Here is a 144,179-nt window from a genome sequence, read left to right on the forward strand (position 1 = left end):
GAGCATGCACAATGTCGGCACTAGTATAGTGTATATCCACCTTTCGCAGCAATGCAGGCTGCTATTCTCCCATGGAGACGATCGTAGAGATGCTGGATGTAGTCCTGTGGAACGGCTTGCCATGCCATTTCCACCTGGCGCCTCAGTTGGACCAGCGTTCGTGCTGGACGTGCAGACCGCGTGAGACGACGCTTCATCCAGTCCCAAACATGCTCAATGGGGGACAGATCCGGAACGCTTGCTGGCCAGGGTAGTTGACTTACACCTTCTAGAGCACGTTGGGTGGCACGGGATACATGCGGACGTGCATTGGCCTGTTGGAACAGCAAGTTCCCTTGCCGGTCTAGGAATGGTAGAACGATGGGTTCGATGACGGTTTGGATGTACCGTGCACTATTCAGTGTCCCCTCGACGATCACCAGTGGTGTACGGCCAGTGTAGGAGATCGCTCCCCACACCATGATGCCGGGTGTTGGCCCTGTGTGCCTCGGTCGTATGCAGTCCTGATTGTGGCGCTCACCTGCACGGCGCCAAACACGCATACGACCATCATTGGCACCAAGGCAGAAGCGACTCTCATCGCTGAAGACGACACGTCTCCATTCGTCCCTCCATTCACGCCTGTCGCGACACCACTGGAGGCGGGCTGCACGATGTTGGGGCGTGAGCGGAAGACGGCCTAACGGTGTGCGGGACCGTAGCCCAGCTTCATGGAGACGGTTGCGAATGGTCCTCGCCGATACCCCAGGAGCAACAGTGTCCCTAATTTGCTGGGAAATGGCGGTGCGGTCCCCTACGGCACTGCGTAGGATCCTACGGTCTTGGCGTGCATCCGTGCGTCGCTGCGGTCCGGTCCTAGGTCGACGGGCACGTGCACCTTCCGCCGACCACTGGCGACAACATCGATGTACTGTGGAGACCTCACGCCCCACGTGTTGAGCAATTCGGCGGCACGTCCACCCGGCCTCCCGCATGCCCACTATACGCCCTCGCTCAAAGTCCGTCAACTGCACATACGGTTCACGTCCACGCTGTCGCGGCATGCTACCAGTGTTAAAGACTGCGATGGAGCTCCGTATGCCACGGCAAACTGGCTGACACTGACGGCGGCGGTGCACAAATGCTGCGCAGCTAGCGCCATTCGACGGCCAACACCGCGGTTCCTGGTGTGTCCGCTGTGCCGTGCGTGTGATCATTGCTTGTACAGCCCTCTCGCAGTGTCCGGAGCAAGTATGGTGGGTCTGACACACCGGTGTCAATGTGTTCTTTTTTCCATTTCCAGGAGTGTATTTTATTTAATTGCTGGACCATCGACACCGGTATGTGTTTGGCAGAAATATACCGCATTCTCAAAAGTACTTGTACTATTGTACTCATCATTTAAAGTCGTTAAGATAGAACCTACAGATTTTGTTTAATTCCAAACTTTCATTTATAAATCTCTACGTTACATTCAAAATTCGCTATTGCTGAGTGATAGGAACCTTCGATCAATCGATTCATGTGTTTATTCATATTGTTTTTGGCTTGTAATGCGGCAACTACGCATCCCAGCCCCTAGACAACGAAACCAGGCAAAACTTTTAATATTTCAGCACTGAGTCGGAGGGCACGTAGTTGAGGGCCACACCACATCACCAACATTTCATTTATTATTTGATAGCTCACAAGCACAGCAAATGAAATTCAGAAGCTCATTAAAATGATTGACAGATTGTTCGGGTAAGATGACGAGTTCGCCATTTGATCACCCTAACAAATTCGTTAACTTACCAAAAGGAGCCATTTATAACCTAAACATACGAACAACACTTCATTAAATTCTCTATGGACATTACAACATTAGTTATAGTAACAGTTCATATTTCACGGGAAAATGGAAACTGTGTTGAACAAACATGCCACACGTGGTCCAGACATTATTTAGATGCACTGAAGTATTACGACAAACACGTGTGTAATCACAAATTATATTGTGTCAGGGCTAAATGATGATAGTTAACTTTAGTTCATATTGTAGCACAGGTAGAGTGCAAGTCTTTCAAGTGATGCTCTCTCTAGGCATTCTCATTAAATCAACGATTGGTCATCTTAGACTCCTCGTCATTTAGGCTCCCTTTCCCACTCAGATAAAAATTATATTATGTTTTCAGAGCGCCGAAAATAATTAAATAATAGTGAAAATTTGTTTTGTTTATGATTTGTGTTGTTGGGAAATGTCGAATATAAAACCAAGTCGTATGCAACGCGACTGCACTGCTGTTTAAATGCGGCGTGTTCGTAGTTTCCTCACCCTGTCCCCCTTCCCTCTCCTCTTGATTACAAATGCCTCAGCCAGTATTTCATTAATGAATTCGTTACCGAACGGATTAAAGTGATAGAAAAACATTTCCTTACCGCTCTGGATTCTTCCAGGCTTGTCCGTTTTGTTTGAGTGCGTTAATTGATTCCAGAGGGCTGGCGCCCGCCACTGCTCCAGCCGGCTGGCTGGCTGGAACGTGCTGGACGGGCCCCAGGCGACAGCGGAAGTGGCGTGTCGGCCGGATATTGGCACTTGGCGCGCCGCCGCCGCCGCCGGGCCCTCTAATTGCCGCTTGCGGGCCGCTCCCAATTACTGCGAGACCAGCCAATCCCGCAGCCGCCTGCACCTTGCAGTAAACCGCGAGTAAGCGGCGCCGTAGTGGCCTCATTTGGGAGTGGGAGCAGGCTGCGCCTCTCCAGTGTTACATTCGTACTACAGAGACTTTCGGAGGGCATATAATGCCCAGGGAGCGCCCACGACGGCTGTACTAACCACACCCATCACAAAGAAAGAGAGCCAAATAAAATTAATATGATAATTCTAAACACAGATTCGTGTTGCTTACAGAATTGCGAAATCATTGATAATAATCTGAGACCAGACGGATCTTAAATTAACAAGAAATATCGCCAACGGCCTTGCCGCAGTGGTAACACAGGTTCTCCCATCAGATCACCGAAGTTAAGCATTGTCGGGCTGAGCTAGTATTTGGATGGGTGACCATCCGGTCTGCCGAGCGCTGTTGCCAAGCGGGGTGCACTCAGCCCTTTTAAGGCAAACTGAGGAACTTCCTGATTGAGAAGTAGCGGTTCCGGTCTCGTAAACTCATATACGACAGTGTGCTGTCCATGTGCCCCTCCACATCCGCATCCAGTGATGTCGGTGGGTTGAGGACGACACTGTGGCCGTTCGGTACCGTTGGGCTTTCATGGTCTTTTCGGGCGGAATTTAGTTTTTTCTCGATTTTTTTAGAATAATGTATCACCGAAGGACTTGTTAATGGAGGACGCTTCAGTCCGGAACCGCGCGACTGCTACGGTCGCAGGTTCGAATTCTGCCTCGGGCATGGATGTGTGTCATGTCCTTAGGTTAGTTAGGTTTAAGTAGTTCTAGGGGACTGATGACCTCAGAAGTTGAGTCCCATAGTGCTCAGAGCCACTTGAACCATTTGAATGGAGGGCCATCATCAGGAGGACGCAGTGCAGTTGTGACATTCCCCATTTGAATCACGCAGAAAATGCTCAAAATGACGAATTTTGTTAATATTTCCTGGGCGTTATGTAGGAATTTAAGGTCAAGCCATGCGGTGGCCTAGGCATACCAGCTTTCCCTCATTCGGAGAATTCACCCACAAACAGGTGTCCAAATCTGACAAGGAACCCCTTGAGTGCTAGGTCGCAAAAGGACAATGATGGCCGGCCGGTGTGGCTGAGCGGTTCTAGGCGCTTCAGTCTGGAACCGGGCGACCGCTACGGTCGCAGGTTCGAATCCTGCCTCGGGCATGGATGTGTGTGATGTCCTTAGGTTAGTTAGGTAAGTAGTTCTAAGCAAAAGTTCTAATGGTCGGCCGGTGTGGCTGAGCGGTTCTAGGCGCTTCAGTCTGGAACCGGGCGACCGCTACGGTCGCAGGTTCGAATCCTGCCTCGGGCATGGATGTGTGTGATGTCCTTAGGTTAGTTAGGTTTAAGTAGTTCTAAGCAAAAGTTCTAATGGTCGGCCGGTGTGGCTGAGCGGTTCTAGGCGCTTCAGTCTGGAACCGGGCGACCGCTACGGTCGCAGGTTCGAATCCTGCCTCGGGCATGGATGTGTGTGATGTCCTTAGGTTAGTTAGGTTTAAGTAGTTCTAAGTTCTAGGGGACTGATGACCTCAGATGTTAAGTCCCATAGAGATCAGAGCCATTTGGAAAATTTTTTGGACAATGATGTTTGTTCTGACCGTTGAATAATTATAACCAATAAACGTTAAAATGTTTTTGTAACTACATTTTACAGGTATTAATGGCACTTTGGATAAGTGCACATGAATGTAATTTGGGGGGGAGGTGTTGTGACCGTAGAAAATAAGCAAACAGCCAGCCGACATTAAGAAATGGTCCATCAGGATAAGATAAGCGGTGGAAGCTGCAAAGTATGGGTTGTTGATCAAATAACTTAGTGTTTGACTTCCTGCCAGAGGAAGCATCATGAATCAAACTTGCGCAATGGAAGACGCAAACACCAGGGCAATAATACAGCAAGAGAGAGTGTCAGTCACGTGCGGAAAAGATTCGTGTGGAACCAAATTAAATTGTGTGCAGCTAGAAACGAAAGTGTCGTGTGGAACCGAAGGCATTCTTGCGCAAGCCGACCAATTAGGAACGAGAGTGTCGCGTGGAACCATAGGCATTCTTGTGAAATCCGATCACTTAGAAATGAAACGGCCGTGTGAAACAAATTAACCCGTGTGCACCCAAGTACATGAGAAACGGAATAAAAGGCCGGGCAGCGGAATAGCTAGAAGCAGAGATTCAGATGCAGATTCAGAGCCAGTGCCGGCAGCTTGGAGATTCCGCAGCGAGACGCCAGCTGGGCCGAGTAGGCCCATAGCAGCCGATACAGCTGATAAGGACTTCAACTCTGAGAAGACGGTGATAGACTCTGGTGGACACTTAGGAACTGCAGGTCAAGTAGGATTTTTAGAGTTTCATTGGAATAGTGTTGAACAGAGGCTGTCAGTCTTTGCCTCAATTACTTAGATTTCAGTGCTAACCAACAACAAGTAATTGCTTTGTACTTGTTTCTTATATGTACCGGCAATTAGCTATGAAGTAGCAAGTCCGAATAAATAGACTGAATCTTACAAAGGGGTTTATGGTCCAACACCTCACATAAGTATATGTGAGAATAAACTTGATAGAAACTAACCAATCTTTTCTGCCTATTGCAATTCTGTGACCTATTTTCAGGAAACTTACTTGCTTCAAAGCAAGGAGATTCTCGCCCTCTCATCTCCGATATAAAGGTTGACAGCAATTTATAGCTAACCCATTGTCGTTAACGTCCCGATTGCGCTACGCAGTTCGCAATTACTTCATTCTGGTATAGTGAGTCGATCCTCCTCCATTGTCGACCTCAGCCATGTCTTTAGGTCTTTGTACGTCGCAATGTTGAGAAACTTCTTCCTACTGTAGCAGAAGATGCAAGTAGACAAGCAAGTATTTTCTCTTCGTACATCCATATTTAAATTGGATGATGGTGGGACATAAACTTGTATAATTTTTTTATTGAAAATTATACTCCTCCAGCTGTATTTAAGATTTCATACTTATTTGGCTACTAGTTTCGACGTTGCGTCAGCGTCGTCATCAGGCCCGTACACTTTGATGATATCAATTGTGAGGGATTGAGTACTAGAAGTCCGCGGTAAGACCAATACGTGCTCCACATGGATGGCGGGTAGTAACATACACCTGGAGGAGTTTCGTTTTCAATTAAAAAAAAAAGCAAATATTTTGTACAGCGTGTAAAAAGTAGGATAGTCAGATATAGGACAAACAGACAACGCTTGCATTACAGAACCACGATCATTAAGGACGTTTATGCTCGTTTGCTTGTATTGAAAAATCTCTCACATTAGTCTCTTTTTAATCACAAAGAGCGATTCTTCTTCAAAGAACGGCAGCTCAGTTAAACACTGATTCAATTTATGTGCCAGATCATTACCGTCATGTTTCACTAGTTCTGAGGGCAAAAGTATGTTGAATTTTAAATGATAAATATTTTCTTCAGCAAAGCGTTCGCTCATGACAATCGGAACATGGTTAATTCTCGGAATAACAACAGTTCTTTTCCAATATGTCACAGCATCATCAATAAGGTCGTAGTTTTCCCTGTGTCGTTATCTGCCTGTAAGACGAACACTCATCGCCACGTCTAACTCTCCCATAACTGCCTTCGCCTCTTCAGCAATATGAACAAAGTGGCTCTCATGCCGTCGTACACCTTGAGCGTCGATCTAATTTTGCTTTAGCCGTCGCATCGTCGAAGCTAAGGTCCTGTAAGATTTTGCTGACTGGATATGTTATGCTCTTAATGTCACTAACAAGGGAACCTCCCCATCGCACCCCCCCAGATTTAGTTATAAGTTCGCACAGTGGATAGGCCTTGAAAAACTGCGCATGAACTACTCAGTTTGTATATTTTGCTTATTTTTTTTCATAGTTCCACACAAATTCTTTCTGTATTCTCGAGTGATCTGTGTTAAGTTTTTCAAGGTCTATCCACTGTGCAAACTTATAACTAAATCTGAGGGGGGTGCGATGGGGAGGTTTCCTTGTAAATGTAAACAGAGTGATAAAAACTCGCAATTAGAGAGAGCTCGAAGGAGAATATTGATTTTGGCAGCCGTTGTTGTATCCCCCCAATACTGTATATCTTTAAGAACTTTGCAAACTTTTCCGAGATCAGCTGCGAATTGAATAACTGCATTCTGTCGCTCTACCCATGTCGTTTGACAATGTGACTGCAGCGAGTGTTTTAGGTGACTTCACTGTGGCAGGCTGCTTGCTAGACGCTGTAAAGAACGATACTACTTCTTCAATAGTACCAAGTGAGTTTCTCACTCTTGTAACTTAGCAACTGCGAGAGACAGCGATGTTGAGCTGATGACTTCGACACGGTGCTCGTTGCGCGTTGATAGCTTTCATTTTTATTGTAGCCACAGCTCTTTTCAGTTCTAACACATTAACTGAGCCACCATCACAGCCTACACCCGCACAGTTCTCCAGTGACAGAGAAAGGCTTTCCGTTCTCCTCTGTATCGTAGTAACTCTTCGCTCTTCATCTTGACTCTCTTCAGGTTCATCGTCGCTGTTTCCACTACAATCATTGTCTTTATGGATGTCAAATCTTCTGTGTAATTTGCCGTCACCATCAACATATCGTGCAACTAAAATCAGTTGAGCGATGTGCGCTCTATCCGTAGTTTCATCGAAGATTATGCTGTATTTCCTCCAGTATTTTCGACACATCACTGTTTCACAGCATGAAATAGGTTCATTCCACATTGTATTGTAAGTGACGTTCGCTTTAGTGGTCTCAAGATGTTGTTATGCTGGAAGTCTCCAGCGCCAATTCTAAATCTTAGAAGAGCTCTAAGGTTTCCCTCGTTACTCACTACAGTGTCACAGACATTTTCGTTTTCTAATAGACTCCCATCATCTCTATGCCCCCGCGGAGGAATATTTTGCTTTCCATGAAATATGATTGTTTTTATTACTGGTACAAGACGGTCTCTGTTTTCCCTAATGCTTTCCATTCTCTGTCTTAACAGAGTATTTATGACATCAAGTTCGCGGTTGTCTCGTGTCGATAAAAACAATTTTGCATCTGTTGACGCTTCAACGTGGTACTTGAGCTAAGAGTGGGTCTTTACCAGTAAATTTGGCAAATTTTGTTAGTGGTCCAGTCACAAGTTTCTTGGCGATAATGGATTTCTTTTCTCAAACATTTTATTATTCATAAAAATTAAACAGTTACTGCAAAGAAGTCCCTTTTAAACTTGTGACAAAACCAGCCATGGATACTGTTCAGATTATCCTGCACTTGCATGCGTTCAACCCGTCCCCTCTTGTGCTCGCAAGCAGGAAAGATATAACCTTTTTCAGGTTTTCTTGGAGCTGTGAGAAGCTTGTGTTTTATATCATGACTAATAATTCCTGGCGCTAATATATCCAAATAACTGCCAATATCCGGATCAGTCGAACCTTGTTGTGGTAGTTTCGACGAAGTGCTGGGTTCTGCCTGTGCATCTGGTGGTATTTTTGCGGCTGCATGGTGACTGGAATCCTCAGATGTTTCTACTTTTCTTTTTCTTATTACATAACGATCCATTTCGTTATATTGTTACGACGTGGGTAAATTAGATGCCAATGATTCTCGAATAAACACGTTATTCCCACTGAAAATTCTACAGTAATACACTTTTTACTATAAGACACACGGTCACATTCCGCTTATTTCTAATATCAAAAGCACAACACTGACTGAAGTCCGTGGCAACAGTCAATAATCGCAGTTGTTCACTTTTTACCACTTCCAAGTTATAACGACGATTGTAGCTTTCATACTGACTTCCAGGCAGCGTCTCTGCTTCGCTTATATATGTGTGGCTCAGTTGTTTCGAGAACATTCGCTGCCAGAATGCTCGCTTCCAGACTTTTATGGAGTGTGAACAAACACCTACTGTGAAAGCAACAAGCCAATATGTACAGTCGTGGACAAAACGAGCGAGACCCCTCGCCTTTTCGTTATGCTGATCCGCACAGCTTTAAAGTCGGTTACACAGCATAATAGGCAAGGCGACCAATTGCTACCAACATACAATGCACAGGCGTGAAATTGAAAAACTATCCGAAATTTGTCAGACTGTTTTCAATCATCTGTAAGACTATATTAATGCTGATAGTGTGTTAACCACAACACCTAAATATAAGATATAAAGGAAAGAAGAAGCGCTAATTAGTATGAACTGTACTAATAAAAGTGAATTTCAGCTTATCGTGATAACATAACTGTTTTAGTAAGACAAAGTACCCCAGATCGTTACGAATTAGCATAATATTATGCGCATTTGACCGCGAAGTGGTCTGTGTCAACGTCCAGACCAGTCATACTGGATTACCGTTGCTAACATACCACGAAAGCGTGCAAATTTAGCAGTGCGTGAAGATTCATTACGAAATTCAGTTAAAAATCATTCAGTGTCACACTTAAGTCAATTCAATTATTGACAGAAGCGGAAAAAGTAGGCAGTAACAAGTAAGAAATTCTACAACGGTTTCATATCGACATCCACAGAGCGCCAGTACAGAATAAAGGTAGCAATAAAACGTATTGGGGGCGCGAGAATTTCTTAATATTCCTTTACTGATAGTCTACCTGCCTCCATGGAGATTAGAACCGAAAACAAGCCAGACCTCCCTTGCAGTAGCAAACACCTTTCACTACGCTAGCAGACAACCCAGGCAAACAGCCCTCTATTATTACTCCAGACATGAATATGCCGGCAATTTCGCAATGAAAATAGTAAAATGATCTGCAGTTTCCGTTGCACAGAGCTTTCTGGACGCAAAAACATGAATTGTCTACCTATATGCCACCGCTTATATGACAATCATTCGGAATGGATATCGAAATAACAAAAAACTGTTATTAGCGAGTAAATTTAGTAGGATAATTATGCACCATCCTAGGAAATAAACGGCGACGTAGCTGCCAAACGTATTCTACAATGTTTCGATTCTCCATTAGACGTGCCCCAGCGAGAAAACGTTCATTAGCCGAAGTGTTCCTTAAGATAGCTAGCAATGGGAATGCTCGCACATCTAAAACATGGTGGCTTTAATAGTGGGATCTGAATTACCACGTGTATAGGCCAATGGATTTTATTTACATTCCTGTAAACGTAATTTGGATGGACAGCGTAGTTACGATTAATATGCTGACGTATCGACTGCAACTGGAATATTTCGAATAAAGAGTAGGGGAAATTATGCGGCCCTCATCTTCAGTAACTGTGGTAGCTATTTTCGTTGTTAGGATTTCGTCACGTAAATCGGTAAAAATGGAACCCTACTAGTCTCACTTTCTTGATCGTCTATCTGTCTACCCAACCCTTAAAACCCATTTAGTTCGAGTGCGGGTATACGGTCCCTTGGTGGTGTAAAAAAGTGAGCTATGTCAACGAAATCTAAAGATACGGCCGTTTATGTAAAGAAAATTTGTGCGAAAGGTCAAAAAATGGCTCTAAGAACTAAGCCAGCAAACTGCTTAGGTCATCTGTCCCTTAGATCTAGAACTACTTCAACCTACCTAACCTAACACACATCCATGCCCGGGGAAGCATTCAAACTACGGCGAAAGGAGCCGCGCAGTCCGCTATATGACGCCGTTGAACGCGCGGCTAACCCGCGCCGGAAAGCTGTTAATATCATCTGCTGTTACTAAAACGTTATTCACTTCTGGTGAATGATTTTCTGCGCAGTTCATTTAAGTAAGAACAACTAAAATATATTTGATGTTACGGAAGAGGAAGAACGCCTAATTCATTTCCCCTTGTCTTTATTCATGATGTTAGATTCGCAATCTGAGCATATGTGCTATCCATTACCACACTTGAGCACACTTGAGATCCAAGTCATAGTCACAGATATGTGAATACAACACATTGGCTTATACTTGAGGTATTTCGTTTCCGACGAGGTGGTGGCAGACGATGATGTGGCGTCTTCGAAGCGCGAGTTTCTCCAGTGCTAGCTGAGCGAACTTGCGTACTATGTTGGTAGCACTTCGTCACCTTTCCTGTTATGCTGTGTAGGCGACTTAGAAGCTGTGCGGATCAGCATAACGAAAAGGCGAGGGGTCTCGCTCGTGTTGTCCACGACTGTACCTTACGACGTATAAAAGGCGAGTTTCCAATGATGACGTCGTCCGGCAATTTAATGGGTGTGAAACTTTTACTGTCGGTTCCGTTCCTTTCTAGTGCATTCGATAGAGGGCCTATGCAGTAATAATGCGTTTTTAGGAATCTACTCGAAAGTCACTATTAGTGGAGATACATGCATCAATAGTTTCCCATACCTAAGTCGTAAAAGGCATGGGAAACTATTGTTACGTTATTACTAAAAATTTTGTTACGAGTCTCGTAACAATATTTGTACTATTAATTACTGTTATTAATAACTCAAATGGTTCAAATGGCTCTGAGCACTATGGGACTTAGCTGCTGAGGTCATCAGTCCCCTAGAACTTACAACTACTTAAACCTAACTAACCTAAGGACATCATACACCCGTGCCCGAGGCAGGATTCGAACTTGCGACCGTAGCGGTCACGCGGTTCCAGACTGAAGCGCCTAGAACCGCTCGGCCACACCGGCCGGCTATTAGTAATTCACAATCAACTGATAACTCTCACTCTTGACTAATCTTCATGCTTACATTTGCTACAACTAGGCCTTTTTACTTATTCATTCTTCAGTCTTAATGTTTCTGCTTTTTAAATGTAAACTAACGTCCTATTCGGCCAATAGACCGTATTTATAACGCTACCTATCGAAGGTTCTCTGTACAAGAAAACCGTAGAATATTCGCTACTTTTCTCGAACAAATGCCAGGCAGAATATCGTATCGAGATCACTAGAAAGGCCGTGACTTTTCTCGTAGGTATGTGTTAGCTATCTATGCGCCAGACAGAAGCGTATAAAATACGACGACGCGGACGCGCGTGCTACATAGGAAAGTACAACCACTCGATAACTCGATTCAGTCGAGTCGACTGGCGAAAGAAACGAACGAATAGCGTGCGGACTGACTGGCAGGGGCGGCGTGGGTGGTAATGCGGATGGCCCCGGGGGGGGGGGGGGGGCTCGGGGGGCGCCCCGCGAGCTCCCCATATTATCCACCACTGGTCAGAAAGGGTTGGGGGTTGGGATATTCCAAGACTCACCAGTGAGGCCATAAGTGACCTACATATTCACAGAACGTCCCTTTTATAGTTACTAAAGTGATTCCAAAAGGCAAATTTCTAGAAGCCATGTACAGGACCGTATTCAGACTCAGGGATGAAAGCAAAATGATACTGATGTTATCTTTCCACAACGATACATTATTTTGCTTGCTAAATCAGCTATGTAAGATGCATCCCCCTTGTGTTTTCCGACGAAATTTCACGTTCAGCAGTGTGTAATATACGAAGAGTTAATTTAGGATTTCAAATGTACTGTAATCATTGTAGCAACCCCACAACAGAAGTTCTACTCTCAAAAAATCTTGAAGTGCTGAATGAGTGTGGGCCACAATACATGAGCATCCAGCGTTAAAGAAGAAAATGGGTGTATGGCAGAAGTGGATGACAGTGGCAATCATTTCATGTTATTGTCAAATGTAATAATAAATAACCATGAAAATTTGTTTCACTAAAATGTATTGAATTTATATAAATAAATATGCTAAACTTTTAGTAAACCTTTTATTTTGTAACTAGATTAAAGGAAAACGTTTCTACATTCAAAATAGGTTTTCGCCTTCCCGTGTAAAGTTATAAAGATGAAACGGTAAATATGAAAAGAGCAACCAGAAATACCTAGATTCTGTGGCAAGCCAGCTGTGAAAGGCAAGGGATTCACATGTTAAGGAGAATGCTGGGATTATTACACTGAAAGAGCATGGGTGGTTTTCTTCACCATCGATCTCCACTCTTGGCGACACACCACCTCTGATGATCTCGTCGGGACGTTCAGCACTGATATTCTTTCCTTCCAAATGACTCGGACTGAGGATACTCAAACGCTGACTGGCAGATCTCTACGAAGTATAGAACTGAAATTTTTCTTAATTGTGTGAAGTGTTGTTTCAGGTGAAGTCCAGACAGATGACTGGGATGACAACAAAGTGCTTTGTGTCCAGTAAGATGTATTAATGAGCAGAATTGGATAGAGCACCCTTTCAGCGGACATAAATAGCGTTTATTAGGCAGGCAGCATTTACATTAAGCACTCACCTGTCCCAGTGACGTAATGTAATATCGTATTTATCCGCCGATATCAGACAGCAGATCTCAATTAAAATATCCTGCCCTGTACGGGAAATACATAATGTGTGTACTAGAATAGGCTATGACGCAGGAACGACGACATATGCAAGTCTGAATCTGGTCATGAGGTGCGCACGGATAGCATAAGCAGTTAATGCGACCGGCCGGCTAGAGTGGCGGAGCGGCTCTAGGCGCTACAGTCTGGAACCGCGCGACCGCTAAGGTCGCAGGTTCGAATCGTGCCTCGGGCATGGATGTGTTTGACGTCCTTAGGTTGGTTAGGTTTAAGTAGTTCTAAGTTCTAGGGGACTGATGACCTCTGATGTTAGGTCCCATAGTGCTCAGAGCCATTTGAACCAAGTTAATGCGACCGCTCGTGTAAAGCGGGAAATGCTGTTTCGAGTCCTGGTCCGGTACAAATTTTCGTTGTCGTCATTCCTTTGTGCAGCTGATGTATGTTTGTACTAGCGAGTATAAATACATTTCATATACTTTATATTAGTTAGTAGGTGTCCTGGAGGGAAATTTAAAAGTAATGGTGCGAGAATTTGTATCTCTTTAATTCTGACCAATTTTGCATGAGAGTGAGACATGCACTCGACCCCCTCCTTACCTACCACCTAATTAATTATGCGCACAACGGTAACGAAGGGAAATGATGGTGTACCCTGCAAGTTGGTAAAATAAGGAGTCCACACTCACAATAATTTAATAAAAATCGTAAACTACTCAGAGAAAAAAAGGGAACTTTATTATAATAAACAACAGGAAATTAGATTCTGCATATATCTACGAAATGATATGCGACTTAAATATTACAATGAGATTTATTATACATCAGAACATAAAGGCACATGATTATCGACACAAACAGTAGGTTAAAGGATAAGGTATTCTGAACTATTATGCGAATAAGAGTTGGCTCGAGAACAAGGGCTCCCACTCTCGGTGATGCAATAGCTTGATGATAATGACTGGAGGTATTAATCAATCAAATATTACTCTCTCGACTCTATTGCAGTATCGCGATTAGTAGTGACAGCTCACTTGGGACCACATGGAGAAACAAGCAAGGTGGACTTGTGGCAAAGCGAGCGTGCGTGCTGCTGAGGACTTCAGTATAAAATTGATAGGTCCTACAATGCCGCAGCCGCAAAATACTTTGCCAGTCCTGAAATTTGTAGCAGGTCGTCGCTAGGCAGCTTTCTGATGATGTAGGTGCCGATTTTTGGTGTGAAGCAACTCTGTTTCAACCCCTGGCCTCGAAGGTTGTCCGAGAATTCTAATTTCTGCTCAAAATGTGCGACTAAGTCGCAAGACCATCCGTCTCCGATTGAGATCAGATCCCGAATCCCTTGCGCCGGCGCAATACAAGAGTGAAGCCAACATTGCTCAACTCGCTACTCTCTTAGAAAACCGCGAATTAGCATTCAGTGCTGATTCCAAAATTCCCCCACATTGTCTCAGAACATCATTAGCGCCAATAGCGAACATTCCCTCCAATTTCGAGCAGGGCATTGTGACGTCAACTAGCCTCAGTTTAATTTAACAATCATGCCTCTGCTATTCAGCTGATGGCACTGACTGGCTACGAAAACAACCTGCCTAGACCACCGGCCATCCGGCACCAGACAGTAGCTCCCAGCAGGGCACGTCCAGAGTATTCTCAGAATCAATAGCACAATGCAGTCAGTCGGTGCCAGGAATCTTCGTTCCGGACGCGCCGGAACAGTAAACACATAAACTGCAGCGACAGTCGGACGTCTCGCAGGTCGCTTTGCCCTGCATACAATAGGCGAAACTCGACCAACGTCAGTCGTTCCGCCAGGCGCTTAAGCCCATTGTACGAACCCCTCAGAATTCGGGGAAGTGCAGCCCCCAACCGGAAATGCAGTGTGCCGTGTCCTCCGATGCTCGCCTCGCAGAGGCCACACAGGGAAGTAACCGAACTGCATAGGAACCAAGTGAAAAATATTTTTGAGCTCTCAGTACAAATACTCTCATTACAATAACCTTATTCGGTCTGTTACCACCGAGAAATGACATAGAACATTAATAAAATTGATGAAAATGAGAGGTGACATACAAAAGAGGGCATGGAACCTCTCAATGTCTCTCACTTAAGTGCGAGCGGTGCGCAAGGTGCTGTCGACAAAGATGCCACCGATACCACACTTTCTTCCTGATCGACCTGACCACTGTCAACTTCCTAATTGAAGAGCCACATTTTCTGCCTCTACTCAGCATCGTCGTTAACATAGTACTTTGACGATAGTGTTGAGTAGAGGCTAAACCTCTACTGTGTTCCCACCAGGGCAACGAATATCCAAAAATACTCTCGCCAGCAGAGTGAAACTAATAACGACGCAGGGTCCACACAGGATACGGTGGCAAATGCACAGTGGTTGGTTTTCGTCCAAAGCGCTGGGGGAGTTCATTCTTTTGCTCAGAAGGAGAGGCCAGCAGTGTTCATCCCCTTGCGGACAGTCGACAATGACAGAATCGAGGCGCACGCCCTGCCGTCTTTTTCAGACGATTTTACAGAAACTCTTTGATAAAAAAATATCATTTTTTGAGTTACTTTTAGCTCTATATGTGAGATTAATGATGATGTGCTAGTCATATAGTAAATGTTTTTAGTTACTGTGATGTTTTTGTGTAAGTAATATTGCGTAATATGTTGTTGCATATGAAATTTTTCTAACTTACTATATTTTTCTTTCGACGTCAGTGGAGGTCTGTCTCTGTCACCAATAACAAGAAAATTGAACTAATGTAGCACACTCATTTGCGATCGCTCGTGCAAGCTATAAAGCCAGAGTGAAATATATACAATATTCCTCGTACTTCATAAACGGTTTGAGGTAACGAAACGCGATTTGGCAAATGATAGCACACAAAGAAGAGAATATTTTCCATCTGATTATAATGCAAAATATCATTGTGTACCCGATTATTCCACTAATGTAATGTCTCTCGCTTAACTGCGAGCGGTTCGCGGGGTGCAGTCGACTTTTTCGATGAAATGTTACAATTATTAAATGCCATTGATAGCTGGTGAAACGAGAAAGGCTAAGGGTTTTGGAACAACGTAAGTGAAGACATTACGCGTTTATTTTTGTAGCGAGGATGTGTTTTTTGTACGCTCTTGACTTCACTTCCGTCAGTTCCTCATTTAATGAACTTAATAAACCACTGTTTCAGAATTCTCCTGCCATTGCATCTGCACAACATATCAATGAGGTGACGCTGTGTGCAAAAAGAGCGATGTGTAGGTGTTACTCAACATTCGCCACTCATGTCGTTTCTCTGGAATGTACAAATCGTCAACAAGCCAGGAGAAAATAAATCGCTGCTTTTATTACATTTTCAGAGGAATTCATTTTAGATACTAACTAAAGCAGAAGCCACAGATCTTTTTAAATGGCCACCATGCCACGGTATATAATTCGCGACCTCCTGAGATTTATCTATACATTAAACCTGATTTTGGGTCGTTCACCATATGTTAATCTGAGAAGTGTCGTTGAAATACAATTTCTTTTAAGGCTTTTATGATCACTGTACATTTTATGACGTTTTTGAGTCCTTTCGTTACACTGTACTCCACCGAGATACTTTTTCGTATCCAATATAGCACTTTCTTTTTGCTTAAACCAGAATGAGAAATCGCATGGGTAAATACATTAATAATGTAAGTCAACATTTGTTGGTACTATTGTTGCAAAACAATTCACAATTCTGCTGAATACGGTTGCCTACAACTTACATTTGTGCCGTGACGGTTGATGGTTGACGGTTGACGGTTGACAATTGCCTAACGCTTGAAGCACAACAGAAAAAACTTCATACTATATGCGGAAAATTACGTACTTTCAACATCCATACAAGCTACGACCTGTGTTACAAGGCATCAATAAAACACATTCAGTTACACACTTTTTTGAGTTTTCAGTCTTCTGACTGGTTTGATGTGGCCCACCACGACTTCCTCTCCTGTGCTAACCTTCTCGTCTCAGAGTAGCACTTCGAAACTATGTCCTCAGCTATTTGCTCGATGGATTCAAATCTCTGTCTTCCTCTACAGTTTTAACCTCTTCTGCTCCCTCTAGCACCATGGGAATTTTTCCGTGACATTTTAATCGATATTCTATCATCCTGTCGCTTCTTCTTGTCAGTGTTTTCCATATACTCCTTTCGACACCAATTCCTCGAAGAACCTCCTCATTCCTTACTTCATCAGTCCACCTAATTTTCAGCGTTCTTCTCCAACATCTCAACCACCTCAAATGATTAGATTCTCCTTTGTTCCAATTTCTCCACAGTCCATATCTCTCTACCATGCAAGGCTGTGCTCCAAATGTATATTTTCAGAAATTCTTTCCTATGCTTGATGCTAGTCTACTCCTCTTGGCCAGAAATGCCACTTATTATAGCAGTTTTGTACCACAGTTTGTGTTGCAGCTATGATACCTCTTATGGCTAGTCTATGTCTGCAGTTGAACTGTGAGCCGTGGACAACCTTTAGTGAATGGTTTTGAGAAATATTTGCCTCCGGTCGTCGTCCTCGATTTTGCCGCGTCTTGCTGCCTCTTCGGTTTAATCGGTTGTGGTCTTGAGTTTTCCCTCCACGGGTAGTGACGGCAGAGAGGTGGGATATTCAGGCGCGTGCACGGTGACGCCGGATATCAGTCGGGTTGTAAAGAGTCAGATGACCAGTGGCTAGACGCCGTGTTTTCGGCTTTAAGGCCTCAGGTTTGCTACATCTACCGAGACAGTCAGCCCGCTGTCTTTACCTCAAGTAAAGGGTGTAACCTGCGGATATCAGCTGAAGTAGCGATGCGATCTTCACACACGCGAGTGGCGGGTGTATCCTAGTGCCCTGTCAATGCAGGGAGGCACATTTGTGCGGATCAGCCATAGTTCTGGAATATACATCAGAGCTGATGCCTGGCCATGGCATGCCCTCAGCATTGTGACAATCTAGTCACGGGAGTCGTGATCGTACGTCCTGGTTAATATAGTCTGTCAGCACGGTGTTACAGTCACAGTCAGAGGAACCTGTAATATTCAGTACGTGTTCAGCAACAATCGGATCCACCAAAAAGAGCTCAGAAATTGTCCTATGTACATAGACTAGGTCTTGGCGTCCTGGTCGAAGAGTGTTTATTTATGTGAAACCTTACTGATGTGTCCGCACAGCACGGAATCCAAACTTTTACACAACGACACAAGCTCAGCGCAATAGGCTGTGGGGTCATAGGACTGAACCAAGTGACACATTAGGCAATCACCATCGACAGTTGCACAGAACATTTATTTGGCACATTTAATCAAGCCAAATAACAAATAGAACCATCAACACATTTTTAAAATTACCATACATCTATAAATTTACCATTTAGATGAGAGCGAGTTATTTCAAAACTTCAACATTCATAAACCACGGCACTTATGGACTGTTACACATTTAGTGAAATGATTTAAAAATTATTTACTCAAAAAATGTGATCTACCTGAAGAACAATTTACTAAAATTTAACGAGAAAATATAGTCTTTCGTTACTGTAGTGATTGGTATTACCAAAGTAATTCAGAGTAGCAGCCTACAAACAGAATGTACCAGCACTCCAGGACCTAGTAAATGTAAATCATCACGTCACATACAACTCTCATGAGAACATTGCGTACTAAGAAAGTTGAAACTAAACACATTCAAGGACAGACTCAGTAGGAGTAGCAACGGCCGGTCTACATCTACATCTACATTTATACTCCGCAAGCCATCCAACGGTCTGTGGCGGAGGGCACTTGACGTGCCACTGTCATTACCTCCCTTTCCTGTTCCAGTCGCGTATGGTTCGCGGGAAGAACGACTGTCTGAAAGCCTCTGTGCGCGCTCTAATCTCTCTAATTTTACATTCGTGATCTCCTCGGGAGGTATACGTAGGGGGAAGCAATATATTCGATACCTCATCCAGAAACGCACCCTCTCGAAACCTGGACAGCAAGCTACACCGCGATGCAGAGCGCCTCTCTTGCAGAGTCTGCCACTTGAGTTTGTTAAACATCTCCGTAACGCTATCACGGTTACCAAATAACCCTGTGACGAAACGCGCCGCTCTTCTTTGAATCTTCTCTATCTCCTCCGTCAACCCGATCTGGTACGGATCCCACACTGATGAGCAATACTCAAGGATAGGTCGAACGAGTGTTTTGTAAGCGACCTCCTTTGTTGATGGACTACATTTTCTAAGGACTCTCCCAATGAATCTCAACCTGGTACCCGCCTTACCAACAATTAATTTTATATGATCATTCCACTTCAAATCGTTCCGCACGCATACTCCCAGATATTTTACAGAAGTAACTGCTACCAGTGTTTGTTCCGCTATCATATAATCATACAATAAAGGATCCTTCTTTCTATGTATTCGCAATACATTACATTTGTCTATGTTAAGGGTCAGTTGCCACTCCCTGCACCAAGTGCCTATCCGCTGCAGATCTTCCTGCATTTCGCTACAATTTTCTAATGCTGCAACTTCTCTGTATACTACAGCATCATCCGCGAAAAGCCGCATGGAACTTCCGACACTATCTACTAGGTCATTTATATATATTGTGAAAAGCAATGGTCCCATAACACTCCCCTGTGGCACGCCAGAGGTTACTTTAACGTCTGTAGACGTCTCTCCGTTGATAACAACATGCTGTGTTCTGTTTGCTAAAAACTCTTCAATCCAGCCACACAGCTGGTCTGATATTCCATAGGCTCTTACTTTGTTTATCAGGCGACAGTGCGGAACTGCATCGAACGCCTTCCGGTAGTCAAGGAAAATAGCATCTACCTGGGAGCCTCTATCTAATATTTTCTGGGTCTCATGAACAAATAAAGCGAGTTGGCTCTCACACGATCGCTGTTTCCGGAATCCATGTTGATTCCTACATAATAGATTCTGAGTTTCCAAAAACGACATGATATTCGAGCAAAAAACATGTTCTAAAATTCTACAACAGATCGACGTCAGAGATATAGGTCTATAGTTTTGCGCATCTGCTCGACGACCCTTCTTGAAGACTGGGACTACCTGTGCTCTTTTCCAATCATTTGGAACCTTCCGTTCCTCTAGAGACTTCCGGTACACGGCTGTTAGAAGGGGGGTAAGTTCTTTCGCGTACTCTGTGTAGAATCGAATTGGTATCCCGTCAGGTCCAGTGGACTTTCCTCTGTTGAGTGATTCCAGTTGCTTTTCTATTCCTTGGACACTTATTTCGATGTCAGCCATTTTTTCGTTTGTGCGAGGATTTAGAGAAGGAACTGCAGTGCGGTCTTCCTCTGCGAAACAGCTTTGGAAAAAGGTGTTTAGTATTTCAGTTTTACGCTTGTCATCCTCTGTTTCAATGCCATCATCATCCCGGAGTGTCTGGACATGCTGTTTCGAGCCACTTACACATTTAACGTAAGACCAGAACTTCCTAGGATTTTCTGTCAAGTCGGTACCTAGTATTTTACTTTCGAATTCACTGAACGCTTCACGCATAGCCCTCCTTACGCTAACTTTGACATCGTTTAGCTTCTGTTTGTCTGAGATGTTTTGGCTGCGTTTAAACTTGGAGTGAAGCTCTCTTTGCTTTCGCAGTAGTTTCCTAACTTTGTTGTTGTACCACGGTGGGTTTTTCCCGTCCCTCACAGTTTTACTCGGCACGTACCTGTCTAAAACGCATTTTACGATTGCCTTGAACTTTTTCCATAAACACTCAACATTGTCAGTGTCGGAACAGAAATTTTCGTTTTGATCTGTTAGGTAGTCTGAAATCTGCCTTCTAATACTCTTGCTAAACAGATAAACCTTCCTCCCTTTTTTTATATTCCTATTAACTTCCATATTCAGGGATGCTGCAACGGCCTTATGATCACTGATTCCCTGTTCTGCACTTACAGAGTCGAAAAGTTCAGGTCTGTTTGCTATCAGTAGGTGCAAGATGTTATCTCCACGAGTCGGTTCTCTGTTTAATTGCTCGAGGTAATTTTCGGATACTGCACTCAGTATAATGTCACTCGATGCTCTGTCCCTACCACCCGTCCTAAACATCTGAGTGTCCTAGTCTATATCTGGTAAATTGAAATCTCCACCTAAGACTATAACATGCTGAGAAAATTTATGTGAAATGTATTCCAAATTTTCTCTCAGTTGTTCTGCCACTAATGCTGCTGAGTCGGGGGGTCGGTAAAAGGAGCCAATTATTAACCTAGCTCGGTTGTTGAGTGTAACCTCCACCCATAATAATTCACATGAACTATCCACTTCTACTTCACTACAGGATAAACTACTACTAACAGCGACGAACACTCCACCACCGGTTGCATGCAATCTATCCTTTCTAAACACCGTCTGTATCTTTGTAAAAATTTCGGCAGAATTTATCTCTGGCTTCAGCCAGCTTTCTGTACCTATAACGATTTCAGCTTCGGTGCTTTCTATCAGCGCTTGAAGTTCCGGTACTTTACCAACGCAGCTTCGACAGTTTACAATTACAATACCGATTGCTGCTTGGTCCCCGCATGTCCTGACTTTGCCCCGCACGCGTTGAGGCTGTTGCCCTTTCTGTACTTGCCCGAGGCCATCTAACCTAAAAAACCGCCCAGCCCACGCCACACAACCTCTGCTACCCGTGTAGCCGCTTGTTGCGTGTAGTGGACTCCTGACCTATCCAGCGGAACCCGAAACCCCACCACCCTATGGCGCAAGTCGAGGACTCTGCAGCCCACACGGTCGCAGAACCGTCTCAGCCTCTGATTCAGACCCTCCACTCCAGCGGAACCCGAAACCCCACCACCCTATGGCGCAAGTCGAGGACTCTGCAGCCCACACGGTCGCAGAACCGTCTCAGCCTCTGATTCAGACCCTCCACTCGGCTCTGTACCAAAGGTCCACAGTCAGTCCTGTCGACGAGGCTGCAGATGGTGAGCTCTGCTTTCATCTCGCTAGCGAGACTGGCAGTCTTCACCAAATCAGATAGCCGCCGGAAGCCAGAGAGGATTTCCTCCGATCCATAGCGACACACATCATTGGTGCCGACATGAGCGACCACCTGCAGATGGGTGCACCCTGTACCCTTCATGGCATCCGGAAGGACCCTTTCCACATCTGGAATGACGACCCCCGGTATGCACACTGACTGCACTTTGGTTTTCTTCCCCTCTCTTGCTGCCATATCCCTAAGGGATATGGAAATGAGCTCAGCAGCACAGAACCCGGTAGTCGAATCTGGCCACAATTTACAGCACAAGCAAGGCCCTTACCGTCTTGCTTGTTCAAAGAAGCCAGCCGCCGCAGATCCCGGTACCAGGAGACATATAGCAAGCGAAATACACCAACGGCTTTCCAGTAACGTGACTGCTTCCATGCTGGCGCCGCCACCTGGGTAAACAGCCCCTTGTAGATGTGCTCTTCCCGCTGCCTCGCACGGCACCTGTACTGTCCACCAGACTCGGCAAACGACGTTATGCTAGGCTTCCCAAAGCAAACTCCCACGCTACTTGCTACAGCTTACCGCTCGCTCCCCGGTAGTTGGCGCCACTGCACGCTCTGCACACACCACCGGAAAGATGACCCACACCGGCGTCGGGAATATCGCTGATTGAACCACACGTCTCACTTACAAAGTTTCATTAAGTAACTTGCAGTGTTGTAAGAGGTGCTTAACCTTACATCGTTCTGGCTACCAGTCACGTTATTTTCTTGTTCTAGTATCAAGTGAACTAAACATTCCATATTAAACATGTTTTGTGTACAGTTAGCTGCTTATGGTAATCACTTTATGCCACAGGAACTTGTAAACTTGTTCCGCTTTGACCAAAATTTTGCAAATTCAGCTAGAGCTACAGGAAGTGGCAGACTCCCATGATGATGGTCACTTTCAGAGACGCAGCTGAATACGTTACCGTCTGCACAGGTTAACTAATTTGTTCGTAATTTCATTTACTCTGTTGAGAGTTGCATTACTTGTAATTACCTAATTTCTAATCATTGACTGTTTTCTGTAAGCTTGAGCTTTGATATTATCTACAATCATCTTAGGCGTTGAGAAGCAGATACTTGTTACAGGCTGCATAAGTTATTGCGAGCTACTCTCAGATTACTTAAACCAAGGGTAGAAACTGAAATTTAATGCCGCTGAACGCACGTTCTTGTATTATCATTAGTTCAACCTTTTATCAAAAACTGTAAAATTCAGAATTTTTACGTATCTGCAGTTATGGTTAACTAATATAGGCTTTATAGAAACGTATTTAAGTTTTGAATGAATTTCAGGTTGTATTGATGATCCATCAGTCTTCTATACTGTGGTCTAAAGTTCCACTCTGTGGTTGGCTTAATTTTTTTTATTTACTTTCTTAATACTTAACTTACTTCAGAATATGGTGTCAAAAATTTGCTTTGTAAAGGAAACAGCCTGAATGTTCAGGTCAATGGTTTCAAACAGAGTCTTTGGTCATTTTACGCAAATATTTAAAGCTAACATCTTAGTTTTCGTAATTTTTTATTGTGTTTTGAAACTGAATTAATAAAATCTTTGTCAAAATAAATAATTTAATGTCGGCCGATCAGCTTACCATTCCCTGCCTGCTTCATACCACTACAGAGAAGCTTTAGTGTATTCTTCATTATACATCTGTGATCTTGACCTTTCTTGGATTTTGTTCTCTGCAGACAGGACTGTGTACTAAAAATTTCATACTTATCCTCGAAATATGAAGCAGATGATTATGACTTACAGGGCAACTTCCATACCGTCCTATATACGTGCTTCATTGTATCAGTTCTTTTATATAATTTCAATATAATTTGTATGGCTTGTTGTCAAGCGCCAATAAGAGTAGTAATAAATTATCAATTTTTCGTCTCAAGTGTTGTGACTGATTTAACGGAAACCGACACTATTTCTTCTGTGATAAGTTGTCCATATCAGATCAGCACTCACACGCCAATGTTGCATTTATTTAAGTCTCGATCATCATCATCATCATCATCATCATTTAAGACTGATTATGCCTTTCAGCGTTCAGTCTGGAGCATAGCCCCCCTTATACAGTTCCTCCATGATCCCCTATTCAGTGCTAACATTGGTGCCTCTTCTGATGTTAAACCTATTACTTCAAAATCATTCTTAACCGAATCCAGGTACCTTCTCCTCGGTCTGCCCAGACTCCTCCTACCCTCTACTGCTGAACCCATGAGTCTCTTGGGTAACTTTGCTTCTCCCATGCGTGTAACATGACCCCACCATCTAAGCCTGTTCGCCCTGACTGCTACATCTATAGAGTTCATTCCCAGTTTTTCTTTGATTTCCTCATTGTGGACACCCTCCTGCCATTGTTCCCATCTACTAGTACCTGCAATCATCCTAGCTACTTTAATATCCGTAACCTCAACCTTGTTGATAAGGTAACCTGAATCCACCCAGCTTTCGCTTCCATACAACAAAGTTGGTCGAAAGATTGAACGGTGCACAGATAACTTAGTCTTGGTACTGACTTCCTTCTTGCAGAAGAGAGTAGATCGTAGCTGAGCGCTCACTGCATTAGCTTTGCTACACCTCGCTTCCAGTTCTTTCACTATGTTGCCATCCTGTGAGAATATGCATCCTAAGTACTTGAAACCGTCCACCTGTTCTAACTTTGTTCCTCCTATTTGGCACTCAATCCGTTTATATTTCTTTCCCACTGACATTACTTTCGTTTTGGAGATGCTAATCTTCATACCATAGTCCTTACATTTCTGATCTAGCTCTGAAATATTACTTTGCAAACTTTCAATCGAATCTGCCATCACAACTAAGTCATCCGCATATGCAAGACTGCTTATTTTGTGTTCACATATCTTAATCTCACCCAGCCAGTCTATTGTTTTCAACATATGATCCATAAATAATATGAACAACAATGGAGACAGGTTGCAGCCTTGTCTTACCCCTGAAACTACTCTGAACCATGAGCTCAATTTACCGTCAACTCTAACTGCTGCCTGACTATCCATGTAAAGACCTTTAATTGCTTGCAAAAGTTTGACTCCTATTCCATAATCTTGTAGAACAGACAATAACTCCTAGGAACCCGGTCATATGCCTTTTCTAGATCTATAAAGCATAGATACAATTCCCTGTTCCACTCATAACACTTCAGTCTCGATCCTCCCCTAAAATTTTTATACTCTACAATTCCTTCTGCTTCCATAAAAATTATTCTCTGATCCCTTTACACATGTCCTACCATCCTATAACACTCCTAACATGCCTCGGAAGGCCCAGCGCTACCGGCCGACCGCCGTGTCATCTTAAGGCAATACGCATCACTGGGTGCGCATATGGAGGGGCATGTGATCAGCACACCGCTGTCCCGGCCGTTGTTAGATTTCGTGACCAGAGCATTACTTCTCAATCAAGTAGCTCCTCAGCTGGCCCCACAGTGGCTCCTCACGTGCCAACAGTGCTCGGCAGACAAAACCGGTCGCCCATCGAAGTGTTAGCCAAACCCAGTAGTGCTTTACTTCGGTGATCTGACGGGAATTGGTGTTTCCACTGTGGCAAGGCCACTGGCACCATCATCCTGTATCTTCTAATTATTAGTATTTTGCTCACATCCATTTCCTCATATACTCTCTGACAACCTCGTAATTTATTACATTATGAACCTATCAGTTAATTCTCAGCATCGTTCTGTGACACCAAACATCGTGAGTTTAGTTTCTTTTCTTTTCCAATTTTCTAACATTCTGCGTGGTGTCTGTTTGTTCTAAGTCGTGTCTCCCTACCACTTTCGCGCAACGACGCTCTGAGTGTGTTTTTTAGGGAATTGACTAGTTTGAACGTGGGACCTGTTGCTGGTAAGGAGACGCCAGGCCACACGTGACATGTAGAGTTCAGAAGAATTCAGTGAGACTAGCGATGATATAGTCAAATACTTAATGATTTCAGCGTCAGCTCCGCTGCACTCCCTGTAAAAGAATCTTAATACTAACTAAATTTAGTGGAAGGGGTTCAAGGCTTTCCTGTTTTTAGTTAACTGGTAAAATAACGTCGAAAAAGCACTTAAGTTTACCATTGCAAATTTTATTCTACTCAAAAAACATTATTTATAAATTTCAGTACTGATAAAAGGAAATATTTTAATACAGGATGATAAAAACCAACTGCATTCAACAAAACTGTGAACGAATATTCCCTGAATGGGTTTCCAAGTTCTACAATGGATCGAAGGATGACCTATGCCATATCACATCTATAATCTAGGTTTAAATTAAGTTTCACAAAAGAGAAAACTATCAAAAATGGTCTACAGTGACCCTCAATTATCTTTAATTACTCATCTAACTTGTCGTAAATTACAGTGGCTGATGCGGCTTCTCAATTAATTATATAACAGAAAAATCATCGTGTTTCAGATTTTTACTTCAAGTAGCAAATGTGAACACCATGAGAATTAATTGACGATCGACAATAGTATTACGTAAAAAGTGGATGTAACAGATGAGACTTCTGCAGTTCTGAGTGAAGCCTTATGCCCTCAAAAATGCGGCATCGCATGCGTTCATTACCTTGTCGTTGGTTAGGTACTGTCAGGGGGCGGCGGGTGGCGCAGCTCTACACCTCGCCTACTCGGAAGCAACGCTTTCCTAACTTCTCCTTACTACAATTTACCGAAGTTGGTTAAAAAAAAACTATTTGGCTGTGTTTTCATCTGACCAATCAGGGTCTCAATGTTAACCTTAAGCTCCGCCTACAAAATCCTGTCTATCCAATGAGAAACGTTATACTTTTCGTGGTGGGGCAGTTTTTTTTTAACGTTTGCAACATAATAGAGACGCGAAAAAGTCTCACGCTAAAACTTGCAGCTGGTGTGGCCCTTTTAGTGTTATCGTCAGATCTATACTGTTCTTCTGGAGGGCTCTATCTTTTGTAAGTAGGCTGTTTAGATTTTTATATGGGTAATGCGACGTAGCGCTCTATATGAAAATCACTGGCTGTGCTGTGTGCAGTCTGTGGCTAGTTTGCATTGTTGTCTGCCATTATTGTCATGAACTGCTATAGCTGGATGCGAACAGCGCGTAGCGCTGGGCAGTTGGAGGTGAGCCGCCAGCAGTGGTGGATGTGGGGAGAGAGATGGCGGAGTTTTGAAAAATGTCATGAACTGCTGTATATATTATGAATCTTGAGGTAAATACATTGTTTGTTCTCTATTAGAATCTTTCATTTGCTAAGACTATCAGTAGTTAGTGCCTTCCGTAGTTTGTATCTTTTATTTAGCTGGCAGTAGTGGCTCTCGCTGTATTGCAGTAGTTCGAGCAGCGAAGATTTTTGTGAGGTAAGTGATTTGTGAAAGGTATAGTTTAATGTTTGTCAGGGCCATTCTTTTGCAGGGATTTTTGATAGTCAGATTGCGTTGCGCTAAAATTATTGTGTGCCAGGTTAAGCACAGTCTTGTACAATTGTTCTAAGTGGACGTTTCATATGTAAAATTATTCAAAGGGGACGTTTCACTTTTAACATGGGCTGGAGGGTGGTTTTGGCGGTCAGCTGGCGACGTGTGTGTCCGTCCCTTATCGTAGGGCCTCCTAGCCTACACGATTCTGCTCTCGGCTTCTCGTTTCTCCCCTCGAAACTGCGTATGTTTCACGGTGGGAAGGTATGACATGCATTTAGGTGTTCTTGTGTTAGTCTGTGGTATTCCATTTGCTCACTCGTTGATCGTATTACTTTGGTTAATTTAATGTCAGGATTTATTCGGAACTATGTGACATACTGTCGGATTTGCTATCATGTCAGGGTTTTCATGGAAGGTGTTGGATTTGCCTGACACCTTACAATTTTATCGTATACTGTCACTCACTTTCATATAACCGTGCGCTACAATTTACATCCTCAGAAATTTCTTCGTCAAATGAAGTTCTGTATTAGATATTAACAAGTTTCTCCTAGCAGAAAAAGCCGTATTTGACTGTGCTGCTCTGCTTCCTATATCCACCAGGCGTGATGGACCCTCCGTTATTTTTCTTGTAAGGCAATCGATTTCCTTTACTTCATCTAGTTTGCGTTCACCAATTATAGTCTCATTTGCCGCGCGGGATTAGCCGAGCGGTTGAAGGCGCTGCAGTCATGGACTGTGCGGCTGGTCCCGGCGGAGGTTCGAGTCCTCCCTCGGGCATGGGTGCATGTGTTTGTCCTTAGGATAATTTAGGTTAATCAGTGTGTAAGCTTAGGGACTGATGACCTTAGCAGTTAAGTCCCACAAGATTTCACACACATTTGAACATATAGTCTCATTTATGCTATTCCAAAGTGCGTTCGTCTTTCTGTGGTGTACGGTAATAACAATGAAATATATGGAGGATAAACTAAAAGGGGAAATATGAATTACTGGACGATTTTATGATAAAAAATATTCAACTATGTAGTCGCGTCACATTTACAGTCCTTTCTTTCCTACCACAGTGTTTGTAATTTTTCCCCCCTGTTTTAATTCAAGTCACCAGTTTCAAATAAAACCGGAGAGAAGGTTGGGCAGCAGTTTCACCCAGAGAGTCTGTTCACCTTGCACTTACGTAGTAGCATGCGGTGCACGTCGCGTGGCTCTCAGGCAGAATGTGTGGCTGCAGCAGTGGGAATAGTGCTATCTAGGCGGGCCAGGTCGGTGTGTGTACAGGGCGCGACGCAGCCGGGGGCGATGTGGTTGCTAACCACACTGGCATGGTGGCCACCTGGTAGCGACATGTCGCAGCAGCGCCTGCAGGCCGTGTCCGGCGTATCCCGCACGCTCACTGGCTTCTCTACTGCAAAATAGGCCGCAGCAGCTGCTGCTAGTGCAACTGGAACCCTGCCACTGGTACGGCGGCCGCCATTTACAATGTGACAAGATGAGTATGTTGTTTTAAAAACTAACCGAACAGTAAGCGTGCAAAGAAGCTTGAAAAAAAAATTGAAGGGAAAGAACTTACGAAAACATTCAAATTTCACTTAAAGCCTTCCGTTAGATGACGTTTTACTATTTCTGTACGAACGTAACTCAGCAAAACCACCACGAATGCTTTGGTTAAAGTTCTGGTAATCAATTGCGTTAACGAAAGACCTTAAAAATGTGTTACAGAACTTCTTGTTGGCCTTCCTTCCGTGAAAGATAAACTTCGGTATTGTTAACAAAACTCGATTCTTGTTCCAAAAAAATATCGGTACACAACATGATGAAAGATGACCTGATCGAAATTCACCGGTCACATATTACTACGCATTAATACGCACCTTGTCCACCCTTCGCCTTTATGCCGGCTTGAACTCTGCAGGGACACCTTCATTTAGGTGTCTGAATCTCTGTGGAGGAATGGCAGCCCATTCTTCCTCAAGAGCGGAAACTAGAGCGGAGAGTGATGTTGGACTCTGCAGTCTGAAGAGAAGTCGACCTTCTCATTCCATAGGTTTTCCGCTTAGCTCAAATAAGGACTCCGGGCAGGCCAGTGCTTTTCAGAAATGTTATTGTACGGAAAACATTGCCTCGCAGATATTTCTTCATGGCAGAGTGTATTGTCATGCTGATACGAGCACCATCTCCGAACTATTTCTCCACTGTACGCAGAAAACAATGCTGTAAAATGTGTTGATATTCTCCCGCATATAGCGTTTTCTAAAAACACATCACATCTACATCTACGTGAGTACTTTGCTATTCACAATAAAGTACCTTCAAGCTGTCTCTCTACCGTTCCACTCTCGAACGGCACGCGGTAAAAACGAGACTTAAATTTTTCTGTGCGAACCCGGGGTTTCTCTTATTTTATCGTGATGATCATTTCTCCCTATGTATGTGGGTGCCAACAGAATGTTTTCGCAATCGGAGAAGAAAACTGGTGATTGAAACGCCTTTGTTTTAATGATTGCCACTCCAATTCAATTATCATGTCAGTGACACTATCTCCCCTATTTCGCAATAATACAAAACGAGCTGCCCTTCTTTGCACTTTTTCGATGTCGTCCGTCAGCTCCACCTGATGCGGATCCCACATCGCACAGCAATATTCCAGAATAGGGTGGACAAGCGGAGTGTATGCAGTCTCTTTAGTAGACCTGTTGCACCTTCCAAGTGTTCTGCCAATGAATCGCAGTCTTTGGTTTGCTCTGCACACAATATTATCTATGTGATCGTTCCAATTTAGGTTATTTATAATTGTAATCCCTAAGTATTTGGTTGAATTTACAGCCTTCAGATTTGTGTGACTTACCGCGTAATCGAAATTTAGTTGATTTCTTTTAGTACTCACGTGAATAACTTCACACTTTTCCTTATTCAGGGTCAATTGCTTTTTTTCGCACCATACAGATATCTTATCTAAATTACTCTTCAAGTCGTTTTGATCAGCTTACGTCAACCAGTAACCAAGAATGACAAACCAAAATCAGCGGACATATTACCCGCAGTATCTAAGACCTTGGACTACACGGTTATACTTAAACTTTCGCTACTTGAGCCAATGTAGATGGAAAACTATTTAGCATATGGGTACCCAACTCTCTAGGAATGATGTTCAGACTGTGCGCTGCTGGATTTGAATTAGTAGTAGTGTTAGTGTCATGACTTGCCGCTAGGCCCCGGTAATGGTACGGCGAAGTAGTGCTGAAACACAAGCTTCAGTGTGCATTGCATTACAGTTTGCAGTCAATCAACATAGTCCTGGACAAGGTGAGTCGGGCTTTAGTCGTAGAGTTGTTTTCTCAAAACAACAGCAGTAGTTTGACTGCTCTTCGCAGGTATCGACGCATAAGAAGAATACGAAGAGTTCCTCTTTCCACACAAGGTCATTCTGAACAGCGTGCCCGCCAATATCACCAGATTTGAACCTGCGTGATTTCTGGCTGTGAGGTTACCTGAAGGACAGGGTTTATCGATGGAACACTACAACAGGTTGGAGGTTGAAGAAGAGCATAGCGAGGGAGATAGCCATCATTCTACCTGAGATGTTTCGGGTAGCAGTAGAGTAGTGCGGCTCAAGCTGTCGTGGATGCAGATGGTCGTCACATACTGTAGCAACACCTCCACCGTGCTTCATTGTTGGCACCACAAATGGGTAACGCGCACCAAGCATTCGCCAAAACCCAAACGCTTCTATCGGATTGGCGCAGGGCACACAGTGATTCATCACCACTGTCCAGTGAAGTCGCTCTTTACACCAACTCAAGCGTCGCGTAGCGCTGACCGCACAAGCGTACAGCTTATGAGGAGCTACTCGACCATTGCACTCTATTCTTTTCAACTATCTATGCACAGACAATGTGCAAGCTGAATTGCTCGTAGCACTTTGGAACTCGCTAGTTATACCTTACGTCGACTACCTACAGTTTCTTAAAGGACCCTTCCGCAATGCACGACTATCCCCAGGCGTCAGTGCATGAGGTCTTACTGGGCTTGGTTAAGCTGTGGCTGTTCCTTCGGGTTTCCAGTACACAATCAGAACAACAATATTTGGAAGGGATGAAGGGATCCCATTCGGCAGTTACTGCTTCTCTGCTGACATAGTAATACTCCCGGCCAACATTTACATTGTCGGGTCCGCCTCTCGTGATACCTAGCGGTCAGTCCCGTTTTAACCAGGAGTGTTAGGGCTGTCTGGATACTTTTGATCAAACAGTGTACGAAGTCTGTTCAAAAAGTTCCGGAACATTTGTAATCTCGCGCCAATGGTCTGTTGGAGCGAAATGCGGTTGGCGTCCCTGCACACGCCTGTGTTTAATGTGTAACCGCCGAAAGTTTCATTGTTGTATGTCTTTGTTATTGTTCAGTGATGTTTCGAGTAGAATGTTGTGTTGCACAGTTAGCGAATTGCGAGATGGCAGAGTTGGAGAAGGAAAGCGTGTGGATTAAATTGCGCGTGAAACTCCAGAAAACTTTACAGAGACGCACCAAACTATGCAGGAAGCCTACGGTGATGAATGCTTAAGCCGTACTGTGTGTCACGAATGGTTCACAGGGTTTAATAATGGCCGGACGGAAGTTGAAGATGACCCTCATTGAGGACGCTCTTGACGTCTACCGATGACGCTCATGTCGGGTCCGTCAATGGAATTGTGCATGCCAATCTAAGACTGACTCTCGGAACGATTTCAAAAGAATGTAACATTTCAGTTGCATCACGTCATGAAATCCTGACAAAGCATCTTGGAATGCATCGTGTAGCCGCCAATTTCGTCCCACGGCTCATGAGTCAAGATCAGAAAGGCATTCACCTCGCCATCTGTGAACAGGATTTGGATTACGTAAATGAAAACGATATGCTCCTTAAGAGAATCATAACTGGTGATTGGTGATGAGATATGAATTTACGATTATGATGTTGAGACCAAGGTTCAGTGTTCACAATGGGTCGGGAAAGGTCCTCCAAGACTATAAAAAGGTCGTCAGGTCAGGTCAAATGTCAAAGCCATGCTGATGGTTTTCTTTCACTTTGAATGATTAGTTCATCATGAACCCTTGCCACAGGGACAAACAGTTAATCGATGGTACGATCGGGATGTGTTGCGACGCCTGCGAGAAAATGTAAGAAAGGAATGGCCTGTATGTGGCGAGACAACATGGCTTCTGCATCACGATAACTCATCCCTGTTGGTGGGAGATTATCGCCTTTTTTTTTTTTTTTTTTTTTTTTTTTTTTTTTTTTTTTTTACTGTGTTGAAAACCCCGTTGAGAGGACGAAGATTTGCAACGAAAGACCAGATAAAAGAAAATTCACAGACGACGCGTCGCGAGATTCGGCAAGAAGTGTACCAAGACTCTTCGGGAGTGGAAACGGCATTGGGAGCGGTGTATCAACTGTGGAGGAGAGCATTTCAAAGGAGACCATGCACAACAGATGCACAATAAGTAAAAGGTAAGCGCAGAAAAATTGTGGATAAAGTTCCGGAATTTTTTGAACAGACCTCGTTTATCGAAGACTGCAATACGGATTGCACATTTAGGTGTGAAAAAGATGTGTTCCAGTCCGGGATTCAAATCCCGGAACATTCGTTTTGGCGGGAAAGAGTTGTTTACCCACTGTGTTCGAGTCCGGGTCTAACACACAGTATTAATCTGCAAAGAAGTACTGAATCAGCGCATGTTCCACTGCAGAGTGAAAATACATTTTGAAAACAATTAGCTAGGCTGTGACTAACAAGTAAACCTACTCAAGGCATACATTTTAATTTTGATCGGCCTTAAATATGTTGTAGTGTAGAGACACAAATGTTTTATAGGTGCTGAATTGCCCCCTCAGTTTATTGATTGGATAGCCACTGAATTGCTATTTATTTATTTAATGGGATAATAATAATTATTAAAAGGTGGCAATTTTATTTAAGCATTGATTTTACTCTTTCGATTGTTGCGAGTCAGCGATAGTGCAATGCTGATCGCTTTGGAAAATACACATTTTATAGGAATTATTTGGTCCAGGAAACCCTTTTGCGATCACGGTTGCGATTTAGACGGTATTCGCGTAATTGTACTGATTAAAAGTTATCGTTTACGAAAGACGCAGGTTCGATTAAAGCTGTGTGCACTTTTGCGCGTATAATGAAAATATTCATATCACGTCGCGTAACAAAAAGAAACATGCGAATCACAACCGTGATCAAACGAAGAAGATATATGATAACATAAACGTTCTTCGCTGTTATTCAGGACAGGCGAATATTAGACCTTGCAATTTTTGTTATAGGAAATCACTTTAGAGATATTTGTTTGGAATAACTTGTATTTACCTTTTCTCTCTCTCCTTTTTACAGCCTTTATACCTTCACATCGATTAAGGAACTTTTCCTTCTCTACCGACCAGTACGAGAACAAAAAATTCAGACTCAACAAAATGTCTTCCATCGAATTATTACATGCTTAACCCTTAACAATCATATATAGTTTCGTAGTACAAACAATGCTAAACTATTCCGTGCACTAGAAAGTCTTTGATACACTGAGCACAAAAATGAAAATAATAAAATTATAATTACATTTTTAATATCATGAATACTTCTTTAAATCATGAAAATAAGGTTTGACACCGTCGTAATATTAATTTTCATCGTTGTAGCACTACACTGCCCCCTTTGGATGTATAGTCACACTTGTTTGACTGGACATCGAAGCAGGCTTATTTTCCTTGTCTGTTCTGTTTAAAGTTCACTGTGTTCTTTCACTTGGAAGCATGTGCTTTGTTTACTTTTAAGTCTCAGGGACTTTGAGTTACGCTCCCCTTTCGGGCAAAGGCCAATGGTAAAAAACCCGGAAAAAAACGACGGCGGAGCGGGCACATCTTCCATACCCTCTTTTTTAATTTTCCACATTTGAATATTCACTTCGTATGATATTTAATAATGGTACAATTTCGTGATAGTGCTGCTGGTGACGACGGCTGGCGACTTGGTGTACTGCAACACCGATGTCTCGCCCCATCAGGTAAGTCTGCGATGGACTGCGATGATGTGGCGTGGTGCGGCAAGGGATGACGGTTGATGTCGCTGCAGTATGCTGCCGTCACCGACACGTGTGCTCAGCATCCCAGCATACAGTCACATGAAGTTCAAACAGCAGTATCAGTCCCTTAAATTAACATCTAAATTACATCATATTTCACGCACTCTTTCACTCAACAAGAAGAATGTTTTTTTTTTTTTTTTTTTTTTTTGTGGTATGTTCGACTGCTTGTGAGTTTCTTTATCATAATGCAAGTCCATTCGTCCCTCCGACGTAACTGACTATCTGCAATGAAAGGTTCATGTAATTACGTTCCAACATTTATACAGTTCTGCAACGGGTTTAATGATATAGTCAGTAGCAGTTCCCAACACTGTTACGACTCACCACTGTTGCTGTCTGATCGATAAAAACACTTGTCCTTGAGTTTTAGTTTGCCTCGAATGTTACGTCCACGCATGTGGTCCCAATAACACTCTGAATATTTGGCATTACTAAACACTCGTAGCACAAAATTTGGAAACGAAATCATGGTAACACAACGCACTCATTGAGTGTCCACTTTTGTGTTAAATTCCACTCTTTCGCCCGTGAAATAAAGTTCGTACGCATAGTGGATAATATGTAGTGCTACGACGATGAAAATTAATATTACGACGATGTCAAACCTTATTTTCATGATTTAAAGAAGTATTCATGATATTAAAAATGTAATTATAATTTTATTATTTTCATTTTTGTGCTCAGTGTATCAAAGACTTTCTAGTGCACGGAATAGTTTAGCATTGTTTGTACTACGAAACTATATATGATTGTTAAGGGTTAAGCATGTAATAATTCGATGGAAGACATTTTGTTGAGTCTGAATTTTTTGTTCTCGTACTGGTCGGTAGAGAAGGAAAAGTTCCTTAATCGATGTGAAGGTATAAAGGCTGTAAAAAGGAGAGAGAGAAAAAGTAAATACAAGTTATTCCAAACAAATATCTCTAAAGTGATTTCCTATAACTAAAAATTGCAAGGTCTAATATGAGCCTGTCCTGAATAACAGCGAAGAACATTTATGTTTTCATAGTTTCTTCGTTTGATCACGGTTGTGATTCGCATGTTTCTTTTTGTTACGCGACGTGTTATGAATATTTTCATTATACGCGCAAAAGTGCACACAGCATTAATCGAACCTGCGTCTTTCGGAAACGATAACTTTTAATCAGTACAATTACGCGAATACCATCTAAATCGAAACCATGTTCGCAAAAGTGTTTCCTGGACCACATAATTCTTATAAAATGTGTATTTTCCAAAGCGAGCAGCATTGCACTATCGTTGACTCGCAACAATCGAAAGAGTAAAATCAATGCTTAAATAAAATAGCCACCTTTTAATAATTATTATTATCCCATTAAATAAATAAATAGCAATTCAGTGGCTATCCAATCAATAAACAGAGGGGGCAATTCAGTGGCTACCTATTGACAGGACTAGCTTATATGTGTGTGCTAATTTGTGGTTTTTCAATTTGTTTCATGCTGTAATGAGCGGAAATCTACGACGACCCTAAACACGATAATTTTGCTGTACCATTCCATCCCAGCGGCTGCAGAAAGAAGCACTGCGTAAGGTAGGAACAACATCTTGTTCAGCCTGCTACTGTACCATATTAAACAAACCAAAAAAAATTTAAAATTTTGTGTTTTTTTTTTTTTTTTTAAATGGACTTGTAGTCCGGGGTGTTCTCTTAGGAAGCTATAAGAGTCAACTATATTTAAATAACTGCGAGAAGGATCAGTAAAATATAGCATCAAGTGTTTTCAGTAGCCGGACGCGGTGGTCTAGCGGTTCTGGCTCTGCAGTCCGGAACCGCGGGACTGCTACGGTCGCAGGTTCGAATCCTGCCTCGGGCATGGGTGTGTGAGATGTCCTTAGGTTCGTTAGGTTTAAGTAGTTCTAAGTTCTAGGGGACTTATGACCTAAGATGTTGAGTCCCATAGTGCTCAGAGCCATTTGAACCATTTTGTTTTCAGTAGAGGTTAACTGAACGAGATTGGAACTGAATTTTAGTCAAACGAAAGTGAACATTTGTAGTACTGATTCCAATCTGGTGCAGTGTAGTAAATATTTTATGTTTTGTGTGACGGAATAATTGATGTGTTGCGTGTGACGTTTGCCCGATTAGACTTTCGCCCAAACATTTGCAAACATGGTGAAAAAAATGCGACGTGTAAGAAAACCTACACAGCAGGAAGTAACTGTAGAACATTCAGAGGAGGAAGGAATAACTAGTGATGTAGAAATTGATAATAATCTTTCATATCAGACAGAGGATATACACTCCTGGAAATGGAAAAAAGAACACATTGACACCGGTGTGTCAGACCCACCATACTTGCTCCGGACACTGCGAGAGGGCTGTACAAGCAATGATCACACGCACGGCACAGCGGACACACCAGGAACCGCGGTGTTGGCCGTCGAATGGCGCTAGCTGCGCAGCATTTGTGCACGGCCGCCGTCAGTGTCAGCCAGTTTGCCGTGGCATACGGAGCTCCATCGCAGTCTTTAACACTGGTAGCATGCCGCGACAGCGTGGACGTGAACCTTATGTGCAGTTGACGGACTTTGAGCGAGGGCGTATAGTGGGCATGCGAGAGGCCGGGTGGACGTACCGCCGAATTGCTCAACACGTGGGGCGTGAGGTCTCCACAGTACATCGATGTTGTCGCCAGTGGTCGGCGGAAGGTGCACGTGCCCGTCGACCTGGGACCGGACCGCAGCGACGCACGGATGCACGCCAAGACCGTAGGATGCTACGCAGTGCCGTAGGGGACCGCACCGCCACTTCCCAGCAAATAAGGGACACTGTTGCTCCTGGGGTATCGGCGAGGACCATTCGCAACCGTCTCCATGAAGCTGGGCTACGGTCCCGCACACCGTTAGGCCGTCTTCCGCTCACGCCCCAACATCGTGCAGCCCGCCTCCAGTGGTGTCGCGACAGGCGTGAATGGAGCGTCGAATGGAGACGTGTCGTCTTCAGCGATGAGAGTCGCTTCTGCCTTGGTGCCAATGATGGTCGTATGCGTGTTTGGCGCCGTGCAGGTGAGCGCCACAATCAGGACTGCATACGACCGAGGCACACAGGGCCAACACCCGGCATCATGGTGTGGGGAGCGATCTCCTACACTGGCCGTACACCACTGGTGATCGTCGAGGGGACACTGAATAGTGCACGGTACATCCAAACCGTCATCGAACCCATCGTTCTACCATTCCTAGACCGGCAAGGGAACTTGCTGTTCCAACAGGACAATGCACGTCCGCATGTATCCCGTGCCACCCAACGTGCTCTAGAAGGTGTAAGTCAACTACCCTGGCCAGCAAGATCTCCGGATCTGTCCCCCATTGAGCATGTTTGGACTGGATGAAGCGTCGTCTCACGCGGTCTGCACGTCCAGCACAAACGCTGGTCCAACTGAGGCGCCAGGTGGAAATGGCATGGCAAGCCGTTCCACAGGACTACATCCAGCATCTCTACGATCGTCTCCATGGGAGAATAGCAGCCTGCATTGCTGCGAAAGGTGGATATACACTGTACTAGTGCCGACATTGTGCATGCTCTGTTGCCTGTGTCTATGTGCCTGTGGTTCTGTCAGTGTGATCATGTGATGTATCTGACCCCAGGAATAGGTCAATAAAGTTTCCCCTTCCTGGGACAATGAATTCACGGTGTTCTTATTTCAATTTCCAGGAGTGTAGAACAGGACACTAATATTAAAGTCAGTGATCCATCTGCTGTAGAACACCCAGGCAGAATACAGACGGTAGTTCAAGTGCATACTGAAGCAGAACCACACGAAACACCAGTTACAGTCGATTTACCACCGGTAGAGCCAACACAAACAGTAATGGATCCATTTTCTCTCTTAATGATGAAAATGGAACAAATGTTTAAAATACAGGAACAATCACAGGAACAAATGTTTAAAATACAGGAACAATCACAGATACAGCGAGAACAAGAAACTGCTAAACAGCTTGCAACTGAGATTAATAACAATTTAGATAAACGTATTAGCAAAGTAGATTAACGTATTAGGACCTTGGATGAACGCATCAGTCAATTAGACGAGCGTAGGCAGTTAAACTTTTCACAGGTCTCAAAAGAGATAGATCAAAAGCTTGAAAACCGGTTCAAAGAACACGATCGCCAGCTGCGACAGCAAATAGATGCCCAGTTGTCTGCTATTCAGAACAACATTTCAAGTATGAAACAAACATACCATGACTTACCACAGAATGTAAAGCAAGTAACCCAGGATGTGGGCAAATTACAACAAACACACACTTCTTTGGTAGCAGAAATACGCAACATAAGTACACGTATAGAAAACCTTACGGTTGATAATCAAAACGTAATAGAACAAAAATGCAAAGAACAAGAAGAACGCGTTGTGACCACATTCAACACATGGCTAAATGACAAAGACAAACAAATTAGTACTCTTATACAGAAGGAACTACCTGTGATGTTACAACGAGTAGGAATACGACTGATACATGAAAACAACACAAAGATTCATGAACTCCAGACTGAATTACAAAACGTGCAGAAAGTGCTTCATGAAACACGTATGCAAACATTTCATAACAGTTCACCGGAGTGTGTTAGTATCACATTAACACACCCTGATCATTATGAAACGCCTTTAACTGAAAGTAGGGGGCAGACGGGCAATAATTTCAAGCCAACACGTGGAGTAACATCCGTTTATCAGGACCATAGACAATCATTGGTGACTCAGGATGCTTTAGTGAAGATTTCCCAGTTTCAGAAGTTTACCAATGATAAGAACGGACCCCATCCAATTGTGTTTATCAAAGGGATCCGCAGAATAATGCCAAACAGTTGGAACGAAAGGGAGAAAATTGTCTTTACCATTACCCATATTCAAGGTGAGCCAGCGTTGTTCGCGACACAGAAAGCTGAACAATGCAGCTCTTTCGATGAATTTGAACGAGCTTTTCTAAACAAGTATTGGTCACGTGGGGTACAAGAACGATTAAGAAAAGAAGTTTATAGCCTTGAGCCATTTAATAGAAAAGGAGGTACTTTGCGGAAATATTTCGGAAAGTATCTGGACAAAGCGAAATATTGATCCACACCAATCCCTGAGTGTGATGTTTTAAAGGTATTAAAGGAGAAGTTACCGCGTGATCTAAAGGAGAAATTGTTTCACATTCCTGAAGACAACGTGGAACATTTTCTATCTGTACTGGGCTCTTTAGATTTGGTTATCGAAGAGGACAGACACCATTTTGGGAATAATTCGTCGAATAATGGGAATGGTAATGGCAACGGGCGAAACCACAAAAACAATAGTAATAGAAACACCTACTATGGGAATCAAAATCATTGGAATAGTCCGAATTATTCAGGATGGCAGAACCACAATATGAACACAAATGGACAGTACGGTAATGCACCGAATCACAATTATCATCCACAGAACAATAGTGGACAAAACAACAACGGAAACTTTTCAAGGAAACGGAAACGTGATTTTAGAGCTAACGCCAATTACAATAACGGTAATTTTTCAAATAATCAGCAAAACATGCAACCACCACATAACTGGTCAACACAGAATTATGCACAACAGCAATGGCAGCAGCTTAGGCCACCGCAATATCACAATAACAATCATGTACAACCCCCGTACAATACAAATATGTCAAATAACATGCAGCAGCATGTGAATGCGCAGCCATGGCAACCACAGAATCAAAATATCAATATCATTGAGGTAAGTGAACCGCAACCATCAACCAGTACCAGTCAGCCGGCCGGAGTGGCCGTGCGGCTCTTGGCGCTACAGTCTGGAACCGAGCGACCGCTACGGTCGCAGGTTCGATTCCTGCCTCGGGCATTGATGTGTGTGATGTCCTTAGGTTAGTTAGGTTTAATTAGTTCTGAGTTCTAGGCGACTGATGACCTCAGAAGTTAAGTCGCATGGTGCTCGGAGCCATTTGAACCATTTTTGAAGTACCAGTCAGTCAAACTAAATGCGACGACATTCTGCTCCCGTGTGTCAGTCGCAGGGTGTCTAGGGGGCACTTGCATGAATGATGTTAGTAATAACGATCAACCAAACGTGCAGACAACCAGCTGTAGTAACAATGAGAATGTGTGTCGCATAGAATCAGCAGCGATCGAGTCGAACGACGCGAAAAATGCAGTGTGTAGGAATAATTCTGTTGATGTTGCTCAGCAACGTGGTTCAACTATGCAGATGTTAAGATATAATGACGGAGTCGATATACGAAAGGAATTATGTCAAGATTTTCGGAAGAAGTGTAATTTGTTTGAACGGGAAGTTGTACAAGCAGCTATAGTTTGTGATATTTGTGGTATTCAAACTACGGTGATTTTAGATAATGGAGCATTTGTTTTTGTGCTGAATGAATCGTTCTTTCTTCACTTAAAGAAGATTAGAAAGATTCCGGTTTTTCCAGTCACTAATTGTCGAGTTACAGGAGCCATTAGTCAGAAAGCCCAACTAGTTCGGGAACAGACACGGATTTGTATCAGTTTTGGAATGGGAGCCAAAGAGTGCACCTTCCTTATTGTAAAGAATTTAGCCGTGAACTGTCTCCTCGGATTAGATATTTTGCGAGAGACGGAAACTACAGGGTGGTCCCGAATTCATGGTACAAACTTTAATGGTAGGTACAGGACATTGTAACAAGGATTTATTGTATAGGAATGTATAGTCGCAGGTGACGCGGTGAGGCGTAAACAGGGGAAAGAGAAATGGAGTGATCGGTTGGTGTCACTGCCGGTAGAGGGCAGTAGATGAACATGATGTATCGCAGTAGGGACAAGCGCCATTCACAATTGTGCTGCCGTAGACGATGGGTGACTTTACGTATGCAGAAAAAGCAGACATGCATTACATGTACGGCCGTGCAAATGGTAACGCCAGAGCTGCGTTACGAATGTATCGCGCGGAGTATCCTAATCGACGAATGCCGGATCATAGAATTTTTCAACGGTTACATCGTCAACTTTGTGAAACAGGTACGTTCGACGTCAACAGACATGACGCTGGTCGATTAAGAGCTGTACGCACTCCAAGACTGGAAGAACGCATCTTGAACATAGTGGCTGATAGACCCGAGTCAAGCACAAGAACTGTTGCGCGTGACGTACATGTGAGTCATCAGACTGTATGCAGAGTGTTAAATGAAAATCGCTTACACCCCTTCCATTTTCAAAAAGTACAAGCATTGAATCCGGCAGATTATCCTCTTCGCGTGAACTTCTGCCAGTGGTTGTTGCAGCAATGTGCGTTGCAGCCGGATTTCGTAGGTCATGTGCTATTTACAGATGAAACGACATTTTCACGCGAGGGTGTCTTTAATGCGCACAATTCCCATGTGTGGGCAACAGATAATCCACATGCAACGCGTCCACATGCGTATCAACAACGTTTCGGTATTAATGTGTGGGCTGGTATTGTGAACGACTTTTTGATTGGGCCATACTTACTACCCACGCGACTCTGTGGCGAAAGCTATCTTATTTTTCTGCAAGAAGTGTTACCAGAACTGCTGCAAGATGTTCCGCTCGCCATTCGTAACCGCATGTGGTTTCAGCACGATGGAGCGCCAGCACACTTCAGCACTGCTGTACGGAATTACCTGAATGCCACGTTTGGTGCTAGATGGATTGGGCGTGGTGGACCAGTCCCTTGGCCACCCCGATCTCCTGATTTCTCTTGCCTCGATTACTTTTTATGGGGACATCTTAAGAGTCTTGTTTATGAGACTCCAGTTGACTCAGATGAGGATCTCGTTGCTCGCATATCTGTAGCTGCTGCAGGTGTGCGTGAAATACCAGGCATCTTTGAACGTGTACGCCAATCGCTGCACCGACGCTGTCAAGCATGTATCGCTCATGGTGGACGCAATTTTGAACACTTACTGTAAACATGACACTTGTCAACAACGATTTCAATAAAATCCTTCGTTTTCCTTTCGGCCGTTATTTCCCCTGTTTACGCCTCACCGCGTCACCTGGGACTATACATTCCTATACAATATATCCTTGTTACAATGTCCTGCACCTACCATTAAAGTTTGTACCATGAATTCGGGACCACCCTGTATAATCGATCTCGCAAAGGGTGAATGCAGCATGTGTTTCGGTGACACGACAGTCAGGTTAGACTTGATAAGGACCAAAGAATGGCATGGCAAATATTGTCAAATTTTAAAGATAGAACCGATTCGCGAACATTTATGGCAGCTTCAAGATAGTTTCAATTACAGTACATTCCCGGTAATGGAAAATATGAAGGACGAGGAGAATATCCACCTCTCTGAAATAGTAGAAAAAGTGCAACAGTCCTCTGGTCTTGACAGTCTGCAACAAAAGCAATTATTAGACACACTTACTAATTATCGTAAAGTATTTTTGAAAAAACCTGGACTAATTAAAGGTTATGTGTACGACATGCAAGTGTTTCCCCATGAAACTTACTGTCATCAAACGTACTGTAAGGGGTCTGTAGGCCCTTACTACAAGTTTGCACTCGGCACAGGTCGATAGGGCGAACAATCGATTGTGTCGTGTTGCGAGAGCGAGTGTGGAGTTGTCAGTTGCCATGTTGCAGGTAGAGGTGTGTGGAGGCCAGTTGTTGTAATGCAAGGCTTTAACGACAAAGGGAGTTGCCATCGCCGTGGTTTAACCCCTTTGTACTTGAATAATTTCGGGAAAGTGCAGAAGTATTATTACGTAAGTGATTAGTGACATTCTAGTGCCGATATTTTGGTTTCGCGTCTACCGCGCCGGCACCACTTTGGATTGCAGTGTTGGATTGCAGTGAAGGATTAGCGTGTGACGATAATGGAAAATGAAGAAGCCTGTGCTGAGATTATCCGTAATTAGATATGTATGACGAAGGCAGTGGCTGTCTCCTCCTTTTTGTGTTTTTGAGACGAATATAGGTTCGTAATTAGTGAAACTGTGTTGGTGTTTATCTTGTTACCAGACATTTCATTATTACTGTATTGAGAAGGACGAACTTGAAAGTAACAACTTCCGTAGCAGTCAATTCCGATTGCCAGCCCCATTAGGTACACGGTCACATTAATAATAATTATTGGGCTGCTATTCGATCAGATCAGGTCGGCTAAAATAAACGGAGGTGTTACACCTTGGCTTACCGTGAAAGGACGAGTGCATTTTTCGGACGAATAGTAAGAACAATAGGTAATTTTTACTTGCTTAACGCGCGAAAATATTTTTCCAATTTCGGATGAAGACAGAGTATAAACTTTCAAATCGCGACAAGAAACAGTGCATTTTGAACAATACGATGTAATAGCATCTTACGATTGTGAATAAACTGTTTTTTCGCCATATTAGATGAGAGTAGTAGTGTCGATAAACTGTGTTATAATGTGCAAACGCGTAGATCCACACGAAAAACTGTGAAAAGTGAACACTAAAGAAAGACACGTGTGAACATTACCACAACAAAACGAGCCAAGAATTCGTCACGAAAGCTTTTACAGAAGTGTTTAATAGTAATGTTATGACCGAAATTGCTCCTTGAATGACGAAAATCGAGCAAACTCAGGTGGACCCATGAACTGTTATGCAGGCGACAATTTATGTGGCGACGCAATTGTTGAGTGACGTCACACAGACCCGTGTAGCAGCTGCGCCAAAGAGCTTCGATCTGCGAGGTGATTTCACACGTCATCCCAACTACCTGTGCAAGGAGTAGGTCAGGCACAGACACACTACACTGACAGACTTCGAGACACCGAGCGCCAACCCGGCATCTAGCGGCGGAACTACAAACTACGTCCACCTGCAGCGCCATGGAGCGGCCGACTGAGAACTACGACGACTCGCCACAGATCTTCAGCATAACTTCACGCGGCTCCGGCGGCAGTACAGCGCCACGCCCACTTCAAACGTCAAAACATCACGACTCGTGGTAACGTCAATTGGTGAGTGAAGACAACTGGTAGCATAACATTAAATTGCAGTGTACAGTCTTCACGATAAATAAACAGTTTTAAACTGTGTTTCACCTTAGGAGAAGTGCCCAATTACTGTAATTTCCGAAAAGTTTGTGAAACATACTCTGAAATATAGCATACTTATTTATGCATACTGCGCTGTCTAAATGGTGATTATACCGATATGCTCATTGTTTTTGGGGATTTTACATTTATAGATTTAATGAATGGTGTGAATTGTCTTATTTAAAACATCTTACATAAACTGTGTATGTGAAAATCGATATCTGAATTTATTAGGTTTTGAGAGTTGTTATGTTCAGTATTCATACGTATTGTGTCAATTTCGGGATTAACTGAAAATACTGCAGGTACTGTTTGATAAGTTTAGCAGTAATTAGGAGTGTTTTGGGTTGCTAGAGGATATTTTATATTACTTGCCTGTGGGTTAAAAATAAACCAAACATGTCTATTGAAGATAAGCAGGTTTGTGAGGCAGTAGTTGAAAGGAAAGGGATAGGACAAGAAGACAGAGATGATTCAGGAATCAGTGATTATGGATTGTCATTAGAAAGCCCATTAGCACATTCAACTAGTTACCCTGAGACACCGGGACAAACGACGAGAAATAAGTCAGTTTCAGAGGGTGCAGATATGCAGTCGATGTTGGCAGACCTGATAAAGGAAATCAAGGCAACAATAAAGGAAGATTTACAAGAAGCTAGAGAAAGGGCAGAAATATTCCGCAAATCATTAGAGAAAGATTTACAAGAAACTAGAGAATCATTAAAGGAAGATTTACGAGAAGCTAGAGAAAGGGGAGAAATATTCCGCAAATCATTAGAGAAGGGTTTACAAGAAACTAGAAAAAGGTTTGAAATATTCTGAAAATCATTTAAGGAAGATTTACAAGAAACCAAAGAAAGCTTAGAAAAGTCAATTAAGGAAACTCTAATGCAAGAGCTCAAAACATTGGAAAGGAAGATAGAATATAATCTGAAGAAGGAAATGCAGAAGTTACAAGAATAATTGAAGATGGACATCAACGAGAGAGAGAGTAAGCCACAGAAGAGTATAGACCAAGTCCAGGGATATGTGGAGAAGATGGAAGGAAAGTTAACAAAACAGATAGAAGACAATATTGAAGAAACTAAAGCCGAATTGGGAGAAAGGATCACCGAAGTGGAAACAAATTGCAATCATCGAATTGCCGAGGTGATGCAGATGCAGAAACAATGTAATGATGCAATTAAGGGGATAGGAGATAGGCAAAACCAACTGGCTGTCAATCTGAGAAATGATATAGCTGTGCAACGAGAAGAGGATAACAAGAGAGTTGCAATGGAGGTTAGGCAATTACAACAGGGAGTGCAACAATTGGAGAGCAAGACAGAAGAAATTAATAAACGAATTAGCAATCCCACTTGAACAGTTGGGGAAGGTAGAGTCGTTACCTTGATGAACAGTGATAATCGGTACGTCCAAAATAATACAGGGCAGAAATTAAAACCGAAAGGAGGGTTGCACCCAATGATATTTATGAAATGGTTAAAAGGAGTTTTCCCAGCGCATTTTAAAGATTCAGACAAGATTCAATTTGCAATAGATAGGATGGAAGGTGAGGCCTTCACTTGGGGAGTCAGGAAGCAGAAAGGGACTACTAGTTTTGACCAGTTTGAAGGGGAATTCTTGAAGAAATACTGGTCCAAAAGTCATCAGTGTGCAGTAATTGAGGACCGACTACACCACAAGTCACTTAATACATGGAGAGGAACGTTGAGAGAGCTTGCCGAACATTTGTGGGAATTGAACGAGAACTTGGAACAACCCCTGAGTGATGACATAATGATATCTGCAATAAAAAGAAGATAGAGACGGAGAATGCAAGAAACTTTATCCGGGAGCCTAATTAAAAATAGGGAGGCCTTGATGGAGATACTGGAACAGTTGGAATCTGTTCGATCACAGGAACACAATCAAGCTAATGATCAAAACCGAGAGGGAAGTAGTGACCAAAGGAATCATTTTAATAATTCATCTGATTATAGAGGAAGAGGTGGAGGCCATAGGTATAGGAACCATGGTGGTGAACGGCAATGGAGAAATGATTGGAGAAGGAGTGAAGAACCAAGAGATCATGAAAGAGGAAGGGATAGGCGAATAAATGAGACAGTGCATATAGAAGAGGCGGAGAGACCGGAAAACTGAATGACACTCCAGATGAGGTCGGGTCAGGAGTGAGAGCTACAAGGACCAGAATAGACCTACTAAGACATGTTTAGAACATTTAGTTGTTAAACGGACATTTGAAAAAGGGGAATGTTTATTTGCATTGTATTTTCTGATGTATTATAACTAGAACTTCATATTTCATTTCGACGATTACCTGAGAATGGGTGTAAAACCTGTAACAACTAATTTGTAATATAATAGTTCATATGTCATGTGTTCACGTAATAATTTTTGATTGTATGTTGTGTGTTACATTCAATATTGGCTATAGAGGATTATTGCTGCTTGATAAAAAAATTGTTATTTGGACAATGCCATGTTTGTGAGATGTAATAACCTTTTGTAGAATATTATTGTGGAGGCAGCCCACTACCGGAGTCGAGGGATTATTTGGTGAATTGTAATTTCATTAATTATTTACACTATGTGTTTTGTTCAGATGTAATGATATCTAATTTCCTTGTCGATTTTTTTACGCCAGCGGCTTCAAAGAAGTTTTCGAGAGCAGGGATGTAAGGGGTCCGTAGGCCCTTACTATAAGTTTGCACTCGGCACAGGTCGATAGGACGAACAATCGATTGTGTCGTGTTGCGAGAGCGAGTGTGGAGTTGTCAGTTGCCATGTTGCGGGTAGAGGTGTGTGGAGGCCAGTTGTTGTAATGCAAGGCTTTAACGACAAAGGGAGTTGCCATCGCCGTGGTTTAACCCCTTTGTACTAGAATAATTTTGGGAAGGTGAAGAAGTAGTATTACGTAAGTGATTAGTGACATTCTAGTGCCGATATTTTGGTTTCGCGTCTACCGCGCCAGCATCACTTTGGATTGCAGTGTTGGATTGCAGTGTTGGATTGCAGTGAAGGATTAGCGTGTTATAAAGGCACATTTGCATGCCGAGCGTGAGTTTCCCTGGAAACGCGAAATATTAATTAAATAAACAATCAGTGACAAATAAATAAAGCCTATGGCACACAACTGCAGCGCTGTGTCGCTGATAAAACAAAAGCACAATTACGTTACTCTTATGTTTAATTAAGAAAGGAGGAGAGCTCTGGTTGAAGTGGTGCGAGAAGCACGTATTTTATTTTATTGTCTGGCACACCGCCATATTTCATGTTAGAGAAGAATACTGCGAGTTGCAACCAGACTAGGCACTCGATTCTGTAAAGAATTTATATTTATAAAAGTAGTAGGATTATGAACTGTAGGCTTATTCATTGAATATATCTGATTTAACTAACTGTGTAACTTTTTTATGTTTAGTAGACAGACACCTCTGTACGACGTATTGACATGGCTGGCAAATTATTCTAATATTGAGATTTAGATTTGAGTCCGCACCTACCGCAGCAGTCTTTGGAAACGATTTATTTACGAAGTCCGATTATTTCAGTTTTATTTCACGGTCAACTACGAGTAACATTGCCTTTACGAGAAAGCCATTGTCAAGCGTCTGATACCGAATAATTAAACGTCCACGTTCCAGATAAGCAAATATCAATTATAATTACAAACACCATCATACAGATAGAATAATTAATATATTATTATTTTTAATTTATTTTATATTGGCGACTGCGTGTCGGACTTGTTATTTTGTCATTTGTTACATTGTTCTCTTTGTTTCATGTAAAAAAAAATCAACTTTCTGGACCTGGACGTCAATGTATGAGAGATAACAAAATTGGAAGATATTTTCAAATTCTGAAATTTTGCCGGAAGACGCAAAGAAGCTTCCAGCAAAATAAGGTAAGACGCAGCATCTTTGCATTAGCAGGCTTGACCAGACGTATAATTCAGTGTATTAGCTTTTCAGTAAATTCTGTAGTGTTTCTTTTCCGCATAACAGTTTCAGTGATAAATTTCGTTCTCAGTACTTTTCCCTAAACAATAACGTATGCAACAATACCAATACACGAGTATACAATATGGCCGACTTCTGTACGATATCATGTAACATGGCCAGCAGCCATTACCAATAATCTCAAATTCAGTTTATATTTTTAAATTAACAGACAACCATTGTTGCTACGAGCGATTCATGCTCAACTACATTTTATTTTAAAATCAGTGTCAAAAATTTTCTTGAAACATATATCACGTGTGGCATGGTAATAACTAGAAAACAATACGCAAAAATGGAACAGCAAGGACGTACTATTCAGACGCAATCCGACTCGGACGTGAGACAAGTGTTAGAAAATGACTTTACGACAGCAACCGGTAGTGACGATTCATCAAACATTGACGCAAGTGTTGACGAAAATTTTGACAATAGGCCGTCCACCACAAAAATTTCAAAGTCTCAATCAGAGCCCATGTTAATGCATGACGTCACGTCTAATGACACGGCGGGGGCAGAGACCTTGCAAACGGTAAACATTGCCGACATGTTACAAATGCTAATGAAACAAAACGCAGAAAATATGGCAACCATAAGGAAACAGAACGCGGAAAACATGGCAACCTTAAAGACACTAAATGAACAGTTAAAGACACAAAATGACGCAATTAAATCTGACCTCATAGCACTCAAGACAGGTAATGACACTTTATGTAAACGTGTGGAACTTATAGACGCCACACTGACCAAACAGATGACTGAACTCAGTACTAAATTTTCCCAGCTTAATACGAGACAAGAAAAGACTACAACTGACGTAGCACTTTTACAGACACAAGTAAAAAACCTTAATGTCACGTGTGAAGTTCTTACTGAACAAATTCAAACATATCCTTCAGTACATGACAACCTTGAAAAACGAATTACTGACGTACAGAATAAATTTGACAATGTTGAACAACACCTGACTGACATCTTACAATCTGATGCCACAGCTCATTTTCAAAATATTAATAAGGAATTTAATGATTGGGTAGTGAACAAAGACAAACATTTTGATACATGCTTACGTGAAAATTTACCAACAATTGTGCACGACTCCGTAGCGTAATACATTACTAATAACAAACAGCTGATCAGTGACGCTGTACAATCCGTCACTGCACCCATGAGACAATTCACCGATCGACCACAGTCTGAATGTAACGAAAATATCAGTCAAAATGCACAGTTCAGGAACCAATATACATTCGAGTATGACACACACATACCGCACACGACAAATACACAAGAACAAAACACACCACGACTACAACACATACCACGATGTGCAAACACAAACACAAGCTATTATCATGGCAAACCACAGCAACATTATCGTAATTACTCGCCAGCTGAACATACCAGTAATTACAGTGGAATAAATCCATATCACAATACGAAGGAAGAAGAAAGCTTAATGAAACACAGGCAATTTCAGATTTTTATCCCAGAAAAACGAACCATTCATCCGGTGATTTTTCTTAAATCCTTTAGTAACGCATTTCCACGCACTTGGAGTGACCGGAAAAAGATTTCATATATTGTCGGTTACATCCAAAGCGATGCAGCTGTCTGGGCATACAGTCAAGCTGACGTATGTACCACGTACAGTGAGTTTCAGCGTGCTTTTCTGAACAAATTCTGATCGCTATCCGTCCAGGAGCGACTCAGAAGACAAATTTTAGAACCTGAAACTTTTAACAGTAAAAATGGTAACTTACGCAGATATTTTGAAAAATACTTGAACATGGGACACTTTTTAGACGAACCAGTCGCAACGCGTGATATACTCGGTGCGTTGAAGGCCAAATTGCCTTTCAACATTAAAGAAAAACTCCTACATATCCCGGATGACGATTCAGATTATTTTTTAACAGCTTTAGATTCGGTTGACATGTTACTTGAAGACCAGTGCTTCGCGCGGCAAAACAGCAGCCACAATGTTTACACTAGTGGTATGCAAAACATGCAGGCTTGCCAACACAATTCTGGCGCGTCCACAGTTGGATACGCGGTACAACAAAAACAGCAAACTCACATGCCGTCTCAGTACGGAAATCAAAATCAACACGCGTATTCCAATACAAACAATAGTTACAACAGTAATAACACTTCATGCGGCAATCCATACAAAAGGCACCGCGGTAATAACTACAACGGTAACAACGGATACAAAGGCAACAACAAAAACACAAACAGAAATAGAAATAATAACAACTACGAGCCAAGACAGCATCAAGGTTGGACTCGTAACGATCAGTACTTTCATTCAAACTCTGCTTTACCACAGCAGACACCAGGACAAAATTGGAGCATACCTTACGACCGACAGGTAAGTTATAATGCGCAACAGCAACAACAACCGCAAAAGTTTGGAGATCATAATAGGCAATATCCGAATGTGAATATAATAGAAATGACACCTGATGCACAACCTCAATCTGTGTCAGTACCTAGTACAAATGCTAATCCAACAAACTAGAAACAGTCACTACTATGCCCCAGGTCGTGGCTGAAGAATTCTTGGGGGGCGACTTCAATGTTAATCAGTTATTTGACACCACACTTGAACAACAGAATAATGATATGCTGAATAATTCTAAACAAAAATTACCTGTTTTATTTATAAGATACAACCACAATGAGAATATATCAGATGAACTTTTGCAAGACAGTACACAATGTCGTTCAAACACAAATGAAATTGTTTTAGCATCTACTACTGGTGTAGTAGGTGGGATTCCAACTACTATTATCCTAGATACAGGTGCAGCTGTGAGCGTTTTGTCTTTTAATTTCTATAAAAAGATGTGTGAATTGGAACCTGTGCCTGAGTTTCCTGCCCAAAACTGTAAAATAACTACTGCACTAGGTAATAAGTCATGTAGGGTTACGAAGCAAGTTTTTGTAAACGTTAAAATAGGTAATGGAACCGTACAATGGCCATTCCTGGTTGTACAAAACCTTGTGACAAATTGCATATTAGGAATAGATATTATGAGCGAGAAGGACTGCATTATAGGCTTCTCCAAAGGTAAATATATTTTAAATGATAAAAGCAGGGTAATTATTATTGATTTGGACAGGAGAACTCTAAAGCATGACAAACACTGTACAGGGTACAAGGTTCAGTTAGTACTTGACAAAGACATTCAAGACATGCAAACACACTCATCTGACACAGAGCTAATGGACTTGAAAACATTGCTTGATCATAAGATAAGTGAAGCTACAGCTCTCAGTGTACATGAACGTATAAAACTACAGGAAGTGTTATCCAAATATTTACAAGTTTTTACCAAACGATTGGGTGTTATCAACACGTATGTGTACAAGATTGAAGTTAAGCCTCACAAGATCTTCTACCATAAGACATATAACGTACCGTTATCTCAACGACCTGCTGTGTGGCAAGAATTAAAACAAATGTTAGACTGGAAGGTCATTGAACCATCCACCTCACCTTATTGTAGTCCTCTACTTGTTGTCAAAAAATCGAATGGAAGCATTAGGTTAGTGTTAGACGCACGAGCGATTAATGAAATAATTTTACCGGTTCACACAAAACCCGAAAATTTAGAAGAGCAATTACAGAAATTTCTAGATGCAAAATATTTTTCCACAATAGATCTCGCTAATTCGTTTTGGCAGGTGGGTATCACTCCTGATTCACGGAAATATACTGCATTTATGTTCGGGGGGCGAACCTATCAGTTTTGTGTTCTACCCTTCTGACTGAATGTCAGCTCTGGGGTATTCATTACAGCCCTGGATACCGTGCTTGGCGACGATTTAGTTGAGACAGTCACACACTATGTAGATGATATACTGATAGCTACACAGTCTTGGAATGAACAAGTTGACACACTTCAAAGAATTTTAGAAAAATTTGCACAAGCTCGAGTCACAGCCAACCTAAGAAAATCAAAATTTGGTTGCAGTGAGATAAAATATTTAGGACATATCATTAATTCACAGGGCATACGTCCTGATCCCAGTAAATTAGATGCTATCAGAAACTTTCCTAGCCCTTGAACTAAAAAGCAGTTAAAATCATTCCTTGGGCTATGTTCATTTTTTAGACTTTTTTGCCACAACCACTTTTGAACAGTAAACATCTGCTAAATCTACTCAGAAAGAATCAAGTTTGGATCTGGTCGGAACAGTGCCAGAATGACTTTAATACAATTAAACATGCTTTAGTGGGTGCAAACTTATTGAGCCATCCAGATTTCAATTTAGATTTTTGAATGACTTGTGACGCTTCACGAACTGGCTTGGGATGTTGCTTATTTCAAGTTGTAAAGAATAAAGAAAAGGAACAGATAAGAATTATTGGGTTTGCAAGTCGTACTTTAACTGAATGTGAGCGTACATACTCCACTACTGAGTTAGAAACACTTTCCATAGTATGGGCATTCAAGAAATTCAATTATTATTTATTTGGAAAACATACAGTAATTTACACCGATCACCAGCAATATGAGAAGAGAAATTTACAGGGAACTGAAAACATGTGTCATATGTCAAAAATCAAAACCTCAGAATTTATCTACAAAAACAGATTTACATTCTATTTTACCCAGTAAACCCCTGGAAATTCTGTGTACTGACATCAGTGGACCGCATCCAGCAAGCTCTGGAGGCGTCAAATATATCTTAGCTTTTTACGATATATTTTCTAAACATGTAAAACTTTATGCTTTAAAATCCGCCACTGCAAGTGCTATAATACGAAGATTCTCAAGTGATTACCTGACGCACGTGGGAAAACCTAAAGCAATTCTGTCAGATAATGCAGCATACTACTCTGGGTACAAATGGAGAAATTTCTTGAAGGACAATAACATCAAAAGTATATTTATTTCGAGGTTTAGCCCACAATGTAACGCGACTGAGAGACTTTTCCGAGAATTAAATCGATTCATGAGGACCTATATTTCATCAAAACATACTAATTGGGTGTCCTACCTAAGTCTTTTCGAAGACGTACACAATAACTTAAATATTTACGATACAAATTACACACCTAATGAGATCATGTTCAATTGCAAACAGAACGATCAGTGGATAGAACCATTACCTAAGTTGTCAGACAAGGAAATCACACCTGAACAGAAAATAAAAGAAGTATTGACTACATTGACACATCACGCACAAATACGAAACAAACATCACAGAAACATAATAAAAAGAAAACAAAAATTCGAGGTAGGAATGCTTGTACTACTTCGTACTCATCATAAATCTGTAGCACTCAAACGACGCAACGCTAAGTGGCGCCTGTTATATGAAGGACCTTATATAATTGTTAACATACCGCATCCTGGTGCGTATCTGTTACAACATCCTAGAACTAACAAAATTATTGGGCTATACGCACACCGAGATCTTAGAGCATTTCATGCTGAATAATGTCAAGGTCATACCCATCAAAATATTGCTAAGCAACTCGAAAAACTCTGTTGTTACAGCACAGATAATAAGTAGTATAGAAATTTTCATTTCAGCGGTTCCAGTGACGCAGTTGAAGACAGAAGAACTCTTCTTTCAACGCACGGCACCACCTGAAGGACGGAATATTAAAAATAAAATTTATGACTACGTAGCAGTGGATGACATATTAATTTTTCACGGAACATTTGTTACTGAAGGTACCACTGACTTGGTGTGACACCTGACGAACTGACAGACGTCACCTGTGAAGCGATCTTTTACTTTGAGAAATAGATTAGACGCACATCTCTCAACACGAAAAGCATCTATCAGTAGTCAAGGCCACACAGACACTCTACACACACGCACAAAACGCGAGGAATCGAACATTTTCTCTCTCTTACTATTTTGAATATTATTGAGTAGTGAAACGCCTGGTCTTGTCTACTGATGTAATGAATGTTGTGTCTAACCAATCTTAATTTCAGATGACATCACAAAAAACATCGATAATATCCCAGCAAAACCGCTAAAGAGGATGTAAATATCGACAATTCATGTAATCAAACGTGACACAATGTAATAACCTATAGCTATGTAATGATGATGCAAACATGTGTATGTGCAACTGTATTATGTTTATGCTAAGAAAATATGTGACGTGTGTATGTATAATTACTTATTTTTTTAACTGATGTATCATGTAACTGTACTATGTAAAAAATTTGAACAAAACGAGTGCCAAAAAGACATTGCATAGTGAACCTCTGTTCACGGACATTAACGAACATTACTAACTCTGCAACTACGCAGAAACCTATGTGAAAGAAACGGTTAATGCCATTCATTATGCAGCGTATCTATGTAAACGCGATGAATGATTTCTTTGATTAATAACTACGAACATTTAGGTGAACTATATTCAGCAAAAAACTGAAAATGTGAAGTGCATAATTCGTGCATCGTCTAGTGACATTACCACAGTACCTAACTTCAAGATGTTAACTGGATTAAATGGACACATAGTGCCTGTCCAGAAAACAACACGACGGGTGGAAGAATTTTGGTTGGAACTTCAGGGAATGAAATGTTCTCGAAATGTGACGGACACTCTTACCTGGACTGTCCAAGGATCGACGCCAGCTATGTGCCGTCCGAGGTTCTGCAACCAAGCTTCCACGGAATGTAAAAAACGAACTGCACGTGGACCAATTACTCGACGGGTCATGTCTGATCTGTAATAAGCAATGCTTTTAGTCACAACGAACTGCATCACAACGACTATAATGGAGATGAGAAATGGACACGCTTATGTATTAATCACGTTGTTATACAACGATGTTACTGTGAACAAAAAACTTTACCACGACGATACTAACCTGTAAAAAATTATTGTGCAGCGGATGAATATGAACTGTAATAACGACACGATGTGTATAGGTCAACGCACCTGAAACATACGGACATTTTTCTTTGAAGTATTTCAAAACAATACTATGTAACTAAGAACATTCAACAATCTAAGTTGTATTGTGTTATAACAAATATTGGAAATTTAAAACTAAGTTACCTGTCATTGAATGTAGTCTTCATATGTAATCTTGGTTGAATATTTTCTTTGTGCAACGACTGAGAAACGCACGCACACGAACAATATGAACTGCAATACTGTGCCGCGTGATCTAACTGTACGACATAACGGCAGTCACACAGACGCTAATGCGCATGCGCGCACTCTATCTGCCAACATAAGAACTTTTACGGCGCACCCGCGTCATTCAAATTTTGTATATAATGTAGGTCATGTAAATAGTTGTAGATAACTTAGATTTTCTTGTGCCTTTAGGTGAATTGCTCGCCTGCAGGTGTGTCCTTTCGCCTCGCAATTCAGGGGGCAATATAAAGGCACATTTGCATGCCGAGCGTGAGTTTCCGCGGAAACGCGAAATATTAATTAAATAAATAATCAGTGACAAATAAATAAAGCCTATGGCACACAACTGCAGCGCTGTGTCGCTGATAAAACAAAAGCACAATTACGTTACTCTTATGTTTAATTAAGAAAGGAGGAGAGCTCTGGTTGAAGTGGTGCGAGAAGCACGTATTTTATTTTATTGTCTGGCACACCGCCATATTTCATGTTAGAGAAGAATACTGCGAGTTGCAACCAGACTAGGCACTCGATTCTGTAAAGAATTTATATTTATAAAAGTAGTAGGATTATGAACTGTAGGCTTATTCATTGAATATATCTGATTTAACTAACTGTGTAACTTTTTTATGTTTAGTAGACAGACACCTCTGTACGACGTATTGACATGGCTGGCAAATTATTCTAATATTGAGATTTAGATTTGAGTCCGCACCTACCGCAGCAGTCTTTGGAAACGATTTATTTACGAAGTCCGATTATTTCAGTTTTATTTCACGGTCAACTACGAGTAACATTGCCTTTACGAGAAAGCCATTGTCAAGCGTCTGATACCGAATAATTAAACGTCCACGTTCCAGATAAGCAAATATCAATTACAATTACAAACACCATCATACAGATAGAATAATTAATACATTATTATTTTTAATTTATTTTATAGTGTGATGATAATGGAAAATGAAGGAGCCTGTGCTGAGATTATCCGTAATTAGATATGTATGATGAAGGCAGTGGCTGTCTCCTCCTTTTTGTGTTTTTGAGACGAATATAGGTTCGTAATTAGTGAAACTGTATTGGTGTTTTTCTTGTTACCAGACATTTCATTATTACTGTATTGAGAAGGACGAACTGGAAAGTAACAACTTCCGTAGCAGTCAATTCCGATTGCCAGCCCCATTAGGTACACGGTCACATTAATAGTAATTATTGGGCTGCTATTCGATCAGATCAGGTCGGGTCGAACTAAACGGAGGTGTTACAGTACTCAATACCAAGCGAGAAAAGGGAAGCAGTAAAAAAAGAAATTAGACGTATGCTGGAATGGGGAATTATTGAGACCTCGTTATCGCCATATAGTAACCCGTGGGTGTGGACTGACCAGTGTGCACATGATTTCGACACGATCAAGCATTGCTTGTTAAATGCTGAAATCTTGCACCATCCAGATCTCAGTAAAGATTTTTTGCATAAATTTACAATAACGTTACAACAACAATGTACAAACAACTTTCAAGATAATTAAATCTGAAAATGTTACAACTTGAAAACAAAGTAACAAAAATATGGCATATATATATATATATACATGGCCGGAACCGGCATTAGCGGTACAAATAACGCCAATCAGAGCTACGTACGCTCTGTCAGAATGTCAACACATTTGGCTGTTTACTTGTCTGCACTGCAGGCCACTCATTTCTGCTTCAACATTCGTTTCGTGCATACATGTGCACCAATGAGGAGAAGTGGGATATACTACTTTTTATGGGACAGTACAGCGGTATAGGGCAATCTATCCAGATCGCCAATGTCCGACGCGCCAGGCAGCTGCATGAAAAGACGCTAGTGCGAACAGGCTGACTGAACGTCAAAAAGAGGACAAGAAAGAAGACTGCAGCTGACAGAGAACGCGAAAAAGCTATTCTGGCTAGGGTGTTAATGGACCCGCACAGTGGTACGAGACACATTGCCGAGGAATGTGGAATCAGCCAGACGAGTGTCGTTCGCTTCCTGCATCGGCAGAACTTCCATCCGTATCATCTGGCACTACATCAGGCACTTTACGACTCAAACGTCGTAAGGATTTTGTCGCTTTGCCCTTCAGCGAGAAACAACCCTACGTTTTTCCAACGTATGCCTTTCACCCATAATGTAACGTTTATTAACTACCCTAATGTAAACTGTACAGTCGAAAGTCCACAGTGACTTCGTCACATGCAACATGAACGGCGTTAAACGTATGGTGCGGCATCATAGGAAATGACATTTCGGGACACTACTTCATCTGAGGCATTGTGAAAGGAGATTCGTAAGCACACTTTCTGACGAATGTTCTGTCCATTCTTCTAGAAGAGGTACCACTGGACATTCGGAAGTGTATGTGGCTGGAAGACGGTGGTTATCTAACTCACTCGTCCCGTGTTGCAACGCAAATACTGAATTAGAGCTTTCCTGGGCATTGGATAGGATGGGATTCTGTTGTCAAATGACCTGCGAGGTCCTCGATTTGACTCCTCTTGTTTTCTTTCTTTGGGGAGCACCCAAAGATGCATTGTATGATCAATCCTCAACTACTCGTGCTTCAGACGATATGTGTTGAGTCGCTAGTGCATGCCATACCATGTCATCCACTGTACTTACATCTCTCATCGTTCTTTCGGGCGGCGACTACAAATGTGCCTTTCAGTCCACGGTGAACAGTTTGAACACATACTTCAATAAAAATAAAGTTACTTTTTTGGAAGCCAAAATTTATCTGTTGTGATTTGTGTGGATACAAAATCATTGTCAGTAAATTGTTTATTTCATATACGTGTGTACGAAATTGCATTGCAATGTCAAATAAGATGACAACGTGTCTTGCACATAGCAAGTAATCGTGTCATTACGTGGTTACGTTCAGCATGAAACGACGTTTCATTAAGAAGAATATTTATTTTCCGTTGTGCAGATGGTCACCAACGTGTTTTTAATAAAATGTTTAGTTCAACGAAAGTATTCCATGTGATATAGTTTAGAGCAGTGTAGGTATAGACAGTTGTCCAATAGCATGGATTTTACCTCTAAGAAGGACGCAGCCACGTACAGCAGAAATAGGTCAAATCTTCCTTCTAGCATTGACATATTTAATACAGTAATTGCTTTTTGCAGCGTATAAGATCTCTTTATTTTTGAAGAATTAACAGTTGAAAGTTCCTGGCAGATTAAAACTGTGTGCCGGACCGAGACTCGAACTCGGGACCTTTGCCATTCGCGGGCAAGTGCCCTACCAACTGAACTACCCAAGCACGACTAACACTCCGCCCTCACAGCTTTACCTCTGCCAGTACCTCGTCTCCTACCTTCCAACCTTTACAGAAGCTCTCCTGCGAACCTTGCAGAACTTGCACTCCTGAAAGAAAGGTAGAAGTAAAGGCAGAAGTAAAGTTGTGAGGACAGGGCCTGAGTCGTGCTTGGGTAGCTCAGTTGGTAGGGCACTTGCCTGCGAAAGGCAAAGGTCCCGAGTTCGAGTCTCGGTCCGGCACACAGTTTTAATCTGCCAGGAAGTTTCTTATCAGTGCACACTCCGCTGCAGAGTGAAAATCTCATTCTGAATTAACAGCTGATTCATCTGTTTCAGCTCATGTAAAACAGGAAGGATACACAAATGTGAAATAGTTTTCCTAAGCTCTTTGTGGTACGCTAGATCCTAGCCTATGCATATTTCCATATACAATATTCGTAGGTGAATTTGCATCTAGGTCATAAGCTAGTTCAAGGGGAAATAAAGCTTTATTCTCTTAGCATAGGCCTATCTTACGGTATACTATTACGCGACCTTGTCCGAGACGCCTGCATGGCAGTGTTCGCATCGCAAGCAAATACCGTTCGCGGCCACTGTGCTCTGACATTCTACAACACTTCTCGAATTCATTTAATATAGGTTTAACAAACGCAATATCACTGTAATTATCTTCTCAAGACCTATCGAACGCTGTTGTAGAAAGCATACGGTAGCATTTTTTAAAAAAAACGTACTTACTTCAACACCTCCGTTGATACCAGCGTCAGAAACATTAACGAGAAAAAAACATATGTGCCCCTCGAAGCTCTAACATTTGCCGAAAACCGCGGTTCGTTATGTGTGACCGTTCACAAAATAAAAGAGGTGTTATATATTACGTGACTTACTAGAGAGAAGGAAAGATATATATATATATATATATATATATATATATATATATATATATATATATAAAGATACGTGGAATATAAATTTTGAACACATTTATCTGGGAAATATTTGTTAAACAATGCAACGTGACAGTTAGCACTGAAGCGGACATACATCGGGCGTACGTATATGGTGTTTTTTCTAACTTGGTTCTGGCAATTGCGTCTTTGGAAGACCAGTTCATCACATATGATTGAATTTGTTGTTAAGAATGCTACACGTTTTGCTATTTGTCAGATGTCGAAATGAAAAACAAAATAGAGGGGAGAGGGGGAGAGTATTTAGAAAGGAAACTGCGTTTTTAAGAAATTTGGGTGCACCAGTATAAAGTAAATTAAAAACGATAGAACTTTCATTTGAAATTACACTCCTGGAAATGGAAAAAAGAACACATTGACACCGGTGTGTCAGACCCACCATACTTGCTCCGGACAATGTGAGAGGGCTGTACAAGCAATGATCACACGCACGGCACAGCGGACACACCAGGAACCGCGGTGTTGGCCGTCGAATGGCGCTAGCTGCGCAGCATTTGTGCACCGCCGCCGTCAGTGTCAGCCAGTTTGCCGTGGCATACGGAGCTCCATCGCAGTCTCTAACACTGGTAGCATGCCGCGACAGCGTGGACGTGAACCGTATGTGCAGTTGACGGACTTTGAGCGAGGGCGTATAGTGGGCATGCGGGAGGCCGGGTGGACGTACCGCCGAATTGCTCAACACGTGGGGCGTGAGGTCTCCACAGTACATCGATGTTGTCGCCAGTGGTCGGCGGAAGGTGCACGTGCCCGTCGACCTGGGACCGGATCGCAGCAACGCACGGATACACGCCAAGACCGTAGGATCCTACGCAGTGCCGTAGGGGACCGCACCGCCACTTCCCAGCAAATTAGGGACACTGTTGCTCCTGGGGTATCGGCGAGGACAATTCGCAACCGTCTCCATGAAGCTGGGCTACGGTCCCGCACACCGTTAGGCCGTCTTCTGCTCACGCCCCAACATCGTGCACCCCGCCTCCAGTGGTGTCGCGACAGACGTGAATGGAGGGACGAATGGAGACGTGTCGTCTTCAGCGATGAGAGTCGCTTCTGCCTTCGTGCCAATGATGGTCGTATGCGTGTTTGGCGCCATGCAGGTGAGCGCCACAATCAGGACTGCATACGACCGAGGCACACAGGGCCAACACCCGGTATCATGGTGTGGGGAACGATCTCCTACACTGGCCGTACACCACTGGTGATCGTCGAGGGGACACTGAATAGTGCACGGTACATCCAAACCGTCATCGAACCCATCGTTCTACCATTCCTAGACCGGCAAGGGAACTTGCTGTTCCAACAGGACAATACACGTCCGCATGTATCCCGTGCCATCCAACGTGCTCTAGAAGGTGTAAGTCAACTACCCTGGCCAGCAAGATCTCCGGATCTGTCCCCCATTGAGCATGTTTGGGACTGGATGAAGCGTCGTCTCACGCGGTCTGCACGTCCAGCACGAACGCTGGTCCAACTGAGGCGCCAGGTGGAAATGGCATGGCAAGCCGTTCCACAGGACTACATCCAGCATCTCTACGATCGTCTCCATGGGAGAATAGCAGCCTGCATTGCTGTGAAAGGTGGATATACACTGTACTAGTGCCGACATTGTGCATGCTCTGTTGCCTGTGTCTATGTGCCTGTGGTTCTGTCAGTGTGATCATGTGATGTATCTGACTCCAGGAATGTGTCAATAAAGTTTCCCCTTCCTGGGACAATGAATTCACGGTGATCTTATTTTAATTTCCAGGAGTGTATTTTTTAAGTATCTGTTACTGTTTCAACGGTACTCCTTCAGTAATATTAAACTCGATATTTTTCGTTGGGGTGTTTCACCCCCTCAACGCCCGAATGGGCGCAGATGTTCATCTCCTATTTTCCTCTACACTGCAACACATTCAAAGGCGATCAAAATTGAAGTGTAGGTTTAATTGGGGTGGGGGGGGGGGGTAGGTTTAATTGGAAGTAATTTCTCTTGGACGTCCTTTCTTCCATGAGTGCTGGTCCCGCAAGATATGCAGGAGAGCTTCTGTCACGGTTGGAAGGTAGAAAAGTAGTGAGAGCGTTTCGTGAGTCGTGCCTCGGTTGCTCAGTGGGCTATCAGTGACGGCCGAGTGTTCAGCCTGTGAGAAGCTGGTGTGCGGCTGTCCGTGCTGTAGCTGCCTTGTTATTGCAACAAATATTATTTTACGTGTATATTGCATTTCTTGTCAAGCCAACGGACTTGTAACTAGTTAATATTTATTGTTCATTCCGTTTTGTGTATATTTTGTGAAGCGGAGGTTCTGCTTCATACTCGTAAATCATGTCCATGGAATTTATCAGGAAAAGTACTTTGAGGTGCGCCTTCGACAAGAATAGAAGGCGTGTGCAATCCACAGCGTTGGAAATTCATGACTTACTGCGTAATAGTTTCGGTATTTCTGGTGATTTATTCAAATACATAAAGAGAAATTTTGCGTTTCGCTAATTCGTTTAGTTCGGTTATGTTAGAATACTGCTGACAATCCACCACAAATTTGAATTCCATCATGGTGATGGCTCTCTCACTACCGTTGACGTAACTGACTCTAATAGACTACAATGACTTCATACAGATACTTCCAAGATATCGACATGTAAAAAGTATCGAATCCGAAAAGTTGTCCAATAGATACAAGATTCATTGAAACTTATTGGCAGATTAAAACTGTGTAGCAGACCGAGATTCGAACTCGGGACCTTTACCGATCGCGGGCAAGTGCTCTACCAACTGAGCTACCCATGCACGAATTATGACCCGTCCTCACAATTTTACTTCCGGCAGTACCTCTTCTCCTACCTTCCAAACTTCACAGAAGTTCTCCTGCGAAACTTGCAGGACTAGCACTAGTGGAAGAAAGAATATTGCGGAGACATGGCTTAAGCACAGCCTGGGGGATGTTTCCAGAGTGAAATTTTCACTCCGCAGTGGTATGTGCGCTGGTTTTAAAACTTCCTGGCAGATTAAAACCAGTAAGTTTTGAAACTTCCTGGCAGATTAAAACATGGAAGTTTTAATCTGCCAGGAAGTTTCAAAACCAGCTCACACTCCGCTGTAGAGCGAAAATTTCATTCTGGTGACAAGATTCATTGTTACAACGGGATTAGATCTGTACGAATGTTTGTTACGTCTAATATCCCGTCTCATATTCTCGTAGGTGATTGCAAGGCACACGTAATGTCTGTAAGGCAAATTCTAACGTGCCACCCGTGCAGTGAATTCCAGCCAGGAGTAGCGTTCTGTCAGTGCATGTTAAGTTTCCGCAGTTCCTCCATGTATCTTATGCACTGATCACGCTGACTTTTCATGTGACTGGGTCTTTAACTGTTTTAACATTCACGCCTAGGCTTAGGAAATGATGCGGTGATACTAGAGGTGCTAATAAACACAGACATCTAGAAGAATATAGGACGTTAACAACATTACACTGAGGTGACGAAAGTCGTGCGATACCTCCTAATATCGTGTTGGACCTTCTTTGCCCCTGCTTAGTCCAATAACTCGACGTGGCGCAGACTCTAATAGGAGTTGGAAGTCCTCTGCAAAAATACTGAACAGTGCTGCCTCTATAGCCGGCCATAAATGCTGAAGTGTTATCGGTGCAGAATTCTACGTCCCGTAAATGTTCTATCGGATTCATGTTGGGCGATCTGGATGATCAAATCATTCGCTCGAACTGTGCAGAATACTCTTCGAATCAGTCATGAACAATTGGGACACGGTGACATAGAGCATTATCATCCATAACAACTCCGTCATTCCTTGGCATCATGAAGTCCATGACTGGCTGCAAATGGTCTCCAAGTAGGCGAGCAAATTCACAGGACACAGTCCATTCCACGTAAACACAGCCCGCTCCATCAATGGTGCCACCAATAGCTTGCACAGTACCGTGTTAATAACTTGAATCCACAACTTCGTATGGTTTGCGCCACACTCGAACCTAATCATCGGATTTTACGAACTGAGATCGGGACTCATCTGACCTGGGCATGGTTCTCCAGTCGTCTAGGATCTGAGCGATATGGTCACGAGACCAGGAGAGGCGCTGCAGGCGATTTCGAGCTATTAGCAAAGGCACTCGCATCGGTCGTCTGATGCCACAGCCCTTTAACGCCAAATTTCGCCGCTCTGTCCTAAAGAATATGAGCGTCCTACGTCCCACACTGACATCTGCGTGTATTTCACACAGAGTTCCTTGTCTGTTAGCACTGACAACTCTGCTCAAACTCCGCTCTGCTCAGCGTTCAAGTGAAGGCCGTGGCCACTGCGTTGTCTGTGATGAGAAGTAATGCCTGAAATTTGGTTTTCACGCCACATTCTTGACGCTGTGGATCTCGGAATACTGAATTCCCTAACGGTTTTCTAAGTGCAATGTTCCATGGGTCTAGCTCCAACTACCATTCCGCCTTCAAAGTCTGTTAATGCTCGTCGTGCGACCATAATTAAATTGCTCTAAGCACTATGGGACTTAACATCTGATTTCATCAGTCCCCTAGACTTAGAACTACCTAAACCCAACTAACCTAAGGACTTCACACACATCCATGCCCTAGGCAGGATGCGAACCTGTGACCATAGCTGCAGCGCGGTTCCTGACTGAAGCGCCTAGAACCACTCGGCCACAGCGGCCGGCGCGACCATAGTCGCGTCGGGAACTTTTTCACGTGATTCACCTGAGTACAAATGACTGCTCCACCAATGCACTGCCCTTTTATACCTTATGTACGCGATACTACCCCCATCTGTATATGCGTGTATATCTGTCGCAAGAATTTTGTCACTTCAGTATATTTACACTGCGTATAGTTAAGAACGGAGATGTATATAATTTTGTGTAGCTGTAACTTCTGTGGTGCAGAGTTATGTGGAATAAGAGTAGCGTTTTTGATAACAACAAACAGTCTCACATGCGGATACACTTAGATAAGTCTCTGAATATTAGTAATGTTTTACTTTCACTGTGTAACTTAGAAAAGTGCCTTTTGTGTGAGGTTCGTGCCTCGCTGTATTCTATGGTGTCTTCTTTTTTTAAAAAAAATTAGGAAAAGAATAAAATATTTCAGCTTATTTCCTTGTGAGTGTTATTTAAGTTGCCTGTTGAGATGGCGTAAACTTGATCGTGGTAAGAAAGAAGCTCGTGCTATGATTTTGAGACTAAACTGGGTTCTACCATTTTCCTTTTTTCTAATTTTTTTAAGACTTTCGTGTGTTTTAGTTGTTTCCTTCGAGCGCCACTAAGAGCTGTTGTGTGCTGGAGCACGGTTATATTGCGGATTCTGACGCTTTTGGCGTTAGTTTGTACCCGACCATGTAGTGGGTGAAGGTAAGCAGGCTGAAAACTGTATGCAATCTTGGTATTAAAGATTAGCACGTCTCTATGTGGCTTTGGCTGATTAAATGCCGCTTATTTCAATGTACCCTCAGAAGGCTCATGCTAGTTCGTAGCAATATTATTACAGGTGTTTGTTCTGAGTACCTACGTTTTGATTAGCAAGTCCTCATACGATGAATAATTATCTATTACATGAAATCGCTCTCATTAGTTTATTGTGTTGTTAAGACAATACATTTTTAGAGTGCGTTACTGTTGTGTATATTATCTGCTGATAAGCGTCATTAATAGCTGATTCAAGGTGTAGCTGGTACTTGAGCCAACCCTCATTGATATATTTTCTCTTAATTCGGCAATAAGACTGTTAATGAACTATTTTCACAGTAATCATTTAAGTTATTCATTACCATTATTTGTAGCTTGCTTAAATTGACTTCCTTTAAACTTCCCCTTTCTACTCCCTACTTCGTATTGAGGCTGGTACTGAATAATTATTATATTTTAACTAATAATCTTTTGAAACCCTTAGCTGCCGAGAGGTGTTGTTGAAATACATCAATGGGGACAGCTGAAAATGTGGGCTGCGACCAGGACTCTAACCCGGGATCTCCTGCTTCCATCGCAGACGCTCTATCCAGCTGAGCCACCGAGGGCATATCCCATAGTGCGACTGCAGTCGGACTATGCTGTGTGCACTCAGTGGCTCAGATAGATAGAGCGTCTGCCATGTAATCAGGAGATCCCGGGTTCGAGTCTTGGTCGGAGCACACATTTTCAGCTGTCCCCATTGATGTATTTCAACAACACCTTCGGCAGCTAAGGGTTTCGATTTAATTATCATTTCTGGAACAGATACCATCTTCATATACACTCCTGGAAAGGGAAAAAAGAACACATTGACACCGGTGTGTCAGACCCACCATACTTGCTCCGGACATTGCGAGAGGGCTGTACAAGCAATGATCACACGCACGGCACAGCGGACACACCAGGAACCGCGGTGTTGGCCGTCGAATGGCGCTAGCTGCGCAGCATTTGTGCACCGCCGCCGTCAGTGTCAGCCAGTTTGCCGTGGCATACGGAGCTCCATCGCAGTCTTTAACACTGGTAGCATGCCACGACAGCGTGGACGTGAACCGTATGTGCAGTTGACGGACTTCGAGCGAGGGCGTATAGTGGGCATGCGGGAGGCCGGGTGGACGTACCGCCGAATTGCTCAACACGTGGGGCGTGAGGTCTCCACAGTACATCGATGTTGTCGCCAGTGGTCGGCGGACGGTGCACGTGCCCGTCGACCTGGGACCGGACCGCAGCGACGCACGGATGCACGCCAAGACCGTAGGATCCTACGCAGTGCCGTAGGGGACCGCACCGCCACTTCCCAGCAAATTAGGGACACTGTTGCTCCTGGGGTATCGGCGAGGACCATTCGCAACCGTCTCCATGAAGCTGGGCTACGGTCCCGCACACTGTTAGGCCGTCTTCCGCTCACGCCCCAACATCGTGCAGCCCGCCTCGAGTGGTGTCGCGACAGGCGTGAATGGAGGGACGAATGGAGACGTGTCGTCTTCAGCGATGAGAGTCGCTTCTGCCTTGGTGCCAATGATAGTCATATGCGTGTTTGGCGCCGTGCAGGTGAGCGCCACAATCAGGACTGCATACGACCGAGGCACACAGGGCCAACACCCGGCATCATAGTGTGGGGAGCGATCTCCTACACTGGCCGTACACCACTGGTGATCGTCGAGGGGACACTGAATAGTGCACGGTACATCCAAACCGTCATCGAACCCATCATTCTACCATTCCTAGACCGGCAAAGGAACTTGCTGTTCCAACAGGACAATGCACGTCCGCATGTATCCCGTGCCACCCAACGTGCTCTAGAAGGTGTAAGTCAACTACCCTGGCCAGCAAGATCTCCGGATCTGTCCCCCATTGAGCATGTTTGGGACTGGATGAAGCGTCGTCTCACGCGGTCTGCACGTCCAGCACGAACGCTGGTCCAACTGAGGCGCCAGGTGGAAATGGCATGGCAAGCCGTTCCACAGGACTACATCCAGCATCTCTACGATCGTCTCCTTGGGAGAATAGCAGCCTGCAATGCTGCGAAAGGTGGATATACACTGTACTAGTGCCGACATTGTGCATGCTCTGTTGCCTGTGTCTATGTGCCTGTGGTTCTGTCAGTGTGATCATGTGATGTATCTGACCCCAGGAATGTGTCAATAAAGTTTCCCCTTCCTGGGACAATGAATTCACGGTCTTCTTATTTCAATTTCCAGGAGTGTAATAATCTTTTGTCTGTACTACAGGTGCGCTTCGGCATACATTTGTTATTTGAAGGGTTGATGAACTTTATATTGTTGCTGTATTTCGAGCGATCTCAGCACTGAATTTTGTTTTTGCAATCACGGATGGCGTTCATTGCTACCGTCTAGTTCGGACCGGGGTCTTGTTAGGGTACAGACAGCAATTGTATTAGAATGGTCAGCCATAATTCCAGACAGTTTCGGCTGCACGTATTCCGAAAATTATTATTTTTTGATTCGCTGTTGTCAAGACCAAAGAAAGAGTTAGGTGTTATCCTAATTTTGAAACTCTTGTAATTTTATTGTTGTTTCTGTAGGACTTTCACTTGTTTGAATCTTAAAGACTGGTTTTCTCCATAAATTAGTATTTTGGTTGTTGTTAATTTATTTTACTGCGGTTTTACCTTGGGCATGGTTATTTTTTATGTAGTTTTGAGTTAAGGATCTGAGGCTATCTGTTGTTCACTTGGACAATTAAATGGTTGTTCATGTAATTTTAGACTGCTAAAATTCCAGTCCACTCACTGTTTTTTTGAACAGCAAAGTAAAAAGAAAATGTTTAACTCTTTTGAAGCCCGAAACGATAATTGTCAATCCTTTTACATTCTGAGTGTGAAATAAAGGTGTCGTTCATTTTAATGGTGAATGAAGTCTTAAATTAATGGAAGTCTAGTCCTTTCACTCTATGACGCCTCCTATTGGCGCCTAATGGCACTTCCGCGATCGGCGAAGGTGTAATGTCCTTTTTGTTAGGACAGAATCTCGGCATAATGTACTGGAAGTGAAGTAACAGAGTAAATAATTCAATAGGATCGTGCCCGAAAGTGAATAGGACAGAATCTTGGCATAACCTACGGAAACGGAAGTGATTTGAGCATTAAGAATAACTGTGAAACAATGAAAGATCGCATGTGTAAATAGTTAGTGTCTGACACTAGCGAGAAAATAAATGCTGTGAACATTTAGAAAGGGCAAAACACTGTATACATCAGTGAACAAGAATACTGATTGCTGGGGATAAAATTTAATGAGTGACATTAATGGACTTTATGTTTGTATTTCACATCTATATGTGTTCTTTATGTTTTATATTCGTCTTCCTGGAGCCTGTGTGGAGAGGACTCGTCAGCACCCGGACCCGGCAGTAGCTGGAGCGGGATTCGGATATAGACAGATAGATAGATAGAAGAAATTTACTGCTATCACACAGAAGTATTAACCTGGGGAAGAAATTTCTGAGAATATAAGTTTCCAACACAACATAGCATGGTAGTGAGTCATGAACAGGAGAGAATCGAAGCATTTCAGATGTGGTGCTACAGAAGAATATTGAAAGTTAGGTGGATGAACAAGGTATGGAATGAGAAGATTCTCCGCAGAATCGGAAAAGAAAGGAACTTACGGAAAAAGTGAAAAGAAGAAGGAAGGACATGATGACAGGACATGCGTTAGGACGTCATGGAAAAGCCAAGTTGGTGCTGGAGGACGCTGCAGAAGTAAAACCTGTAGCAGAAGACCGCCATTATAATAGATCCAACTAATAACTGAGGACATAGGATGCAAGTCCTACTCTAAGATGAAGTGGTTAGCACAGGAGAGGAATTCGTGAGTGGCCGCATCAAATCGGGATTCTTCCAGTGCATCTCAGTGCGGGCTCTGCCTATCCCGAGATTAGGCTTTAAAGCAACTGAACTTGTTGGGTAGTTACAAGTAAGCAGCTAATCTCAAAATCTTTACTTGTTGCTTTAAGTTAACCTGTTCCTGTTAATATGTTTCTGTATTTACTTTACACGACATTTGAACACTTTTGACAAGTTGTATAGATGGTAAGCAGCCAATGTTATTTGTTAATTTGAGTGGAAAGTTTCATTCAGATGCTGTGTTTACCGCGAAAGTGATGCTCATCTGCAGACACCTGCACGGTTTAAGGAAACAGCGGTCAAGCGAGACACAGCTGGCCCTCTTTGTGCATGATATACAACAGGCTCTAGATACCGGCCTCCAGGTTGATGCCATATTTCTCGACTTTCGAAAGGCGTTCGACTCAGTTCGGCACTGTTGCTTGCTCCAAAAAGTGCGCACTTCCGGCGTATCCGATGACATGTGCTGTTGGATAGATAGTTTTCTAACAGACAGGGAGCAGTATGTCGTCCTGAACTGGGTGACTTCAACAGAAGCAAGCGTAACTTCAGGTGTGCCCCAGGGCAGCGTAATAGGTCCGCTGCTTTTTACGATTTACATAAACGATCTGGTTGATGTAATTGACAGCGGTAGTAGACTGTTTGCCGATGATGCTGTAGTCTACAGGAAAGTAGTATCACACGAGAGTTGTGAACAAATCATTGACGATTTGCAGAAAATAAATGCGTGGTGTAATGATTGGCAGTTATATCCCAATATTAGTAAGTGTAACCTACTGCATATAACAAGGTGAAAATCTCCATTAATGTACGAGTACGCCGGCCGGAGTGGCCGAGCGGTTCTAGGCGCTAAAGTCTGGAACCGCACGACCGCTACGGTCGCAGGTTCGAATCCTGCCTCGGGCATGGATGTATGTGATGGCCTTAGGTTAGTATGGTTTAAGTAGTTGTAAGTTCGAGGGGACTGATGATCTCAGAAGTTAAGTCCCATAGTGCTCAGAGCCATTTGAACCATTTGTACGAGTACAAAATAAATGCCCAGTCTTTGGAAGCAGTAAAATCCGTCAAGTATCTGGGTGTGACTATTCGAAGTGATCTGAAATGGAATGATCAGATTACACAAGTAAAGGGCAAGGCGAACTCTAGATTGCGGTTTATCGATAGAATCCTGAAGCGATGCACTACTTCGGCAAAGGAAATAGCTTACAATATGTTAGTTCGTCCAGTCTTAGTGTGTATGGGACCTTACCAGTTGGGTCTGATTCAAGAGATTGAGAAGGTCCAAAGAGGAGCGGCAACATCCGTGACCGGTACATTTAGCAAACGTGAGAGCGTTACAAATCTCGTAAAATGTTTGAAGTGGGACAAAGTTGCAGATAGACGGCGCACTAAATTCCGCAATCCGATCTTCGCCGACGATGTAGAGTATATATTGTTACTAGCATCCTTCAAATCACGCAATGATCACTATTGAAAAATAAGGGAAATTAGAGCTCGCACTGGGGCGTTCAGACAGTAGTTTTTCCCTCGCGCGATCCGCGAATGGAACAGGGTGGGGGGGGGGGGGTGATATGACTTTGGAGTGAACTGTGCCCTTCGCCACACACCGTTTCGTGCCTAGCGCAGTATATATGTAGATGTAGATTCTTACATGTTGCAACTATATTCAAAACGATCCTTTCTGTTTTACGTTATTTATAAAATTCAGCTGTTTACGACTTTATGTACACTGCAATTATCTATCTCGAATAATTTCTTCCTGTTGTTATTTGTGAAAAACGCTTGTTATAAAAATCGTGCTGATATTTCTCAGTGTTGCATCTGAGTAGGAACTCAGTGTGACACACATAGTGCTAGAAACGTCTGTGTTCTGAACAGGAGATGTGACCTGACTTGAAAGCGTTTATAATAAAACGTAAGAGAAAGGCGTCCCGTCAACTGGAACGACTGGTCTGCCTGTTAAAAATAAATGGAAACACAAATATTGAATTGCTTGTCCTTTGAGTGCAAAGACAGGAGAATAACGCTTGTGTACGCCCGACCGGAGCGCACATGGCGTAGGAAGAAAGCGAGCATTCCAGGAACTCGTATATTTGACCGTGCAACAGTGTGCGTGGGCGGCGCCGGCCATTGGCTACTGCGCTGCGCGGCCGCCGATTAAAAATTCCATTCATGCCGCGTCCAGCGACGGCCAGGTCCGGTCGGCGGGTGTCTGGCGCCGCTGTTTCCAGCGTTAAGGTGTGGCTGCGTGGGCAGCATCCGTGCTCCTACACAGACACAGGGGGCGCTATCAGTAGAGAGAGCGACACGTGGCTACCGGTGCCAGAGAGGGAGGGACGGGGAAAGGGAGGGAGGGGAGGCGTAGTAGCACTCGTTTCTGCAACGCAAATGTACTTTTATTTGTTTCAGAAGCACCGTTGAAACGTCCCCTTAGAAAAATTGTACATGCCTGTGTTTAAACTTACACACAATATTTTTAGCACAACGCAATCTGACTTTCAAAAATCCCTACAAAAGAATGGCCCTGACTAACATTAACCTATACCTTTCACAAATCACTTACCTCACAAAAATCTTCGTTACTCGAACTACTGCAATACAGCGAGCGCCACTACTGCCAGCTAAATAAAAGATTCAAACTACTGAAGGCACTAACTACAGATAGGCATAGTTAGCAAATGAAAGATTTTGATAGAGAACAAACAATGTATTTACCTTACTTGTGTTCAAAAGTCATAATATATATAGCAGTTTATGACATCCAGTTGTAATGTCTCTTGCAGCGGTCTCTCCGCGATATTTTCAGAAGTTTTATAAATTATATAATTCAGTACATATCTCGAAATATCTCTTCTTATCTTACCGATTATCAATGCAAAGTAGTTTCAAGCCCAATTATTCCTTGGAGCGTGCATTTACTCCATGGAATAGCTTCTCTGCTATCTATGTTTTCTCTTATGAAAGGAATAGGGGACTTCTTGCCGATTGGTTGTGAAAGAAGGATGTATATGTATGTATTGTTGAGCTAGTCGCCATCTTGATGAGATTCTGTATGAGAAGGAATTTAATACATGAATTAAACTAAAGTAAGTGTGTTCACGTGTTATTTAACTGATTATTATTGACAGTGTCTGCTTACTACGCTGTGTTGCACGGGATCAGTGGGGAACGTCTGATTTACACTGGACGAACCTGCCGTTTTGTATGCTCAAGATATCCAGTTACTTCAAATAAATAGGCTAACACGGTCTTACCAGCAGATCTCCGGTCTTCCCCATGTGATCACCGAAAGTTAATAATTATTACAAATGTTTCCAGGAGATCGACTGACAATTTTCGTCGCACCGAGACTTCGAAATTGCTTCACTGCCTTATGGAATTTAAGTTAAGCTCAATTTAATCAGGATAGAACAGTATTGAACTGTGTGAATGTGATAAGCCTGCTTTGTCAATGAAAATTCCCTTAATATACGCATGTTTTTACTATCCTGATCAGTGAAGCTAAATCAAGCCGGTGTGAGAGAGGTTTTTAAATTCTAGACCACACACAAAATATATTAAATTTGGCTTCACTGTGACAGGACTCATTTTTGAGCATTACTTAAACATTGTGTGAATTTTATGTTGCATGTGCACGAGAGAAAAGAAGACGAGGCCTGTTCCAGAAGTCACAATTTCGCCACAACCTACGAGAACGTCGTTCAGGCCAGACAATATACTATTAAATTTTTGTAGATAGAAATTTATAATAACTATTTAAATGTCTATCAGATTTATTGAGTTGAACTTTAGATAGGAAGTGTTTATTATAAGTGAGTATTATGCAATGTTTAGGTCAGTGACATTATTAACTCAGATGCGAGTGACTTTATATATTTGTTGTTCTGTGTATTAATGGTTCTTACTAGGGCGGCTTATAAAATGGCAATGCAACAGCAGAGCGAATCACAACAGCCCTCAGCTGTTTCTGAGGTTAGTGAAACATTAGACGCTAGCGTAACTGAAGTAGTGCCTAGCGGCAGCATTAGTCAGGCCCCACAACAAAGCTTAAGTGTTTCGATGTCATCTGAGCAGGACGAAATAAACCCAGCAGTAGTTAACACTGTTAGCCAAAAATGTAACAGACTTAACTAAAGCGCAAAAAGAGACTAAAAGGGAATTAACTAAAGCGCAAATAGAGACTAAAAGGGAATTAACTAAAGCGCAAAGAGAGAGTAAAAGGGAAATAACTAAAGCGCAAATAGAGATTAAAAGGGAAATGAATGAACAATTAGCAGCCAATCAAGTGGAAGTCCAGGAACAATTAGAAGCTAATCAAGCGGAATTAAATAATAAATTAGTAGAGAGTTTTCAGAAACTTGATGATAAATAAAACTGCGGAACAATTCAAAATTCAGAATGAAAAGACAGAATTAAAGTTAGCTGCTCAAATTGAGAAAGTCACTCAGCAGTGTAATGAAAATGCGAAGAAGTTACGCTTAGATCTAACTGAGTATGTTGCTACTAAGCTTGATACTATTAAAGAGCAGGTCGAGTCAATCCCACAGATAGTTCATGCACAAGAACAGATGCAATGTTCTATCGCGGTAATTCCGGTATTAGTTGAAGTTCAATATGAATTAAAGCAACAAATAAATGAGATGTCAGCAGATATGCAGGATTTGAGACAATCACAAGACAAGATCCCGAAGGACATCCAAAATTTGGATAAATCCATAAATAACATAAAGGAGAGACAAGACGAGGTTGATCATAAGGTAAACATTCTCGCGGGAAAATTCTCGCTGTTAAGTTTAGAAAGGCAAAGCATTTCTTCAGACAATATTGAACATACTTTCAGAGGAGCTATACAATCTATGACCGAGAGTTGTGGAGAAAATTTATTTAATAAAGGTTTTCGAGAAGCCAAAGAACAACTAGGCGAAGAACTTAAACAATGGAAAGAAAACATTGAGAGATCTTTAAATCTATCTCGAGAAAATTTGTGTTCCACGCAAGGAAATGAACCCATAACAAGATCTATCAATGAAGCTACATTATTTACGCGACCAAGTACAGACAGGGACATTGATGCACACGTTCGTTTCTCCAATCAACATCAATCACAATACTATGAGGGTAGTCATAATGACTGTAATTGTAAAAGCAATACTGAGGAGAAAATGTAGAAACAACGTCAATTCCAGATTATAAAATAAATAAAATAAAAAAATATTATTTAAATATTAATTATTCTATCTGTATGATGGTGATTGTGATTGTAATAAAAATTTGCTTATCTGGAACGTGGACGTTTAATTATTCGGTATCAGACGCTTGACAATGGCTTTCTCATAAAGGCAATGTTACTCGTAGTTGACCGTGAAATAAAACTGAAATAATCGGACTTCGTAAATAAATCGTTTCCAAAGACTGCTGCGGTAGGTGCGGACTCATAATCTAAATCTCAATATTTCAATAATTTGCCAGCCATGCCAATACGTCGTACAGAGGTGATTGTCTACTAAACATAAAAAAATTACACAGTTAGTTAAATCAGATATATTCAATGAATAAGCCTACAGTTCATAATCCTACTTACTTTTATAAATATAAATTCTTTACAGAATCGAGTGCCTAGTCTGGTTGCAACTCGCAGTATTCTTCTATAACATGAAATATGGCGGTGTGCCAGACAATAGAATAAATTACGTGCTTCTCGCACCACTTGTACCAGAGCTCTCTCATTTCTTAATCAAACATAAGAGTAACGTAATTGTGCTTTTGTTTTATCAGCGACACAGCGCTGCAGTTGTGTGCCATAGGCTTTATTTATTTGTCACTGATTATTTATTTAATTAATATTTCGCGTTTCTGAGGAAACTCACGCTCGGCATGCAAATGTGCCTTTATATTGCCCCCTGAATTGCGAGGCGAAAGGACACACCTGCAGGCGAGCAATTCACCTAAAGGCACAAGAAAATCTAAGTTATCTACAACTATTTATATGACTTACATTATACACATTATATACAAAATTTGAATGACGCGGGTGCGCCGTAAAAGTTCTTATGTTGGCAGATAGAGTGCGCGCATGCGCAGAAGCGTCTGTGTGACTCCGGCACTGCCGTTATATCGTACAGTTAGATCACGCGGCACAGTATTGCAGTTCATATTGTTCGTGTGCGCGCGTTTCTCAGTCGTTGCACAAAGAAAATATTCAACCAAGATTACATATGAAGACTACATTCTATGACAGGTAACTTAGTTTTAAATTTACAATATTTGTTATAACACAATACAACTTAGAGTGTTGAATGTTCTTAGTTACATAGTATTGTTTTGAAATACTTCAAAGAAAAATGTCCGTATGTTTCAGGTGCGTTGACCTATACACATCGTGTCGTTATTACAGTTCATATTCATCTGCTGCACAATAATTTCTTTTATAGGTTAGTATCGTCGTGGTAAAGTTTTTTTTTTGATCACAGTAACATCGTTGTATAACAACGTGATTAATACATAAGCGTGTCCATTTCCCATTTCCATTATAGTCGTTGTGATGCAGTTCGTTGTGACTAAAGGCATTGCTCATTACAGATCAGACGTGACCCGTCGAGTAATTGGTCCACGTGCAGTTCGTTTTTTTTTTTACATTCCGTGGAAGCTTGGTTGCAGAACCTCGGACGGCACATAGTGGGCGTCGATCCTTGGACAGTCCAGGTAAGAGTGTCTGTCACATTTCGAGAACATTTCATTCCCTGAAGTTCCAACCAAAATTCTTCCACCCGTCGTGTTGTTTTCTGGACAGGCACTTTGTGTCCATTTAATCCAGGGCACTGTAGTAATGTCACTAGACGATGCACGAATTATGCACTTCACAATTTCAGTTTTTTTGCTGAATATAGCTCACCTAAATGTTCGTAGTTATTAATCAAAGAAATCATTCATCGCGTTTACATAGATACGCTGCATAATGAATGGCATTAACCGTTTTTTTTTTACATAGGTTTCTGCGTAGTTGCAGAGTTAGTAATGTTCGTTAATGTCCGTGAACAGAGGTTCACTATGCAATGTCTTTTTGGCACTCGTTTTGTTCAAATTTTTTTACATTGTAACAGTTGCATGATACATCAGTTAAAAAAATAAGTAATTATACATACACACGTCACATATTTTCTTAGCATAAACATAATACAGTTGCACATAAACATGTTTGCATCATCATTACATAGCTATAGGTTATTACATTGTGTCACGTGATGTCATCTGAAATTAAGATAGGTTAGACACAACATTCATTACATCAGTAGGCAAGACCAGGCGTTTTCACTACTCAATAAATATTCAAAATAGTAAGAGAGGGAAAATGTTCGATTCCTCGCTTTTTGTGCGTGTGTGTAGAGTGTCTGTGTGGCCTTGACTACTGATAGATGCTTTTCGTGTTGAGAGATGTGCGTCTAATCTATTTCTCAAAGTAAAAGATCGCTTCACAGATGACGTCTGTCGGTTCGTCAGGTGTCATACCAAGTCAGTGGTACCTACAATAACAAATGTTCCGTGAAAAATTAATATATCATTCACTGCTACGTAATCATAAATTTTATTTTGATATTCCGTCTTCCAGGTGGTGGCGCGCGCTGAAAGAAGAGTTCTTCTGCCTTCAACTGCGACTCTGGAACCGCTGAAATGAAAATTTCTACACTACTTATTATCTGTGTTGTAACAACAGAGTTTTTCGAGTTGCTTAGCAATATTTTGATGGGTATGACTTTGACATTATTCAGCATGAAATGCTCTAAGATCTCGGTGTGCGTATTTTTCTAAAATTCTTTGAAGTGTGTCAACGTGTTCCTTCCAAGACTGTGTAGCTATCAGTATATCATCTACATAGTGTGTGACTGTCTCAACTAAATCGTCGCCAAGCACGGTATCCAGGGCTGTAATGAATACCCCAGAGCTGACATTCAGTCCGAAAGGTAGAACACAAAACTGATAGGTTCGCCCCCCGAACATAAATGCAGTATATTTCCGTGAATCAGGAGTGATACCCACCTGCCAAAACGAATTAGCGAGATCTATTGTGGAAAAATATTTTGCATCTAGAAATTTCTGTAATTGCTCTTCTAAATTTTCGGGTTTTGTGTGAACCGTTAAAATTATTTCATTAATTGCTCGTGCGTCTAACACTAACCTAATGCTTCCATTTGATTTTTTGACAACAAGTAGAGGACTACAATAAGGTGAGGTGGATGGTTCAATGACCTTCCAGTCTAACATTTGTTTTAATTCTTGCCACACAGCAGGTCGTTGAGATAACGGTACGTTATATGTCTTGTGGTAGAAGATCTTGTGAGGCTTAACTTCAATCTTGTATACATACGTGTTGATAACACCTAATCGTTTGGTAAAAACTTGTAAATATTTGGATAACACTTCCTGTAGTTTTATACGTTCATGTACACTGAGAGCTGTAGCTTCACTTATCTTATGATCAAGCAATGTTTTCAAGTCCATTAGCTCTGTGTCAGATGAGTGCGTTTGCATATCTTGAATGTCATTGTCAAGTACTAACTGAACCTTGTACCCTGTACAGTGTTTGTCATGCTTTAGAGTTCTCCTGTCCAAATCAATAATAATTACACTGCCTTTATCATTTAAAATACATTTACCTTTGGAGAAGTCTATAATAGAGTCCTTCTCGCTCATAATATCTATTCCTAATATGCAATTTGTCACAAGGTTTTGTACAACCAGGAATGGCCATTGTACGGTTCCATTACCTATTTTAACGTTTACAAAAACTTGCTTCGTAACCCTACATGACTTATTACCTAGTGCAGTAGTTATTTTACAGTTTTGGGCAGGAAACTCAGGCACAGGTTCCAATTCACACATCTTTTTATAGAAATTAAAAGACAAAACGCTCACAGCTGCACCTGTATCTAGGATAATAGTAGTTGGAATCCCACCTACTACACCAGTAGTAGATGCTAAAACAATTTCATTTGTGTTTGAACGACATTGTGTACTGTCTTGTAAAAGTTCATCTGATATATTCTCATTGTGGTTGTATCTTATAAATAAAACAGGTAATTTTTGTTTAGAATTATTCGGCATATCATTATTCTGTTGTTCAAGTGTGGTGTCAAATAACTGATTAACATTGCAGTCACCCCGCAAGAATTCTTCAGCCACGACCTGGGGCATAGAAGTGACTGTTTCTAGTTTGTCGGATTAGCATTTGTACTAGGTACTGACACAGATTGAGGTTGTGCATCAGGTGTCATTTCTATTATATTCACATTCGGATATTGCCTATTATGATCTCCAAACTTTTGCGGTTGTTGTTGCTGTTGCGCATTATAACTTACCTGTCAGTCGTAAGGTATGCTCCAATTTTGTCCTGGTGGCTGCTGTGGTAAAGCAGAGTTTGAATGGAAGTACTGATCGTTACGAATCCAACCTTGATGCTGTCTTGGCTCGTAGTTATTATTATTTCTATTTCTGTTTGTGTTTTTGTTGTTGCCTTTGTATCCGTTGTTACCGTTGTAGTTATTACCGCGGTGCCTTTTGTATGGATTGCCGCATGAAGTGTTATTACTGTTGTAACTATTGTTTGTATTGGAATACGCGTGTTGATTTTGATTTTCGTATTGAAACGGCATGTGAGTTTGCTGTTTTTGCTGTACCGCGTATCCAACTGTGGGCGCGCCAGAATTGAGTTGGCAAGCCTGCATGTTTTGCATACCACTAGTGTAAACATTGTGGCTGCTGTTTTGCCACGCGAAGCGCTGATCTTCAAGTAACATGTCAACCGAATCTAAGGCTGTTAAAAAATAATCTGAATCGTCATCCGGGATATGTAGGAGTTTTTCTTTAATGTTGAAAGGCAATTTGGCCTTCAACGCACGGAGTATATCACGCGTTGCGACTGGTTCGTCTAAAAAGTGTCCCATGTTCAAGTATTTTTCAAAATATCTGCGTAAGTTGCCATTTTTACTGTTAAAAGTTTCAGGTTCTAAAATTTGTCTTCTGAGTCGCTCCTGGACGGATTGCGACCAGAATTTGTTCAGAAAAGCACGCTCAAACTCACTGTACGTGGTACATACGTCAGCTTGACTGTATGCCCAGACAGCTGCATCGCCTTGGATGTAACCGACAATATATGAAATCTTTTTCCGGTCACTCCAAGTGCGTGGAAATGCGTTACTAAAAGATTTAAGAAAAATCACCGGATGAATGGTTCGTTTTTCTGGGATAAAAATCTGAAATTGCCTGTGTTTCATTAAGCTTTCTTCTTCCTTCGTATTGTGATATGGATTTATTCCACTGTAATTACTGGTATGTTCAGCTGGCGAGTAATTACGATAATGTTGCTGTGGTTTACCATGATAATAGCTTGTGTTTGTGTTTGCACATCGTGGTATGTGTTGTAGTCGTGGTGTGTTTTGTTCTTGTGTGTTTGTCGTGTGCGGTATGTGTGTGTCATACTCGAATGTATATTGGTTCCTGAACTGTGCATTTTGACTCATATTTTCGTTACATTCAGACTGTGGTCGATCGGTGAATTGTCTCATGGGTGCAGTGACGGATTGTACTGCGTCACTGATCAGCTGTTTGTTATTAGTAATGTATTGCGCTACGGAGTCGTGCACAATTGTTGGTAAATTTTCACGTAAGCATCTATCAAAATGTTTGTCTTTGTTCACTACCCAATCATGAAATTCTTTATTAATATTTTGAAAATGAGCTGTGGCATCAGATTGTAAGATGTCAGTCAGGTGTTGTTCAACATTGTCAAATTTATTCTGTACGTCAGTAATTCGTTTTTCAAGGTTGTCATGTACTGAAGGATATGTTTGAATTTGTTCAGTAAGAACTTCACACGTGACATTAAGGTTTTTTACTTGTGTCTGTAAAAGTGCTACGTCAGTTGTAGTCTTTTCTTGTCTCGTATTAAGCTGGGAAAATTTAGTACTGAGTTCAGTCATCTGTTCGGTCAGTGTGGCCTCTATAAGTTCCACACGTTTACATAAAGTGTCATTACCTGTCTTGAGTGCTATGAGGTCAGATTTAATTGCGTCATTTTGTGTCTGTAAGGTTGCCATGTTTTCGGCGTTTTGTTTCATTAGCATTTGTAACATGTCGGCAATGTTGACTGTTTGCAAGGGGTGTGCCCCCGTCGCGTCATTAGACGTGACGTCATGCATCAACATGGGCTCTGACTGAGACTTTGAAATTTTTGTAGTGGACGGCCTATTGCCAAAATTTCCGTCAACACTTGCGTCAATGTTTGATAAATCGTCACTACCGGTTGCTGTCGTAAAGTCATTTTCTAACATTTGTCTCTCGTCCGAGTCGGATTGCGTCTGAATAGTACGTCTTTGCTGTTCCATTTTTGCGTATTGATTTCTAGTTATTACCATGCCACACGTGATATATGTTTCAAGAAAATATTTGACACTGATTTTAAAATAAAATGCAGTTGAGCATGAATCGCTCGTAGCAACAATGGCTGTCTGTTAATTTAAAAATATAAACTGAATTTGAGATTATTGGTAATGGCTGCTGTCCATGTTACTACGTATCGTACAGAAGTCGGCCATACTGTACACTCGTGTACTGGTATTGTTGCATACGTTATTGTTTAAGGAAAAGTACTGAGAATGAAATTTATCACTGAAAACTGTTATGCACGAAAGAAACACTACAGAATCTACTGAAAAGCTAATACACTGAATTATACGTCTGGTCAAGCCTGCTAATGCAAAGTTGCTGCGTCTTACCTTATTTTGCTGGAAGTTTCATTGCGTCTTCCCGCAAAATTTTAGAATTGGAAAATATCTTCAGATTTTTTTGTTATCTCTCATACATTCACGTCCAGGTCCAGAAAGTTGATTTTTCACATGAAACAAAGAGAATAATGTAACAAATGACAAAATAACAAGTCCGACACGCAGTCGCCAATATAAAATAAATAAAATAAAAAAAAATATTATTTAAATATTAATTATTCTATCTGTATGATGGTGATTGTGATTGTAATAAATATTTGCTTATCTGGAACGTGGACGTTTAATTATTCGGTATCAGACGCTTGACAATGGCTTTCTCATAAAGGCAATGTTACTCGTAGTTGACCGTGAAATAAAACTGAAATAATCGGACTTCGTAAATAAATCGTTTCCAAAGACTGCTGCGGTAGGTGCGGACTCATAATCTAAATCTCAATATTTCAATAATTTGCCAGCCATGCCAATATGTCGTACAGAGGTGATTGTCTACTAAACATAAAAAAATTACACAGTTAGTTAAATCAGATATATTCAATGAATAAGCCTACAGTTCATAATCCTACTTACTTTTATAAATATAAATTCTTTACAGAATCGAGTGCCTAGTCTGGTTGCAACTCGCAGTATTCTTCTATAACATGAAATATGGCGGTGTGCCAGACAATAGAATAAATTACGTGCTTCTCGCACCACTTGTACCAGAGCTCTCTCATTTCTTAATCAAACATAAGAGTAACGTAATTGTGCTTTTGTTTTATCAGCGACACAGCGCTGCAGTTGTGTGCCATAGGCTTTATTTATTTGTCACTGATTATTTATTTAATTAATATTTCGCGTTTCCGAGGAAACTCACGCTCGGCATGCAAATGTGCCTTTATAAGATCTACAACCCAGACAAGAAAAATGTTCATCCCGTAGTGTTTATAAGAAGTTTTAGGGGAGTATTGCCAAAAAATTGGAGTGAGTGGCAAAAGGTTAGTTTCGTGACCGGTTATATTCAGGGGTCAGGAGCTATATGGGCATCTGATATGATATCAAGTTGGGACACATATGAAGATTTTGAACGAGCATTTTTATCCAAATACTGGTCTGAAGGAGTACAAGAACGTTTAAGGCAGGAGGCATTATACCCGGAACAGTTTTCCTTTTCACGTGGGTCTTTAAAGAAATACTTTGAGAAATATATAAACAAATCGCGGTATTGGGATAAGCCTATGCCTCTACAAGACGTGATTGGGATATTAAAATCTGGACTTCCGGCCAGCATCAGAAATAGAATGCTGTATATTAATGAGCATGACCTTGACTCTTTCATGACTACGCTTGACACTATAGATATGATCGAGGAAGATGAACATCGGCCAAGACAACCGGTTATGCAGAGGAGAGCGATTGAGGCGCCAAACGCAAACCGAAACGGAAACGGATTTAATAATTATTATACTAGGAATAGTCAGAGATTCAACGGAAACAATTGCAACGGAAATGGAAATTTCAATAACTGCAGATTCAGAGACAATCGAACAGGTCGCAGATACAACCCAATGTTTGGAAATGCCAGAGATTATCAGAACCAGCAGTCTTAAAATAATAATAATGCGTACAGAAATTATGACCCTCTATTTGAAGGAAATAACACAACCAGTCATCAACAACAACCAGTCATAACAGAAGTAGTAGATGATTCAAGAGGAAATAATAATCGACATTTAAACTGAAGAGGGCCGATTTATGCTCCGTAAAGTCGGCTGGTGAATACAAAAGGGGCAAACCTGTTTTAAACGAAATTAATTCCGTGGCAATGTTGAGATATAATGAAGGCGAATTAATGACAGATGAATTGACGAGAGACTTAGAGGCCTGTGTAGTCGAAGATAAAAGGGTTCCTGTGTCTGAGATCATCACAGAAGTGGGAGGAATTTTAACCAATGTAGTATTGGACACAGCTTCATCTACAGACGTAGTATCCGGAACTTTGTTTCGCAGAATTAGTAAAATTAAGAAAATCCCTGTCCTACCAGTACAAAATTGCCGAGTTATAGGTGCAGTGGGAGCAAAATCCCGGAACGTCAAGACACAAACGCTTATAGAGATAAAATTGGGAAATGTAGCTAAACAATGCACATCCCTTGTAGTGGAAAAGTTGTTAGTAGATTGTATTCTTGGCATTGGAACTTTGCAAGCCTGCAGTTGAAAGTTGGACTTGGTAGAAGGAAAGGTGCATTTTAAAATCGAAGATCAATTTGTTACACTGATCTTACTGAGAAAGGAGGCAGTGTATGAGCGATATTTCCGTGGTGCTGCTGTGCAGTTGATTTGTTCTGAAAAGAATAATATGTGCCGACTACCGATCAAGTCAATTCAAGAAGAAGATTTCAGACAAACAGTCGAACAGAAGATTGCTGAGTCAGATTGCCTAACGGATAATCAGAGGGAACAATTATTCAATATATTAACAGAATATGAGTCAGTTTTCGATGAAAAGCCCGGAATTATTAGAGGATATGTTTGTACATTACAGATTAAGCCCCATAAGACATTTTGCCGCACACACTATCCCATTCCCTGGCGATTAAAACAACCAGTTCAGGAAGAGATACAAAAAATGTTAAACTGGAATCTCATTGAACCGTCGAACAGCCCATATTGTTCTCCGTTGCTTGTTGTACCAAAGCCAGGAGGAAAAGTTCGATTGATATTAGATGCAACGGAAATTAACAAAATTATAGTACGTGTGCGCACACATCTGGAGAACATCGATGAGTTAATACAGAAATTTCAAGATGTATCCTATTTAACCAGCATTGATTTGAGAAGTTCGTTCTGGCAAGTCCAGTTAGACAAGGACTCAAGAAAATATACTGCTTTTATATATGGAGGAAGAAGCTATCAGCTCAAGGTCGTTCCGTTTGGTCTCAATATCAGCGCTGGAATTTTTATTTCTGCGTTGGACTATGCCCTTGGACGAGAACTACGTAGTCGAATAACAATTTTTGTGGACGATCTATTAATTGCCTCTAAAACTTGGGAGGAACATGTACAACTTATTAGGAGGATTTTTGCTGTGTTCAAACAAACTGGTATAACTGCAAATCTAAAAAAATCCCAATTGTCTCTACAGAGAATTAAATTCTTAGGACATATGATTAATGCAAAAGGCATTCTTCCAACAGAAGTGAAGATTAGTGCGATAAAAAATTTTCCAACTCCAAGAAACAGAAGACAACTGAAAGGCTTTATAGGCTTGGCTTCATTTTTTCGTCGATTTATTAAAACTCAAGCAATGAACTCTGAAGCACTAAACCGGCTCCTGAGGAAAGATGTACCATGGCAATGGTCTAATGATTGTGAAAAGGCTTTTTGTGAAATTAAGGATCAACTGATAAATGCTCCGTTATTATACCACCCTGATATGAATGTCGGATTCTGTTTAGCCACTGATTCATCAGATGTCGGATTAGGATCTTGTTTATTTCAAATTAGGTACATCGATGGTGTAAAAACCTTTTGTCCAATTGCATTTGCTAGCAGAGTTTTATCCACCTGTGAAAGAGCATATACCACTACGGAACTGGAAGCTTTAGCAGTTATTTGGTCTTCGAAAAGGTTTAATTATTATGTATATGGCTCAAGGATAGCCGTTTATTGTGACCACCAATCATTAGCCTTTTTACAAACTTGTAAGTTGCTGCATCCTCGCTTGTCAAGGTGGACGCTGGCGCTGCAAGAATATCAGTTTCAAATTATTCATGTAGCCGGAAAAGAAAATATTATAGCTGACGCGTTGTCAAGATCTCCAGATGGAATAACACCTGAACTGGATGTAAATAATAAGGCAGAATTTCCAGTGCTTCTTCTTCAAGAAAATAATTACAAGTTATATTATATTCATTTATGTAAGACAATTGCTCAGCTTCAGAAGAAGGATCGACGACGGAATGCTATAATACGACAATTCAATCAACAAAATCCTATGGTCAATTTGGAATACTACTGGCTTGTGAATAATATTTTATTTTTTAAATCTGCGAAGGCTGAGAAATCAAAGTGGTGTGTCTGCATACCCGAAGAATATGAAGAACGATTAATTTGGTTTACACATTTGACCTGGGGTCATGTTGGTGTTGTAAAGTGTGCTAATAAGATTATATATTATTGTTACTTCCCAAATATAAGGCGAAAAGTGCACAAAGTCATACAGAAATGTGTTCTCTGTCAAAAGGCAAAGCCGGACAAGGGAAATAAAATTGCGCTTCACTTAATAATGCCTGAAGCACCAAGATCACTTATATCATGTGATATTTGTGGACCACTTCCTAGGGCCAGAGGTGGTGTTAAGTACATTATTGGATTCTGTGATGTGTTTACAAAATATGTTAAACTATATCCTATAAAATCAGCAACTGCAAGAGCTGCCGCAGTAAAGTTTGTAAATGACTACATTCCTCATGCAGGGATTCCAAAATCTATAATCTCCGACAATGCGAAGATATTTACTGGATATTTATGGAGAAAATTAGTATCACAACTAGGAATAAAACAGATATTTACATCTTGCTATCATCCACAAGGGAATTTAATTGAACGGGTTTTTCGAGAACTAAACAGATTCATGAGAACGTACTGTCATGATAAACAAACTACCTGGATAAACTATTTGATCGAGTTTGAGCATATTTATAATAATTTACCTCATAGTTCTACAAACTTTACCCCGAATGAACTGATGTTCAGAGATAACGAAAGAAACTTTTGGGTAGATAACTTGCCTAAACTCGAGGACACCAAAATGTCATGGGAAGAAAAAATTCGCAATGCTCTCATTAATATTACGGAGAAAGCAAGACAGCGAAAGGAAATCCATGACAGAAACATCAAACGGATTCAGACTTTCAATATCGGACAGAAAATTCTTTTAAGAAGATACATCAAGTCATCAAGGTTGAAGACCATCAGAAAATGGAATCTAATTTATACAGGTCCATATATAATAGTTGATATACCGAATCCTGGTGCGTATTTATTAGCATATCCGGATTCTGGAAGAATAAAAGGATTATTTCCCCATGTAGACCTAAAGAGGTACTTTTAAGGAAAGTGTTTCAAATTAAATGAAAAGTCTGTATGAAGTAAAAAAAAATTGAAGTGCGAAGGACAGTATGCCTCAGGTAATGTGATAGGTTAAATGACAATATGCCAAGCATCTGTGATAGTTTAATGAACAGTAAGCGATTGCTTCTGTGATAGTATAGGGATATTTAGAAAAGTAAGTGGAACTGTAGCTATTGCTGCTGTGAAGACTTACAGATTATCTGTCTACACAATGATCACCAAAGAAGCTTATGCGTGTGAAATAATATACATTCAGGGAGTGTTAATCTCCAGTGAGAATAAGTTTACTGAAACTATATGATCGAATACGGCGCTTGTGTGTGAAGTTAGTGTTTGTAAACTGACAATTCACAGGAGAACAAATGAACCGCGTTAGGAAATTAAAATCGATTGCAACTGTCCACAGATATAAAGACTCGCTGGGTTTTTTTCTTTTTTTTTTGGCGCGAGCTAAATTCTATTCAAGAGAATTTAATTAAATAGCTTAGTGTGTGTTTATAACATTAGAGTTAATAAGAAAGTTCTTCATTGAATTTATAATAATGTGTCATTATCCAGTTCGATTTCTTTATTGTTATATTGCATTCATATATGTTCATGAAAAAATGCGGCATTTGGAGTATAAAAGAGAAAAATTAATTTCAGCTGGAGAGGTCATGCAGCAAGACTTAATTAAACGTTCTCTGTCAACAAAATTTCATTTTAATCATGTATGAGTAAGATATAATTTTTTTGGAAATTGTCTCAAATAATAAAGTTTTTAACATTCTGACATGCTATCCACATTCGTACTTGAAACCAAATTAGGAAAGATTCAGATCTACTTCCACCAGGAAAAGCCAACGAAAAATAAATAAATAAAAAATAAATAAATAATTAAAACCAGGATTAGAACCTTTCGGCTTACTCAAGAAGATGGATGAAATTATCCATGTTTTCAAAAATTGTTTTCCGATCTGGAGTTGTGATATTGTGTAACTACAGTATCGATTAAGACACCTAGGTGTGGAAAGTATAAGACGAATGGATTTTCCCATTCCTCAGATGGAAGATTGGATGGATCAGGTCCATATTTGAGTTCAAAATGAATCTGGAAAATTCGACTAACCCTTCTCTTCCAGGAACCTTAAATAGTTGACCATTCCTTAGACGAATTTCGATTGTTTCATGCCACAATCCTGAGTACCTGTACCTGAGGTTCCTTCTGGTCTCTCAAATCCGTTACGCCTCCTCTCCGGTACGCCAATGCGACGCCTGTCCTCCGTGCCATGTCCCATGTCCCTGTTCGATCAGTTTCACCGCAGTTCAGCAAGACATCGATGAAGAAATTTTTTCAGAAGATTGTAAAAAATTTGCATGTGTAAAGATTTTTTTTTTGGCTATGAGGCAGATTTTATATTTCCTATGAATTCTAGAATATCTCTCAAGTTTCTAAATTATTCTGTCTTTCCTATCATCTGTGATACCTAGTTGGGGTCTAAGCCTCCAGGTTTTCCGGGGTTTCCCTGTGAAGGCCAGTTCCTGAATAGGTAGACCTGATTAACAACTATATAAGTCCATATTCCCTGGTTGCGTACGTGGGATGCGGGTATGCCCCAGTACACGTGAAAGCAACAACTAGGTATCTAGTAATGAAGATACAAAATCTCTTTCAATTCTTGTAAAAAAAAAAATCTTACGAACTTCTTAAAATTTATGGGAACGTATGTTCCACAAATTCTAACGAGTTAGCTAAGCCAATACAATCAACTTTGCTCGCTGCGAGGGGCGATGTAATGTCTCTTGCAGCGGTCTCTCCACGATATTTTCAGAAATTTTATAAATTATATAACTCAGTACATATCTCGAAATATCTCTTCTTATCTTACCGATTATCAATGCAAAGTAGTTTCAAGCCCATTTATTCCTTGGAGCGTCCATTTACTCCATGGAATAGCTTCTCTGCTATCTATGTTTTCTCTTATGAAAAGAATAGGGGACTTCTTGAAGATTAGTCGTGAAAGAAGGATGTATATGTATGTATTGTTGAGCTAGTCGCCATCTTGATGAGATTCTGTATGAGAAGGAATTTAATACATGAACTAAACTAAAGTAAGTGTGTTCGCGTATTATTTAACTGATTATTATTGACAGTGTCTGCTTACTACGCTGTGTTGCACGGGATCAGTGGGGAACGTCTGATTTACACTGGACGAATCTACCGTTTTGTATGCTCAAGATATCCAGTTACTTCAAATAAATAGGCTAACACGGTCTTACCAGCAGATCTCCGGTCTTCCCCATGTGATCACCGAAAGTTAATAATTATTACAAATGTTTCCAGGAGATCGATTGACAATTTTCGTCGCACCGAGACTTCGAAATTGCTTCACTGCCCTATGGAATTTAAGTTAAGCTCAATTTAATCAGGATAGAACAGTATTGAACTGTGTGAATGTGATAAGCATGCTTTGTCAATGAAAATTCCCTTATTATACGCATGTTTTTTTATCCTGATCAGTGAAGCTAAATCAGACCGGTGTGAGAGAGGTTTTTAAATTCTAGACCACACACAAAATATATTAAACAGTCTTACAAATTTCAAAACTCCGCCATCTCTGTCCCCACATCCACCACTGCTGGCGGCTCACCTCCAACTGCGCAACGCTACGCACTGCTAACAGCCAACTGCCCAACACCACAATAGCGATTATTGCAACAATGCCGACCAGCCTCAGACTGCACACAGCACTGTCAGTGATTTTCATATAGAGCGCTACGTGGCGTTACCAATAAAAAAACCTAAACAGCCTACTTACATAGCCCTCATGCTCCCCACAAAAAATTTTACAAATTGTTTTGGGCACTGGCCAATACATATTTGTTAAAAATTTTTTACAATTACAATAACAAAGATATCAAATGCACACACTTTTTGATACAACGTTGGTCAAAAGATAAAATTTTCTCAAAGACTATAAAGACAGTCCTGATCGTTCATCACAGTAAAATAGCAGTGTTTTTCTCAAAGTCTGAGCAGTAAATGAAAATGCACACAGAAGCAGTGGATTTCCATGCACTCTTGAAGAAGCAGTGTTGTCCTTCCAACGGAAAGACAGTGCTGACTCTTGACATGCAGACAGGTAATGGGCCACAACAGAGCAAACCCACCGCAGAGTCAGTAAAGTTTTGAAGAATATTGGTAGGTGGGTCATCACAGAGTAGACCCACTGTAGTCCTGGTAGAGATTACAGTATTGGTGGGCCATCAGAGATGCAGACCAACTATAGTCTTTGTAGAGATAATGGTATTGGTGGGCCATCATACGTGCAGACCCACTGTAGTCCTTGTAGAAATAGTGGTATTGGTGGGCCACCAAAGTTACAGACCCACTGTAGTCCTTGTAGAGACGGCCAGCAGCTACTTGTTGCAACTGTGCAGGTGCACAATCACCATCAAAGAGTCTTGCGGACAATGTAGCAAGTCCTTAAACCACCACTTGTGCACTCACAAAATTTTTGGAATTGTCCTTAGAACCAGCAATACCGTTAACCAGTTCCTTGCTGAATTATCAACACATGTGCAAGCACTAACAGTCCTTTTTTTTTACATATTGTGCATATACTGTAACCAACAGAAATCTGTGCAGAGAAATTAATGCTTACAAGTTACTTAATTTGAAGAACTGGTATCTATTACAATTTTATAACATAAGAATACAATAACAAAGGTACAAAATACATCATTACAGAACATAACAATACAGATAACATCTGTAGTAAAACAGGCTTTACAAAAGAATAGAAATAAACATGCACATCAGTGTTACAAAAATTATGATATAAGTACATACATAAAGATCAGAATAACTCTTGAAACATCAACTTCACATATGAACAACAAAACAGAACAGATAAATAATTTCTAAACATCTTTACAAAGTAAATAACATAGTATTAAAAAAATTCTACAACATAACTCTCATCAGCTAAACACATACAGACAGGAAAAACACAAATTCACATAGTGTAATAACAGAAAAATACAGGACAGGGTTTGGTTTCATTGTAACATTTGGTACTGCAGTCCAACCCAAAACTTCATTCCACAGCTTTTTCGTCTTATTGCAACATTTGTTTCCACCAAAAAAAAAAAAAAAATCCTATCCAAGCATACTTTCTGTATTTGTATGTTCACATATTTCTTACCTCATTATTTATTTTCCATTATCTTACCTCATCATTTATTTCCAAGAAAATCCTACCTATACCTGCTTTCTGTACATTTTTCGTATAACTTCTCAATGCATTTCTTCCAATTCATCGCAACTCTTTCTCTTATATAGTCTATCCCGTCTTAAGCTAACTTAAACCTACTGAGCTCAGATGCTAAACTAAGGGATGAGGCAATGAGGCAGCACAAAACAATTAACACAAACAGCAATGACAAAAAAATGGAAATTGGCAAAGCAAGTAGCAGAAAATGCAATAACTTATATCTAAACATGACAAAGCTCAAGCAGAAAAAATATTACAGTAAAAATGGCCATGTTTAATACCTATGTCACATCTTAACACTAGGGTGATGCATCATGAGAACTTACGCTAGCAGATAAGTTACCAAATCGTAAATAAATTATTTATGCAATTCCTGTGAAGGGAAATGTCTATTTATGTGCCCTCGTTTTCTTCGAAGTAGATCATAAATTTATTATTGACTGGCTCTGTCGGCATAAAATAACTATGTTAGTACATCTTTTAAATTTTATTTTAACCAATGCTGCAGTGCAGCTAGAAACTAGATATTAAACGAAATGAGTAAATAAATACATAAAACAAGCCATATGGCATTTATATCAACTAGCAAGACAATAGCCGTGAAATGTTTTGCATCGTTTCATTAGGCATTTTAGTAAATTTCATAAATTAAGAGCTCCACAGTATAATCATATGTTTTCAAGTTTGAGCGTGTCGTATTTGCGATGCTTTCTACAAAGGAATGTCAATAGCGAGGATAATGGCCTCCTTTTTTATCTCCACCTGTGCCTCTGAAAGGCACACACTAATGCTTTTTTCCAGGCGACTGTCGCGCAGCTCGTTGCCCACGACGCATTACATGCAGGTGGTCACTTAACTTTCTTACCGAAATATTTATGACACCAGATTGCACTACAGTTACAGTCTCATATAAAAATTTCACAGGTCGAGAATTTGCGTTTCAAATCTGTAGAAACAAAATCCTGTAAATATAACAGTGTCCAAAAAATTTTCGCCAGCATAGTGATACATTCATGCATATACACACATTTCATAACTCTTAAAGTACGATTCTCGGTTTCCAACATCCTTTTTCACAAACCAGAGTCCCTAACTGCTACTCATTATTCATTGCTTTATTACACATATACATATTGTTAGACACTTCTTCAATATTTCATCATAATAAATACGTAGCATAATCAAATTCCTCATATAGCATCAGCTTATTGATCATAAACATACCGCAACAGCGTAATACACATCGTCATCATAACATCATAAAACCTCAGCCAAATCTCAAAATCGTCATAGCTTCCTTCAATAATTTGAAAACCTAAAAAATTCTCTGCTCATGTCAAAAGTGTCATCTACCTCAAACATACTTTAAAAATCATGATCCCATACCAAATACATCATTCAAAGCTCTCGTAGTATCACAATGGTTCCAAAAAAAAATATATTAACAGTTCACAAAGTACAGACAAAATACAGTTTCATAAGTCTGAAGTTATTCAACTGTGTAATTACTTAAACATCTGTCACTGATGTAGTAAAATAAATGTTTGTCTCTTCCAGTTAAATGATCAGATATCTGTGTAATTTATGTGTTAGAGAAATATGGTACCGATGTGTAAAGTTGTATAAGCCAATACCATATTAGCTGGGGGTCCTTGTGCTTGCCAAACACATGGTACACAAAATAGGCGTGTATCCCTTTGAGGATTAATGTAATTATACCCTCAAGTGTTACAGATTACAGCAATGGAATGAAATATATCACGGAAAACCTTTGTATCATTGTACTTCAAATATCTTTAAAAATAAATGTTTTAAGTACAAAATTAATCACTCAAATACGTGTACTGTAGCGCTAAACTGTGCGTTTTGTTGTAAGATAATCTTTGTGGAAGTGTCGTAGTTATTGTCCTACGAAAGCTAAGTTCTGCAGAAGTCAATGTACTTACCTCATGAGAAACAAAAGTGAAATGCTTTTCGTATAGATTTCTTAGTTATTACGCTTATTGCTGTGATGAAGAAAGTACTGTGCTGTAACGTATTGTTGTGCTACAGAAAAGGCTGTCTCCTTGTAGCTATACCACAAAAATTACTACTAAAACATGTTTTACTTTCCAGAAGAATTCAGAAAAACTGTGCAGATATATAACAGATACACCACAAAAGCAACATTGTAAATGGTCACTTATTAGTAGCGTCGTGATAAAATCGTGTAGCTGTCACATAAACTAACCACTGTGTCATCTGGTATCTCACAGAAAGTACTTTAAATCCAGAATGTATTTTCAAGTAAACAAAATGTTGCACTAAAATCTCATTAGCAGTGCCAGTATATGTTCTAAGTATGTGAGCCTGACAGTCGTTACATAATCGTCCAACTAACAAGCAAGAATGTACAAATGACAACACTGTGTCGTCTGTTCACTATAACAATGCATTCGTAATTTCTGTTTAAATAAGTTCTCTTGGTTCTTGACTGGATATTTAACTTCAAACATTGTTGCATGTTAACAGATTCTAAGTCTGACAAAGCATACTAGCAATGTCTATGTTATTTTTCTCTGAGCCAGCTGGCGCACGTGGCTGCCTGCAGTGCAAGTCATTGTCTGTTTCTTTGTTGGCGCACGTCGTTATTAGGATTTGGAGATCTAACTTCTACAAATTCACCTTGTCGAGAGGGCCCTGCCCTGTTTGAACCACGCCAGTTCTGATGAAATCCAGGTCTGTCATTTTGTCGGTAGTTTACATAGTTTATTTTTTATTGGTCATGTGGTGGAGAATTTCTCCCAGAATCGTAACTGAAAAGTTATATGGCAAAGACAAAGTTAAAAAGCAGATTATCTTTCAATAAACGGTTTTACATGTGAAATATGATGCAATACTTTACTCTTCCTAGTACGCAAAGTTTCAACCTCAAAGCAATTATCATGCGGTATACGTCGGTAAAGAATACTGTAATTTTTTCTAAGGTTAGCGTCTATGTTATTTTTCTCTGAGCCAGCTGGCGCACGTGGCTGCCTGCAGTGCAAGTCATTGTCTGTTTCTTTGTTGGCGCACGTCGTTATTAGGATTTGGAGATCTAACTTCTACAAATTCACCTTGTCGAGAGGGCCCTGCCCTGTTTGAACCACGCCAGTTCTGATGAAATCCAGGTCTGTCATTTTGTCGGTAGTTTACATAGTTTATTTTTTATTGGTCATGTGGTGGAGAATTTCTCCCAGAATCGTAACTGCACGGTGGACCGTTGCATCTGAAGTTATTCTGTCTCCCTTGATAATAATTGGTTTGGTTCCCATATTGTCTGTTTCTGTGGTTATCTCTGTCATATTCATTACTACGGAAGTGCGATCTTTCTCTGTAACGATTATTCTGCCAATGGTTGTCATACGGGTGATGTCTGCTTTGGTCATGATTTACGTTGTAAGTATAGCCTTGTCGTGTCCAGTTATTATTTCTGTCATCGCGGAATTGTGGCAGATGTGACCTGCAATTGTTGTGTTCCTGTTTTCGCGTCCTGCGGTTGTCAGTGTCAATGTCCAATTCTTGTAACAGTTTCTGAAAAGCTTCAATGTCATGTTTGCAACGTCCTGCCAAAATAATATGTCGTAAATGTTCAGGTAATTTGATTAAGCAAATGCGGATTAGTTCTGAGGGGCTGTTTGGGTTTGACAGGTACTGATTCTCGTGCAACATGTCTTCGAAATATTTCACAAGACCGGAGAATTCAGATTGTTCGAAATGTTTCATCATTATGATGCTATGTTTTACTTGGTCTTGTGTAGCTTGAGACCAATATGCTGAGAGGAAGGCATGATAAAATTCTCCTTCACTGTGACGGTCGTGAATAACCGATCGCAGTCTTTCAGCTGGTTCATTCTCTAAGTAGCCACACATAAATTCTAATCTGTGGTCTAATGACCAGTTGGGAGGAAAACAATGATAGAATTGATTAAGCCACGCTTGTGGATAGATGTCATTGCCGGAACTCTTAAATGTTTTGGATTTACGTGCAGTAATGAACAGCTTGTCCGCCTGTCGTGGTCTCGCGGTAGCGTTCTCGCTTCCTGAGCACGGGGTCCCGGGTTCGATTCCCGGCGGGGTCAGGGATTTTTCCTGCCTCGAGATGACATGGGTGTTGTTGTGCCGTCTTCATCATCATCATTCATCCCCATTACGGTCGGAGGAAGGCAACGGCAAACCACCTCCATTAGGACCTTGCCTAGTAAGGCGGTGCGGTTCTTCCGCATCATTCCTCTATGCTCTGTAAAGAAGCATGGGACTTCATTTCCATTTCAATGAACAGCTTATAGTCAAAATCATCGTGTCGGCGAGTCGCGTATCGGTCATTGTTACGTCGTGTCGGGTGTTCCATCTCAAAATTCGGTGCACCTTGCCAATTTCTTTCATAATTTCCGAAATGCCCTGTGTTATTATTTTGCGGCTTTTCCATATTTCTAAGTCCCTCTTACCACGTTGGAGCGCGAGTGTCCTCTGAAATATGTAATTTTTGTATTACGTGTGCCAACTGATCTTGTACTTCCCGGATTTCTCTTTTGTGTTGCGTATTAATTTGATTCTGATTTTGTTTGAATTTCTTAATTTGTTCATGCTCTTCTGTGTCAGTGATGGCTACAGGTCTTGTGTCATTCAGATCATCACCTACCTTTGTAGATAAGCTAGTGAACTGATCCGAAAGTTCGGCTACTTTCTCCCATAGTGTACTTATATCCTCAGTGTGTTTTTCTGAACCAAGTTTCAGAGTGTCCATTTGTGTTGAAATCATATCTACTGTGTCCTTTAAGTTTTCCTGAGTTTTTGCAAGTTGCATAACCAAATCGGTAGATGCAACTGAGTCAATTTTAGCTTGCAAGGTGTCGTGATTTTCATGAACAATAGTTTGCAGTTCTTTTATGGCTGCTTCGTGATTCTGTAATGCATTTTCATTACGCGAAAAAATAGGTTGGAAATGCTCACAAATTTGTGTTTTTACGTCATTACAGACTTTTTGACATTTCGATTCAATGTTATGTAACTCAGTAGTTAAATCTTCACGTGTTTGTTCAAGTGTGGTGTCTAACTTCCGAAGATTTTGTTCCATTGTGTCTAACTGTATCTGTGTTTGTCTCTGGTGTTGTTCCATTATGTCTAACTTTTGAAGATTTTGTTCCATTGTGTCTAACTTTTGAAGATTTTGTCCCATTTGTTTCTGATTTTGTTCAAGCGTTGTGTCTAACTTTTGTAGCCTTTGTCCCATTTGTTGCATTAACTGTAATAACAGTGCACTGGTGTCTGAAACATGTTCCTCAGTGCTATTCGGCAGTGCATTTGAACCGGCAATATTCGCATTTTGAAAAGTAGAAAATGTGTCTTGATTTATTTGAGAAAACGGTGAGGACGCAAAACCTGAATCTACAGTATTTGCTAGATTGTGTCCTGTCATTTCGGAATCCTGAGGCAAGCTGTTGCCGACCGATCGATCGATAATGCTTCCCTGTTCACTAATTGTTTCACTGCCTACACCATTATGTGCAGCCCGCTCCATTTCCCTATGCACAATTACCAAATTACTAATTTGAATATTAGTTATTACATGGTGGCGCTAACACACTGCTTTCGTCTTCATTGCCATTTCTCATTTTACTTTGGAGCCTAGTATTACGTTTTTCACACGCCATTATTGTCACAATATTTCACACGACAACACAGAAAAAAAACAATTTGAAGAGGAAAAATAAGAGAACACATTAATATAGCACTGAAAATAATATCTAGTTAATTGCAAGCGCTGCTGCAAAATACTTGGTGCAAATTTACATGCGTGCCACACCTGTTTTACTGTACAACAATGAAAGACTGGAACTACAAAGGAGATTCTCTCTACAATTACGCGCTAGCAATAAACAAAATCAACACTAATGACACAAACTACAAGAAAAAATCAGAAGATTCCAGTGAGGTATCCTCGGCTAAGGGTCGACATATGAAATGTCCTCTTAGAACAATTATACATGACTGTGCTTAAACTGACACACAATATTTTTAGCGCAACGCAATCTCACTTTCAAAAATCCCTACAAAAGAATGGCCCTGACTAACATTAACCTATACCTTTCACAAATCACTTACCTCACGAAAATCTTCGTTACTCGAACTACTGCAATACAGCGAGCGCCACTACTGCCAGCTAAATAAAAGATTCAAACTACTGAAGGCACTAACTACTGATAGGCATAGTTAGCAAATGAAAGATTTTGATAGAGAACAAACAATGTATTTACCTTACTAGTGTCCAAAAGTCATAATATACACTCCTGGAAATTGAAATAAGAACACCGTGAATTCATTGTCCCAGGAAGGGGAAACTTTATTGACACATTCCTGGGGTCAGATACATCACATGATCACACTGACAGAACCACAGGCACATAGACACAGGCAACAGAGCATGCACAATGTCGGCACTAGTACAGTGTATATCCACCTTTCGCAGCAATGCAGGCTGCTATTCTCCCATGGAGACGATCGTAGAGATGCTGGATGTAGTCCTGTGGAACGGCTTGCCATGCCATTTCCACCTGGCGCCTCAGTTGGACCAGCGTTCGTGCTGGACGTGCAGACCGCGTGAGACGACGCTTCATCCAGTCCCAAACATGCTCAATGGGGGACAGATCCGGAGATCTTGCTGGCCAGGGTAGTTGACTTACACCTTCTAGAGCACGTTGGGTGGCACGGGATACATGCGAACGTGCATTGTCCTGTTGGAACAGCAAGTTCCCTTGCCGGTCTAGGAATGGTAGAACGATGGGTTCGATGACGGTTTGGATGTATCGTGCACTATTCAGTGTCCCCTCGACGATCACCAGTGGTGTACGGCCAGTGTAGGAGATCGCTCCCCACACCATGATGCCGGGTGTTGGCCCTGTGTGCCTCGGTCGTATGCAGTCCCGATTGTGGCGCTCACCTGCACGGCGCCAAACACGCATACGACCATCATTGGCACCAAGGCAGAAGCGACTCTCATCGCTGAAGACGACATGTCTCCATTCGTCCCTCCATTCACGCCTGTCGCGACACCACTGGAGGCGGGCTGCACGATGTTGGGGCGTGAGCGGAAGACGGCCTAACGGTGTGCGGGACCGTAGCCCAGCTTCATGGAGACGGTTGCGAATGGTCCTCGCCGATACCCCAGGAGCAACAGTGTCCCTAATTTGCTGGGAAGTGGCGGTGCGGTCCCCTACGGCACTGCGTAGTATCCTACGGTCTTGGCGTGCATGCGTGCGTCGCTGCGGTCCGGTCCCAGGTCGACGGGCACGTGCACCTTCCGCCGACCACTGGCGACAACATCGATGTACTGTGGAGACCTCACGCCCCACGTGTTGAGCAATTCGGCGGTACGTCCACCCGGCCTCCCGCATGCCCACTATACGCCCTCGCTCAAAGTCCGTCAACTGCACATACGGTTCACGTCCACGCTGTCGCGGCATGATACCAGTGTTAAAGACTGCGATGGAGCTCCGTATGCCACGGCAAACTGGCTGACACTGACGGCGGCGGTGCACAAATGCTGCGCAGCTAGCGCCATTCGACGGCCAACACGGCGGTTCCTGGTGTGTCCGCTGTGCCGTGCGTGTGATCATTGCTTGTACAGCCCTCTCGCAGTGTCCGGAGCAAGTATGGTGGGTCTGACACACCGGTGTCAATGTGTTCTTTTTTCCATTTCCAGGAGTGTATATAGCAGTTCATGACATTCAGTCTCACAAATTTAAAAACTCCGCCATCTCTCTCCCCACATTCACCACTGCTGGCGGCTCACCTCCAACTGCGCAACGCTACGCACTGTTAACAGCCAACTGCCCAACACCACAACAGCGACTATTGCAACAATGCCGACCAGCCTCAGACTGCACACAGCACAGTAAGTGATTTTCATATAGAGCACTGCATGGCGTTACCAATAAAAAAACCTAAACAGCCTACTTACACCGTGTTCGACGTCAAAAGTGCAGGTACGCTTACAAAGGGTTCTGCGAAGTTGTAGCATTGCGACGCTCCCAGTGTACGGGGCGAGTAGGTATTTGCAATCAACAAGACGTTCTAGTTCGTCAGGTCGTCGAGAGTATCATCGTTAACTTTAATACCCAACATTTCATCGGCACGAAAGAGTTTCATTCATGTTACAGTTGCGGGCTTTCAAACAATAGTGAAATGAAATATGGTGGCCCTCAACTACGTACCCTCCGACTCAAAGAGTTGCGATGTTAAAAGTTTTGGCTCGTTTCATTGTCTAGGGGCGGGGATACGAAATTGCCGCTTTAAGGGCCAAATATTGCTAAGTCTACAGTATACGACAAGAATACGCACATGAATCGAATAGTCGAAGGTTTCTATTACTCGGCAATTGCGAATTATGAATGTAACATATAAATTTATTGCAATTAAATAAAATTTGCAGGTACTGTCTTAACGACTTTAAATGATGAGTACGATAGTAGAAGTACTTTTGAGAATGTGGTATATTTCCGCAAAACACTTATTGGTATCGATGGTCCAGCAATTAAATAAAGTAGGTTGAATATCAGGGAAACAATAGATTCCTAATGCACGTAACTAGCTGTGAACATCAACATAGCACGCGAGATATTCACTTCTAAACACACACTACGTCTTCGCTGTAGAAGCCACGGAAATCTCACAAGTGCACAAGTCGGCTCTCCAAAGTATTTCCATCTGCCGCGACCACGCGCAAACCTCTCCACTCTCTCCAAGTCTATGCCGCGACCGAGCGTCCGTCGCGCCGTCACGTCCAGCACTTCGGCAGCGCCGCACTCCAGAACTGCCTCGTGTGCTCCCGGAAACGATGATCCTCCCCAGTTCCATAGTTCCACACAGTCTCTCCACGTGTCCTTTTTGCACCGATCGCTGTGATTACCTGGAGCGCTCCCACCCTGTCTCCAGGCCAACGTTCAATCACAAGCATATTTAAACACATACGAAATACTGGAGTTACATTTAAATAGCTTGAAATTAAATAAATATTCCTACCGCTGGGCCATAAACACGCTCTAACACACATTATTAAATACGTAAATAATTACACAAACAGATATCAAAGGAATAGAACAAAAGGTAGGCCAGTAGCCTAAAGTCTCTGTGCTTTCTAAAAGACAGTAAATATTTAACCAATTTCTTCATGAACAGTATATATATACATGAATATACATGAATAAATGTATTTATAAGCATGCTGCTACCATTTTCTTAGTGTAACTGTGGAGAACTTATGGCATGACGCGAACGATACCAATTGGCCACTTTGACCTCCAATAACTCAAGTACTATAAAAATTACATGCTTGTAATGTACACCACTTTAGTGTTACACTAATAGCTTTCTAAATACACGACGATCGGCAAAATCGGATGACGCGTTTATATTTTGGAAATTCGTTGGGTGGGAGTTACTTGTATACCAAACTTTAAACTAGTAAGGATATTGAAAATCTGATTACACCATCAGAATCGTCGTGCAAATAATAGTAATGTACATGTTTCTTTTTGAGGTACCATGATTCATGTGGCTACTATTAATTTCCATACGAACTGTGAAATGTCTGCCATTAAGGCTTCACAAAGTCCGCCATCTTTGGCCGTCCCGGCGCACAGGGTCACCAAGGAATTCCCAGCCACGTGCTCGATGGACCACGTGCTCCGGCCATTATGACGCACCACGCGGTTCCTAACGAGCTCGGCCCTACCACGCTGCCCGAGCGGTGGCCGCCAACTCAGAACTCAGAATATTTCCAGGGCGCCGCAACTCGCCCGTTACCTCAAACAGCCTACTTGTGACTGTAAGGTTACGTACTTTTCGAAGTTGGGAAAATGTCACATTCCCTTTTTACTTGTACTAGTTATTTAATACTGCAATACGTTCCCAGGTACATCATCACTAACAGGCAAACAAATTCTAATAAAAGAACATTTAACGTAGATACACATACGGTAGATCATAAAGTTGGTTGTGGGGCACAGTGAGATTAATTACACGGAGGTGTCGTAAGTCATTGGACACTTCCTAATATGGTGTCGGACCTCCTTTAGTCCTGCGTAGTGCAGCAACTCCACGTAGCATGAACTCAACAAGTCGCTGGAAGTCCCTTACAGAAACATTAAGCCATGCTGCCTCCATAGTCGTTCATAATTGTGAAAGTGTTGCTGTTGCAGGATTTTGTGCACAAACTGACCTCTCGATTGTGTCTTAGAGAAGTTCTACGGGTGCCCAAAATGCTCGAATTGTCCAGAATGTTCTTCAGGCCAATGGCTACAATTGTGTGCTCATGACGTGGTATATTGTCTACCATAAAAAATTCCATCCTGTTCTGGGAAATTCAAGTACATGAATGGTTGCAAATGGTCGCCAAGTAACCGAACGTAACTATTTCCATACCGTAGTCGGTTCAATCGGACCAGAGAATCCAGTACATTCAATGTGAACACAGTCCATACTATTGTGGAGCCCCCACTAGGTTGCACAATGCCTTGTTGACAGGTTGGGTCCATGGCTTCGTGAGGTCTGCGCCGCATTCGAACCCCAAGCTCGTATCAACTGATATCGGGACTCATCTGTTCATAACAGAGTTTCACAGTCATCTAAGGTTTATCCGATACTGTCACTAGCCACCAAGAGAGGCGCTGCAGGCGATGTCGAGCTGTTAGCAAACGCACGGCAAATTTCGACGCCCTGTACTGACGGATACGTTCCTCGTACGTCTCACATTGATTTCTGTGGTTATTTTACGCAGTGCTGCTTGGGGTTGTCAAGCGAAGACTGTCGGTCACTGTGTAGCCCCCCGTGAGAAGTAATGCCTGATATTCTCAGCAGACTCATGACACTATGGATCTCTGAATGTTTAATTCCCTAACGATTTACGAAATTGAATGTCCCATGCTTCTAGCTTCAACTATCCGCGTTCAGAGTCTGTTAATTACCGTCGTGTGGCCTTAATGACGTCGGAAACTGAGTACAAATGACATCTTGGCCAATACACTACCCTTTTATGCCTGATGTACGCGAGACTGCCACTATCTGTGTATGTGCGTATCGATATCCTATGATTTCTATCACTTCAGTGGATAATAAGCTGTTTTAACGTTCTTCATAAAGTTGTAAACAGTAGACAAGAAAAGTCCAATTAGGCACAACAATGAATGGAAGTCAATACGCCACACGAGGACTGTCATATCTGATGAACGTAGCAGGAAGTAGTGGAAACAGATGTCTACTACATTAATACCAATGCAGCAGAAACATCTTTAAGATCGATGTGTATTCATGTTGCAGTATAAAAATTTAAGCAAATTAACAAAGAATTAGGACCAGTGTTAGTCTCTGAGAGGCCTGTTTATGAGTTTGAACAGTCAGAGTCTAGGAACACCCAGATGGTTTTAAATTCCCGTCACACAGCTGTCAACAGTGATGGTTCAAATGGCTCTGAGCACTATGGGACTTAACATCTGTGGTGATCAGTCCCCTAGAACTTAGAACTACTTAAACCTAACTAACCTAAGGACATCACACACATCCATGCCCAAGGCAGGATTCGAACCTGCGACCGTAGCGGTCACGCGGTTCCAGACTGAAGCGCCTAGAACCGCACGGCCACACCGGCCTGCTGTGGAGACTTTGTTCTTGCCTTCTCTCACTTTTTTGTAAAGAAGAAACTAAATAAATGGAAAAATGCAATTGTACCGACGTGATGGAGTCTTCGCAGCAAACTGTGTTATACAGTTGGGTAGTATTCCCGGCAGACACTAAAAATGGGTCCACATTCTACTTTGGCAGATTCCGGAAGCCCAATTGCCTGTGTCAGTCACCAGTAGACTGCCGGCAACGGGACGATGCGGAGCAAGTTGCGGCAAACACGGAAGCTATCACAGCACGGCAGAACGCCAGAGAAGCCAAGTTTGCAAGTGAAGCATAATGACATCATGGAGACCGAGAGATACTGTCACACTATTGACAAAGCACAATACGGTAAGGAAAGCTAGGTACAACGTCACAATAAGTATTCAGGTGACAAACCAGAAGAAAAGAACTTATGAAAGTTGAAGATGCGAAAGTCTGAAGTCTGTAGGAGAGCTGACTGCGAGGGAAACGCAAGACACAATATGTCATAGTCATTCCCACCGCCACAGAGCGCTTGGGAAGCGTCAACATAAATACCCCACCCATCTTAACAAACGTCTGATCGCTGAGTGATGGCCGGCCGTCGTGGCCGAGCGGTTCTAGGCGCTTTAGTCCAGAACCACAGTGCTGCTTCGGTCGCAGGTTCGAATCCTGCCTCGGGCATGGATGTTTGTGATGTCAGTTTTAAGTAGGGGCCTAGTTATAAGTCTAGAGGACTGATGACCTCAGATGTTAAGTCCATAGTGCTCAGAGCCATTTGGACCATTCGGCTGAGTGATGACTGCCGACTGGGCTGTCCGGTGTGTAGCCTCAGCCCTTGTGTCAGTTTCAGCTGCCCAGTGGAGGTCGATCCTTGGTACACATAGCTGTCTTCGATCTTCTATGGAACCACAATTCTGGCTTGAAGGACGCTGCTGCTGCCAGCTCTAATGATAAATTCTGATGCAAGGTTGATGGGGCGCAGAGGCCGCCATCACCCTGCAGACCTTCTGGCGGGTTGACCTGCATGTCCTTCTAGAGGGGGACCAATGCTGCTGCTCATCCCATTCCTGTGGCAAACACTGATGCTGCCAGCTCCTGCCTCCTAAGCAGGGGCTAAGAGTCCACCTCTGCGAGCCAGCTAATACTTCAGGTGGACCCGTGGGCGTGAATCCAGCGTGCAATTCTTCGACGTCAAGGAGAGCACTTTTGAGATCGATACTTAGAGCAGGAGACCGCCAACGTCCACTGAACGACAGCCGTCCCGTGACGTAACCGCTCCCAGTTGATGCTTTGCTGAACTGGCGATACTGCAAGTCGAGCACATGCTCTGCTGACAAAGCCACTACTTTGCTGGCCCGGCTTTGGTGTGGTGCTTAGCGGGACAATACTGTATTACTGCCTAATACATGTTTTATTGTCAATAATTTTTTGGCGGTCTTGAATGTAACTAGGTTTTTATTCGCCTTCTCCGATGTTTTTTAATCTTTCTGATTATTTCGCCAGCCGATGATGTAACTTGTTAAAAATCAGACTGGAAACATATTGCTTTGGTTAAATCGTGACACAGATTGGTATGTGAATATGCCCTTAGAAAATACGAGCCTATCTTACAGAAATCCGCGGTCGCGATATGATACTACTCCTAACAGAGTACAAGAGAACACGTTTTCAAGAGACGCAGCACTTAATCAATTCAGAAATGTTATAAATGCGCTTCCGCTTCGCATAGTATCAAAAATAAATGACTGCACCAATCAGTGCCTAGAGAAATTGCCTCCAAGTGAGACAAAATCTGTCTTTTAACTATTTACGAGTAATTGTGGGAGGTGGGGCGGGTGGGGGAGAGGGGGGGGGGGAAGTCTCACCTCTACTTCGCCCGCACTTAGTAAACACGCGTGGAACAAGCACCACAACTGCTAAATAAAATGACTAAAACATAAAACAAAATTCTGTAGCTAAACTTACAAACACACAACGAAAATCACTCATATATGGTACGAAATACTATCGTAATAATGAAACTTGGTTGGTGACTACTCTACTGCTACTAGTATACAGGGTTATTACAAATTATTGAAGCGATTTCACAGCTCTACAATAACTTTATTATTTGAGATATTTTCACAATGCTTTGCACACACATACAAATATTCAAAAAGTTTTTTTAGGCATTCACAAATGTTCGATATGTGCCCCTTTAGTGATTCGGCGGCCATGAAGCCGATCATCAAGTTCCTCCCACACTCGGCGCAGCATGTCCCCATCAATGAGTTCGAAAGCATCGTTGATGCGAGCTCGCAGTTCTGGCACGTTTCTTGGTAGAGGAGGTTTCAACACTGAATCTTTCACATAACCCCACAGAAAGAAATCGCATGGGGTTAAGTCGGGAGAGCGTGGAGGCCATGACATGAGTTGCTGATCATGATCTCCACCACGACCGATCCATCGGTTTTCCAATCTCCAGTTTAAGAAATGCTGAACATCATGATGGAAGTGCGGTGGAGCACCATCCTGTTGAAAGATGAAGTCTCCAGTTGTGGCATGAGCCAGTTTTCCAGCATGTCCAGATACAGGTGTCCTATAACTTTTTTTTTGCAGAAGAAAAAGGAGCCGTAAACTTTAAACCATGAGATTGCACAAAACACGTTAACTTTTGGTGAATTGCGAGTTTGCTGCACGAATGCGTGAGGACTCTCTACCGCCTGGATTCGCACATTGTGTCTGTTCACTTCACCATTAAGAAAAAATGTTGCTTCATCACTGAAAACAAGTTTTGCACTGAACACATCCTCTTCCATGAGCTGTTGCAACAGCGCCGAAAATTCAAAGCGTTTGACCTTGTCATCGGGTGTCAGGGCTTGTAGCAATTGTAAACGGTAAGGCTTCTGCTTTAGTCATTTCCGTAAGATTTTCCAAACCGTCGGCTGTGGTACGTTTAGCTCCCTGCTAGCTTTATTCGTCGACTTCCGCGGGCTACGCGTGAAACTTGCCCGCACGCGTTCAACCGTTTCTTCGCTCACTGCAGGCCGACCCGTTGATTTCCCCTTACAGAGGCATCCAGAAGCTTTAAACTGCGCATACCATCGCCGATAGAGTTAGCAGTTGGTGGATCTTTGTTGAATTTCGTCCTGAAGTGTCGTTGCACTGTTATGACTGACTGATGTGAGTGCATTTCAAGCACGACATACGCTTCCTCGGCTCCTGTCGCCATTTTGTCTCACTGCGCTCTCGAGCGCTCTGGCGGCAGAAACCTGAAGTGCGGCTTCAGCCGAACAAAACTTTATGAGTTTTTCTACGTATCTGTAGTGTGTCGTGACCATATGTCAATGAATGGAGCTACAGTGAATTTATGAAATCGCTTCAATCATTTGTAATAGCCCTGTATATCTTTGTAATGTATTTTTTGGAATATGTCTCGTCGCTGTTATAGGATGTGTATCTCTTCGTAACCACTGAGGTCTCTGTCACGTCTCAGATTTCCACAAAATATTTTCAATACACTATAAGTGGTACAGAATACAACTTTGAACGTGGCTGACGTTTGCAGCAATCGTATACACAAATTTGAAAAATATGTAAAAATCAGCCAGCCGGTTACACAGGTTTTTTTTATATACCTTGACCAGGTTTCGTCACCTGTAAGGGTGACTTCATTAGAAGGTAAGGTAATTACACGAAGAATATATCGTAAAAGATGTACAGTGATTTAAGAGCTGAGTTGCTCAAGTCATACATTGAATTATATAAAAGATAATGTTCTTCAAAAGGTCAAACGTTAAAACATAAGTAGCATCGGTGAGGTGTGAGGAGACTGACTGTGTGACCTTTTGAAGAACATTATGTTTTATATTTTAATGTATCACTTGAGCAACTTAAATCACTGTACATCTTTGATGATGTAATTGCCTTATCTTCTGATGAAGTCACCCTTAGAGGTGACGAAACCTGGTCAAGGTATATAGAAAATCTATGCAACCGATTGGCTGATTTTTACATATTTTTCAAAATTGGTACAGAATAAAGAAAATAAAGTAAGATTTTCGTCCATCTGACAACATGTCAATGTGATTTCTTTTTAGAGCATAAAACCCTCATATTCATATCCATATCCATAAATGAATGGTATACCATGTACTGTCAGAGCTCGTGCTAAATTTTATAACCTTGCATTAAATAATTGTGACGTAAAATTAAATTCGCTGGTTGTCAACGTTAGGTACAGCCCCGGAGAATCTCGTGGAACTGCACCTGTAATCATTTGTGTTTCCATCGACGGTGGCTAATGTTTTGTTCAGGACGTGCGTTTGGAACTTAAAAATGGTTCAAATGGCTCTGAGCACTATGGGACTCAACTGCTGTGGTCATCAGTCCCCTAGAACTTAGAACTACTTAAACCTAACTAACCTAAGGACATCACACACCCATGCCCGAGGCAGGATTCGAACCTGCGACCGTAGCAGCAGCGCGGCTCCGGACTGGAGTGTCTAGAACCGCACGGCCACCGCGGCCGGCGTTTGGAACTTACCTTATATATGCCACCGAAGGTGTAGTGAATACATAAAAATCTCTGTTTGCAAAAGGTAACTCTATGGCATGTTTATCACCTTCGTATACTTGTAAAGATATCTGTATCATTACCAAAACACATGAATACCATGAGAAAGTAAGTGTAGTCTGATGCACATTACTAAGGCTAGGTCGTTGGATAAATGTTAAATGTTTCTTTCTTTTTCAGAAACACAAATTCGATTGCTCACTAGAAAAAAACCTAACCATACTTAATACAACTTGACTTGCAGCAGGATATTTACTAGTTCCGTGTAGTGGAAACGCCGATAAAACCTTTGTTAAAGCTACAGCATGTACTCGTGTCCCTCATATAATACCTTGCCTTAGGGAGTCCGACTTTTGCGTAACTTAACCTTACTCAAATACTTGATACTCAAGTGGTGTAAAAAAAAAAATTACTTACAAAGTAATTGCCTTCGATACTGGGTCTGTGCTCTTTGTTTTGTTCCAGCCTGTCCGTGCAAACATAAAACTAAAGAAATACCACTATGATTAAAAAGTCTTCCCAACAAATGTAGCTCATATACTCTGTGCTCAAATAGTAGTCACCAATTCTTTATAGTGTGTGAGAACAAGCCTCACACTGTTGTCAGCTTTCTCCACCCCGAATAACGGCTGCAGTATGGTGAGAGCGAGGTTATTATGATGTTCCAGGATAACATTCGATTTATTTCTTGGGCTACTGCTTCACATTGGGACCAAGGTATACAGTACATATTTTTGTAGAAAGGGTCGCGGGGCCGGACATCGATACGGTACTGATAGGTGTTATTAACACCAGGTCTTTTATCGAATACACGTCCGTGATTAAACAAATCGTTTCTGAGATCCTCCTTTTGCTGCGAAGGTACCTCCGTGCATTCCTCAATTTTGCCCACAATTTCTTCAGGTTCGACACGTTGACACCTCTACTTTTCTGAGTTATGGCAATGAAAGGGATTAATTTTTCGGATCTGAATATGTATCGTCTGACTAGGTTTGCCACTCCTACCTTTCAACTTGGTCGATAACACAGTTTGCACCATTAATAGACAGTTGACATTTCCCTGACTAAAACGATCTTAGCACATTTGTCTCTCAACCCACCATACCAAAAACACATCTTTCTGTCAACCGTTCTACCACCAGGAAAACAGACTGGAAAATAATGTCATCTACCTGCTCTTCAATCCCAGTTTGTATCCTTACAAGCTTGGACTTGCCACCAATTGCTCCAGGAATTCTGAAGTTCCGTACGGGGTACGTTGGTAAAAATTTGTTACTATCAATTTCCTTAAAGAATGCTTTCGATGTAACACTGATTTTTGCGTCAATGTCGAGAAGAATAATGGTAAAAACTCTTCCTACTATTACCTGTACGCTTGCCCGTACAATACCTTCCTCGTACAAACAGGGAGAATCTTCTTCAGTCAACATGTCATGTGTGTCGTTTCCATCTTGTTATCGCAGTAAATTACTGCCCTGAGTGCATGGATCGCCCCCATGACTTTCGATAGCAAATACTAGGGAGCTTAACGTGGGTAATTCAAGCTTAACACCACGTTGCTGTCGATTTGTATCTCGTTTGTTACCTCAATAATATTTACGGCTGGTGAGTTACTCCTGCGTTGTGCATCACGGTCGTTATTTGAAACAGAATTTACAGGCGTAATATTGTTCTATGTCTGGAAAATGGTCCAAATGGCTCTGAGCACTATGCGACTTAACTTCTGAGGTCATCAGTCGCCTAGAACTTAGAACTAATTAAACCTAACTAACCTAAGGACATCACACACATCCATGCCCGAGGCAGGTTTCGAACCTGCGACCGTAGCGGTCGCTCGGTTCCAGACTGTAGCGCCTAGAACCGCACGGCCACTCCGGCCGGCTTATGCCTGGATATGGAACGGTTGGCTTGCTGATGGATACTGCCATTGCACGTTCCTAGGATCCATCACTTTATTAGTGTTGCCAAACTGAGGTGGGAACTGGTTGACCACGTTACCCCACTGGTTTCTAATTTCTTGTCTGTTCCAATTCCGGCTGCCATTTCCAGAGTATCCTGTATAGTTTCTATCGCCGTTTTTTCTTTTTCTCTTAAAGCCTTGGTTGTGATTCTGATTACAGCCGGAACTGAAATTGTTCCCCGAATTCGGGTTTTGCATCTTCTGCTGGGTGGCATGATCGGCAAAAGAAGCCTGCGAGCCAGCCGCACTTGGAATTGTTAGCACTGCACTGCGGCTGCAGCGGAGGGTGCTGATTTCCTCCACCGATCCGATAACCGTCCTGACTAATAGCATCGTGCCTTGCGTCTTCGTTAATTAGATCGAGTCTATGACAGATAAGAGGTATTCTAGGTCACTTTCTGATACCTGGACTAACTTCTCTCTTATGAGGATAGGTAATTTTGCTTTCAAAATTCAATGAGATACGGGTTCGTCCCAGAAGCGTGTTTTATTGAAATACTTCTCTAAATACTTTCTCAGTGATCCAAATTTGGGATTACATTCTTCTGGACTAAACACCGGTTACCTGAGACGTACATGTACGTATCGTGACCAATATTTGGACCGGATTGCGTTTTCTGACTGTTCTAATGTCAAAAGTTTCTGCTATTTCCGTCGCCCAGGGTTCGCCGTCTCCTTGCATATGGGCAGTAACATATGGATTTTCTTTTGTCCTGACCACGCTTGAGGCAAAACATTTCTATAAGATTTAACGAAAAAGAGTAGGTGAACAGATTTACGTTCAGGTATATACAATTAAAACTGTAGATGTTTAATTAACCTCTCTTCAAGTAAAACTGTCGACAGAGTTGTTTACACTGCTTGCCGGTGTCTTCTTGCATTTTGTAATCGTTGATTGCTATACAAATCGCATCTAGGCGAATGTAGATTACCACTGGTAGCTGGATAATCGCTTCGAGTACTCTCATCCTTACCTGGAGTTTCGTTATAAAATTCCTCTTACCTTTCCGCGATGTCTCAGCGTTGTTCCTTGGCGGTATTAAATTGTCTAGTAAACTGTTCCTGAACCTTATTTTTTCAGCCGGGTAAATCCTGTGATAATGTCTTTTGAATTCGTTCTATGTCATTTTGTGTTTGTGTACAGTTGTGTTTTATTTAGTATACACTTGTTCTATGGAATCACTTAAGACTTTTCCCAGTTCGGTTTCCAAATCCGGTTTGTGTGTCTTTTTCTTGCAAGAAATCATCGAATTGTTGCCTCTTGTTTTTCGCCATCTCGTCTATGTGTGTGGCTGACTGTTACATATCTGTAGTAAGTGTTGTCTGTTGTAACTGCATGTTATTGAAAGCTTCAGTGAGTTTCCTAATCTGAACAAGTACCTCCTTTACAGTTATTTTAAGCTTTCAGTTTCTTTACCCGCAGTGTTAAGATCTTGTCTTAAGACCTCGAGTACCTGATCAGCTACTTCGGTTTTCAGTGGAAGACTCTGCAGGAGAGACGCTCAGTAGCTCGGTACGGCCTTCTGTCAAAGTTTCGAGAACATACCTTCACCGAAGAGTCAAGCAGTATATTGCTCCCTCCTACGTATATCTCGTGAAGAGACCATGAATATAAAATCAGAGAGATTAGAGCCCACACAGAGGCATACCGACAATCCTTCTTTCCACGAACAATACGAGACTGGAATAGAAGGGAGAACCGATAGAGGTACTGAAGGTACCCTCCGCCACACACCGTCAGGTGGCTTGCGGAGTATGGATGTAGATGTAGATGTAGATCTTTGCTGTAAAACTATTTGACATCTCTGTGGGACCTTTGCCATCAGTTTCTAGTTTACCCACCTGTGTAGAAACATTACCTGTTCGTGAATTTACACTGCCTATTTGAATGTTTAGCTGTGTTGAAATATTGCTTATTTGAGCGGTCATTTCTGTATTCATGTTATATGCTAAACTGCTCACTTCTGTATTAAAGTTGTTTTCTAAACTGCTCATTTGTGCATTCATAATGTTTTCCAAACTGCTCATTTTTGTTGTGACACTTCTTATTTGAGTGTTTACGCTACCAATTTGAGCTGAAACATTCGCTATCTGCGTAATCAGTTCTGTTTGCGTTGTCTTTAATAGTTGCAGAAAATTAAGCTCTGCTGGTATTGGTGCAAATGCCGAATCAGGTATAGTTTCAAGGGTAGGTGAAGTATCACATACCGCTTGTGATGCAGTACCACTGGTCGCTGCTACTGTGGTATCACTGTCATAAATGTTCCCTGCTTCGGGGGTAACTATTGGTTGAGGCATAGTTTCATCATCGGATCTATTTGTACCCTCCATAGTGTTAGTTTGCGAACTGAACTTCTCCATATCTATAAATATGTTGTATGGTGTACGATTAAGTTTCACTATTGCAAAAATTGCGCACCACACGTGAAAACCACAGATGACGTCGCGCTGCTCGTAAAAATCACGGCTGTGAAATACGTCTCTGATTGAACAATAGACAAACGATTGGCAAATACGCGCGTAACGAGTAAAATCCGTCCGACATGTTGTGAAATCTTTACATGCAATACTAAAAAAAAATCTGCAGAAACTACTGAAATGAAAATTTTTGAAAGAAATGCATACTATGCAGGGGGTGTCACAGAAATGACACACTAATCCCACATTTACGTCCAACAAAGCGTAATAGTGCTGTCACTCTTACCTTGGACGCCCTGCGTAGCTCGGCTCACTGGATGATGGTTTAAAATTTTCCCAAAATTTCCTTTTTACAATAAATGTTCAGGGTAAACAATTTTTAACTTTATATACTGGTACTGGTAAAGGTATTGGTATCCTCAAATAGTACACAGTTGGCGTAGCGTGAAACAAAGAACAGTAGTTGTAAATACAGTAATGGAAGCGAGAAAAACTACTTAAAAATTTCAGATTTAATTATTTGCTGCTTATTGGTTCAATAGTGGTCATGGCACTCGGTCGCCATTGCCTTCCGCCTTCTCCGTTGTTTTATAAACTTTCTGATTATTTCGCCAGCCGGACTAGTAATTTGGAAAATGGGTTTAGTTATAAAATTGTGTAATAATTCTCACCTTCAAGCAGCGCTGCAACAACAGCAAAATACACAAGTGGAAAGTATGCCACAGAATATTAATAAAATATAACTAATATTTAACACCAGACTGGCTGCAACAACGAGAAAAGGCGCGTACATTCGCGAGTGAGTGGGCTGTCTTATAACTACTGCATTTGGGGATGATCGTGATAAATTGTATTTATTGTAGAAGTCACTCACATATGACGAATATACGGTAGAGGTGGACGCACGTATTTTCTTAGATTTACCTTTCCTTTTGCCCTGATTGCAAAGAATATCATTTATGGTGGAAATAAGAATCAGATAAAAATTGTATCAAAAGGAATCGGACTTTGTTAGAAAAAGACAAATGATGAAGATTGCGGGTATTAGCGTCACAGAAAATGACAAAATTAAAAAAAATGTAAATGCTGGCCACAAAGGAAGAATAGGGCATGTCCACCTATCTCCATTTTTGTACTGCGCCGTCGCGAAGACAGCCGCTGCCATCTGTATCCACCTCACATAAATAATTATATTGGCCCAGGAGAATGTGTGATTAGGCTTCCATAAATAATGAATAGTGACTTCGTTTTGACTTAAACTGTAACACCCCACCCGTCACTTAGCTGGTTTTGGCGTGTGTTCATTCCAACTAAGTGACTAACAGATCAACAGAGAGTGCAAAACTGCCGCAATATCGGATAATGCAAAAAAGTAATATGGCCCTGTGACTCCTGACTGAACTGCGGTGGCAGTGTTGACATGAATTTATTCAGCATTGATCACTTTTAATTAAAAAGGGGTGCACATTGATGTTATATTCAGCTATTGAACACCAGATGCAAATGTTGAACATAAAATTAATTAAGAAAGTGACTTGGGACTTCAACTACTTGATTGAAAACAGATGCAGTCGATTAGCACAAATTTATTTTAACTCCCGACCTTCAATCATCACATTACAAGACTCTCCTGTCAGGCAGTGATAATAAATTGCGTTTGCGTTGAGTAAAGCGCGATATTCAAAAGTAATTCCTATCCACTGACCCAGGCGTAATGCAAAGTGCGAGAAGAATTCTACAATACACGGCCCATGAAACCCCCATGGAAACTTTGCCGACGTGATCCAACAAATTAATCAATGGCCGGAGCGAGCGCAATATCACCGAACACAGCTTGGCGGAGCGGCGTCGTTGTGTGGACGTCGGCCGACTCGTGGTGCTGCAAGGCTGCGCTCCTCTATTCACTCCTAGCTATCTTGCTCAGTACGTAGCTGAACCAAAACTTCCTATCTCCAAGCTCAATCGTTCCCTTTGCTAAGTCCTAAACTGCAGAGATGCTCACTCTTTCTCAGGCAAGCTGAGTCAAGAACGCCACGTCCGCATTCTAGGCAAGCTGGGAACGGAAAACCTCTACAGAGACTTCTCACAGTCCTCTCTTCGCCTCAGTTTCCCCTCCAGCAAAATCACTTACGCCAATTATGTGTCGCTTCCCAGCGCCGACCAATGCCTGCTCTGGGAAGTGAAGAAATTCCCACGAAATTTCCCTTCCTCTCAACTTCTGTTGACAAGGTTAACCCATCAAGGTTAGCGTCTGCACAACACCAAGTTTTCCGTAATTCTGACTCCCAGGAGAGTACTTCAAATTCCTTGGTCCTACACTCCCATCAGAGGCTGGCGTATTTCATTCTGTCGCTCTTCACCTGATTTGCTTCAGACTCTGCGGACCGTGAATTCAGTGTGAAGTTGCTATAGTCACGAACACGCATATTTTGACCTCTGTTGACCGCTCCACCGTAGCTTTGCGGGGCTTTCTCACATGTTTCACAGAAAATGGGATGACCGACATTTATCAACAGACATACAAGTTCTCCGTCTGTTTCCCGGTACACCAGCATGGAGTCGAGGTCAACCACCCACTCACTGTCACTCATCTTAAGGTGGCTGGAGGCTGCGCCCCATTACTGCTTTCTCAGAGCTTGAGCTGCCCTAATCTGCCTATTGCCGCTTCCCTTAGCCGCTCCCCCAGTGGCCACGGTCAATTCTGAGTACCTCCCTGGGGTAAACTAGCCTCCAGTAAATCGACACGTTTCGACAAAGCTTTCATGTCATGTGAATTACTTTAAAACCATCACCTGACATTAATTATTCCAATACATCCATACTGTACCCTCTACTAGATGTATTGTGCCTAGTCAGTCATTTTTGTTCAGCCCTACTGTTGGCTCAACGTGAATTAGGTGATATTTAATGACTTCATGTAAGGGGCATAGTTCTTGCAATCTTAAAAAACTGATGCAAATAAACTTTCATAAATATAGTACCAGGTTTCACATACACGTCTACACTTAACGACGAACAAGAGCAGAACAGAAGACTACTAATAAAGCTAATAACTGAAGAGCATAATTATGTCATTGTCTGTCAGATTCTATCAGTGCTCTTACTTATCTTTGATTGGCCGATAGACATCAGGCAAATATTTTACGTTTTGGTTTAGCAAGAAATATTGAAAAAGTATCTCCACAGTCTGCACCTCTACATCCCGCCTGGCTCTCTCCTGACGACTGCAGGAGTTGTCGACCGGTCTCCTGCAGAGTATACTTCATAATGTGAAGAAAACCTAAGCAATCTCTTATCTATGAGGGTTGGAACTTTAATAGTGACAACTATTTATTTACAGCTCTTACAAAGTAGATACATGTTTCAAAGTTTTACTGACCTTCAAAGTAGTCACCAGCATTGTGTATAACCCGTTGCCAGCGATGTGGAAGTTGTATGGTACTCTTAGCAGTGACAGTTGTGTTGACAGTTCGAGAGGTGCGGTCAGTTTCCCGACGAATTTGTAGCAGTTCTGAAGCGAATGCCATGAAGTGTTTCCTTCAGCTTAGAAATCGAGTTGAACTTGCGAGGGCTTAAGCCAGGAGAGTGCAGTAGGTGGTATAGCACTTAGCAGCCCCAACAGTCAAACAAATCAGTAACAGCTTGCACTGCACGTGCTTGAGCAGTGTCCTGCAAAATGATGGTCAGGTCCTGCAGAATGTGTCATCAGTTCTATAAGCTGGTTGTAGGTTGTGTTCCAAAAATGAACAGCATAGAGATAGAAGTGATGATACTTTCTGCAGGACCTGGCCTTCATTTTGTGGGACAATGCTCAAGCACGTGCAGTGCAAGCTGTTACTGATTTGTTTGACTGATGGGGCTGCTAAGTGCTATACCACCTACTGCACTCCTCCGAGTTAAGCCCTCATAAATTGAACTCGATTTCTAGACTGAAGGAAACAATTCACGACATACACTTCAGAACTGCTACAAATTCGTCGGGCAATAGACCGTGCTGCTTGAACTGTCAACACAACTGGCACTGCTAAGAGTATCCTGCGACTTGGCCCACCCGGTTAGCCGAGCAGTCTAACACACGGCTTTCCGGAGTGGGAAGGAGTGCATGGTCCGGTGAGCCGGCCAGTCTGTGGATGGTTTTTAGGCGGTTTTCCATCTGCCTCGTTGAATGCGGGGCTGGTTCCCCTTATTCCGCCTCAGCTACACTACGTTGGCAGTTGCTGCGCAAACAAGTACTCCACGTACGCGTACACCACCATTACTCTATCATGCAAACATAGAGGTTACACTCGTCTGGTGTGAGACGTTCCCTAGGGGGGAGGGGGTCCACCGGAGGGCCAAACCGCATAATAACCCTGGGTTCGGTGTGGAGCGGTGGAGGGGTGAAGTGGACTGCGGTAGTCGCCGTGGGGTTGTGGAGCACTGCGGCTGCGGCGGAGACGGAGCCTCTCCGTCGTTTCTAGGTCCCCAGTTAGCATACATTAGATACGATACAATCCTACGACTTCCACATCGCTGGCAACGGGTTATACACAATGCTGGTGACTACTTTGAATGCCAGTAATGCTTTGAAACACGTATCTATTTTGTACGAGCTGTAAATAAATGTTTGCCAGTATTAAAGTTCCATCCCTCATATATTGTGTAGAATAACCAAAAACTGGCATGAACTGAACAGAAAAGCATCAATGGCTTAATGAAGGAAATGAACAATTAGCGTTAGAAGTGAATATAGGGGAAGAAAGGAGGAAGGTTACCGGTAAGTTTTCCTTCCACATAGGGATCATTAGAGATGGAGCACAAGCTCGGGTTAGAGTATGGTGGGGAAGCAAATAGACTGGGATCTGTCAAAGTAGCCATCCCGGCATTTTCCTGGGGGAATTTCGGCAAATGAAGGAAAATCTGAATCTGGATGGTCGAACGCGGATTTGAACCGTTATCCCACAGAATGTGTGTTCAGTGCGCTAACCACTGCGCCACCTCGCCGTGTGTAAATAAGTATAGGGCAATGCAGCATTCTCAAGGTGTCGACGAAATTACAGAAATAAGCTAAGACTAGAAATTACCACAATGGTTAGGATCCATAGATATCGAGGAACTGTTAACACAATTTCAACAGATTCTGCAGTGTTTTGTAAAGTACACATAGTGTGCCGTGGGGCGATGGATATGCATGGAAATGAATATTACACGAAGTGTGCTCAGCGCGATGGCATTGTAGGCAATTTTACTGTTCCAGGGTGACCGGTTTCAACAGTATTATGCTGCTATGATCTGATCTAAGGGAAGGGCGGCTGGAGGGAGACTGCAGTTAATTTCAACGATAATATAAAATACAAAACTGCACTTCCCTTATAGAACTTGTTATAAAATTGCCGTGCTGCATTACATAAAGTCAAAGAATAAAAATCAGTCCACACGCAGACGTATGTTTATTAGCAGATCTGAAGCCTCTGTATTAACATTCCTCAGACAGCATAGCGCTGTGCGGCGAGCTCGGGCGAGTCATGTCCGCCGCCAGTATGCAAGCATGCTACAAGAACTTTATCAACCGTGTGCTTTTTGTCACCTGTATTCATTTTATCAACTGTAATTTTATGAAGATATATGTATGTGTGGAGCACCTTTCATGCCTTGACTTCATATAATGTAATATGGCTATTTTATAACAAGTTCTGTAAGATACGTGGATTTTGTATATTGCATAATCCGTGAATTTAATTGTAGTCTCCCTCCCCATATCTTTGTTTCCCCCTACATTAGATGATAACAGCATAAGACTGTTGAAACTGGGCATCTTGTAACAATAAATGTGTCTACACTGCGATGGCAGTGTGTGAAGTGTTTTCTTCATTCGCAGATAATATACTGACAATTCCACAGCTTCTATCAGAGTTCATCAGATGAGTGAGAATTTCAAACCTGAAAGAAAAGTTACGCAAGAAGATTCTGAGATACCAAAACTATTATCAACAATCCCAGAGGAAGTTGCCAGATAATTAAAATGATTAAGAAGCAATATGTATTAATATAACTTAACTGAATAACCTTCATTATTCTGATGTCATTGAATAGTCTGTCTCTAGTGTAGATAACGTGAAACAACGAGTGGAAGCACTTAACAGAAAAAGTTAGAAAATAATATTGACAACCAACTGCACACATTGAAAATAGAGTTTAACAATCTTAACAATCTATGATGAAGTTAATGGGTGGGCTCATGTATTGGGTGCAGTCGAAGAGACACTATGCAAAGGAGGTAATAAATAAACAGAAACGGAAAAACAGATAATAGTATTTCTGTACTAGCTTTCAATGTGCAGAAAAGGCAAGTTAACTATGGTGTGTATTATTAATATTTTTTACTTGTGGTAGCGAGACATTGCCCGTTAGAGTAAAAAACGTCTAAAAGCTGGAGTGTCCACTGAACAACGTGGGAGATGCAAATATACAGTGACAGGAAAATGAACAAGCGGATCAGTCAAACACTAGAGCCAATGACGTAATTAGGACAGTAATGCAAATGGCAGTCTCAGCTCATGGTCCACAGATTATTTGAACGATTCCTTTAACGAAATGATGTAGAACGGGCCACTTTATAGGAACAGGAATGTGTAGTACATGATTACTGTTAACATTAATGAAGACGTTAATTTTTAAGCTACTCATGCCTTTACATTACATTTAAAAGCCATAATAGTTTTTCAGGCTTCCAGTTTTCAAACAGAAACTCGTTCGTGGAATAAAAGGACTTATCCAGGAGAAACGGATTTACGTTAGATTTTTGATTTGCTTTTCTACTCGTCAGACGTTTCATGGTATCGGACAGACGACCAAAAATTTTTGTTGCTGTATACTCAACCCCTTTTTCCTGCAGTGTTGTAGTTGTTCAAGCATATCACAATTTTTGCCGAATTATATGAAGACAGCGGGTGACCGTGATATGTTATTCTTACTGCTCGTTTTTGTGCAATCGGTACTTTCTTACTACCTGATGAGTTTGAAACACCTCCGTTATATCCTTTATTGGGTTTAGTATGATCTACCGAAGCCGCCAAACAGTTTATTATTATGAATAGATGATCGTGTGCTTGATGGATGAAAGGCCATTGGTTTTTCTGCCTTGGTTTCGGGGGGTATTTCAACAGAATGTTGCTGTTCTGAGACGGAATAGTTAATGATTTAAAGTTTTTCTGTTATTAAAGACCACAAAGGTTCTGTTATACAAACTGATATGCATTTTCTATTGACACACATATTCTGAGGCATTTGCTACCTTCACCTTACACATTTAATTACAGTTATATCATTTATTGGATGCTGATTTCAAGTACTTCATCACACGCAATGATGATGGTTAACATTCACAACAATCCTCACTGCAGTCCATGGTTGTTGCTGACCGACGCGGTTGACGCGAAACACGTAATTCGGCACTTATCACTTTAGGTTTTATGTCACCTGCGAATCGGTATTGATGAGGGTCAACCCCACGATGATAAGGGGACGCGCTCATTGGTCACACTCCGGTAGATTTACAATTTACTCCTCAGTCGGTACATCCGCCATTGACACCGCAGTCAGCTCGACCGCTATTTTATTTAATTATTATTGCCAGTCTTCCCAGTACTGCATCCACTCGACACTCATCTCACTGCGTCCTGCAGCGCTCGACAATCGACTCCTGTCTGCTATCGACCTGGGTGTCGGATACTAATATCTATGTTCGTGGGATCACGGATCCCTTACAAGTTACACCAGAGAATTATTCCGTAAGACTTTACTGACAGGAAAAATGCAAAACATATCAGGAGGTTGGTTCGATTGTTTCCAAGACTAGCAGTTATACGAAGAGAAAATGGAGCAGAACTTAAATTTTTGAGGAGCTCAGTATTCTGCTAATTCTAGTTTTCATCTATATGAACTCCTAAAATTTCAGAGCGTTACACCCTATTTATCAATCCAGTTCACTTTCTGCATCAATTACACTGGTCTACACTCAAAGTCTGTTCGATTTAAAAATAGTTAATCCTCTTCATTTCGGTGTGAAATTTACTAATATGGTGTTTAAAATGTTTATCTAGCTCTCATACCCTTGGAAATAAATAAAAAATTTATAAACTCATGAATATATTTTATGAGAGAGGGAAATTTTTTTGTGTTGATAGTTTTTATATTTCTACAAATTAAGGCTGTCAACATTGAGTATACCACATTTTGTTCGTTCAGAACGTAAATGTTCTTTGTTGTACGTAGGGAACCAATCTCCTCTTCTTTCGCAGTAATTTTTTTTTGGGTTTGATGTTTAATTTTCACAGGCAAATCAGATATCAAGAGCATACTTGTATTTATCTTATGGGGGCAAAAGACATATTCATAATATAAATTTTCTTTCAGACTAATTCAGTTTTAAACTGTCACGGAATTCTTTTAACTGCGTGAATAACTTTTCTTGTGTGTTCAGTGAAATGGCTTTTGCGTCTCAGAGCTACGAGTTGACATAATTAATAAAGACAGTATGTTAACATCACTTTCATTGTAAATAAATGGGCACTAAATACATATTTGCTGTAATTCATGTGCAGTAAAACTTCGTTTCTGATTAAAAGAAAAAGAAAAAAGAAAGAAAAACAGAAAAGTCAATGCTATTCGCAGTTTCTGTGACATGGCGAGAAACTTCATAATTTATAGTGTCAGTGATTGTACGGTGCCTCCTCTTAGACGTGGATTGTCAATGAAGAAAAACCGGACCTTACCTTTTCCTATTCCTCCGGAACATAATGTACTAGAGTCTGATTTAGTTGTGAAGGGTGGAAGCTAACAAAAGCATGAGGAAAATTATTTAAAAGCAGTATTGGTCCCAGTGGATGTTAACTTCTGACCGGTTTCGGCCTTTTTCTTACGGGCCATCATCAGAGTTTGCATCATCTCGATGACGGCGATAGCGCCTGACCCGCTGTGGATGCCTCAGTCACTGATCGACAGCGGGTCATGTGCCATTGCCGTCATCCGCATGGCGCAAACTCTGATGATGGCCAGTAATTAAAAGGCCGAAACCAGTCAGGAGTTAGCATCCGCCGTGGTTAAGACAGCTTTTAAATAATTTTATCAGAGTAAGACTGCTGTTCTCCAACAGTGATACATAAAATTAGGAGAAGCCTGAGTCTTTACAGCAAAGTCCAGATTATACACCAGAACCTGTCGCGCCAAATACGCCACATAAAATTTCTGAAGAAGAACTTACTGATTTCATAAGTGATGCGGAGTCACCAGAAAGCGAATCTCCTTAAAAAAAAAATAAAAAAAAATTAAAAAAAACTGAAATTACCTGCAATTAGACGAGACAGAGAATGCCATTCTTTGAAATGGAAAACGACCTTGTTGCATGCAATGCTGTAAATGATCTGATTGAATCTTTGAGAATGGAGGATAATGCCGAAGACTTTATGTTGATACCTTTTTAAGTTAAGCTTGAAAGCTGTTTTGCTTCAAAACGAAAACAGACTGCAAACTTTTCCCACACGTCATGCTGTTAGCATGATGGATAGCCATGGATAATGTAAAACTGCTCCTCGAGAAATTAAATTATAAATTCCATCAGTGGCAGACATGTGACGGTCTGACGGTTACTGCTATCGTGCTTGAAATGCAGTTAGGATAACCAAGCACTGCTGCTTCCTGTGCGGAGTGGGACAATCGAGACAGCAAATCACACTACATACAAAAAATCTGGCCTGAAAGTTAAACGATGAAGCCAAGGGAAAATAATGTATACATTCCCTTCGTTTCGTATTGCAAAATCATATTATCACCTTTCCATATGTAGCTAGGACTTACGAAGAATTTAGTGAAAGCGATGAATCCAGAAGGAGAAGCTTCCAGCTATTTAAAGGCAAAATTCCCACATCTCAGTGAACTAAGATCAAAGAGAGAATCTTCTTTGGACCTCTGATTTGAGCTGTTTCAGGATGGAACATTTAATAGGTACGTTGAAGGAAAAGAGAAACGAGCTTTGGAAGACTTCAAATATGTTCACACTTTCGTGGGAGAACAAAGGTATACATATAAATATCTTTGAACCAAGAGGTAATAAAACACTATTTGTTGCCAGATTCATGTTCTTCGACCTCAATTTGGTTGGACTTAAGAACTTATGTAAACGATAGAGGCAGCTATAATATTTTTGTAGAGTATTGTTATTCGTATAATTCTGTTTGTTGTACAGAACTGAATACATGATGTTTTCTTACAATTTAAGGATAGTCCATTTACAGTAACCTACTTAATAGTTTTTTGGGGAATAGCATTAACAATATCTTTTCTTGTATTCTCTCTAATAGGATACATTATATCACAAATGTCTCTAAAAGTACCAATTCTGCTTGTTGAATTTTAAGTGGAGGGACGTACACATATACAATGAAGAGCGAATAATTCTGGAACATCTTTCTAATGTCGTGTAGTGGGTTGTTTTAAAGGTCCACTGGCTTTCACTCCAGGATATTTTGTCGTGGCTTACCATCTCTAATGCACTTCTCTCTTTTCACCCTGGGTACAAAAGTGGTATCAATGACAGTGAAAAAATACTTGTTTTCCCACAGTGAATAGTCAAGAGGGATACGGGAGTATTGGGACATCCTGTTTTGTACGAAAATATATAACTGATACGTATTCAAACACTTAAACACGTACCTTGTGAATCGTGTTCATTAAGAACGTTCCACGGAAAATCCACTTAGAACCTCAGCATTGTTCGCTTCATGTAATTTGAGGCAGGTGAGGGATGCCAGACAGGGTCTCTCATAACCTGAAGCACCCAATCTGTAATATACTTTCGCTGAGAAGCAGTGAACTAGTACGGAAAAATAACTTCAGAACGCCAAAGTTCCCCTTCATTTGTGGCGTTTCCCTTATCGGGAAGTGTGTATAAAACTTTGAAACCGTTCATCTGTTGACACGTTTTCTATCCTGAGCGCTCTCTGGCTCTGTGAAACTACCGGCGACTGGGACCTAACATTTCACCTGATTATTAAACTCAAATGTTCAGTTATAGGTCCTGTGTGTGCTTCTAATTGGGTTTTAGTATCACTTCACCCATATGGAGATCTAAAATTCAGGGTAAAGCTTACTTCACAACACTTTCTGCAAACGTAACGTTATTTTCACGTCACGCGGTATATCGACGGCCGCGTGATCGGCTATCGACTTTCCGACAAGGAAGAATATGAATGTTATTGCTCCTCGACTCACAAGCAGCTGTCCTGTTAGTTTCCGGCCTAACCACATATTCAGAAATCGCTAAATATTTATTTGGTCCTTCGTTCTCAAATCAGACGGAATGTAAAAATAATCGTTAATTGTAAAACATAAGAAAGTCACAAAACGTTAACAGCGCTAAAGCGGAAAAAAATGCTTTTGACTGCATGAGAACCCACATCTGTCGATTCCAGTATCCATGACATTACCCATTACACTGGCAATTACTCGTATGTTGTTAGGTTCCTGTTCTAGTTATCATATTCCCTCTTGATAGTTTGTATCGCAGATGGGTTATTAAAGGAGATTTAATGATGATGGAGACGTGTTTGTGATACTTTTCTCTGCTCAGTTACCTTGAAACGGCATACTGTAGTCTATAATACAAGCGTATTTCATGCTTAATTAGTAAATTATTGACGATAACAACTCACTGCTGAAAGATGACTCTTTTCTGATGGCTTCAACCATCGATAAATCATTATATGACGTTTAATTAGACCAATAATTACAATAAATGACTGAAAGAATGATGTGTTTTTAAAAGTCTCCGCTAAGCGTGCATAAAGTCTTGTGAGAGGCCCTTATCGAACGCTAAGCAAAGTCGATAACCGTTCATACGGTCGTCGATATGACGTCATATACGCAGGAACTATTGTGAAACGATTGTTACCCGTCGGAGTGTTGTCGGGCTGCTATCACCGCACACAAAGCAGTGGCCAACCATTACATTCCTCACCGATTCCGGCTACTGCATGACCTACGATTCTTACTAAAAGATTTTTATAGCTGACTAGTTTAGCGCCTCCTACTTCGCTCGCGTTTGCCTAATATTTACATCAACAGTTATTTTATAAACGTATATTACGGCTACTGAAAAATAAGTGTATTAATGAGCTGTTTCTTTTTCTACGCAATTCTGACAAAGTCATTTTGTTGTGGTGACTATTAAATAGCTTTCCTTGACAGAGTTGAAAAATTGCAACACCTTAGAAACTTCTCATGCTAATTAAGAATTCTAAAGTATGCTCTTTTCTGAATGTACTTCTGACCTAAACGCTATTCTGGTAATTGAGCCCAAGTTTTCTTTTTAATCATGCCATTTGCGTTCTTGTGCTGTTGTTTCTACATCACCCAACAAATTTATAACACATCGAAATATTTTATTAAAAATGTTCATCCCCTATTTCACTCTCTTGGAGGGCGAATTTTGAAGTACAGTGAATGAAAAGGCTTTCATAATGATTAATTTCATAAAAGTCCCTCAGGGGGTTGAATTTCCAAAAACAATGAAAGACGTAACTTTTTAACGGAGAACTCAAATACCAATTTTCGTAGGTGAAGCTTTAAAAATGCTTCAATAATTCGTTAATGATGATTTATTTTCAAAAAACCTTTCACGCACTATTTTATTCCCTTAGTGGTTGAATTTCCTAAAATGCTGAAACAAATAATTTTATATTTCTGACTGAGGAACCAAATACCAGTTTTCGTAGTTCTAGCTTCAAATTTGCCTTAATAGTGGTATGTTTTCAAAAAGCCTTTCTTCATCTATTTCACTCCCTTAGAAACTCAATTTCGAAAGTCTCTTCTTAAACGATGCTTACAGTATAAGATATAATAATATCCTCTCTAATCTTCGAGTTTCTATCCGTAGTGGTTTGCGCTGGGTGATAATGAGTCAGTGAATCCGTCTGGCACTATTTCACCCAGTTAGGGGTTGAATTTTCAAAAACAGTATTTTTTCATTTCCAGGCGAGAAGGCAAATGCCAGTTTTCCGAGTTTTTGCTTTAAAACTGCTTTCACAATGAAATATTTTCACCTCTGTTTCTCCACCTTCGATGTTGAATTTCGAAAATTAGTACAATGTGTATTTTTTTTATTCCTAACAGAGAATGCAATTGCAATTTGTCATAGACCTAGCTTAAAAAATGCTTGCATAATAATATTTTTACATGAAAATTTCCATTCTCTGTTTCATCCTCTTAGGGGTCGAATTTCCAAAAACATTGAAACATATTTTTTATTTGTAGCCGAGAAGACAAATAGAAATTTTCATAGATGTAGCCTTAATAATACTTCAGTTTTTCTTCAACATGATTTATTAAAGAAACTTTGACCATGTCATCCCCATTGGGATTAGATATCCAAAAATGTTGGAGCACATATTTCTTCATTTCTGACCGAGAAAATAAATCTTCGTAGCTTACCTCCAAAACAATTTTAATAGCGACATATTTTCAAAAATCTTTTTATCTAGTATTAAATCTTTTGTAAACGCTGCCAGTTTTGTAATGATCTCGTCGCTACTGCTGTGGAGGCCAAGTTGCCACTGTTGTTACGGCAGGCTGAGTTTGTGAGTTCGTGAAACGGCTTCTGGTGCAGTACATCGCTAAAATAATTACTCCCTGTGTAGTACACGGCTAAGACAATTACTCTCTGCCACTATTACACAGCTATGTCCCAGAGTTTGGTAACAGGATAGGAGAACGAAGGTTTTGCAACACTCCAACAAATTAGTAACATAGTCACACAAATGATACGTTGGTTTCCGTGGCCATCTTTCGCAGCAGCTGTTAAAATCTGTTACTGTAGGTAATCCGTCTTGAGCTTACCGCAGTTAAGAACTACACCAAACGCGCCTCGCTTTTATTTATAAAGCATCTTCCGTGATTATTCTGCAAATTGCACACATACGTTTGTACATGTTTGGTTGTTTTAGGCTAAAAACGGCGTTTTGTTTTAAATTTGGTGTGCAGGTTACATACGGTGTTTCTTTCCATATTATGCTCCTTCACTCCTCGCTAGCAGCGGCTGGTGTCGAAAGGGTTCGTCTCACATTTCCACTTGGCAGTTTTTGCCATTATCCAGCAATTCTTGCGCTGCATTATTTACACTTCACTTTATTAAACTGTTTCCCATTCCGCGTTGCAACAGTGTTTATGACTGTTCGTTTGTTTTCGTTCACGTTGTGAGTCTTGCCATCCTTTGAAACTACTTCTTGTGTGTGTGTTTTTGTGTTTGTGTTTGTGTATGTGTGGGGGGGGGGGGGGCGGGGGTGAGTTAGTGAAATTTGTGAAATTGTATGTATGCGTATGCAGAGACTTGAGGAGAGTGGGGTGGGTTGACAACTTTTTTTTCCACTACAGTCTCCTCCCAGATTACGTCCTATAGTCACTGTCCAGGCTTATCCTCTCGCCCCCTCCAACAAAAAGAAAAAAATTGTCAACCCACCACCACTCTACCTACACACAAGAAAATTTTACAAATTTCACTAGATCACCTACCCACCCACACACGTTTCACATGTTGGCAGCACTCTCGACGTGAAGGAAAACATACGAATTTGGTCGCTCAGCAGGGCTCTTCGTTACACACTCCTAGCTTTCCTAATTTCTACGAGGAGTAAAACTGGCAGAAGAAGACACAAGCGACCCCTTGCACTGTGAAGGACCGTATTTATTGTGGGGTGACGGGGCACTCTGCTGCCGTTTCCTGATCCGACCAGACGTCTTCAAGGAGAACAGCCTGTGGAAACTATATATATCAGCATGGCGATGCTCATATTAGCTCGCCGACTTGTCCTATGAACAAATGCTCCACTTTGAATTTTCTTAATGTAGCTTATTTAAACTTTTCTTTCAGTTATCTACATTTCACTCCTTATCGCCTATGAAGTAAGTTTGCAAGCCATGTGTTCTATTATTAACCTTAGGTAACATGTGTTCTCGAAGAGTTGGTCCTAAGATCAGCCTGTATTTAATGTTACTAATCTTATAACCCGTAGTATCTTCCCATTTACACTTTTGATGTTCGGGCACGTTCGTATGTTGCGTGGGCTCACTAGAGTTTGGTATCTAGGTCCAATCAACAAAGTTTCAGCTTTTAGTAACTCCGTATTTCTGTATGAACAAAATACGAGTAAATGATTGAATTGAAGTATTTTGCTGTTCTTCTCCCTTCTATTGGCAGGTTGCACTCCATGTATTTAAGTTCATTCAACATTAGTAAGTACTGATGGATCACTGTAGTGCACGGCTCATGAAATGTTTTAGCGTTATCTGTTAGACATATAAGGCAGTGTGTTTGATCAGAGAGCATGAATAAGGTTATTGACGAACAGGAGAAAAATTATATAAATATCCCCTCCCCCTCCTCCTCGATTCACTGGGTTGCTCAGCGAACCTGAACAAATTTAATGAGGATACTATATTAAATATAATCATGTTCATATATGATATTTTCGGTTAGAGAAAGTCAAAGCCATTGTAATCGTATACCTGCTGGTATAAATTTTAAGATTAAAGTGTATTACATTACCAAAATTGTCTACTTCTCTCGGCGATTAAATGTATCCAGTGTTCAATTCTAACTACATCTCCCACGAAAGTAACTAGTATACTGCTTTGCTTTAAAAAATATTTCAGAAGTTTATTTGTCTTCTGTGTCGTTGATTTTCACGACAGCACATTTTGAGCATACCATTATAGTCCTGGTTCTTTTTTCGTCTGGTGTAAATGGTGATTTTATGAAATAAATTCTTTTTCATTAACCGCATTCATTTGTTCACTTTTATTTTAATTTTGCTTTTTTTTTGTGGCACTATCAAACATAATGACTGACTTGGGGGAATTCCAGTTCGTAACTTCAGAAATGAAATGATACTACTAATACTCAACACAATGGTGCGCTCAACAGAGATAATTTTAGAGAGGAATTCTCAAAGATGTTAAGTTCCAAAATGTTTATATATGATATTTTCGGTCAGAGAAAGTCAAAGCCATTTTTCTCTCCAAAGTGCAGCGTCCCTGTTCGCCATCTTGGTAATGGTCGTAGATGGCACAGGTGTCAACTCCAGCAGCCTCTATAAAAACGTTTAGCGCCACACAGATATTATCACTGATGAGGTGCAGATTAGCATCATTATTGTTGGCGGTTTTGAATTCAGCATGGTTCATGTTTTACAAGGTGAAATTATATACATTGTCTTTATTTAAAGTGAACATGTTATATTTTATTGTTGCGATCATGCCAGTTAGTACAAAATTTACCGAAAAGAAATCTTGAGCACCTGAGGAACGTGAATTTTAAAATTAATTATATTAAATGGGGCTCAAATCTTAAACCATAATCTAGGATAGATACTGGTTCTTAATTTAGTAACTTACATCCTTATAGCTCATTCTCACAGAAAATCTCTTAATGCAAATTCCAGTGCGGAGAACTCGACAAAGAATCCAAACTTTTGTCTGTAAGATAGGTCGAATAAGACAGAAGAACTTTCTTAAGCAACATGTTTCCCTTGGAGAGGTCCAGGAGCACGTACATCGTAATAACGAGAGTGAAAGCACCAGTGAGCGGAAGATTACTGCAACGTTCACTGTCCCAATTGGGAAAGGTGAGTTGACTCAAGTTTGCAAAAATACGTTCATGAACATGTAGCATGTAAACTGCCTCTAATGAAATATTTACAAACAACGAAGTTGGATAGAAGTACTATAATAAGGACTCCAACAAATATTTTTTTGACTGAAATTCCATCGCTCCAGGGCAGTTACACTTAAAGCCTGTCACAAACTGCAATGCGAAATTCGAGGGCAAAGTCCACAAAGTGTACCTGCAAAATAGGGGCTAGAATTGCACCTACTTAAAGCAGAAAGTGCTACAGACAAGTTAAAAGCCACAACTGCTCTTGCTCAAATGCCAGCACTTGAAGTATCTAATACTTCTATTGATTTGCAGCAAGTACTATATTCTCTACACTTACTCATTCTGAGATGTTTCGTAATTGTCCACTGAGCTGTTTTAACTTCTGCATCAGCTTAGATGACATCCAGACTTCCTATACGTGTTTATGGCATAAAGGTATTGCTAATTGAGTCTTTCACGCATTATCAGTCTTTGTATCACAGAACAAACGTAACTACATGTTTTTACCGATTACTCTACTGGACAAAACAAAAATAGAATAATAATATTTTTGTACTTATTTCTAATCCTCAATGGGCTCTTGAAGTCATTTAACAAAATTTTCTTGTTAGTGCTCACAGCTATTTACAGTGCAACAGAGGCATGGCTCTTGTCAAGGAGCATAAAAGAGTAAAGCAGTCATTTGTCCCAGCAGATCTTGATAAAGTGATCACATCAGCAAAATATATAAATAATTTCTTTGGCTTGTGATATGTTTCAGACTTCTAAATTTCAATTAACAAAATGAACATAACGAAAGCCACTGCCTCCGATTAGATGCGAGATAAGCTGGCAAAGTTTTAATGACAACAAATTTCAGTGAATAACACGATTAGAAAACATTTCAAGCTTTGAAAAAAGGAAAGCTACTTAGGGATACACATAAAGGTGAAATGACTGTCCTGAGAAGTCAGAATAATATTACTGTTGAAAAGAAGAAAGATCTGTTTTCAGCGTTGGATTATCGTAATGAAAAAGTAAGTCATCAGCAGCTTTCACAATTATTTTTGGCACAACAATTCCATGTTACATGTTTAACCACAGTTTCCTATTGATAAAGACATTTTAGTTATATTATCACCTGAAACACATGTATTTGTAACTCGAGTGATATCATACCTTTGAGAGCAAATCCATCAGTGAGTTTACCACTTTCCCCAATTTTAGATTTAAATATCACTTGATATGCCTTTTAGCAGATGTCATTTACATTTACTTAACATAGAAAGTAGTCCGATAAGAATAGTTCAGTATGACATAGTTTCTTGTATAAAAACCAATGAAGATACTTTATTAAAACAATAGCTGGGTAGGCAATGTAACCCAGATATGCATTTATTCAAGTCTTCTATTAGTCCATCACCTCTTTTCCCCTTTCTCTGTCCACCTCGACGACACCTCTCTCTGTCCACTTCCTCTACCGCTGCCCCACCCCCCCACTTTCTGTCCATCTCCTCCTTCCACCATCTCTTTCAATCTGCTCCTCCCCCCCCCCCCCCTGTATCTGCCCCTGTAATTCCATCTCCTTCTTCCTCTCTCTTTGTGTGTCTACTCCATCACTGTCCATCTCCTCACCCCCCTCTCTCTGTCCATCTCCTCCTCCTTTCCCATCTCCATCTCTTCCACTTTCCCTTTTGTGCCAATCTCCTACTCTCCCCTCTCTATATCCCCTCCTCTTCCCTTTCTCTGTCCATTTCGTTCTCGACCTCTATCTGTTCACCTCCTTCTCCCCCATCTCTGCCTATATCTTCCTCGCCCCATCTCTGTCCATCTCCTCGTCCTTCCTTTTCTGTCCAGTTCATTCTCTCGACTCTCTGCTCATTTTCCCGCTCCTATCTCTGTCTATCTCCTCCTCTTCATGTGTGCTGATCTCGTCCTTTCCCCTCGCTGTGTATCCATCACCTCCTCCCCCCTTCTCTCTCCCTGTTATCATGCTCACCCCCATAGAAGGCCCGTGCTTCTTATCCCCATACTATTTCTTTCCAGATCGTAACTAATACGTATATCAAATTTGGTTGAAATCGTTCCAGGGGTTTAGTATGTGCTTTTTACCAGTGGCTTGGGCCTGTGCGCACATATTTCACAAATATTTAACATGTTTCACAAGTATTTGTGCGTATATTTCACCTGTACCTCTAGCGAATTTCGTCCTGCAATTTCATTTTCACCCAGCTTAATGTTTACGGCGATGTATCTCCTGAGCTATCTGCTGCCCCGTAACATAATTTTGAAGGTGCGTCCAGCGGCATATGTGGCTACTGTTTCGATACTTGTTGGTAATAGAGTTGGTAGTAAAGGAGTAATAAATTTAAACGTCATGTTTCATGTTTCAATTTTACCGCATTGACTGCGAAAAGGTAGTAAGTGATTTACTGTTTTTCTTTTCTCATTATGTGGGAGTCGTCAGCAAGGAAATCTTTCGTACAAGTTTGAAGTTATGTGTAAAGTTTGTTGGATGTCTGTGCTTGCTCTCATTGTCAAATAATGGATGACTAAAGTATGGTTATTCTTGCGTCGTAGGCCACACTGCTCTTTCACATTCACCCCCAACCCCAACTCTTTGATAGGTAGGTGGTACTTTCCCCAAAGTGATTCTTTCCAGATAGTGTATGATATGTGTACCAAGTCTAGTAGACATCAGTGAAGTGGTTTAGGCGGGGATGTGGAGCATATAAATGTCGCTATTAAAGTAATTTCGAAGCTAGACTTACAACATTTTGTTTCTGGTTTCTCGGTCAGAAATAAAGAACTAGGTGTTTCAGAATTTCTGGAATTTAATCTTATGGGCGTGGAATAGTGGGTTTTTTGAAAAAAAATCATTTTTAAGAACTATAAAACTGTTTTTAAAGCTACGTCTTTGAACATTGGTAATTGACTTCTCAGTTACAAATGAAAAGATTTGTGTTTCAGTGTTTTTGGAATTTGAACATCTAAGGGGTGAAATACGGGATGAGATTTTTGGTGAAAATATCTAATTATGAAAGAGTTTTTGAAGCTAAATGTATGAAAATTTAAATTTGGCTTCTCTGCTAGAAACAAAAAATTATTGTTTCACTACTTTTGGAAATTTAACACCTATGGGTTTGAAATGGGAATAAGACTTTTCATGGCAATATTTCATTGTGCAAGCATTTTTGAAGCCCACTCTATGATAATTTAAATTTTGATTCTCAGTTAGAAATTTAAAAATAAGTGTTTCATTTCTTTTTGGAAATGCAACTCCTAAGGAGCTGGAACAGGGGGTGAAATGTTTTATGAAGATACTTTGTTGTCAAAGAACTTTAAACCAAAATTTTTGAAAATTGGTGTTTGGCGTCTCAGCTAGGGATGAACAAATACTTATTTTACAAGCCACTGACTCGTCATCGCATGACCCAAACCACTATGGATACAAGGTTGAAGTTTGGGAAGGGTGTGAATTTTATATTGGAGGCCTCGTTTGTGAATGGATTGTCCGAAATTCCCTTCTAAGGGGGTGAAATAGGGGATGAAAGGCTTTTTGAAAGTATGTCACTCTGAAGGGAATTTTGAAGATAGAACTACGACAAATGGTATTTGGCTTCTAAATCAGAAAATAAAAAATACGTGTGTCAGTACTTTTGGAAATTCAGCTACTAATAGGCTAAAATAGTGATTGGGAATTTTTTGAAAATGATTGGTTATTGAATAACTATTAAAGGATTTTTAAGGCTACATCTGTGACAACTGGTATTTGACTTCTCGGTTGGAAAAAAAAATACGTCTTTCGGTGTTTCACGAAATTTAATCCCTAAGGGAGTGCAATAGAAAATGAATATTTTTAAGGAAATATTTAGTTACGTTAAAAGATTTTGAAACTAAATTTATGAAAACTGGTATTCCACTTCGCGGTTAAGTATAAATAAATATTTGTTAGGGGGTGAAAGCTGCTATGGAAATATCTCGACAAAAATGCATGAATCATTATTAACAAAAACTTTGGACTCTGGCAACCAGAATCGATTTTTGCTCAGAAGTAGATTCGGGAAAGGCCATGCTTATATGGATTTAATGAGCACGAGAAGTTTGGAAGGTGTTGCAATTTGTGCACAACATACACAAGTCTCCGCAGGCCATACAGTCAACGTGAGCGAATCAGCGAGCGCTAAGCTACCATTGTTTATAACTAAACAGCAATGTTTCGTCACTTAGCACCTTCGACAATTCCGCTTATAGCACTACCACTGCTCTTTATTTACGTTCTGAAACTATATTGGTGACCAATATACCAGTGCAATGTTACCCTCGGACAGGAATTTTATTGTTTTGACCGTGATGTGCCTGAAGGAGGTTGCCTATCGGACGTGAAAGTCAGAATTACGTATACAACAAGTAACAGATGATATTTTACCTATTTAAACTATTTTACCTATTTTGTCCTGTGATAAAGGAAACGGTCGCCAGCTTAATTAGGCATAAGAAAGCGTAACATTCTTGTTCAAAAAATAGATTTAAGTAACTTCAATTGATAGAGACAGTCTGTGCTTTCCCACTTGAGAGAGGAATGAACTTGTTAAATTGGCAATATATTCTTTAACACATGTAGGGACCAAGAATTTAGCAAATATGAACATATAACTTCCAACAGTGATAGGTTTTGAGTTTTACTTCACTGGGACACAACCTGACATAATTATAAGACAATGACGTACCTTTTTGCATTTTTCTACAGGTTGCACTATGATTCTTTACTATGCAAAACACTATGAGCAACAGTTTTGAAAACACTTACTTATGAAACTGACAGCAAATTGTCTTAATATTTGTTTTACTATTTCATTACTTTAAAATCAGTTATTCACTTTATGCTTTCTGAAATTCCACAAACATTGAAATAAGCAGCTTCAATTGCAAAAATACTTTCAGCAAACATCATTTACTATCTCATACACTTTTGCCAAATTTACATTGAATTTAATTACTTATTTCTTGCAATATGTAAGTGGCACTATGTAGTTAACAACTGGGCTTTAATATTTTCACAGCATGGACACTCGGTAAGCATATTAGGCATGGAAAGAATCCTAAGTGGTTAGGTGACTGGGCATAATTCAGGGTAAGATTTCAAAGTATAGTTTTTGGTTTACCTTATTATTTGAAACAAATAAACATCCACATAAACTGACGCTTCACCTTACATTTCTACAACTCCTTATTTCAGTTGCAGTGATTGCGCAATGTGATGGCGAGTACGTCCTGGCAGGTGGATCAGCAGTTGATAATGATAAAACTTTGTCATTTCTTGGTTACGATGATAGATACCATTTCCAAAACAGAGCTAGCTTATTAGTGCATCGATCCAAGGCTTTGGTACATTGGAAAACGGCACAAAAAGCCTCTCTGGGCACCAGCGCAGTCCACTGTTGTTACATGAGGTGTTGGCTGTTCAGTAGCTCGTGTCCGACTAACTGGGTTTCCACCACTTCCTTCATGCTAACCACATTTCACGCGAGCTGCTTGATTCCGTTCCCGAGGGGAACCACAACACATTTTATACATATAAAGATCTAAGAGCCCTAAGTGAGGATCAGCCATTACAGAGCAGCAAACAAATATTTTAAACAAAACGGAACATTTGCATATACTGACATTTCTACAAAAATCCAAGTGAGACAAAGAATTCAACTAGAATGAGACTTTCACTATGCGGCGGAGTGTGCGCTGATATGAAACTCCCTGGCAGATTAAAACTATGTGCCTGACCGAGACTCGAACTCAAGACCTTTGCCTCTCGTGGGCAAGTTCTCTACCCTCTGACCTAACGAAGCACGACTCACGCCCGGTTCTCACAGCTTTACTTCTGCCAGTATCTTGTCTCCTACCTTCCAAACTTTACAGAAGCTCTCCTGCTAACCTCATATCGCAGACACCGAATGTTGTCTAATACTGTCAGCAACCAACACCTCCTATGCTCTGTTTAAAAGTGTGCAGGTGCAAGGCAGTCCTCTTAGATCACCTGCTAGAGGTGATCCCATCGTTTACCGTTCCGTAAAGTCATCATATCATCAAAACGAATTGGAAAATGAGTTAGACATAATATCTATATGCTGCAAAAAGTAGCGATAGACTCTCAACCAGCCGGCTGCAGTGGTCAAGTGTTTCTAGGCGCTTATATCCGGAACCGCGCTGCTGATGCGGTTCGCAGGAGAGCTTCTGTAAAGTTTGGAAGGTAGGAGACGAGATACTGGCAGAAGTAAAGCTGTGAGTACCGTCCGTGAGTCGTGCTTCGGTAGCTCAGATGGTAGAGCACTTGCCCGCGAAAGGCAAAGGTCCCGAGTTCGAGTCTCGGTCGGGCACACAGTTTTAATCTGCCAGGAAGTTTCAAAGAATTCAACTAATAAAGACAATACACTACACAGTATTTTATCAGGACATCAAAGTTTTTACAAAGAAACACTCTTATGATATCAACTCACACCAGCAACATTTACAGAGACTCAGCGATATAATATTGAATAAACAGAAGGCAAAATAAATCGATAGAGCCTTAGAGCTCTGATTGTTCACGCTCTTCACTTACAGTATCCAAAGATTTAGCTTCGATAACCTTTTCAAATAACTGGCTGACATGTTAAGCATTTGTATGTTAACAATATTTGTTTTGATGTACATAAATAAAATTGAAATAACTTTTTGATGTATTATAAACTTGTAGTGAGATTTAAAAAATTAAAAAATAAAATGTCGTTGATTTGGATAAAGGAACAGATCGACACCCAACGGAACGAGATCCTGTGACTTTAAAAACACTACAATTACCTCTTCTTGAATTCTTACAGTTCCTCTTTAATCCTTCGTTGGCCGTTACGCTGGCAACATACAAGCCTCAGATTCGGTTTTAAAGCCATTGCCTCGAAGGTAGCAGAGATGCACCGAGACGTGAACAAGGCGCGCGACTGACTGCCTGCCTGCTGGGTGTCCGGGCTGTCTGCGAGGTCGCACAGTGCCCCCCCCCCCCCCGCCCCTTCCAGGCGCTACGTGGACGCGGCGCCGGCGCGGGGATCAGGAGGTCGCAGGGCGCGTCGCGACGCCCGGATCAGCGCCGACGGCCGCGTCGCAGCCAGAGCGGCTTACCGGATTGCCGCCCCGCTCTGTCTCGCCGGGAGCTTCCCCCCCTACCCCCTCCTCCCCCTCACCAATCCTCTCGTGCCCTCTCCTTTTACAGACCGGAAAACGGGTTTCCGGCTATCTGTGATGAGGCTGTCGCGCCTCTCAGCTACGGAACCCGGCCGACAGGTGAGCTCTCATATTGCAGACACCGAATTTTGTCTAATACCGCCAGTACCCAACACCTCCTATTCTGTTTTACAGTGTCGAGTTGCAAAGCAGTCCTCTTCGATTTCTTACAGGTTATTCCGTCGTTTTACCGTTATGTGAAGACATCAGATCATCAAAACGAATTGCAAAATGGTTAGACATGATACATGTATGGCGCAAAAAGCATCGACTGACTCTAAACCATCAAAAGTGTGAAGCCATCCACATGAACACAAAAACGAATCCGCTAAACTTCAGTTACACGATAAATCACACAAATCCAAAGGCTGTAAACTCAGTTAAATACTTAGGGTCTTCTTAAATTGGAGCCATCACATAATGTTGTGATGAAGGAAACCAAAGGCTGCGATTTATTGGTGGAACACTTGCTGTGCAATATGGGATCCGAAAGAGACGGGATTGACGGAGGACATCGAAAAAGTTCAAAGAATGGCAGCTCGCTTTGCACTATAGCGAAAAAGGGGAGAGAGTGTCACCGATATGGTACACGAATTGGGGCGCCCGTCATTAAAAGAAAGGCGTTTAGCACAGGTGCAGGACATTCCATGAAATTTTAATCACCAAGTTTCTCCTCACAGTGCGAAAATACACTACTGGAAATTGAAATAAGAACACCGTGAATTCATTGTCCCAGGAAGGGGAAACTTTATTGACACATTCCTGCGGTCAGATACATCACATGATCACACTGACAGAACCACAGGTACATAGACACAGGCAACAGAGCATGCACAATGTCGGCACTAGTACAGTGTATATCCACCTTTCGCAGCAATGCAGGCTGCTATTCTCCCATGGAGACGATCGTAGAGATGCTGGATGTAGTCCTGTGGAACGGCTTGCCATGCCATTTCCACCTGGCGCCTCAGTTGGACCAGCGTTCGTGCTGGACGTGCAGACCGCGTGAGACGACGCTTCATCCAGTCCCAAACATGCTCAATGGGGGACAGATCCGGAGATCTTGCTGGTCAGGGTAGTTGACTTACACTTCTAGAGCACGTTGGGTGGCACGGGATACATGCGGACGTGCATTGTCCTGTTGGAACAGCAAGTTCCCTTGCAGGTCTAGGAATGGTAGAACGATGGGTTCGATGACAGTTTGGATGTACCGTGCACTATTCAGTGTCCCCTCGACGATCACCAGTGGTGTTCGGCCAGTGTAGGAGATCGCTCCCCACACCATGACGCCGGGTGTTGGCCCTGTGTGCCTCGGTCGTATTCAGTCCTGATTGTGGCACTCACCTGCACGGCGCCAAACACGCATACGACCATCATTGGCACCAAGGCAGAAGCGACTCTCATCGCTGAAGACGACACGTCTCCATTCGTCCCTCCATTCACGCCTGTCGCGACACCACTGGAGGCGGGCTACACGATGTTGGGGCGTGAGCGGAAGACGGCCTAACGGTGTGCGGGACCGTAGCCCAGCTTCATGGAGACGGTTGCGAATGGTCCTCGCCGATACCCCAGGAGCAACAGTGTCCCTAATTTGCTGGGAAGTGGCGGTGCGGTCCCCTACGGCACTGCGTACGATACTACGGTCTTGGCGTGCATCCGTGCGTCGCTGCGGTCCGGTCCCAGGTCGATGGGCACGTGCACCTTCCGCCGACCACTGGCGACAACATCGATGTACTGTGGAGACCTCACGCCCCACGTGTTGAGCAATTCGGCGGTACGTCCACCCGGCCTCCCGCATGCCCACTATACGCCCTCGCTCAAAGTCCGTCAACTGCACATACGGTTCACGTCCACGCTGTCGCGGCATGCTACCAGTGTTAAAGACTGCGATGGAGCTCCGTATGCCACGGCAAACTGGCTGACACTGACGGCGGCGGTGCACAAATGCTGCGCAGCTAGCGCCATTCGACGGCCAACACCGCGGTTCCTGGTGTGTCCGCTGTGCCGTGCGTGTGATCATTGCTTGTACAGCCCTCTCGCAGTGTCCGGAGCAAGTATGGTGGGTCTGACACACCGGTGTCAATGTGTTCTTTTTTCCATTTCCAGGAGTGTATTTTGTTGGCGCTTACCTAAACAGGGAGAAATGATCATCATAACAAAATGAGAGATATCAAAGCTCGCACGGAAAGATTTAAGTTTTAGTTTTTCCCGCTCGCTGTTCGAGAGTGGAACGGTAGGAAATACGTGGGTTGTCCAGAAAGTAAGTTCCGATCTGTCGCGAAATGGAAACCACTGGGAAAATCCGATAAAGCTTTGCACAGATGTGTTGGGCAGTGTCTCTAGTATGCCCGTCCATCGTGTCGCGTCACTCAGTTTTTCAGTTTTGAGTCAGCAGTGAGCACGTAACGATGCCTAGGAAATAGCGTCTCCCGCCAAGTATGAGGGCCTGGTTAGAGATTTCGCCTATGTCATGCAGCCCACATAACACAATTGTCAAACAGTTCCTTCTTCATGCCAATTCTCGGCCGTACACTGTTGGAAAACACCCCCTGGTATGCTGTTCATGAGTGGCACCACAACAGGTCTAATGACCTGATTGAAGTAAAACTTTGCAGTCAACATGCATGCGATAAGCTCTAGCGTGCTGTTGCCGTACGAAACTGCACCCCAGGCCATAACTTGAGGTAGAGAAACAGTGTGTCAAGCGCACAGACAGGTTGGTTACAGACCCTCAAGTTCGTTGGCCTGCGCAAACCAAATGGGCTCACAGGTACGTTGTTGTGTGCTGGATTATTAAACGTCAGACTTCCGACTCAGGACAAATAAAATAACCCTCGTGACACACGATGTGTCTGAGATGATATGCAATACCATTGTCAGTACAGTTGGAAACTGCCATAGGCTCTTAGTCCACCACAGCATACAGACCACCAAGCCTCAGTACGGGAGCTGAATCAGCTAAATGAAAACGCCCCCACATTGAACAAACAAATCGAACTGTATTCTACTCATTGAACCTCTTTTCTTGATTATTCTGTTGGCCAGACCCAGTACCGAGATTCCCATGTGGGGAGTAAGCCTCTCCTTTATATGTACTGTGAGGAGCCAATCAGCGCCTCCAAATCTGTCTTGTACTAAAAATGAAGCCTTTAGACTGGGAAAGCATCGTTTCCACTGTAAGCATGGCCATATTTTGGCAACAAACGTTTACCTAGATGGGACATATGCCTTCATTTATGGAGTGATCTAATCTTTCTGGGCCGACTGATATCTGAATGAAGGCTGTTTAACTTCCCAGACCGTTGTGTCCATGAAGTATACGCTTTTTCCGCTCACTAAAAGACCCTTGCGACTTCCTGGCGTCAGGGGGAGGATCACTGTCCTATCTTTACTAGACGTGTATGCCAGCAATTCTCTCTGCATGATCTCAACTTCTAACATGACAATGCATGGAGTTTTATGACCTTTCCACCGTTTGCACAAAAGCACAGTTTACATCAGTTTCCCTTAAATAGTTTTCTCCATCCACTTTTAGCCATCTGGCCATATTTGGTTACAGACTGATGCCTGGCCCAGGTAAAATGTCTTGTGAACCAGCGCCCTTCTGTCCGACCATGAACGGAAGGAGAAGGGAGCTTCTACCAGAAGTCCCTCTGTGGGTATAAACTACTGAACTCTGTTTCCCAGAATGACTCCCACCGCCAGGTCGCTGTGCTCAACATTTACGGCTCCTATAAGTATAGATTACACATGCAGTTACAAAATCATTCTGCCCACAATTTCCTCATGTAGAAAAGCATATGCAGTACAGGTTAACACCGAGATCATGACCTAAAATATAAATGCTAATCTGACTGAAAATGCTGTTAACGTGAGAGACCTGTCACTACCTCTCCATTACCCAAGAATTTCTGCATTGTCATACTTCAATGAATAAGTTAGTGCCATACGGAGCAAAATAAGTTATGACACTTTAACTGGGTCTTAAAGAATGATGTGCCATTCCGTGACAGTTTTGCCAACCAAAATCAAAAAATACCACACCCTGTCTTGACCTCATTCAACCAGGGGTCATACACAATCACTGCTGCACATGTAAAAATGTTACGTGATTTTGTAGGTCTTAGAATAATTCCCGTGACATATGCGCCAGAATCCATATACAATGATTGAACGGTTAAAAGGTAATGCGGACATTTAACTAATCCATTCACACTGAAGCTGAGAATACAGATGGCAGTTTTCCCTATCAACAACGCAATATCGTTGAACATTCAGCATTCTCTACCTCAGAGATATTGTTATCCATGCCCTACGATTCACAGTGATTCAAATTACCATAGAGATAAATAAAATGATAAACTCTACCCAAGCATTCAGCAAATCTAGGCAAGTCCAATGTGTGTTCATATGACTTGTGTCATCTGTCGATCTTATTTCGTAGTAAGGTGACTTTCCGTTCTGTCAGTACAACGGTGTAAACTGCGTCAACAAAAAGTAACAGCATTCAAATAACTTGCAAAACATAGTGAGACTATGTAAACGACAGAAAAATAAATAAATAAAAACATAGGTCTGTTTATAAAAGTGGTTTGAGTAGCACTGTATTTGTTGTGTGCGAACATTTGTCAATCTTAAATTTTACATGAGAGTAATCTTGAACTCCAGTACACATTTGAAAATTGCGTTGTCGCTCATGATAAACATAGTAGGAAAGAGAAGTGAAAAATTACATTCAACCTAATAAAATAAATATAGCAACACACACAAAAGTAAGCATAAAAAACACAACCATATTTTAAGTGTCCTACTGATCTCTTCTCAAGAGTCTCTAGGGAGTCCAAAATTTAACGTTATATTAGCCACATGAATAAACATAGCACCACACTCATGAGGTGTGTAATAAGTAGGATGTGGCCGCCATGTGGGTGCGCTGGCGCTAAGAGAAGGTTGCCCATTTACTTAAGGACATCAGCTGTGACAGCAGTGTCTGCGGCAGGACCTGTCTATGGCAGCAGCAGGTAGAAATCTGGACTACTGACAGTCAGGAGATAGGGCAGCAGTTGACAAACTTTCGCTCTTGTTGACGACAGTCCTCCAGCTGGTACTGTCAGTGTTGTGACGAGTGTCTGGAGACTTCGATCGCTTGGTTTGGCGTACTGTAATCCCGCTTCGTCGGCAGCGGCGTTACATTCTGGTCCAGAAACTCAAGACAGCAGTGGCCCCAGGTGGTCACGTGCCACCGGCGGCGAGCCTCCCGTACCTGCAAGCTGCAGGTGAGGCTCCCCAGCTGATGCACCACAGGCCCTGGAATTTTGTTCACTCTCCACTGGCGTGAGTGATGGGGACGAGTCGGACTCAGCGCACGCCTCCATCGCCTGTCAGCCGTCCCAATGTAGCCACATCAGCCAGCTACCTATCCTGTCGCCTCGGTAGGGGCCTGACAGCTGCCGGTGTGGCCATGCAGGGACGCCGCATCTGCTGGTCACTCGTCCCGGATGATGACCATATGATGACGTCACATTGCATCTTCATCAGGAGTTCATGCTAAGTCATGGCAAATCCGCCAGCCACAGTACAATGTGTACCACCTTTCCATCCATGGTCGGCCTCGGACCTGCGTCTCAGTCACTGTTCGCAATGCCTTAGTCCTCTGCACAATTCTTAGTGCATATTTCAGTCCTGTGTTGTTACAATGATGATTACAAAAATACACACATATAAAACCATAGCAAAAATACACTCCTGGAAATTGAAATAAGAACACCGTGAATTAATTGTCCCAGGAAGGGGAAACTTTATTGACACATTCCTGGGGTCAGATACATCACATGATCACACTGACAGAACCACAGGCACATAGACACAGGCAACAGAGCATGCAGAATGTCGGCACTAGTACAGTGTATACCCACCTTTCGCAGCAATGCAGGCTGCTATTCTCCCATGGAGACGATCGTAGAGATGCTGGATGTAGTCCTGTGGAACGGCTTGCCATGCCATTTCCACCTTTCGCCTCAGTTGGACCAGCGTTCGTGCTGGACGTGCAGACCGCGTGAGACGACGCTTCATCCAGTCCCAAACATGCTCAATGGGGGACAGATCCGGAGATCTTGCTGGCCAGGGTAGTTGACTTACACCTTCTAGAGCACGTTGGGTGGCACGGGATACATGCGGACGTGCATTGTCCTGTTGGAACAGCAAGTTCCCTTGCCGGTCTAGGAATGGTAGAACGATGGGTTCGATGACGGTTTCGATGTACCGTGCACTATTCAGTGTCCCCTCGACGATCACCAGTGGTGTACGGCCAGTGTAGGAGATCGCTCCCCACACCATGATGCCGGGTGTTGGCCCTGTGTGCCTCGGTCGTATGCAGTCCTGATTGTGGCGCTCACCTGCACGGCGCCAAACACGCATACGACCATCATTGGCACCAAGGCAGAAGCGACTCTCATCGCTGAAGACGACACGTCTCCATTCGTCCCTCCATTCACGCCTGTCGCGACACCACTGGAGGCGGGCTGCACGATGTTGGGGCGTGAGCGGAAGACGGCCTAACGGTGTGCGGGACCGTAGCCCAGCTTCATGGAGACGGTTGCGAATGGTCCTCGCCGATACCCCAGGAGCAACAGTGTCCCTAATTTGCTGGGAAGTGGCGGTGCGGTCCCCTACGGCACTGCGTAGGATCCTACGGTCTTGGCGTGCATCCGTGCGTCGCTGCGGTCCGGTCCCAGGTCGACGGGCACGTGCACCTTCCGCCGACCACTGGCGACAACATCGATGTGCTGTGGAGACCTCACGCCCGACGTGTTGAGCAATTCGGCGGTACGTCCACCCGGCCTCCCGCATGCCCACTATACGCCCTCGCTCAAAGTCCGTCAACTGCACATACGGTTCACGTCCACGCTGTCGCGGCATGCTACCAGTGTTAAAGACTGCGATGGAGCTCCGTATGCCACGGCAAACTGGCTGACACTGACGGCGGCGGTGCACAAATGCTGCGCAGCTAGCGCCATTCGACGGCCAACACCGCGGTTCCTGGTGTGTCCGCTGTGCCGTGCGTGTGATCATTGCTTGTACAGCCCTCTCGCAGTGTCCGGAGCAAGTATGGTGGGTCTGACACACCGGTGTCAATGTGTTCTTTTTTCCATTTCCAGGAGTGTATTAATTGGTTGCAGTTGAAACTTAACAATATGATTAAGGCAAAGAATTGAGACATGTCTTACTGCTTTGTTTTACGGAAAGAATGTTACTACTAAGGTTCCTTTAAAAAATTGCAGTCCTCTACTGATGTTTTTTAACTTTAATGAACATCGATCATTAATCGCTAGTCTAAAAGAAATAAACTAGCCGTTTTCTGTTGGTGAAGTTGTGTTGCTGTATTGTATGTCCATCTTTTGTCAGTTTCCCAACACCACTCATGCATCCCCATGGGCTAAGCTGGCACAGCCTGCGCATTCATACTTCTTCAAACACTCTCACACCATACAACTCTTACTCCTGCTTATATCCTACCCATTACCAAGTCCAGCTACCTCTAACCCTTTCTACTTTATTCTAATCTCGTGCCAACTTATTGGATGATGACGCTGATCTGGCTATCTGGCGCAGAATCTTGGTCGAATACCACTCACCGCCATCTGTGCACTCCTTACTGGGCTGTCAGGATAGATCAGACTTCGTCACGAATCACATTTACCTCTGAAACTGACCTACATCTCTCAGACATCGATGTACAGGTATATGCAAATAACAGTTGCTGTAAAGACGTGAAATATCAGTTCTTATAATTTTTAGTGCATAAGAATTCATTATTATCTTCTGTTTTTATCTGGTCTCATGCGTCATTTCCTTCCTATTCATCTGCATATGCACTACTATGACTCGCTCTCCATGTGCTCATGACAAGTAATGTAGAATTACGCCGACAACACGCCTCCGCCACTGGCGGTCCACAATCGAAATATCGCAAGGCAAGCATCATAGCTCCACTGGCGATAACCCTACTCGAACTACAGCGGTAAAAAGCCATAATTGAACCACAGCATGTTTGGCGTGAACAATCCTTGTCCAACTGTCCTTGTCGCAAGATACCGCCACCAGTATTAGTGGCACGATCAAAATCACGCCAAGATCCATTATCGGGTTGCAAATCGACTTCTGTGGCATCACTATCACCTCCTCGCTACGAATGGTGGAACAGACAGTGCATTCACCCCACTGGCAATGCACGCAATATCAGCGGAAGAAACCAAACCATTACTACTTCCAGGACGAATTATGGGCATAATTGTGTGTCTATGACTTCTATGATTATTTCTGAACCAAATGCAGTTTTCACACTGTTCCAATACATACCTTTGCTGCGGTGTGACAAGCTACTTTTACAGCAATTCTCAAGTGTTAAACTAACCAGTTTTATTATAAACCCAAGAGCTTTCCGCGGAGAAATCGTCATATACCTATCCAAAAAGTAACTGTCTATCTGTGAAACATGACAGGGTACCAGAATGTCTGAAATTTGCTATAATAATAAATCATCCAAAAAGTAAACAATACACTAGATGACTTTGTAAGTGAATTGGAAACAAATGATTCTTAACATTAACATAGTTATGTAACTGTGTAAGTCTTATTCTGTGAAGACTGGCCGATTGTAGATTCATGCGCTGCGGTTTCTGTTTGAGGGGGTTAGGTGCTCTGATTTCCACAACGTAATTCTAACGATCATGTTCCGAATTTAGCCTACCAGATCCTCTATTATTCCTTGCTTGCTCTGTGTTCCAGACGGCCTGCCTGACTGGTTAGAATTTTGAATTTCCATCCTGTTGCTATGTATCCTCCGTCTGCTTCTATCATTCCACTGAGGCGCATTATAAAATCTCTGGGCTTGATATTGGTTTCTTGTCGCCCTGTTTCTATTTGTGTTTTGCCGGTCATTATTTCCACCAGCCGCTCCTTGCGAATTTGGTTCATTTTGTCTCCTTCGGGCCCTAGCGTTTTGTGCTTCCTTGACGAAGTCTAACTCTCTTAGAGCTGTTTTGAATGACTCTATTGTGTCATTACATTGGTCGACGAGCAGGTACTGGTTCTTCAATGACAGTGTCGCGTAGCAGCGTCTCATTACCTGTTTATCACTATACGGATGGTCGAGGTATCTGTTCTTGTTGACAAGCGTCTCGAAAAACTTTACCAGACTGCAACACCCGATGCTGCCAATCCTTCACTAATCTCCTGTTTAAACCTTTCCTGGGTGTCCTGGGATCAGTAGATCCTAGGAAAGCCTCTCTGAATTCGTCGGGGCTGCGGGCGTTTTCTGCAATCCTTCTATTGAACCTTCCATGCATCCACAGATAAATTCCAGTTTGTAT

The sequence above is a fragment of the Schistocerca cancellata genome, chromosome 1 (genome assembly GCF_023864275.1).
Source record: "Schistocerca cancellata isolate TAMUIC-IGC-003103 chromosome 1, iqSchCanc2.1, whole genome shotgun sequence".
NCBI classification, from domain to species: domain Eukaryota; kingdom Metazoa; phylum Arthropoda; class Insecta; order Orthoptera; family Acrididae; genus Schistocerca; species Schistocerca cancellata.